A 144,179-nucleotide genomic window follows, 5' to 3' on the forward strand; every position below is an offset into this window, starting at 1 on the left:
GGCAAAACAACCAGTTTATCCTGTGGATCTAGTGTACAAAGACACTGACAGACTGATACTGCGGTGTTCCAGTGCTTGAAGCTGCTGATGTCAGGGATCAAAGACTCCCTCATCCTTCTTCAAACACACACACACACACACACACACACACACACACACACACACACACACACACACACACACACACACACACACACACACACACATACACATTCTCCCGTACTGCTGTTCTCAGATCCTCTGAGTCCCATCATAAGTGACTCTGATGACATCTGGTCTGTTGTTCTGTTCCCAGAGGCTCTCTGTGTTTTCTGCTTTCTGTTTCCTCATGCTGATTAATTCCAGTGATCTGCGAATGAGACTTGGTCTTTCCTCTGTTCTTCTTCTTTTAAACATTATCCCTGCTTCGGTTCATCAGGATGGTGAGGAGACCTTTCAGCAGGCAGACGAAGATTAATGTGTGTATGTGTTTCTGGAGAGTGCGAAAGACAGCAGTATAATAAATGTGTAAGTGTGTGTTTCAGGATAAATGCATGCATGATATACCCTTTTAAAAAAAAACAGGAGTGGATAGAATAGAAAATGTGGATGATAAGGAAAACTGATATTCAAATTCTGTATTATTTTCTTTAAATTAGAAAAATGAAACAATTTTAAGTGATTTTAGGCATCACATTCACAACGTTTTTAAAGATTAACTTTAACAGAGCTGGGATGACAGAAAAGGTTGTCTAAATGTAGAAATAGAGAAAATGAGCATGAACAATTAAAGAATTTATATATGTTTGCTCATTTTAATATGTGACTGTTTTGCATCGTTTAATGACCTGTCCCAAATGGAACCCTAAGCCCTCACGATCTTCCGCCGAGTCCACATCTTAGATGCAATGCGGCTTTGACTGTCTGGACAGAAGTCAGCAATGGGCTTGTGAGCTCTGTAAAAGTGTGCGTCGAGGGTGCATATCGACCACAAAGGTGGCGCTTCTGAGCACCCTTCTTAAACCTAAAATGACAAATGGGTTACCCTACTGTTTTGTGGACTTAATAGACATGCCCACGCGGCGGCCATTGTAAGTCCACAAGACAGAGGCTGCATCCGAAATCGCAAACTTCCCTACTAGAGTAGGTGAAAAACAGTAGCTATGTGACAAAAGAAGTATGTCCGAATTCACAGTAGGCAACTCATAAAATGTAGGCAAAAAGTACCCGGATGACATAGTATTTTAGCGAGATTCTGAAGTTTGCTTGCACTTTACTATTCCATGAGTCCTCAGGAGAGGATTTGTGAATGGCAGTGAAGCGAGGCTTTTCTCAAATCACATGATATGAGCATGATAATGACAGCATGGTTAATGTAGCCTATTACGTCCAGATTACATTCATACTCCACACATTCATAACTACTTTTTTAGCGGTTGTGAAGTAATTACTTAGGGTGTCTGTATTCACACCTTGTCTTGTTTGGTTCGATTGAATCGAACTCAAGTTCGTTTCCCCCCTTGGTGCAGATCTTTTGGGCAGAATACAGCAATCGCACTCGGGAGCGGACCAAACAACCGTACCGAGACCCAACTGAAGAAGAGGTCTCGGTCCGGTTCCAAACAAACTCTGGTATGGTTTGTTTAAAGGGTTAGTTCACCCAAAAATGAAAATTCTGTCAGTAATTCACACAGAAAAAAGACTCAGTAACAGGCCTCTGAGTGAGTTTACATAGTGTAGCGCAGCGCTTCTGGGTTGTATGTCAGATAGGCTCACTATTGGCCAGCATACATGACCAGCGTCAGGCCAATAGTGAGCCTACGTTCTGACATACAACCCAGAAGCGCTGCGCTGTTACACTACTTGAACTCACTCAGAGGCCCACACAGAAGAAAATGAGTAGCTGAATAGTCTTTTTTTTTTTTTTTTGCACAAAAAGGTTTCTTGTCACTTGATAAACTTAAGGTTGAGCCACTTGGACTATTTTAACGATGTCTTTACTTACTTTTCTGTGATGGCAGATATCGATTACTTAGCAGCCTATGAAGGAGTGAGCCAGCTCTCAGATTTCATCAAAAATATCTCAATTTGTGTTCTGAAGATGAACGAAAGTCTTACGGGGTTGGAACAACATGAGGGTGAGTAATTACTGAAAGAATTTTAATTTTTGGGTGAACTAACTCTTTTAGGTGTGAACATGACCCGACCCAATTACAAAAAGTGACAGGAGACACCCAATATTCATACTGTTGTCTGTGTCATTAATGTTAATAACACAACAAAATACAGCTTTAACAAAGATGAAACTATATTTAATTTCTACAGTGAACAAATAGTGTAATTTTGCATAAGCTTAATTATTCATTTCTGTAGGCCTACCTGAATAATACTGTTAGACTTTGTAACTTTGTTATTTAACAAGCTATTCATCTCTGCTTGTAATTTGTGTATTTATTCTTATTTTATTATTGACTGTTCACTTGTTTTTAATAATGTTTAAACTTTATCAGTTAAGAGCATGCTCTCTCCGCCGCAACCGTCTTGCAGCTCTTCATCTTCATCTTCACAAAATCCCAATTACAACTTTGTATAGATGGACATTGTATCATATGATGCTCATAAGTTTTTTCATTTTGCGTTAGTAGCTGATAACACCAAATCAGTAAAAGATTGCACTACGAAAGATCTCCATACATTGCCTGTTTTTTCTTCCTGCTTGAGAATTTATGTCCAATGAATGGATGACCTTAGCACACGTGTGGTTTTGTTCAGATTTTTTGGTTCACTTGCAAAAAGGGCAGTGTGAAAGCAAACCACACCAAACAAAAAAAATCAACATTGTATTTGGTCTGGACCAAAGCAAGTGAACTAGCGGACTTTCCTGGTGTGAATACACCCTTATTCAAAATAAGCACCTACTCAAGAGAGTATGCGATTTGTAACGCAGCCCACAAATGCACATGTGCCGTTTGGGACAGGGCCTAAAGAACATACCAGTCAGCCAGACCTTGAAACCCACATTTGTCAATAATCGGCCACAGGAAACGACTGATTGACTGACATGAAAAGTGATCAATCACAGTTTGTTTTTGTTTCCAAATGCAGTAAAAATTGGGTATTTTAATCAGGTCAGAAAGATCATATTTGCAGGTTGTGAAATAATGGATTTTTTTTAGCCCAGAATTGCTGTGTTGGGAGCATGTCAATAAGAAAACAAGTCAGGCATAATCAATGCAAAATAGTTATCTGTACATTTTGTTGAAATGTATAAAATTAGCTACCTTTTCTTTTTCAAATATGTACTAAATACGATATTATTGTACAATTACGCTAGAACATATAACAATTCAGCACCTTCATAAATTGAATAAAAACGTGCAAAAATAAATGAGCAAAAAGTGAAAAACAGAAACTCTGTACTCTGTAAGACTTCATTCACAACTTTCAAGTATTTAAGCATTCGGTTCAATCAAGTGTGTCAACATTTTTGAAAGCACTTTTTCTCTTTCCTACTGTATGTGGCACACGTTTGATTTCTCTGGGCTGTTTGCGGTTGTGTGCATCTCATCTGTGTGAATGGGGAGTTTGTGTGTGTGTATGCTTGTGTCTGCGTTCATCTGTACGATGTGGAGTACTCCTCTCCGAGCTGATCTGAGCTTTAGCGCTCCTATCACTCAACGAGGGGTCCACTTTAACCCTCTCTTTTATTAATGGCCACCCAACACCGAGCTGCAATAAGGACATGAGAAACGGCAGAGAGGGGTAATTTGTCGTGAACACGGCCAAAGGTCGAGGGGTTCAGACGGGAGAATCTTCTGGGCGTTCCGGAGAGAGATGGTGGATGAGAGGACGACAAGGGGCCAAACTAAACATGCTCGGCTGTCTCTCTATAGCGCTTCTCGAGGTGGATCTGGCTTAATGCCAGGACACATTAAGAGAGATGATGACAGACAGAGATAAATAACCAGAACATTAATCATAGAAAGAGAGAGAGGCCAAACAAGTCAGTAGAGAAATGAAAGTAAGAAAAGGCACGAATGAGGCAGATGACAGATTCTTCTATACAGAATAATGGAGATCTGCTCCAACCAAGACAACAGAAGCCGGAAACAACAACAAACGAGTTCTTTCTAAGGCAATATCTGACAGTTAGGAACACTAAACAGTTCACAATGCAATGCAAGGAATTTGAGGTGGTGCATTGAAACTCAACAGAGAAACACACGACCACCCACAGCTGCTGTTTGGGAGCGTTTCCTTAAACCTGCTACCAATTTTGCTCCTAATCTTCAGCCCTGACCACCTCTGGCTTTTCTGCTGGTGTAATTCATGAATTCAGTGGAACGTGGATTCTGTCTGGCAGAACGCAGCAGCTCACAGTGTGATAAGCCACACGCATTGGGCTGCTTTCAGATATTGCTTCTTTTTAAAGACTATTTGCGGTTTTCAGAGGAGCCTGTTGGTCTATGAGTCCATGGAGTTATTTTGAGATACTGATATTATGGTCTTAACCTCTTGTTCCGCAAAAGGGGGAATCCTGGCCACAGCGATGACTGTGAATCCACAAATCTTGGAAAATAAGAAATAATTCATGAATCAATTGCTGGCTTGGCTGCACCTTCTGCACTGTGTTATGCAATTTAGAAGTAAAATACTAATATGTACCTCCACCACATCGGAAATGAGCTATATGTTTTGGTAGAAATTAAATTTGTAACATTTTTGGAATAAAAATCTTAAAACCCTCTTTTGTCTTGGTAGGGCTAATTTCACTTTTTTGTACAACGTGAAAATGACTTCTATATAATTATGGAAATGACAGTAAAACAAAATTTTGCTGACAAGCCATATTTACCTTCATTTACTTTTAACTCTTTTGGAGTACTTCACATATTAGTTTCATATTTTATCTTAAGCTCGTTGTCTCATTGGTAAACAGGTACACTAACTTTACAAACAACCTGTATTAGTATACACAGTGGAATTGTGTTGGAAATGACAGCACAACTGAGGGACAATATAAACAATATTCACAATAAATATTAAAATGATTTATGTTTATTTCACTCTTAGTTTAGATTATCAGTTTTGAAATGTAATATTTATAGCGTATAAGATGTAGTCTGGGCAAGAGGGCAAGGGTAAAACAAAATCTATTAATAAAAGTCATGAGGAAATAAAATAAAAGAAGAAGGCATATGTTTCAAATAACTTCATATAAAATAAATCTATTCATTTGAATTTAAATCTTGACATGACATAAAAAGTGCAGACAGTTTTTTTCTGTGTAGGGTACGTGGGACTCCTCTCAGGCCTACTTTCATATGGTGTGCTTCAAATCATGCAATAAGCAGCATTCTTTTCATCACCATTCTGTAATTATCCCATGTCAGACCTCATTCCCACAGCAGCTGCGGCTAAGTCCAGGACCCCGCTTGGGTTTGAAGTGTCTCTGTTTTGTGTCCTATTGAGAGACAGTTTGCATCAGCATTCTCAGGATGAGTAAAGTTCGCTGCAATGCCTGAAGACGCTCATGCCTGATGTCATCTGCCACTTTGACCCAAAATGTCGCAGCCACTAACAGTGATGTAGGAAAGTGATGAGGTATGGGCCTTGTTTGGTTTCTGTACCCTAAAGGGATGATGGGAGAACTGCAGGCAATCACTTCTGTGGTATTTGGAAAAACAGCACACTTGTGAGAGTGATATTGCATTTATGATATTCAGTAATCCAACATAACTGTCAGAAATTCAGATATTCAGTAATAAATTATAATGCTAAGTCTAAATCTAACTTATTTTAGACACCATATTTTCAGTCTGTTTTTGTTGCGCTAATAAATATAGTAGCCTACCGTTGTATCTCTAAGCAACACACAGGCCCTGTCCCAAATGGAACACTTCATATGCACTTTTCCATCTTGCGGACTTACAATGACTGCTGCGTGTGTGTCCGTTAAGTCCAGGAGACCGTAGGGTGTCCCATTTGTCATTTTAGGTCTCAGAAGGGTGCTCGCAAACGTTGCGTTCACTGTAAAAAATGATCGCGATTTTAACAGTAAAAGACTGTAAAAATGCTACAGTGAAAAACTGTTAATTGGTTAACAGAAAGTTTCCGTACTATATACGGTAAATAACTGTGATAGATCTAATGGTACATTTAATGTCATTTTACTGTAAAATACCGTTAAATCTACAGTTTTTGGAAGTAAAAACGAACAAGTCATTGTATAATTTACAGTGAAAAATCGTAAATTGACATTCCCACAATTCCCTGCGTGACACTTCACATTTGACGTATTTTTGTTGAAATAACTATATTTCATCATAGTTTTCTTAGTTTTTTTATAATCAGTTATGTACATTAGGGGTTTATGTTACATTTAATGTTGTTAAATTATTGTTTATTGTATTTTTAAAATTTCATGTGTGTTACCATTATGGTGTTTAATGTTTGTGTGAATGACACTGTGCACCTTCTGTCTATTAATATTAACTTTCTTGTGGAAGTACTACTTGTGATGAGCTTTGATTAATCATGTACCTCTCATTACTGCTGAGATTGTTGGTTAGTAAGTGTAATACTATGGTACAAAACAGATATTAAAACTTCAATAGATTGTATAACATTATATCATATTACTGAAATCCAATGTTAAATATACATGTTTAAAATGTTAAATTTACATGTAACTCCGTAAGTATGTTTACGGTTTGATGTGTTTTTTACAGTATTGTTCTGGTAACCACAGCTGCCAGTTTTTTTCCGTAAAAACAACGGGATTTTTTTTACAGTGTTGCGTTGATGTGCGCCCTCGATGCGCCCTTTTGCCAAGCCCACACTGATGCGAGCTCCGAAGCAGACTTCTTCCCGACAGTCAAAGTGGCGTTATGTCACGAAAGTGCTCGTAGGAGGACCACGAGTGTTTAGGGTGCTATTTGGGACAGGGCCACAGTGGTGTTTTGTTCCTGAATTAATCAGCATTTGCTAAATTAATTAGTAGAGTGATTCACTCATAAATACAGTAATCACTTGTTTTCTTCCTGAATGAATCAGCGTTTTCAAACAAATCAATTGAACGAACTATTCATTTATTCACTCATAAGTCACTGTTTCAATCCTCAATCAGTGATTTTTAATTAATCAATTAAATGAATGATTAAACTACACTCATTTAGTTTCTGAATGAATCAGAGATTTTTGACCAAATCGGTTGAATGAATGAATCGAGAAGAATTCAGTTTTCCCGTAGTAATTTTGTCTTTTATGTGTTTAATGAAGAACTCTGTCTCGTCTTCTGTCCAAACATATCGCTTCATCTTTAAAGAATGATCAACTTTTATGTACGCCAGGTGACTAGCCTGGCTAACGTCAGACCTCTTTCTCATTGAGACGTGGTCTGGGAACCATATGTTCATTTTCTCGTATTTGAGGCGTGGTTTAGGAATGCCCAGAGCCGTTTATTGGGCACTACGAATGTCTATCAAATGCGCTTGTATGTAGCTCATAGCCAATCGTTTCAATTATACCAGATGACGTACGTAGAGCGACAGAAATTCGACGAGGAAGAAGACGAAATAAACTTGCGTTCTAAACTACTTAGAACACTATCTAAGGCTGCATCGAAAGGTAACTTCGCGTCTGATGCCATGTTGGATCCATAGATATAAACAAACTTCGTTGTGTCGCATAGACGTCGTCATCGTCTTGCTGGCCCCTCCCCGTTCTGTGATTGGTTCCCTTTTTAAGGGGAAAATCTGGTCCATGGTATCCAGGCTGCCTAGCGGCGTGAATAAAATCACGCTGCGTGCAAGGCAGCACGGGGAAACCCAGGCTACCAGGTGACCTGAAAATGCGAAAAATTTCCATTGCAGTTTTGCGAAATATTCCTTTTTGGAATTGTCTGAAAAACCACCTCATGCGAGCGTAATAAAGTTTTTGCGATATATGGGTTTTTTTGCGAAATTGACGTGTTTCCATTGGCAGTATTTTCAATTCGCAATTTCAGCTTGCGTTATTTGAAGGGTAATGGGAAATCACTCTTAAATTCAATTTCGCCACCTACTGCCGTAACAATAACCTACACATAGAGTCATTAAAAAATACCCACCACCGCTTTTAACTATTTTACAATGTAAACATGCAATAAAAAGCTTTTGTAGCTTATTTCATTTTCATTAAACTAACTTGTAAGGTTCCTTTAACTGCATTTATTTTATAATTTGACTGACTTGATTAACTTGACCTGTATGAATCCTGTATGGGCAACTCTATAGTGAATGTTCCCTATGTTTCTTGACTCTCCCAAGACTCAGCACTGTACAACCCTTTTCTCCCTTGAATTCTTTTTGTGTATTTGCATTACATAAATTTGGTTTCGGCAGCCTGCCAATATGTTGACCGGGCCACCCTGAAAAGTCCTGGGGCTCCCTAAAATATGACTCTTCTCTTATCTGTACTATCATCATCCTGGTCATGCAATCAACCAAAACCACACAGAGAATCCGAAATTCATTCTTTCATTCGCATGGACTGCTTGAGCCATTCTCAGACTGAGATTTAAAACTTAAGTTGTGCTTGTTTTGGAAGCTTCGTATGTTTTTACTTTCACAAGCACTTGGACAGAAAACACCCCTCCTGCCTTCCACATTTCTATCTGCGGCAATATTCAGAATTTGTAAATCATGACAAAATGGAGCCCCAGAGTTCACATTAATGGCTAAGGTCTCACTTTAGAGCACTTGATCGAGCGATATTAAGAGTTTCCTGTAAAATGATGTTTGGACCCTTGACTGTTTTTTTCCCACGCGCTCTCAGCTCAGAGATCTGCTTCTATGACATTTCATCTACCGTGCTGGATTATAATGATCTCCCATCTGTTCTGATGAGAGTTTTGGATGATGACAAGCTTTAGAAAGTAAGAAAGATGACAGGTCTCTCAGAGGTCATATATAATATATGATTATTCACGATTTGCTAAATTTTTTATTATTTTCTGCTTTGAGTCCAGACATTATGGACTCACGTCACACTATCAGTGGTGATTTATATTTTATTTAATCTGATGTAGCAATTCTAAAGTCAGGTTTTATCATATGCATGAAAAAGTATATTTCACTCCTGATTTTCACTGTGACCTGTTAAGACAACAAATATGCCTTTTATATCAGCATAGTGAATGACATCTCAATATATCATGCTGAAGTCAAATGTATGACATTATTCAGGAGCTGCATTTTAAATAAAGGGAGCCTTTGAATGTTACATTGTTCTTTTAGTCAAGAATCTTTGGATTTACCAGACTGGTCAGCATATAAATCCACACTCAGGCCCCAGGAAATCATCCAAAATGCACTGCTAGTACAATCTGTGAAATGTCTTGAGTTATCAGTTTAAGTTTGGCTTCAGGAAATCTACACATTTCCCATGAAAAGATTTACACCTCAGGAATCATTTCCATGTGTGAATAATGTGACCGAATAATGCTGAAATGTTTTCCTTATCCTGCTACATACCAAAATATTTCTCCAAACCCAGAGAAAAACTCTTTTTGTTTTGAAGAGTGTGTCAAAACACAGGGCTCCACCTCAGGGGAAAGACTTTACCATACGTCTGTACACACAGAACCCACGGCCAGGTCACTGCTCCAGAAGACCAAGCAATCAATCAAATTACCTGGTAAAATAAAGAATAATAAATAGTTTGAAAAGATGTTTTCGTTCACTGCTCACTCAGCTTCTGTGCCAGCAGATCTGTATTTGTTCCGTTGAAAGTGTTTTCTCTCAAGCTTTGAAAGCTCATGTGCAGTCGGTTGGAGGAACGGTTCAGGCTGGGCTGAAAACACATAGGTTGCAGATTTGATCTGAGGTAGTAGGGGTGTCCAAGAAAGTGGGGGAATACCAGAATCACAGACTTTCTGTTATCATTGTGCTATTTTGTATCATTTAGCAAGACACTTATTCTCATAGTCCCAACCACCAGGCAGCCTGAGCCTGCTGTTGCACTTGTGTCATCATTTTTTCAGGACACTCATTTAACATAATGCATGAAACATTTAGGATCAAATGTTAAATAAAAAATAAAATGTTGTATTAATTATAGTTACAACATGTCACCCAAACAAAGTTTCCCTTACAGTCGATTGTCTTACAGTGGGCCTCATATGTTATGGATCTTAAAGTAACTGGTTATATTGTTGTTGTTAAAGGGGGGGGTGAATTGCTGTTTCATGCATACTGAGTTTTTTACACTGTTAAAGAGTTGGATTCCCATGCTAAACATGGACAAAGTTTCAAAAGTTAAGTTGTACGTTTGAAGGAGTATTTTTGTTCCAAAAATACTCCTTCCGGTTTGTCACAAGTTTCGGAAAGTTTTTTCAGAGTATGGCTCTGTCTTATGTAAGATAGGGCGGAATTTCCTTATTTGGGTCCTAAGGGCACTTCTCCGCGGCGCGCGCGCACTCGTAGACCAGAGAGAGAAGAGAGCGAAAGCAGTACGTTACCTCAAAGCGCTATGCTCGGCTTTTAGGGAAGTCAGTGTCACCAAAGAAGTGGGTTTTTGGTTGCCAGGGCAAGACAACCCTGCACAGATTCCCAAAGAACCCAGCGTTAAGGGACCCGTGGATGGAGTTTGTTTTTTCGAAACATCAACGGAGGTTGTGCAAGACTGTTTGTTCCCTGCATTTCGACGATTATTGTTTTATAAACAAAGCCCAGATCGACGGATTTGCAGATCGTCTAATGCTTAAGGATCGAGCAGTCACAATGATAAAGGTTCGCTGTCGCATGCGGTGAGTAAACTACTTCAAATGTCTCTCTGTGTTGTTGTTAGATCGGTTAGCACAGCTATAGCACACCGCCCACACGGCCTGCCCCCAGCCGCTTGTTTTTTTCCGGAAAGACTCGGTACAGCCTATCTTTCTGTTATAAATATAATAAAACTAAAGATATGAAGGATGCAATACTACTCTATAGGTACTCAAGATTAACAGGAGATTGAGTGAAAATGAGCATTTCACCCCCCCTTTAATTTTTTTTTCACAATATCATTATTAATTTATACAAAACGCTGTTGTGAATATGTATATTTTTAATTAAGCCTACACAGTGACAAAACGTTTTAAAATATCTTTTTAGGATGGTCTGCTTCAGATGTCTAACAGAGCTTGTAAATATGATTGGCCAATCAAATCAAAGAAGGCGTGGCCTGAAGTGTCAAAACTGAGCGTGCTGAACTACACTAGAAGTTGTGAACAGTGAACATTGATAGTAATGTAAGTAGCTAAACATTTCATATTTTAGAAATATATTACGATAAGTATGTAGCCTAATATCTGACAGTAATATCGAGTGATGGAAACTGCTCGACTTCCTTTGTCAAATTTCGCCGTTTTTAATTGAAAATAGGCCTTTCTTTTAAGTGGTTCATGTAGGCTAATTCATAATTGAATGTGACGAGACAAGAAACATTAACGTAGATAGTCGGCATATGATTAAGAGAAAATATGGGCATAAATTATTATTTTCAAATTAATGTTTAGTAAATGGGCTGTTTAGTAAATGTTTTTCACGGACTCGAAAGAACTGGTTCGTAAGAATCCTTCGTGTATCACGTCTGCGCGCGTTTTTCCCCAAAACCAAATGTAGGCCTAAAGCACATGTACTTTTCTTAAAGGGATAGTTCACCCAAAAATGAAAATTATTTGAATGAATTACTCACCCTCATGTCGTTCCAACCCCGTAAGACTTTCGTTCATCTCAGAACAAACATTAAGATCTTTTAGATGAAATCTGAGAGCTTCCTGTACCTCCATAGACAGCAATACAACTGACAAAAAGGTGTCTTTTTGACACTTCAAAAAGTTCATAAAGAGATAGCAAAACTAATCCATGAATGTAGTGCTTGAGTGCAGATTTTCTGATGAGACTTCATATGATGAGCATATGATATTGAATTTAGGCTTCTATTGACTTAAACATTCATCATCTCACACATAAGTTGTGGTTAAACGAAGCTCAAGCATGTTAGCTTGACGTGCGAAATCCAATGAGTCTCATGTTAGGCGGCGCTCACATATCGCGCATAAAAACGCGTCGAAAACGCTAGGCGCACCGCGTTCTCCTTTTTCCAAAGCGCTCGGGTGGTTGCGCTCCGGAGGCGTCTGTCGTTGCTAAGCTTGGTTCTTGTCACGTGACCTGCGGTGCGCTTGCGGCATTCTGAAAAGTTGAGATGTTTTTATTTAGCCTAGTCAAAACACATCTAACAGAACAATGTTTATATTTAACATTGTGTTCTTATTTTTTTTTTAATTAACGAAATGTCAATTTTCGTCTCAGAAGATACAATACAAAAATCTTCAAGATAGCCTACAATCTTCAAATGTATAACGGATTGTCACCTTATAAACCAGTGGTTCTCAACCTTTTTTGGTCCAGCGCCCCCTATCCAATATCAAAATCCCTGAACGCCCCCCCACCCGTAAACTAATGAGCAGTCAGGTACGAGTGAGAGTTAAAGGTGCTGTATGTAACTTTTTTTATAAAATGAATCCTTTTTTTATTGGCCGTCTGTGAAGGGGTTGTAATCACACATTACATTGATCCACTTTTCGTGTTTTGCTATTACCTCTGAAGGCCAGTAATCCTATTTTTATGTGAAGTCTCCGGGTCGGATTTTCTGCGAAATCCACCGGATGTGACGTGCATGCGCGCTCCCGAGCCTACAGTCTATTGCAACTGCTCTGCAGCTAACGACATGGAGTCTGATAACACCAAAAAACGACCTGCCTCCAGCACAACACAGACTCCAACACAAACTCCAATATATATATATATATATATATATATATATATATATATATATATATATATATATAAAAATATATCTGCTGAAGCTCGTCAGGCCAAACGTCAATCGGATCGACTCAGGACGAAAACACGGATCAACATCGGCAGAGCGTTTGAATTATGGAGAGACCTCCGTTTTGAAATAGTAAAATATAACATACATAAGACATGAAATGAATACAAAAGACTGTTCCATGATAACAAAAAGCAGGTGCTTTAGGATGTTACTTTTATTTTATGTACTAGATCTACTGTCTAACGTCACTCATCCCACTACTATCATATTGTTTATAATACACATTTCCAGACATGTACAGTACAGTAATATTACTTCCTACTGTCTTATTGTTACACTGAAATTGTCCAGTCTAGTTGACTAACCGTTTTCGTTTTCATTCATTGACCTATGTTGACATTGCTGATTGTGAAAGATACACGAATAGTTAGTGAAATAATGCTAGATAACACCACATGTCGGCAAAATACAGTCAATGTAACGTTATCATGGTACGAGCATGGAGCATTAGTTCTACGTCAAGCTGATAAAAGTAGCCTATTATGGTAATGTTGCAGTGGGAGTTTACAAGAGTTTCCAGCATGTTGTGTGATGCTTTCTCCGTTGTGTTGAAAGTCTCAGTGTGGCCGCCGGTAGTGAGTTCGCGCTCTTGAGTTTGAGCACGCGCACGAGCGCTGTTGTTGCAATCTGAAACATCACCGCTAGAGGCCGCTGGATCCTACATACAGCACCTTTAACAGATGAAATAAGTGCAAAATTGTTTTTTATTAATACAATTGAACTATACTCCACAGTGATTCATTAAAAAAAAAAAAAAAAAAAAAAAAAAAAAACAAGCTATAAACTCCATTGGCATAGCAATACCATACCAGTGTTTCTCACAGGATTTTTGGTAAATCTGTAGTGAGTGGACCTCGGTCCCTCTAGGGGGGTTCGGGGGCATGCCCCCCCGTAAGAAAATTTTGTGCATTTTAGTGTTAAATTCAATAAATCTGGTGCACTTTGAGAGTTCAAAATTAAAGTGCCAACCCATATTCAGTGTGCAAATTAAACAAAGAAAAAATTCAAACCTCTTTTAGTTGTGTCTACATTACACTACTATATAATAATAGTTATAATATTAATCCCATATATTGTAAAACAAATGCACTGAAAAATAAAGGACGGTCATTAAAGCAGTAATGTTTGCACTTAGGTTTTATTACGCATTTAGGAGAGTATTGCAAGAAGCTGCTTACATTAACATTACTTTCGAAAAATAAATAAATACGATCATGATTTTTCATGAAAAATTATGTTAGAATTGTAGGCCTAAAATACCTTGTATCAACTTGTTTTCATCAATGGTAATACAATTACAATTAATTTGGTTTGTCGTGATTAATTTGTTTTCATAATCAGTAAAAAAAAATCTTCTAACAAGATTAAACACATATGAACAATTAAATTATTATTGTATTATTAATTATTTTTATCTTGAAACTACCCAAGCAGCGTTTCGCGTTCAGATGTGATGGCGGAATGAATACATTTACCAAAAATGTAATTGCAGAATATATTTAAATTATCCATCAAATTGTCATTTTCTCCTTACTGTCTTGCAAGTTAACAATAATGATTGACCAGTAAATTACTCGGTGAACAAGAAAACATTTTGGCATTAGGCATTGGAATTAGTTAATGCCTAAAAATGTAAAAGTTTTACCTTATAAATGGAATGTAGTTTAATTCATTTTAAAATTCTTCGCCAGAGTGAATGGGAACATGATTTATTGAAAATATTTGAAAAAATCTAAGTGTTTCTTAAGTCAATAATTTTTAATGGCTTGTCAACTTTCCATTCCTCCGCTGCGTGATTCTATCAGCGCTGGATTCTAGGCACCACCGCATTGCTGTCAGCGCGAAACACATTTTTGAGCACGTGAATGCTGATTCTTCTCATCGCTGAATTCTAGTCAGTGCTTGAGCGCTGGTCTATGACTGGAAAAATAATAGTCGTTGCAAAAGTAACGATAGGCTACATGTCGCTTTAAACTGGAAGATTTTAGAATGTTAGACATTCTAAACTTTTGAATAAGAAATAATATCAAGTCGTCAAAATACAACTCGTCAAAACTCCGCGAATCACAACAAGCGCGCGCGGTGAGAACTCTCACAGCAAACACGTACCCGAACTTGACTGCACATCATATTTTTGACATTATTGATAATGCTTTCAATCGTAATGCAATAGAAATGAATACAAAAAAACCTGCCTAGTGCCTACCTATAACACTGACGGTGGACTTGCGGTGAGTAGAGCGGGTGCGGACGAATGTTGTTTGTTTTTTTTGTTTGTTTTTTTTGAGCGCTGCTGACGTATTCTTTCACGCACACCATTGATGCGCGTGCACACACAATATGATATCACACTCTGCGCATATGTTTTACAACATAATTTAACAAAAACATAGTCCTAACACTTTTTAAATAGCCCACTTAAATAAAGTGTTTATTACAACTAAATTACTAAATGCTTAAAATGAATAAAAGTAATGAACAAAAATTTGCGTTACATATTTAAACTCGTGAACCCCCCATTAACACCTGAACGCCCCCCTTTCAAAATTATTGCTTCCAACGCCCCCCGTTGTTCTCTGAACGCCCCCGTTGAGAACCACTATTATAAACAGTCCTTTGTGTGGTGGAATATGCAATGATAGGCTATGTTGAAATATATGGTTAGCATCTTATTTTAAACTTTATTTTATTAGTTCATTAACTATGCCAACTCAACTAATGCAATGTAAAGAGCTGGATACTAATTACTAATTAAATAATGTCAACTATTAAATGTAGGCTATTGATAAGATTTGCCATAGACTAAAGATTTTTTCTAGTAGTCATTCATTTAATTAAGCAATTATCGCACGTTTATATTTAATCCTTGGTATAGGCTATAGCATATTATGCGCTCAAGCGCATACATATTGCCGCAAAAGTAGGCTAATGGTAATAAATTTGTCTGAAAAAATAACGAAGCATTTTAATTGTTTATTAATAAACTGGTGTTTTCTAAATCAGTGTCGACTGAAAACATCTCCATACATATCCGCTGTAAAAAAGATGCACCTTTCATCGGACAGGATTACATCATCAGATAGTAGCCTACCGTACGTATTTGGTTTCAATTGGATTTTTTTTTTTCGTTATTGAACATTTCAAGCTTTATAGATATATTTCTCTTGTCTGTGAGGCTAGTGATGCGCTGTTTTTTCAGTTCATTTTTGAGACGCGCCCCAATTCACAGAGATCATGAAAGCGCGTCCTGTTTCTTTTATTTTACAAAAGCACAACGTGTTCTTGTTGTTGTGAGTTTACACAAATAAAAGTAGTTGCGACTAATGTATTATTGTTTTCTGTATGACCAGAAATGATGGAGTATTTTTAAGTTGTTACCGCACTGTTAGGAAAATGCGAGTGATTGCACCGGCGCCTGCAGTGCGCGCTCCGCACTCTGCACAAACACTTGGATATGTGCTTAATAATAGGTAGGGCGAGCGGCCATGCCAGACGGACAAGTCCTCTTCATGTTTAACAAATTAAATCATGAATTTTCTACGGCGAGTAAGCGCTGTACCAGTGTGCGCTGGGCGGCTGAAACACAACACTAGAAAGCTGGTGTTTTTCTTTAAATAAATTCGTTTAGGCTTTAAAATAAATATTGTCACAATAATTTGTTTATTTTATAGGCTATTTATATTTTTCCTTTTTTTGTTTTGCATTGAATAGCCTACCATTTAAAGGATTTGTTGTGCACCGCAATGCCATCATCCCATAGACACGTTAAGATTTTTCTTTAATAAAGGGTTTCAATGGGAGGAAAACGCTTAACGTGTAATTAAATGCGTTGCGTTCATATTCTGGACTCATCTGACTCATCTTTTCTGTAGTGTGGTTTATTAATAAGGTGTGTACAGAATTTGATATTTTAACATGTCCATTGGGGGCTATCAGCTTTTTGAACGTAGATGTATGATAGACATGATAGGATTAGGCTATATCAATTTTATGTGGATAAAGACATATTTTGTACATAAAACAATGTACAAAATAATAAGGAAATAATATGTGGCAGCAATGTGGCACCGTAGCTTACTCTGACGACGAAATAGTGAGGTAACAGCGCTGGAGCAGAATCACGCCGGTGATGGTCAAGGTTCTTGAGGTAAGCTGTACTTGAATTTTTTTTTTTTTTACTCATGTTCATTTTCAAAAACAATATTTCCTGCTACTGTTATTTTAATACTGGCTTAAAAGCTAGGTTACGACGAGATTTTGCGGGCAAAAAATTCGACTACTGTGAACAGTGTAGCAGCTAACGTTAAAGTTAGGTGAAGCACGGCTAAACCAAGCAGCTTTATGTTGATCAATGCTGCGAATTTGCGTGGAAACCCCGATTCAAAATCGGCATAATTTTTTTCCACTTTCACACGAAATTCCAGATAATGAAGAGACCTTTATTAATGGATTTTACACGCAAAATTTCGCCAAGCAATGGTAGCTAAACGTGACCGCACCTAGATTGTAACTTACAGTGCTACTCGATTTACAATACACAAAATGTTATCTGTAAGGGTGTTTTAAAAATCGTCTACTCTTTATTAATTTGATTAACGTTACGTATAAAATGTAATCGTAGTAGTGGATTTGAAAGTTTGCTGAAATGATTAGCAATATGTCATAAGTGCTCTTGAGTGATGTGCAGGCTAGGTAACTGTTAGCATACAATAACGTTACATGTGCTAACTTTATATAAAATAAGTGACCTTTGCATTATGTCTAATATTTATTACACAGCAAATGAACCAATCAGAAGATGGACCATTTTCCACCGACCACCGTGTTCAGTCTCACCAGATTTAATTTATTCAGGTAAGCATTGCAGTAAAACTCACTAAATCATTAATTCATATCAAATCAAGCATTCTAAACAACTTAAGTTTTTATTTTTGCATTCTTTTGATCTATTATTAGGCCAAGGAGTCCGACCTGACCAGGAAGGTGCCTAATAAGCATAGCCTATCAGCGCACAGGTAGGTTAACTACTGAGGGAAAGAAAACGATCATCACATGGGGATTTCTTGCATCATGTATCTTACTGTGTATTTGTCTCAAACAGCTGTCCCTTCACTGCAAACAAGTTGAAATTGGCTAGCCTAAATCCCTGATTGCAGTTAAGCCTACGAATCTCAGCATTTTTGGAGAGAATTAAGGAAATGTAAGTATTAAAATTTAATCTGGCATAATTTAGTTTACAGTTCAACTGAAATGTTTGAATGTGCTGACAAAAGGGTGTTACTTACAAATATATATATATATATATATATATATATATATATATATATATATATATATATATATATATATATATATATATATATATATATATATATATATTCTGAATTATAGTATGATGGAGATTAAAAACAATTTGATTCTTGTGTAATTTTCTCCTCTCTCTCTCCCTATTATATTTTTATATAGTGTTGGAACTGCGATCTTCTCTGAAGAAGAACTGAGCACATTTGTGTTGGTGGACACGTTTGCATCCAGGAAACGGGACTGATGCATATGTCACACTTTTCTGGAAACACTTCAGGAGTTTCAAAGTCGCGATCTGATTGGTTGAATTCTAAAGGATGTTCGGGAGATGTGAGTGTCGTGTTCTTTATCGGTTCGCCTGGAAACAAATGCCGTGACACCAAAACCCCTCGTGGAAGAAGAATGCTATTGTGCTTACAACTGTGACAATGAGCGCTTACCAGGATCAACTAAACACTGGATTTTCAAAAGTATTTGAAGTTCGCGGCTCCATTGTTTAACGTTCTTGAATGAATAATTTATTAGATGCAGCCAGTCTGTTATTGTAGGGACATCAACATCATATATTATCACGCCCCTAAACATGACGCAGAACAAAACGAACTGTGATTGGTTGCGTTACATGTCAGTCAAACGTCCTCTTGGGTGGTCCAGACATTGATAATAATAATGAGAACTGTTTCTTGAGCATCAAATCATCGTATAAGAGTGATTTCTGAAGGATCATGTGACACTGAAAACTTGGAGTAATGATGCTGAAAATTCAGCTTTGATCACATGAATAAAATATTTTTTAAATATATTCAAATAGAAAACAGCTGTTTTACATTGTAATAATATTTCATAATATTTACTGTTTTTACTATATCAAATAAAATAGTTGGTGAGCATAAGAGATTTCTTTCAAAAACATTTAAATGCTTCATATTTTCTAAACTTGGCCACCAATGTACATCAAGCCAAAAATGTTTTGGAAATAAGTGAAATTATTTTGAAGGTGGGGAAGTGTGTCATGTTACCTAATGAGATTGAGAAAATAACTGTTTTATCCTATGTTGGACATTTCCTTTTTGACTGATTTAAATTGTATTGTTCTATTCTGGATTGAATTTAATTGTTTATATGCCAGTCATTATAATAAATAAGATAATCAACCACAGACTTTATTTTGTCAAATGCTTATTTTGTTTAGGATTTAAGATTTTAGATACCTTTCTTAACACAGTGTGTGTAGCCAAGGATAGCACATAATGTGGTAATGTTACACATGTTTACACATCTTTTACACATATTTTACACATCTTTATGTTAACCTTTCTGACACATTTAGTGTGTTAAACTAATTAACACAGTGAATGAGTTGAAATTAACACAAATCTAGTAGTCCTGGAGCTCACCCACAGATGTGTTAAGATTTAACACAGGTTGTGTCATTTTTGACACATTCTTTCTAAGAGTGTATTATTGAAGCCTTTACATTTATGTCCTTTCACTTTCAAGTCATAATATAATTTTAGTTAATGTTGACACAAATTAAATTACTGTTCCAGGAAGATATCACCATACTTTATCCAAATAATGCTCACTAACTATTCCACCACACAAAGGACTGTTTATAAGGTGACAATCTGTTATACATTTGAAGATTGTAGGCTATCTTGAAGATTGTATCTTCTGTTATAAAGACGAAAATTGACATTTCGTTAATTAAAAAAAATAATAAGAACACAATGTAAAAAATAAACATTGTTCTGTTAGATGTGTTTTGACTAGGTTACTTGTTTAATTTAACTTGTTTAATACTTTGTTTAATTATATCTCTGGGTAATGAAGATAGCCTATTAACAAAAAATAAATCATATATATATATATATATATATATATATATATATATATATATATATATATATATATAACTTAGTAGGCTACTGCCAGTAGCGGCAGTGTAATTAGCATCGGCTAACAAACGTGCGTCGGGACTACGTGTCAAATAGCATGCATCCACTTCTTTGTCAGACAGTCATCGCTTGGAAAAGCATTAAAACTCAAATATGGTTGTCACTGATTATTATTTGAGCAATGAGGGATGCTACAGTGCAGAGGTGGGACAAAGTCATTGTTATGCAAGTCACAAGTAAGTCTCAAGTCTTTGCCCTCGAGTCCCAAGTCAAGTCGAGTCAAAGATGAGGCAAGTCCCGAGTCGAGTCAAAAGTCAAAGCCAACAAGTCTCAAGTCGAGTCCAAAGTCCTACCATTTTAGTTTCGAGTCATTTCAAGTCGTCTTACCACAGAAATAAAATGCATACAAATCATGTATGTCTGTAAGATTTGTATTTATTTAAACCTCTTTTTATACAATGACATTAATCAAATACAGTAAAAAAACAGAAAATTAAATTTTCACTAAAAAATTCACATGAATTTATTTCTTCTGCTGAACAGGAAGGAAGGGGGGGCGGGAGATGGGTGCAACTAGGGGTGTGCCGGTTTCAGATTTGGTGATGACGGTTATGACGTGAGTCAAATGTGACGGTTCGTTCGTAACATAACTGTCGGGGGGGGGGGGGGGGGGGGGCTTTGAATAAAAGTAATATTTGTGTAGTGTTCAATGTTGTTATCAATAGAGATACGCGAATGGTGTATTATTTCATCCGCAACCGCATCACAAAACTCATCATCCGCACCAACTTTTTTTGACCAGATTTCAAAGCCGCAAGAATGCCCTTGTCTGTTCTAGAAAGGATGCAGCAAATATATTTAATGCTAATGTATGAGGCCTACGCTGAGTTTCATTCATTTACGATGAGATGCGCTCTAGTTCAGCTTCACAATGCAATGCAAGTGAACGCGGCGCATCGGAGCCTCAATGTCACGGTTATTTATTGTCTCCTATTGATACTTTGCACGTGACGTCACAAGTACTGGCTGGCGGGCAAGAACGTCGTTCTCCAGCAATGAAACCCAGTAAATTAATCAAGGGTCGCCAGTTTTGCTATACAAAAGTTGGTGTTTTGAGGTGTAAACGACATGCCAGATAGTTGTTGTGCAATTGGATGCACTAACCGCAGATGAGATAAGCAACCTTCACAGTATACACACGTCTGTGCATATTACCATCAAAGGTAATTTCAACATTTGATTGAATACAATGGGTGTATGATCATGTAATTAATCGTGTCTTTAAGTTACTGTAGTTTTGTCAATCAACACCACCAGTATTCACCAGCTGGTTCGGCGAGTCAGGTGTTTGTGTTATGAGTCTAAGCTAGGCTAACTGTACGTTCACACCGCCGCCAGCGAGAGCGGCAAAATTAATTGAAAATGAATGATTTCCAGGCACTTTGACGCTCTCGCCGGTGGCGGTGTGAACGCACAGTAACAGCTGTCGTCTTTTGCTAACAATAACAGAAGTGTGTGATAGATATCGCAAACCTCAAAACAACCTATGATTTTCAATGAGAACCAGAGATGACCCAACAGTAGAGCTAGATTATTTACGGAGGAATTATTACTGCTCGATTATCTTAAAAAAACTTGTCTGCTTTACACAATTTAGTTACCTTGGAGTTAATCCTAGTCCATAGTTATGCAGCTAGCTCGCTAACAGACTTGATATCTACTAGAAAGACAGGACTCAACGTTGAAAATACCCATTTGTTGCCCGCCAGGTATCCGTGGTAGTCACGTGACTGCAAAGTATCATCAATAGGTTTTAATTATTAAATACATGCAATAGGCTCTATGCACGAACGCTGCTAACGTATTTCCGGTAGGATCTCAGCCGGCGTCTTTACTTCCGCATAGCGCGTTCTATAGGACAATTCACTTTAATAAAATTCATTTTCTCAGAAACGGAGAGAACGATTTTAGAAACTGATTCGCTAGTCGGATTTTTTTGCAATATGAGAGAATACTCACCCTCAAAGTTGTTGATGTAGCTTGAAATTTATAATTTAAAGAACTTCTCTATCTTACTCATATGTGTGACAGTTAACTGCCTCACAATATTGTTAACATCATTCACGTTAACCGCAGGAAGTTTTTGTAAACAGCGAGTGTAATTTGCCATTATCTCCACCTAATGCAAAAACGGCTTCTGACGCAGCACCGGATGTAACTGGGCGGGCTGAGACAAAACGCGGAAGCGATCGTACATAGAGCCTATTGGTTGATGAAACATTTATTAAAATTAAGATACAATTTGTACAAAACGAACTTCGCTTTAAAGAAAGGATTTCTACAAAGCAAAACTTAATGAAGTGGTAAAAATCATGTCTGACGATTTACAAAACAAAACTTCATTAAGTGGTAAAAACCATGTCTCCGGATTGCAAATGTTCATTGCTAATGTTTATAATTGCAAATGTTTTTCATTTGTTTAATAAATCTCATAATGATGGCATATCATTATATCATAGCTTTTATTTCTATCTAAAATAATTGGGTCGGTCAGGGGGTACTTGGCAAAGAATCAAATACAGTTGGAAACGACGTAGACCATTAATAACACAGACTGTTAACAATTGTTTTTAATTAGTATTTAAACATTCTCTATGATAAAATTTTTTTTTGTAAAAAATATTTTAATAACACGGTTTTGGCGGTTATATAGATCTAATGATGGTGTTCAACTATAACCGTCGGTCTCACGGTTATATACTAACCGTCACACTCCTAGGTGCAACTGTGATGCAATTATTAATAATTGTAATTTTTGCATCACAATAAGTGTATTGTCAAAACATTTTAGTACCTAAACTGAATTTTATTAGGTTTAGTGACAACATGTTACAATGTTTACATGGTTCAATTTATGGTAAGCTACGCTTTTTTATTATTTCAGTTCAATTCACTTATTATGATTTGATTTAATATTGACTCATTTGGATAAATATTAGGTAGGCTACACAAGATAGGCATTCATTTTTCTCAAGAAAAAAACAACTCACCTAATGCTGTAGCCTAAACATACAGAGAGCCCTATCAGCTGGCAGTATTATTTAAGGTTAAAAATAACACAAATAAAATATAATGCATTTTTTTTATTATAATAACAACTTTATTTAATGATATAAGTAAAAATATAATAAACATGCAATAGTACACATATTTAGCAAAATACTCTCTATAGCTCTTTTTTCTAGCCAACTAACGTGCCTATATTATGGTCATTAAATGCTTTCCTGAGGTAAATGTTATGTGACATAATTGTTCTCCAACTGTTTTATTGACCCCTTTGATTGATGGCTCGATATTATGTATGAGGAAAATACATTTCGGTAAGCTGTACTGTATCTTTCAACAGTGTTCATTCGTGTTTAACGTTATTTACTATCAGCTAGAGATGATCCGTTCACGTGCCGCTAGGGATCTGTCGTGTCACATTTACAAGCGCCAAAACGGTATTTATTGTCTGAATTTCGTAATAAAAGTGACAGAATCTGAGAGCAGAGATTTTTTATATCATAACTAACCTGCTCTGTCAAGTCTGTCGGTCTCCGTGTCCTCTTCATTCGTTCAAATTCGTAGCATGCGTTGTGCTTGTTGCGCTTCATTGGTTGTCTTGCAATGTGCCTGCTTAGATGCTGTCGAATCAAAACAACGCGGGACTACAGTGATTGGATGTCGTGCAGGCAGCGCGCGCGCTCTCTGCATGCATACAGGTGGTGCACATTTTTTCACAGATGCAGATAAACAGAGCGGCGTGTGAACGTTTTTTCCCCAGTTTTCATGGGAAGTAGCAAGTCTTCTCGAGTCAAAAGGCGCAAGTCCAAGTGAAGTCACGAGTCATTGATGTTAAAGTCCAAGTCGAGTTGCAAGTCTTTGTACATTTTGTCGAGTCGAGTCTGAAGTCATCAAATTCATGACTCGAGTCTGACTCGAGTCCAAGTCACATGACTCGAGTCCACACCTCTGCTACAGTGACACCTCGATGTTGCTTCAGCCATTTGAAATAACGAACTTGCGCGCGCAAAAGACGCGATATGTGAGCAGGCCCTTATGCTGCAGGTTTGAACTTCAGCAAGAACCAATGAGGTTCATTCTCATGTTATGCAGCATGTTTGAGGTTGATCGCTGATCAATGTTTAAATGTGAATAAAAGATTCATATGGATTAGTTTTACATCTCTTTATGATTTTTTTGAAGCATCAGTGTGACAGTTATGTTGGGGCAGAAAGCTATCAGATTCAATAGAAAAGAACTTTATTTGTGTTCCGAAGATGAACGAAAGTCTTACGGGTTTGGAATGACATAAGGGTGAGTAATTGACAGAATTTTCATTTTTGGGTGAACCGCTTAATGTTTTAATGTGCGTTTTTAACCCGTACTTTTTATAAAACTGACAAGCCAGTTAGCTAACCTCTTCATCTAATGGAAACTTTATTATATAGCCTAGTATTCTTTATATCATAAGGTCTGTTTTTAATGCAGTAGTGCTTTGTGAAAAAGTGGAAAGTTGAGGAATCAAATTACATGATTGTTTTGAATGTTTTAGACATTCTGGTGCCATCAACCTGGCAAGGCTTTCCGTTGCTCAACAATCACGAGGCTGGAAACTCTCTTTACTGTGAAAAATAACGTGCATTCGTATCTCCCTTCCTTCCCCCTATCACAGAAAACAAACACGCAGAATAATAAACGAGAGAGGAGTTCTGTGTTTAAGTTGGACGGGATGTCTAGCACAAACGGTGGGAAAGGATGCTGGCTGCAGGTCTGTACTCCGAGCAGAGCTGAGGTGAGCAAAGCAGCACAACCGGAGAAATGCTTTAGCTAAAGCCAAACCACAAGATAAGATACAAGGGCTTTGCCATGAATCTTTACATACCTTTGGGTGCTTGTTGAGTGATATTTTGTCATCTGGAGGAGGAAAAACAGGGCAAAATTGGAAAAAAATAGAGGTGAAACAACTTAATGTGATTGTAATCAAAGCATCACTTTGTTTACCAGCTTGGCATTCTGTCGCTGATGTGGCACCGTTTCGAAACGCATCATTAAAGCCATTAACTTTCGTAATTTCCCCAATTTTCTTTATTTCAAATACAAACAGTCTCCAGGTTCTATGGCCAAGCACTCCGAGACCTCCTGTTTCACAGGGAGCTATCAGATGAATGCTGGGATATCTTAGGGGCTTTCTGGCTGATCGGAACATATTCTAAATGATCCTGAAAAAGCCCTAATAGCAAACACAGGTGGGAAAAGCATTACGAGCCCATCAGCGCTGCTACCATTCTCACAGAGACAGCTAGCGCTAAAAGAAAACATTCAAGGCAATCATGATGAAGAGGGAAAGAGATGCAGGGTGAGAGGAGTGTGTACTTTCTTTGTGAAGGAAAGTAGTTGAATTGTACTGTAACAACTTCTAGAACGGTTAATTAGACGGTAAGTGAACTCTGAAAGCAGAGCGGGCTATTGGTCTAATTCCAAAATTGTTCTGCTAATGAGCCTCGCAAAAACAACCATCAGACTACTTTTCAATTACATAAACCCGATTGAGCTGTAGTTAAAATCTGAACTATATCATTTGTACAGTGCAATATTTATTTATTAGACCAAGAAGGCTCCCAAAAGCATTTCCTTTTTGAAAGATAAAAAAAGTACGCAAAATTACCATGATAAACACACATAATTAAGAATATTTAACAGGAAAACAGTTTATAATTGGCAGTACCACACACTTAGTTATATACAGTAGATCAGAAATACTGTCAAAATGCATAAGCATTTAACTCTATGAACAAAATAATATATATATATCTCCCTCCTAATTAGGGCTGTCAAAAGATTAATCGCATCCAAAATAAAAGTTTGTGTTTACATAATATATGTGTGTGTACTCTGTATAATTATTTTGTATATATAAATACACACACATGCATGTATATATTTAAGAAATATTTGCATACATATACTGTATATATATATAATTTATATTATATATAAATATAATTTTTTAATATATAAATTACACATTTTTCTTAAATATATACATGCATGTGTGTGTATTTATATATACAAATTTAATTATACACAGTACACACACATATATTATTTAAACACAAACTTTTATTTTGGATGCTATTAATCGCGATTAATCTTTTGACAGCCCAAATCCTAATATAATTTAAATTATAGATTATATTTTGTTTTATATTCAATTGGTAAAAGACAAAGACTCAAGTTCACCATGGACAATTCTTTTTTTATTTTTACAGAATTACAGTGTTTATAGGATTTATCCGTGCAAATCATCCTTTTTTTTATTCAAATGCCCTCGCAATCTTTAATAAAAAAAAACTTAATCTCCCCTCCCCCTCGAAACGACATCTGTTCTCTTCATGACGAATGTCTCGGAGAAGGGTGGGACTAAATATTCTCCACAACTGACTGCAACCTGACATTCATTTCTGTGTCTATTTAGTTAGCAACACCCAAATTCCTATCATCCAATCAATGAATTCCTGAGGACAAAATCAAGTCCCACCCTTCATTTTTTTTTTTTTTTCATTTCTTGTTCCACTTCACTCGGATACATCTCAATAGGGAAGAAAAGACTATCGCAACTTCCGTTTCATGGCGACTTTAAACTGTGCACACATAAAAAAAATAGACCTGAGCTTATAAGCTTTTTCTTTGTGCGGTGACACTGATCATCATCATCGTGCCACAAAAACAAAACATTTGTATATTTTATTTAAACAATATAGTGCATATTCAGAATAGAGATACTACTCTACCTTTGCTTTGTTTAATGCATCTTTATTAAGTACTGTAACTGAGAATGCCTTTCCACTGATCTTCCACAAGAGACGTGAAAATAAAACGCAGTGTTATTGTTAATTATTTCACTTCTAACAGGAGAAATGTGAAACAATAGAGCAAGATTAGGGAAGAAATGTTCAGTACTATGTGTACACAAGCTCAAAGACGGTTGCATCTAGTCTTAACCAACATGTGTAGGTTTGAAATCTTTGAAACTGTCTACCAGGATTACTGACTAAATCAGGAAAACATGAGAACTGGAATGTGGAACAGGATACCTAAAGATGAGAATAAGTTAAAATATGAATATAAATAGTTCATTTAAAATATATAAACACACACACAGTATTGTTATTGTTGTAGCAGAACTAACAATCTGCCAGTTGCAACTGTAGTTATTATTTCAAATGCAAAAGTGAATATGAATGGCAAAAACAGCTCCCTCCTGTGGATTTAGCATGAGTGCATTTTGCAAGTTTTTTTTTTAAAGACAAAGTGTTTCCAAAATACTTGATGGTAAAAATCTGTCAGTTTTATTTTCTGCCAGATCTGAAATAATCATGGACATGTGATCTAAATTTGTAAGTCTGTAAGACTCAGGTTGTGATGCCCACCATCACTTCACTGATGTCCCACAGTTTCTTGGCCACCTCCTCATCTGTGGCCTTAGCTAACAGCTGTTCCTCAAGACAGTTAGCAAAGCACTTCCCTTGAACGCCGTCCACATCTTCAGAGCAGGCCAGATAGATAGAAGTCTGCGCACCCTCCTCGGGGGACTTGAAGAAGGCCCGTGAAGCCAGGTTAAACAGAGGCTTCACCAGCAGTGGGATGTGGACATGTCTGCCCAGGTTAGTCCTCACAATCCCTGGGGTGAGAGCGTTTACCGTCACTGCTGTGTCCTCAAGTCTGTGCGAGAGCTCCAATGTGAAGAGAAGGTTGGCTAGTTTACTCCGTGCATAAGCAAAAGCTTTATCGTAGCTCTGCTCGCTGTTCAGGTCATCAAAGTTTATTTCGCCATACTTGTAGAGTTTGGAGGACACCACAATGATGCGACTAGGAGCAGAACGTTTCAGGAGGTCCAACAGGAGGTTCGTGAGCAGGAAGTGACCTAGATGATTGACAGCAAACTGCATCTCGAACCCATCTTCTGATTTGGTGTAAGGACACTGGTAGATTCCAGCATTGTTGATCAGGATGTCAATTCTTGACTCTTCCTGTTTCAGATACAACAACAGATATGCCAAATTGTTAATGTATGCAGTATTTCAGAATACAAGAATGACAAGACAAAATAGCAATCGCTAAAACTTTATTCTACTCTAATTGAAATACCCTTCTCTCCTTTCTTTGCCTATTCTTCTTTATGCACAAGATTTTAAAACAAATGGACCATAGATAAAACACTGAACATAAACTGAAATGGGCCATTACTCAGAGGAAGAACATTAAGCCCTAGTTTATATACCATAACAAATATATAGGGTAGACAGGGCTAGTTAACATAGAAGTTGTAACAAGTCCATTTACATAAATGTGCTTTCTCTAGTAGTGGTTTTGTACATTAGTTTCATACTCCTGGTGTTTAGCCATCTTGAATTGAATTGAGTGAATTTTGTCTTATATAAAACTATACTATAAAAATATTACTATATTTTAAAACTGCAGTCTGTAACTTTTGGTGCTCTATCAGTTAATAAACAAAACTGCATGCGTCTTGCGGAAGAACATTGTAGTCGGTGCTACAAGTCATGCAGGTACTGGGCTACTCCGCAGTGGGATGATCCATACCAGTCTAAAATAGTAAATACTTATTGTAGGATTACCGTAGTGATTCAGACAAAAACACGTTTTGGAAAATGGATTTATGATGTACTTGCTTATTATATACATTGTGAACACACACAAACAAAAATTACAGACTGCTTTTAATTATAAATGTATTATTTACAATATTCAGTAAATTGACTTTAAAAAATAAACACCTTAAGAAATTATTAACTATGCCTGGTCTTCACTTTATAACTATTTTGATAGACAAAGTTGCACAGACATTTCCCCTCATAGACATCATATGGTTTCCATAGTAGACTGTACAAAATAGATGTTTCCCCCCCCCCAATGCGTTTAATGCGCGCGCACGCCGCGAAGTCACGTGGTGCATTCCCCTAACTTCTCGAGTGCTGTAGCATAAAATCGCATGACGCTTGCACTCCCTTTGTCGGTATTGTGCACCTGTTTCTTGTCGAAAACAGTTCAGTCGTACCATGTTATATTATGCGTGCCCTGTATATATACTACACAAGAGTAACAAACACTGTGCTTGGTTTGGTACAGTACCTTGATTATCTCTTCGCAAAAAATACGGACCGATTTAAGCGACGCCAGGTCCAAGAGTTTTATCACTAGTTCCCCTTGCTCTGGTCCGGCCTCCTGCTTGATCTCCTGGGCTGCTTTCTCCGCCCGTTCTCGGTTTCTACATGCCATGATCACCCGGCCCTGACGCCGCAGCAGCTCCGCAGCCGTGGCTTTTCCAATGCCACTGTTTGCCCCGGTCACGATAATAGTTTTGCCGCGCAGCATATCGATGACTTCATCAAAAGGTTAATAATAGATAATATCTGCTCCACTGCTGATCCTTCTGGGGCCATCAACAACGTCCAGTTCACGAACAGGTTTGTAGGCGTAAACAATCACGCGTGTGGGAAGTAACCAGAATGTTATTGAACTACATTACCCAGAAATCGTAGCGGGTTCAAACGCAATGCATGTGTATTGCTTTTTTATTTAATTTATTTTTTATTTTTTTATAAGCAATAAAAATACAAACCACATGCATCCCTACACAGATGAACAGGGCTTACAGTTTAATATTATAAGTAAATATTCTCATTCCTTCTCTTTAATTACGTTCATAATATATAATATATTTAAATATATTCTAGCTAATCAAAAATAATCTTACATTTTATTGAATTCTATGAAATCCTCTCCCAAAAAAACTCCCCATAATTCTTCAAAAGAATTTGTATAATTACTCCTACTACTATTATTTATTTTCATTAACATTAATAGACCTGAAGGTAAGGTATAGCCTTTATTAAAGAACATTTATATTATGTTTAAAGAGAGAATGACCACTTGTGGATAATTTATTAAAACATTTGTCTAATTGGTCAAGTATGTAAACTCACATCTTTATGGGTAGTTCCAGCCTTTATTTATCTATCTAGGCCTAGAAACCCATGTTTCTAGTCAAATCCATGTTTTAGAACTACAAACTGAACAGCTTTATTTAGGCACAAAACATAAACCACAAACCAAATAAGATCACTCATTTAATTTAGCATCATAATGAATAAATCCAGCATTTATAACAGTGATCAACACATTTTTTTTTTTTTTTGTGGAAAATTAAATATACTTGAGACATTTACACTTTATGGTAAACACAAAGGGGTAATATATTCTAAATACAATATATCAACTGTTTCTCCACATGTTTGTCCTCATTTCTTCATTTACTTGGGGCACAGTTTGTGTATTATTGAGGCAAGGTCTGTCAGGAACACTGGTGGCAGGCCACACAATGATAGTGAGGGAAACTGCCTGAGGATTGAGTTCAGGTATCGAAATACAACATCTAGATAAAACTGTTACATTTACATTGGATAATAAAATCTCACACTATAAATCAAATACAGTTGCAATATGTTCCCTGAGTATATAAATCACACACTATAAATCAAATACAGTTGCAATATATGTTCCCTGAATATATACATATTCTATATTAAACTCTTGATTAAACATAATATAAATTGGAATGATCAAGGCATAATGGCTGGTTAACACTTCTAATTGCACATTATTCTCTTAAAAAAAAAGAAAAATAAAGGGCTAAAGTTTGAGGTTTAACCTTACAGTGCTGTCAGATTAGTACAGTACATAATATGTAGGTCATTTTGAGCACAGTAGCTTCTTTGTATTTATATTTCCAGCAATCCATTTAACTTAAACCATCTGTACAGATCAAGGTTCAAAATATTCTCAGAAGCAACCAAAAATAAATAAATAAAAATTAACTTGAGGGACCTAAAGAGATGGGACTTTTGATAATCATCAAATCATTTCAATTTTTCCTCTGCACCACTTGTTTCTATCCGTTTCCCCTTATGATATTTCTGTCCAATTCCATAGGGCACATGAGCAGCGATTGTCCCGAGCTCCTGGGCACCCTCGATGTGAAACATCTGATCATCAAAGAAGATGTGTGGCCTTATCTTATGAAGGAGAGGCCCCTTAGGAGCCCCAGCCAAAAAGAGGGCCTCGTCTACCTCCAACCCCCAGCTCCGTAGGGTCTTCAGGACGCGGGCCCCAGCGCTGGCAGCACTTCGAGCTGTGACCAAGTAAGTGCGAATTGGGCAGTTGATTCTTTGGTTTTTTGCATAGAACTTACGCTGGAGTTTCCCCAATGCTTCCAGGAAACATTTTAGGGGGCCCTAGGAGACAAATCAAGGATGAAAAGGACTTTACATGCACCAAACATGACAAGATGGATAAAATGTTAGAATCAGAATTAATAATGAACATTATTAGTCAACCAGTCTTAGTTTACCTGAGCAAGAGGCTTGTTCTCAAACTCTTTCTCATGCTTAAAAAAGGTGTCCAATCCATGTTCCTTCACGATAATCTCAGACTCGTCAGAAAACAAAACAGCATCCCCGTCGAAGGCTACCCGTAGTTGCGTGTCACTGAGCTCGTTCTCACTGTCACAGGTGAACATTGTGGCAGCTGCGATTCCTGTAGAAATGGCCATTTAACACAAATTTAGCTTCATGTTCAATTAATTTAAAGCAAGATTGTTTTTTTCTAAATTGAAATTAAAATCCCAGTTATATCACAATGCATTCATTTTTTTTTATTTTTTTTATTATTTTTTTTTATATACCTTCTTCGATAGCTTCCTGTACCTTCTGTGAATCTTTGGACAGGTAGAGGTTGGTCATGTAGGCCTTTAGGTAACCAATCGGACTCTCTCCACCTGTCATGCAAAATCTCTCTATATTTAGATCTGGAGAGAGAGAGAAGAGAATTCATGTAATTGTTGTTTGTACAGTATGCAGTGAATATGCTTTTTTTTTGAATCAGTAAATATGTTTTTTTCCCTGTCAGGTGTGAAAAAACATTATGTAAATCACTGGACAGTTTTTCCAGACAGGTCTTTAGCCAAATTCTGTTCTGTCTGCCTGCACTGACATATTTCCTGTTGCTCTAGGTCTGTGTAGAATAATATTTTAAAGAATATGAGGTTGATTATCACTATCAAAGGCTAAATTGTAGGCTAATATGTTGTTTGGTTGAATAGTAGCTTTAAACAATCCTGTATAGGACGTCTTAGTCTCTGTTTTCTTTCCATACCGTAGTGATTGATGCTGTTGATGAGACGAACTCCGACCTGGGCGTGGTTATTAGTCATCAGCACAATATCAAACAGCTCCTCGCTGTCTGGGTATAGTTCCCTCAAACGAGAATTTACGTTCATTAGTGCCTGTTGATTAGAAAAACATAGTAACTATTAAAGGTGTGGCTTTGGATGCCTAAGAATATCCACGCAAGTCAACAATACTGTGATTTATAGTTGTTTAGTGCAATAAAATGTGATGTAAAACCGTAAAGGAAAAGGACCTGCCCTGCAATTAAAAGGACCAAAGTCCCTCCATGAACAGAAATGATAGCACACGTTTATTTTCCATAATGCTGCTCTACATATTTTCCATGTCATTTACATGCTTGTCATTTTAATTTGTCTAATTTGCTAATATTGTGTCACATAATGTAAATTCTGGTCAATGTTGCTAATATAAATGTTTATTAGTTTACTAGGTTGCTAGTCTTAACTACTTTACTGATGTTTAATACATTTAATGTTGAAAAGAAGGACATTATGTGAAGCTCTTTGAGTTGTTTAGTAAAGTCATTAAGGCGTATGGCCCTCTTATTTATGTTTCTTTTTGTGGTTGAAATAAAGGAGTTAGATAAAAGGTAATTCAGTTAGATTTAGATTATCTAAAAGTATTATATTACTAAATACAGTTTTAGTCATGTCATTTGTAACCAATACCAAATTAAATTTCTGGAGTAATATACATAGGCCTAGGTGAACAGAGGTGTATTGCCAGGTGCTGTTATAAAGTGCGGTCCAATTATTAATGGCATCATGTTCCTGACGGTGCTGGCGAAGGTAAGGCGAGTGTTATGAAATCTAGTAGTATCAGTATGCATTGTTTTCAGTTGTTACCTTAACGAAAGGAAACGAGGCCCCTGGGGTAAAAAGCTGATCCTCCATCTCCAGCTGGTGCGCGACATACCTCTCCAGCCCCTCTTCTTCAAACACCTTCCTCTCCTTCACCATGTTAAACAGCGTGCGCGAGGACACCGCAATGGTCACTGCGCTGCTGGGTTTGGGCTGCAAACCAAAAGCAGATAAATGTTTACAACAGCTGTGGACGACAAACCTGCTCTATTCGGTCAGATATGTGCAGCGCTGCTGTCACTGGCGTGATGACACACCATCTACACTGCAGGAGAACTCGCTTTCAGTGTAGACGGCTTTCTTCGATTATAATATACGTGTTGTCTAGTTTTTCGCGTCGCTATCACTGTAGATCGGGTATCGGATGGGGGAGACGCTGCTGTCATTCGCAGCTTGTTTACACTAACAGTCGCTTACCGGACGGGGCTTCTTCGCTGTTTTCGCGTTGTCAAATAATGCTTTGACAGCTGCCCAGTCTTTTTCTTCGCTTTTGTCGGGGTTGGACTGTCCTCCTCTCTCAGTGTCTTCATGTTTGCTCATATTGTTGTTGTGGCAGGGACAGGGAGACTCGACTTGTTGTGTCCTGCGTCCCTTCTCGGCGGTAGTTGAGTTCCTCTCAGCATCAGCACGACGCAGTGACGTCACCAGCCCTGGTCAAGTGTCTCGCATAACGATCTTTTTATTTTATTTCTTTTTTCAGTCAATTTCAATCATAAAAACAAAATGAATAGGCTAAATAATAAAAAATAATAAGTGTCTTTGTAAATGCACTGCATACTAATTTCTTTTTTGGTTGCTGTTGGTAAAGCATTTACACTTAACACTTGTTTTGTTTTAGTTAGCTACATTTGAGATCCTTTATATATAATAAGCTATAGATTAGATGCTCATTCATCTAGACGATTCTGGAGCTATAATTGTGTTGAGATTATGTAGCCTATGTATTATTGTAGTGAACAATAACCTATATTTTGTATCTTATTTGCATCCGCGTCTTGGAAAAAAAAATGTTCAGCTTAATTTACATGCATAAGATAAATATACCTGCATTACGTAGTTGACACTTGTCTGGTTTTATTGTGTTCGTTAAAATGCTATTCTCAAATATGGTAGTGTTTAGTTTCAATTTGGAGGACCATAATTTGGAGGACCATCATATTGAAGTAATTTGTTGTTTGGAGTAAATCAGAAGATTCTGGTATTATTTTATCAGTCAGTTTTAGGTAGTTTGTTAAATTATGGGATGCAAGCTTGGTATGGCAATCTTTCAGTCCAATCAAAATTACAGCTTGCACGTCTTGTTCAAACTGCATTCAGTCCTGTTAATGATAATAGACAGTCATGGGTGTAAGAGAATATACATCACTTCAATTCATTTGAGGGTTTTTGTTTCTTAAGAATGCACAGACAAAAGTGAGTGATTCAAGTCAAAATGTTTTATTTCCAATGTATCAACTACTGCCATCAGGGAAGTGTTAGTTCCACTATGCAAAAATAACCATTACAAAAAAATAATTTATAGGCTACCTGTATCTATTAATATTTAAATAGTAAGATGTAGTAATTATTATGAATTCTTTTCAAAAAAGTTTTTTTTTCCCTTTAATGTTGTTGTCGTCTGTTGTATGTTGTGTACTATTGCAGCTTGAATCCAATACATTTCCTGAAAAGGACAACAAAGTATAATTCTAAACTCTCTAAAACTCTCCAGCACTCTTAAGTAATTTAGGAGCTGAGACCTATAGTCACAACACATATGAACCTTTATGAATTACACTTACCATTTGGTCTAGGAATAAGACTAAAATTATGTCATTCTTGGAGTTTGACACACTTGAGACTACATTTTTTTGCCAGGCTTTAAACATATGGCCCCATGGGGCAAAAATTTAGGTAATGATTTATTGATTAATTTCACCATTAAAACCTTAAAATCAGCTTTTGCCTTAATTTAATTTACACTTTAAACCTTAATATCAGAAATAATCACCAAATGTAAATCCAATTATAGAGGAAAGTATTGTGCTGCACCACCAGCTAGGCAGTGCATGTCACTCCTTTACTAATCAAATTCGGATTTATTCTCACTAATTTCTCACACCATAAGGTACATGAGCACCAATGACCCCGTATTGAAGGGCTCCCTCAACGTGTGGTGTCTGGTCATCAAAGAAAATGTGAGGATTGATTGCTTTCAGCACAGGCCCTTTATGGGCACCAGACAGAAAGAATGCCTCATTTATCTCCAGCTTTTCCAACAGAAGAGTCTTCAGGGCTCTTAATCCAGGACTTGTTGTGCCACGTGATGTTACCAAGTATGTACGAATTGGACTGTTTTGCAGATTGAACTTCTGCTGGAGATGTACCAATGCTTGAAAAAACTTGCTTAGTGGGCCCTGCAAAATAATTACACACAAACACATTATTGGCATTTTTAGACAGTTAATTAATTCTTACATTAAATTGTAGTGTGCTGAATGTTGAACTAAATGTTTCAACCTAATATCTATACAGTATATAGCATCTGTTGCTTTATACAATTGTAACTCTCAACTCACATGGTGTACAGTAGAAGTGCTTTCAATGTTAACAAACTTTCAGTAGAAAGTTCCTTTAAATATTACTTTAAATAACAAGGCTGTGTGACGTGTACCTTGTGAATGTAAAATATAACATGGGTTAACTGAGCCATCTGAGATTCAGCCGTAACATGTTAATTTCAGACCAACATTCTCACCAGTTTCAAAGCTTTGTCCTCGTTTTTACGTTCATTTTCAAAGAAACCTTCTAGCCCTTGGTCTTTGTAGACTCTCTCTGACTCGTCTGAAAACAGGACTCCATCACCATCAAAGGCCACACGTAACACTTCATCACTGTGCTCGTTGTAATCTCTCTGGAACATGGTGGCTGCACCGTATTCTGAAAAACATTGCAATCACCATTTAAAAGTGTTACTACACTACAAGTACCTGCATGCAGCAAATGCCCACTTTCTCACTGCAGCACTGGATTTATGTAATGCTCTCTTTTGCCTCATTCCACAGATTTCCCCCCAAACTCAGCTTAGAAGATGCAGAAAAAGCCAGTCAAAAGGGCCGTACACACCGGGACGAATATTGATGGGCGTTATTCGCCAGCGTTTTTTGTGTTCACACCCAAGCGATTTTCGCTGACGATGAGCCGAGTGAACATGCAAATTCATTCCCTGACATTAGATGGCGCTTAATACCACTCCATAACAGTTCTCTTTTAGCTAAATTTTTGTAGTCGCTGTCGCGTTTGTCATATAGTTCTTTATGTTCCGACACCAACGAGACCAGCGGCTCTACATTCATCTTGCCTTGCATCTTCCTCGTCTTATTTCTTCCCGGCAGTGTAGACGCTACTCGTCGTATATCTTCTTCGCCGTTACGTATGTGTGCTCGGCAAGACCGTTTTGTGTTTGAGCGCCCCCAATTTGTGTTTTACTGTAACTTCAGAAGCTCCAGACACGTGAGCAAAAGCGCCAATCTCATTGGTCGGATAGTTTTGGACGCGGCGCGTCAAACCAAAAAAACGAACCCGAGGCGTTTTTTAAAAAATGACGCTTTTACGCGTGGCGTTTTTCACGTCGGTGTGCACACTCACATTGGCGCCCTTTGTTTAGTCACGACTCACGAGGCGTTAAACGTCGGCGAATATCGCGTGCGAAATTCGTCCCGGTGTGTGAACAGGCCTTTAGACTGTTTACAAGGGGTGTTGGGGGTAACACATTACAAGTAACACAAGCTATGCAATCAGGTTACTTTTTTTAGTAATTCATTACTTTTAAAGTTACAACAAAATATCTGAGTTACTTTCAAATAAGTAACACAAGTTACTTTGCTTTTTCATTTGTTGACTGACACCTTCTGTCCACTTGTTGAGAGAAATCATGAGTAAGTGCAGAGGCGTTGTGTGATCATGATGGGATAAGTAGTTCTAGACTAAATGTGATCAGGCATATACTCATCTCACTTGCATAAAAACAGATTTAGTATTCCTCAAAATGAATAAAAACAGTGAAATGCAAACTCAAAATATTACAAACCTGAAGTAATTAAATATGTTAAATAACACAAATATACTCTATGTATTTAATCTAATTTTATTAACCACTTTATTAACCTTCTCAGGCGACCTATTTTTCTGCAGTCCAGAATGGCAGAACTGCTGAATGTTTTGAGCAGTGCCATCTAATGTGCTTTGCTGAATTTGCATTTCCTTCATTTTTCCATTAATTTCACTTCAGTGAGAAAGGGCCTTTACATTTGCCAAAAATAGAACTTTTGTTTTTGTTATTAAAAACAAACAATAAAGCCCAAGTGAGAAAAATTAACGCAAAAGTAATGTAATTGCTTTCCATAAAAGGTAACTAAGTAACACAATTAATTACTTTTTTAGGGAGTAAAGCTATATTGTAACACATTACTTTTAAAAGTAACTTTCCCCATCACTGGTTACAAGTACTTGCAAAAAATGTACAAAACAGAAGATATTGTTTGTAAATTCTTTAATATAACAGCGATATTGGTTATATATGTTGCTGTGAGTAATGGATGCCAACCTGTTTATAGTTGAAACTGCACTGACATAACTGAAGAAAAAAATAAATGAAAAAACTTGATGCATCACCTGCAGTGATGGCGTCTCTCACATCCTGTGGGTTTGTGGACAGGTAGAGAACAGGCTTGATCTCATTAAGATGATCAAGGAGGGTTTTTTCACCAGTAATTTCAACTCTGTCAATTTTCAGATCTGGACAGACAGCATCACAACATTGTGTTTAGTAAAATAACATGACATCTTATTTTATTTATGTTGATACTGAAATTAGGTGCTTTAGGGTCTGCAGTAAGGGATAGTTCATAAAAAAGAACATTCATCATTTAATCAAAATGTCATTCTTTTTTTTTTTTTTTGCATGGACCACAACAAAAAGTTTTGCAGAATATTCACTCTATTGTTTACTGTGTAATGAAAGCAGACATGTAGTCAATCTGACTGGTGCTTCACTTTACAGTAAAGGTCCTTGCACACTGAGTCCAAAATTCGCGTCAGAAATTTCACACGTTAAAAAATAAATACGACCTCACATTGCCGTGCCTCCGAAACATTCGTCCGTCATAAAAAAATTAGGATCTGGTTCGATTTTCTGTGTTTTTCGCATCCCTAGCAAGCATTTTGAATGGTGTTTTGACAATTCAGAGTACCGAATGACGAATACGAAAAAACTCATGTGAAAATTTCGGACTCAGTGTGCAAGGACCCCCTTAAGTGTTATTAATAGCCATGTGATATTTGCGAATGGCAGGCTAAAATGCGAATAGCAGGCTGAAATGCTGTTTCTAGTTTCACTGCATATGGGAAAGAGCATTCTTCAGAGAAACACTCCTTTACACTTACTGTTGTTTTTTATGTTCTTGTTCAGGTGATTCATGTCCTGACTGTCGGCAAGTATCACCACTATTACACACGGCTCTTTAATGGCTGGGTGCAGCTCAGTCAAACGTTGATTCACCATTGTAAGAGCCTAGTGCAGAATAATCAAAATACACTAAATACTAACAACCATGTCAAATTAAACAAATTACTTAATCTTTGGGGATTCTTGCTAATTATAATCAAGTTAAAGTACTAAATTCTCCGTGAAAATATATGCACAAAACTTCTAGGCTACTCTGCTAAATGTTTAATATTAGTGCATTCCAAAAGACCTTTTCATTTCCCAACTGGGTTTACAGGTAAAAGTAAATGCATTATTGATTAACACAGAGAAAAATCTGTTAATATAGAGGAAATACATTTTCACTGAAATTCATACCTTGACAAATGGAAAAGCAACTCCTTCAGAGTAGATATCCCCTGTCTTATGTCTGAATAATGCACATGATGACACTGCAATGGTGAATGATGTCACTGAAAAACAAACATACAGAAAGGTTAAAGAAGGGCCAAAAATATTTAACCAATGCTTAATAGATTTAGATAATCTAAAATAGATTTTAGATAATGAGACAACCATATTTTTCTTAGATGTAAGGAAACTTGAACATACTTGTAAACTCAGAGTTTGTTGTAATTTTGTGTTTCCTGCTTTCAGTGCTTGATCGACGTTTTCTCTTTGTGTAGACAACAAAACTATTATTCCATGCTCTAAATTAGTAGTTATTTCATAAAAGCTTTACTTTTGGTAGGTCAGAACTATTCACGTAATCCTCAATTTCTTTAAGGATATGTTACTGATTTTCCTCAAGTTAAAGAATAAACATTGATCTTGTACAAGAAATAGACTTGAACACCTGAAAGCATTCAAACAAATAAAATGTTTAAAAAAACAGGCACAAATGTGAAATTTGAGTGACAGATATTAGAAAAGCTTACCTTTGAATTGCTCATTATTTGGTGTTTAACTCACACATCTGTATTTATACAGTGGAACAATGCTTCTAAATATTCACACAGTAGGCGTTTCGTTAAAAGAATTCACGTTTGGTCGGTTTAGTTAATCTTGTTTTACAAGATTACATTACTTGCAATGTCCTTTAATTGTGCTACAACAATTATTCTTACTGCTTGTTTTCTTTTTTCACTTTTTAGTAAAAAGACACCGGTAACACTTTACAATAAGATTTCACTAGTTAACTGTTTTAGGTAACATGAACTAAGAATGAACAATACTTATTATTAATCTTAATAATATTAATCTTAATGTTCATTTCAACATCTACTAATATACAGTATTATCAAGATCAAAAGTTGTGTTTTTTAACATGAATACACTGTGAACTAACATGAACATACAATAAACAACTGCATTTGTATTAACTAATATTAAAGATTAATAAGTACTGTAAAAGTGTAATGTAATGCTATTAATTTTAGTTAATAAATTAACCAATGTTAAAAATGAGACCTTATTGTAAATGTTATCAAAACATTTTAACTTATGTGAGCCTAAAACTATCCAGCCCAGCACATCACTGTTCAGCTACAGTATATACTGTATGCTTGACATGACTTCATGAATTAATGTTAAAAATGTATTCCTTGATTTTGCTTTAACCTGCTTTAGAATGCATAAATGTAACCCAAGTTCTTCTTTTCTGAGCATGCTGTGAATGTCCAAAATGTATCTGGTCAATTTATTAAAGGTATAGCGGAGGATCTTTCCAAATTTTAGATAAGACCCACCCTCTCCACTTTTTGAAAAGTTCATTCACCAGAATGATTGACAATTAGGAGGACCAATAGTTTAGGTTACCCACCAGGAAGTAAAACATCCTCCGCTATACCTTTAATTATTTTATTAATTACAAAATACAAATTATTTGATGATAATTGTTTTGCCACAACAGCAGTTGATGCTTTAAATTCACACCCGTGCTTGAGGGCTGTAGAATGGTATGCAGAAAACTAAATGCATGCCAAGGTGGCTTGTGTATGGAAGTACTAGAAGTGCGTCAGATTGCATATTTGTGTGAGTGCTTTGTTCTGCTGGCAGCTGATAATGACAAGTTTTAAAACTTGTAAATCATGTTGTATAACACTAACATTAACACTTTTTACACCTAGAAGTACACCTAGAAGTAGGGATGACAAGAGATGGTTGAAACATCTTGTTGCTTTAATGTCTGGAGTGGACCTCGGTTTAAAACAACAAAACAAAACAAAACTAGGCTATATTGTATCCCTAAAGTGAAAATGTTATCCCTAAAGTGAAAATGTTATCCCTAAACTGAAACAGAAACTCTTTTTGATGAGAATTTTTTTAAAGGTCTTTTAAATCTTCTATTTACAGTATAGCATATCTGTAAAATTGTACAATATATTATAGTAGTGTTGTCAAAAGACCCGGTACTTCGGTACCAAGTCGGTACTATTTTTTTTTAAACGTCACGGTACCAGGTTTTCTCAAACCCGGTACTTGATGCGCGTGCATGCCCGAAGCGCGTGCGGTTGCGTCCTCTTTATAAAAGCGCTGATGCCGATCGGCGGTGCTGCTGCTGTTGTGGTGCTGATGTTTTTGCGCGTGCAAGATACGTTATTTCAAATGGCGCGCGGCAAGCGCGCTCATAATAGAAGCGGCGCGCTCGTTTTTCCATGTGCGCCTGTGTTCATGAATGCATAGCAACGACAGACGCCACAGGAGTACAAACGCTTGTGCGATCTGCGCTCTCCATGACGACGAGGAACTCTTAGCAGGTTTAAAAAGCCCTTTAAAAGTTAAATATGAATGCAGTTTTGGATTAAATAAAAGTATAGTCAAGTCAAATAAAACATATATTGTATCTCCTGTATAGTTTGGTAATGCTACAATAAGATACCATTCATTAACATTACTTAATGTGTTATCTAACATAACACATTGAGTGAACAATATATTTTTACAACATTAATTAATGTTTGTGAATGTTATTTAATACAAAAACTTGATTGGTCATGTTTGTTCACTTCATTCATTGTGCATTAAATAATGTTAACAGAAATAATGTTAACTTTTGATTTTAAAAATGTATTTTAAAATTAACCCCTAAAGGAGAATAATTGCGACAGTATATAACTATTGTTTTTTTGTTAGGTCATTTTATCTAATGTTATCTAACAAATGGAATCTTGTTTTAAAGTGTTTTTAATACTACAGTTTCCATCTTTGTAACTGTGATATACACTTTAATATAATTATGTAAATTTAATCTAAATTAAGCTTTGGTACCGAAATTGGTACCGAGAACCGTGGATTTTCACTGGTATCGGTACCGAATACTGAAATTTTGGTACCGTGACAACACTATATTATAGTGTTTTTTGCTAAACCATGCAACTGTAATTAATGTAGTTTGTGGTTCAAACAATGACATTCCTAATGTATAATAAACAAGGTGTGCCTTATTTTTCCACATAAGGAGGAAATTATTTTGTTTAATGTGGTGACGAAGCACATTCTTCAGCATGTCCTTTGTGTAGTTCTCATTACATAAGTTGCCAGCTGATGCTGAGAATATTTGTGAGACTTGTCTGTTTAAACTGGTTTGTATATTGTGTACCACTCACATTGTTCTTTGTGGTAAAGCAAGCATTATTGATAAGTCAAAGATAGAAAATGCCTGTTGGTCATTGATTATTTTTTACCATCACTGTTAGACATTTTATTGTATTTTTGCAGTAACTTACTCGCAGTTACTGTCATTTTTTACATACATTATACAATACATTATTTTATTATTTATATTTGACATGAATGCTATTGAATTTAATAAATTCCAAAAAAAACAGTGACTTGAGTCCATGTTCATCATATATTTTTTATTCACTGTTAAAATCAATTACATCCATATTATTTATTGTGATGCAACATAAAAAAAAAATAGAGAACTGAATTCATAAATCAAAGCAGAGATCATGACAATGCGCAAAAAAACAACCATGAACAAAACATCCCAGCTGGTCTTGGCTGGCCTCCATACTGGTTAACCACTGATCTGAAACAAAACAGGGAAAATGTGTGAGAAATGAGTTTATTTCATCTAAATTTCTTCATATAGATAGACTAAGTAACAACTGTGGCAACAGCAGTTATTCCCAGTCGAGTACTGTTTAAATAGTATAGCTTTATTGCACATCCTTGTTAGGGAACTCCATTAGTTGCCTGACTGTACAATTACGTTAAAGGGATACTCCACCGTTTTTTCATATTAAACTATGTTATTCCCTTAACTAAGATGAATTGATACATACCTCTCTCGTCTCAGTGCGTGCACTAAATCGCTCTGTCTTGTGGCGAAACTTTGTTAGCGCTTAGCCCAGTTCATTCAATACGGGCCAAGCAGAGAAGCTACCAAACACCTCCACGTTTTCCCTATTTAAATACAGTTACTCGCGTAGTGTAACTCGACCTAGGACGGTGACACAAAACAAAACGTTGCGCTTTTCTAAGCGTGTAAAATGGATAACTATATTGTATGGCGGAATACCATAGCAAGTGCTTGGAAGCACTTCAACTTGGGCGCAGTAATATCAGGAGGAGAGGGAGCGGGGGCCGGTGAGAGGATTTTTCACAAGTGAAGATATTACTGCACCGAAGTCGAAGTGCTTCCACAACACATTGACATGGATTTAACATTTCAGAAAGCAACAAGTGAAAATAAAATGTAAATCATCTCTTCGGTGACTGTTCAGTTGCATTTTAAGACCTTTGAAACATGGATTTAAGACATTTTAATGGTAATCAAGGCCTTATGTTTTCATTAACAAATTTAAGACATTAAGACTTTTTAAGGATCCATGGACACTCTGAGCACAGTAGGGACAGGGCTGGACTGGGACAAAAAATTGGCCCTGGAATTTTGGCCCAGACCGGCCCACTACATATGATCATAAACTAGGGCTGCACGTTTTCAAGTTTTTCATTAACCGTTAACCGAGGCCCTTAGCGGTTAATACTCGGTTAACCATAGTGTGCGCGCCGCAACCCCGAGATAGGCAAAATTTGCGGGTGGGACATGTCCCCACCACTATTTTCTAAGGTCGATATTGTCACCACTTTTGAAACATCTCGCGGCATGAATACCAATACAAATAAACAAAACATCTTCAGTTAACTAGCAGAGCATTCATTTCGTTCGTTTTTTTTTTTTTTTTAGGCGATCTAGCGCTGAAATGTTTTGTTTTTTAAATCAAGTGATCAAAGTGCTCGTTGCCGCTGCGATCGAGAAGGGGCTTGTAAAACGTGCTGAGGTATTATTAATTCGTGGCCACAACAATTCACCTGATACTGATAAATATTCACCAATTCACAAAAAAAAAAGGAATAAAAAGCTGTAGTCGGCCTTCACTGAAGAGCTATCTTCACAGGGACGAAAAACAGTTTAATAATTATTATTAATTCGTGGCCACGAAATAATTCACCTGAATATTCACCAATTCACAAAATATAGGTCTTTAGCATTCACTAATTAATAGTATCAAACTGTTTTTGGCCACGTTAAATCAAAATGAGGGAGGGAAATAGTTCAACGTGTCCACGATTTATTAAAACGAGGGAACAAATAAGTCGTCGTAACAACTAATTATTTAGATCAGTGGACAGGGCGCATAAGAACAAACAGTGAGAGAGCCCCGGCCGCGCGCGCGCGCACTCTCACCGCCTTCAAACAACACGAGCGCTGTATTGCTCTCTCTCCCTCGCGCATATCAACACAGTAAAAGGTCGGAAGACCGATTGTGTTTTATAGATTAGTAGTTTGTTCATATAAAGTGTTTGATTAGCAAGTACATGTTTAGGAAATGCATAATACAAATTGTATGGGTTAATGTAACGGTAAACGGACTCTGCGGGTAAAACTGTTGTGATGAAACTGCGCATGCGCGGGGTAAAACTGCTGGTGTAAAGCTGTGGCTCTGCGGCTCTGCAGACAGATATTATTGTGCTGCGATCAGTGGCGCGGATACTGACTGACTATATTTGTTTCTGGCTCGCGCACAGCCTTCATTCTCGGACGCGCGCTTTCTTTGCCCGCTTCATATTAGAAAACTGGTCTAGCGGTCTCTGGCGGTGCAAAAATGTATTACAACTAAATTCAATGCACACCATTGACGCCACTTAACCGAGCAAAATGTTTCACTCGGTTACGCAATTTTTAACGGTTAATCGGTTAATCGGTTAACCATGGACACCCCTATCATAAACACAACCGATCTTTGCATGCCCTTGAATACCTTGTATACCAAATGTATACCAACTCCTATTCCTTAAAACCACTAATGCCATATAATGAGTGAGTAGGAATGAGTAAGAGTTAACAGATGAAATAACTACTAATTGTAAAATACAATTGAACTATACTCCACAGTGATGAACCCAAAACAAGCTATTTTTGGTAAACCTGTGGTGAGTGGACCTCTGTCCCTCTAGGGGGGTTATGCTCCCCCGTAAGAACATTTTGTGTTTTTTAATGTTAAATTCATCAATCTTGTGCACTTTGAGAGTTCAAAATTAAGACAAAGAGAGTGCAAATTGAACAAAGAAAAACTCAAAACTCTTTTAGCCGTGATATAGTGTCTGTCTACATTACACTACTACATAATAGTTATAATATAAATCCCATGGCAGTAATAGCCATATGTTGTAAAACAAATGCACTGAAAAATAAAATAAACTTTTATAATTCGTTTTGTACTAATTTCTATACTTGAAAGAGATAAACACATGATTTTTTATTTTGACGGAAACTGCTTCAAGCTTTTATTTTGGCGGAAAACATGGTTTACAAATGTGTCTCATTACAATACTAGTTAAATGCGTAATCGTCAAATATGCAGATGTGGAAATAATGCGTAACTGGGTAATGGATTCCTACACTCACAGCTAAGTGTTCTGAAAGTAGCCTAGTTCTGCCTACTGCATTTCTATACACTCACTCATATCTCTCCTTATCCTCCTCACTATCCTCATCATCCACTTGAAGGACCGGTTTCTTTTTTTCACGCTATTTCTCTGCACATTCCTTGCGTTTCTTTCTCCATCTCTCTGACTATTTTGACAGATACACACTGACACTGCACGCTCGCTCAGAGCCCAGAGGGGAAGGTGTTTAAAGATGTGATTGGACCAGCCCAGTGTCAATCAAGAAAAGAATCAATGGGCCGCTGATCTACGTGTTTCATGGTCCGGTCTGTGAAAAAATTAAAATAAAAAACTTAAGCTGACTTTTTTTGTCCAATGCATTACACCAGCACAAAGATCCCAGCGCTGCCAATTAAAGGTGCTCTAAGGTTTAAACATGTATTTTTTTTTTTTTCTTATTTTTTTTTTTAAGTACGAGATGTATCGGCCCAAAAAGCACGTCGGCCCACCGGGAAAGTGCCCGGTCTGCCCGATGGCCAGTCCAGCCCTGAGTAGAGACAAATATTTAATGGAACTGCAAAGATTGTGTACGGGTGTTTGGTGTCTGACTGATTGTGATGGCCTGTCTGGGCCAATTTTTTTGTCCCAGTCCAGCCCTGCATAAGAAACCTTACCTAATTTGAAGTTTTCCACTCAAATTCAGTGAGCCTCTGGAGAAACGCTGATGGCTGTCACCTTTCTCTGGACAATACCTCTTGTGACTTGTGCCAATTTTGGCCGTGCACTTGGTGCCCTCTTCAGGGTTGATCCTTACCAAGAATCTTAAAACAAACACAGGTCTTAAATTTTAATATTAACACATACAGTAGTCATCTTTAAAAGCTGCCCTTTATTTTTCTCAATATAAATAATATAAGAAAAAATATGTAATTTTTCCCCATGAAAACAAGCACTAACTTTGTTTATGCAGTGAACCAAACACCCACCCACCCACGCACGCATGCAAGGGATAATCCATGGCTAGATGTGCATTAATCGATTTTAAAGCACGTCGAGGAGGCAAAGAACCACCCGAAACAAAGTGGTGGTTGCCTCCGCAAAGTGCATTAAAATCATTTAATGCACAACCATGGATTATCCCACTTATATGCATGGTCATTTGCCAGCACTGACAACTTAAAACTGTTGTTGATGTTTGCAGCGCAATGTTTGACTGGAAGGGTCAAATTGACTGTTAATTTTGTCAGTTACGGCTCGTTAGATCCAGCACTTTAAATCATACACAGAGATAAAGTAGTGTGTAAGATTCACTTTTATTCAAGTAATAAATTAATAGAATAGTTATTGTTTTTGATAACAAAAAAGTTAGTATTTTAATTATTAAGGTTATGACACCAAAATTTTAGATACCAGTTAAACGCGTGGTTGATTATGATTTCACTTTTCTAACTTTAGTTAGTGTGTAATGTTGCTGTTTGAGCATAAACAACATCTGCAAAGTTACAACACTCAAAGTTCAAAGCAAATGAAGATATTTGCTTTTAAAGAAATTGTTTTATAAGGACTACAACAAACGACTGATAGGGACTACACACGCTTCCTCCCGAGTTAGTGACATCACAAACCCTAAAATTTACATAACCCCCCCCCCCCCCGGAATACGATTTATAGATTATCATGACAGAATATGCTAATCAATGACTAGAAGATACTGAACTCTCCATGAGAGGCTGGATACAAACTGGAGCTGGATACAAACTGGGACTAGCGTCCCGAGTTAACAACAAGAAAGCAGATGTGAAATAATTAGCATAGCTGCTGTTCATAATATTAATGCATTTGATCCGATTTAACTGTAGTATAAAAGGTAAGTATTATGTGAATGCTTGGCTAAAGAGATGCGTCTTTAATCTAGTTTTAAACTGTATCTATCGCCCTACAATCAATTACACTGGAGCTAAACCATTTAGGGCTTTATAGGTCAGTAGCAAGCGTGCCGCACAAGCCCTGAAAAGTGAAGCCAAAACGTCTCGATCGCCCCCCAGTGACTGGTCCTAGTATAGGTCATAAGTCCCGCCTCCCCCTGTTATTCAACGGGACGTGAGACCAACTAAACAATTAAATTACACTTCAAATATCTTTTTTCCAAATGCGGTTTCTTTCATTTGCTGTCGTTTTGATCACGCTGATGTAAGTTCAAGTGTCTGTTTCAAAAATAAGTTGTTTTTTAGTTAGTTACGTGATGCGGTGGTGTAACGTCATGATTGACAGCTGTGATTGACAGGTTCTCTGAGCAAAGTAGTCACTGAAGCACCAACGGACATTTTTTTCGGGATCTTCGGAGGACTGAGGAGATTGTATTTTATTTATTTTAACAAGCCTCTTGTCGTACTGCAATCAATTTTTAAAAAAGTGTGCAGAATCCACTCTCCCTGAGTGTATTCTGCGAGAGTGAGGGCGGAGCGCTGATTTCGCGGCCTTACTTCCTGCTCGCTACTGCGCAGGTCTGGTCCCGAGATCGCTACTGCGCAGACTCAAGTTCCAATATGTCAGCGCCATATCGGGACGCTGGCGGCTTCAGTTCTCATCAATGGAAGAGAGCGAAGGGGCGTCGTCCATATTTTTTTACAGTCTATGGTCAGTAGCAATACTTTGTAATTGATACGGAACTTAATAGGTAACCAATGTAGAGATGATAAAATTGGTGTTATATGATGATATTTTCTTGACCTAGTAAGAACTCTAGCGGCGGCATTTTGGACTAACTGTAGCTTGTTTATTGAGGATGCAGGACAACCAGCTAATAAAGCATTACAGTAATCTAGTCTCGAGGTCATGAATGCATGAACTAACTTTTCTGCATCAGAAACAGATAGCATGTTACGTAGCTTCGAAAGACAAGTTGCGGTCTAATATAACACCCAGGTCTTTTACTGTAGTAGATAAAATAACAGGACATCCTTCTAAATTAAAGTTGTATTGCAAGAGGTTTTGTGGGCAGTTTTTTGGACCAATAAGTAATACCTCCGTTTTATCTGAATTTAATTGGAGAAAATTACACGTCATCCAGTTTTTTATATCTTTAACACAGTCAATTTAGATAATTTAGCGTTTTCATCTGGTCGTGATGAAATATATAATTGAGTGTCATCAGCATAACAGTGGAAATTAATTCCATGTTTTCTTATAATATTACCAAGTGGCAACATATTGAGAATAGCAGAGGGCCTAACACAGATCCTTGCGGCACTCCATACTTTACTGACGTTATCTTCGATTTTTCCCCATTTAAACAGACAAAATGGTAGTGGTCTGATAAGTACGATCTAAACCAGTTTAATGCCTGTCCCTGAACACCAGTGTAATTTTGTAGTCGATAGGAGTATTTTATGATCTATGGTGTCGAACACAGCGCTAAGATCGAGTAAAACTAGTATTGAGATACAGCCTTGGTCAGAAGATAGAAGTAAATCATTTGTAATTTTAATGAGCGCAGTTTCTGTGCTATGATACGGCCTGAATCCTGACTGAAATTTTTCATAGATATAATTTTCTTGCAAGAAAGCGCACAATTGAGCAGACACAACTTTTTCTAGTATTTTAGACATAAATGGAAGATTTGAAATGGGTCTGTAATTTGCTAGGTTATTATGATCTAATTGTGGTTTCTTAATGAGTGGTTTTATAACTGCCAACTTGAATATTCTTGGAACATGACCTAACGATAAAGACGAGTTAATAATATTGAGAAGAGGCTCTTCCACTACAGGTAACACTTCTTTCAGTAGTTTAGTGGGTATTGGATCTAATAAAGTTTATTTAGCTCTTCCTGTCCTATAGTTGTAAAGCGCTGTAGTTGTTCTTGAGGGGCGTTAATTGAGGCTGAATCATAAGACACCATTAAAGATTGTACATTTACAACTGTGTTTCTGATGCTTTCTATTTTCTCAGTGAAGAAATTCATAAAATCATTACTGCTTAACTGTAACGGAATATTTTGCTCAGGTGATGTCTGTTTATTTGTTAGTCTAGCCACGGTGTTAAATAAGAACCTTGGATTATTTTGGTTATTTTCTATTAGTTTGCGGAGATGCTCAGCCCTGGCTGCTTTTAGGGCCTTTTTATAATGTGACATACTGTCTTTCCATGCAATTCTAAAGACCTCTAAATTAGTTTGTTTCCATTTACGCTCTAAAATACGAGTTTCTTTCTTGATAATGTGTAGCACTGTTGTATCATGGTGCTTTAGTTTTCTCTCTAACCTTTTTTAATCTAATTGGTGCAACAATGTCTAATGTACTAGAGAAAATGGTGCTCATAGTGCTAGTCATTTCCTCTAGTTCATCTGTTTGTTTGGGTTCACTGAGCAGCTGAGATAGATCAGGTAAGCTATTTGAGAATCTATCTATAGTGGTTGGAAGGATTGTTCTGCCTAGTCTAATATAACAATTCAAATATGTCCTGTTGCATTCTACAGGTTGTCACTTCTTGAATCTCTCCATTGTCTGACTCCGGTTTGAACATAAAAGGCTAAAAGTTTGGAAATTTTCAGTGCATGTCTGTGTGAAGCAAAAGGACACAAGCTGTTGAAGCTCCGCCCCCTGTGACGGAAGCAGCAGCTCATTTGCATTTAAAGGGACAGGCACAAAAACTGTGCGATTTTGCTCACCCTCCAAAAGTGACAATTTTAACATGCGATATAAATATATCTGTGGGGTATTTTGAGCTAAAACTTTACATACACAATCTGGGGACATCAAAGACGTATTTTACATCTTGTGAAAAGGGCGTTATACCACCCCTTTAAATTCTCAATTACAATTTTGACACCACAGTTAAAACTACTAATTAATATACATTTCAAAGATGATTAAAAACAAGCAAACAGTCATTAAGAAAAAAGAACAAATAATTAAACTACAAGCAATAACACAAATAAATAAATACAATAGAACAAAGATACAAATGAAATAATGCTTTTAAGGTTTTGCAGGTAGGTCAGTAGTTCTCAGGTACAGAAATTAAATAAAGTAATCAAGATTACATTTAAGATAACATGTAAGATTATTTATTTGGTTAATGAATTATAGAATTTAATTTAACAGATGAGATATGTGTTAGAGATGCACCGATTATAATTTTCTTGGCCGATTCCGATTTCCGATTTTTCATTGAGTTTGACCTGCCGATACCGATTTTTAACCGATTCCGATTTCATTTTTTCTAACCACTTTACAGCACACACAAATATTTATTTTCTATCTTTTCTTTAATCGAACATTTTGCATAGAACAGAACATTTTTTTTAACAGATAATTGCTATAAAATGGAACTATATAAATTACTCCTGGTGTGGGAAATTAAAAGTTAATTAAAATTAAACTAAAAGAAAGCTTATACTGTATATTCTGACTAGTTTACTCTTTTTTTTTTTTCATAAAACACCATATAGTGCTTTTACCCAAACTGAATAATAAAAACAAGTTTAAATGGGTAAATTTTCTATAAATATTATTTTCTGACATAGCCTACTCCAGTTCTTGTTAAAACACACTAAACATGTAAATTCTGTGCATTTTGGGCACTTTTTGTGTGAAATAATACTTATTTTGTCCATCAAAAGTGTGCTTTCACTTTAATTGAGCGTGAGCAGCAGCAAAAATAGACTCGGCGCCGAAACCCGCGCTTCACTGCTGCTCACGCGACGCTCCTGCTTTCTCACGCGCTGCACTCATTGATTAACATGCACGCCGAAAAAAATACATGCTGCTCATGCGCTGCTCACGCTTGCGGTGTGAAACGGCGGTAATTCACAAGGTTTCCTATTGCGTTCCGTTTGCACGTGTGATGCTGATGTTGCGCGATGTTAATCATGCGGCGCCCGGGTGCATTTGACCGGCATAAAATCGACATATGTCAGACTAACCGGCCGGATGCCGGTCATGGCCAATCACCTGAAAATTGGCCAATTCCGGTCACCAGCCGATCAATCGGTGCATCTCTAATATGCTACCTGCATCTTTTCAGCGTCTCTCTCGATTACCAATGAATCTTTGAATTTAATTACTTCAAAATAGCCATATAACCCCCTCGTTGCTGAGAAATATAATGTAGCGATTCAGTAGGGAAGGTATTTTGTTGCTAAAAGTCGCAGGGCAGCGTTGATAAGTTTCTGTGCTCCTGAATGTATCTGTGTGTATGCAGCACAATCAAATTGGCAAATCTGTTTCACCAATATATTATTACAGTATTAGTTGAGGGTGCTCTTGCTTGCGTTTGAGGGTGCATAGTGTTGAAGAATTTCCCTTGTCTCATGTAAAAGTCTGAATGCTGTAATGCCAAGCAGAAAATAGGTCACAAGGATAAGAGAATGGAAAAGTACCCAAAAGTCTGTAAATGCAGGTGCTGGGATGCGCTGACAGAAAAACATGTTTTTTGAGATGTTCCACCAATATAAGAAGGTTTAGGGAGATATGTATCTAATGGGGGCAAGGCCACAAGGAGTGACAAAGAAGAAGAGATAGATATGAGGGTGCGCATTGGGCACCTAGCGATAAGAAAAAGTATAAGACATGAACACTGGCCATTGTAACCTTAGATGTCCGGATGGCCAGCGGGCTTCTCACTTTGTTGCTTGTCAATAAAGTTAATTCTTCTGACCTGGAACCTCGGCTCTGAGAAACTTCTTTGTGACCTGAACCAAGGACTTCAAATTTGCTATAACTTAATAACTACTTTGAGACCTGAACCAAAAAGAACTTTGAATTTGCCACAACAATAGCACCCCCATAGAACCGGGCCTGGGTGATAGAGAGAGTGCGAGAGAGTGCCTTTGAAAAAACGCGCTAGGCCTAACTTACTTCAAATAGCCTAATGTCAAACACATTTAATGGTATTCATTTAAATGACGAGTAAAATATGCCATAACTGGTCATAAAAAAAGATGGAAAACCATTGTTTGTGTAAATACTAGATTGCGTCCATCTACTGGAAAAGGCAGTCAGTCAATTGTATAACATTTATGGGATATGAAAGTGGCAGTTTTTGAGGAAAACCAAGTTCCTTCAGACTGTCCTGTTAGTAATAGCCATAGACTGTAAAAAAAGATGGACGATGCCCCTTCGCTCTCTTCCATTGGTGAGAACTGAAGCCACCAGTGTCCCGATATGGCGCTGACATCTTGGGACTTGAGTCTGCGCAGTAGCGATCTCTGGACCAGACCTGCGCAGTAGTGAGCAGAAAGTAAAGACGCGAAATCAACGCCCCGCCCTCACTCTCGAAGAATGCACTCTCCCTGCACTTTAAGTGGCCTATGTCTGCTCCGTTCTGCTCCAATTTTTATATCTGTTGATTGCAGTACGACAAGGGGCTTGTTAAAATAAAGTAAATACAATCTCCTCAGTCCTCCGAAGATCCCGAAAAAAAAGTCTGTTGGTGCTTCAGTGACGACTACGCCAAGCTGTCAATCACAGCTGTCAATCATGAAGGTACAGCACTGTTTTATAGCATCACGTAACTAACTAAAAACAAAATTATTTTAAAAACTGACATTTGAACTTACATCAGCGTCATAAAAACGACAGCAAATGACAGAAACAACTTTTTTTGGTAAAAATGTATTTGAAGTGTAATTTAATTGTTTAGTTGATCTCATGTCCCGTTGAATAACACGGGTAGGCAGGGTTTATTACCTATACTAGGACCAGTCACCGGGGGGCGATCGAGGTGCTTTGGCTTCACTTTTCAGGGCTTGTGCGGCACACTTGGTAATAGCAAGGGGTTAATGTTTCAGAAAAAAACTGAAGCTTCCCCGGGGGCCGCCATTGATTAGCTGACCCTCACCTGCTGTTAGCATTCCATTCATTTTGGCGTCACTTTGACAGCGAATAACTTTACATCTGAGGCGTTTAAAGACTCCATTTGTCCATTATTTATTTCTAAAGAAACACGAAAATGTATAAAAGGCTCCATTACCTTGTATCTTACGTTATGGCCCCGTAGAAGCAGTTTTTGTAAAAATAGGCTAACGGTTGCGTCATAACCACGCGACTCTCTGTCGCACAGTAGAGAAATTACCGTATGGACAGGAGGAGAAGCTCTCGGTCAATCGGGGGGACGTGGAGGCAAAATGACAAAATAATTAATCAGAATACTTAGCAAAAGTTTCTTCTGCTCCTATAGCTCATGGACACCTCCTACTCGCACTCTCCGTCTCTGCAAGTTTCGGAAGGGAATGATTCAGGACAGACAGGTTGCTCACGTCACATCTATGTCGTCAAGCTCAGTTTGAGTCTGCACAGTACGGTCAGCCATCAGGAAGTGAGTGCTTCTAATTTACTTCACTTTTCTCCGTTGAATCCAGTGGGGTCGCTGTGTCCATTTCTTTTACTGTCCATTTCTTTTACTGAGAGAGCAGCTTGATGTTTTTTTCCCGAAATGCAATGCAGCGTGACGTAGGTTTGCATTCTCTATCAGATTTTATTATTTACTTTCTTCGTACATTTAGCTTTAACATATTTTTTTTCATTTTAAGCGATATTGGTAATGGTTTACGTTGTAAAATTAACTTTGTTCTGTAAAAAGTACTTACCTCAGAACTCACAGTTAGCGTGTAGCAATAGCGATCCACTCTCAGCCGGGATGTCTGTTATGCATGCACTCGACACAAAGCTCAGTTTATATTCTGCCAGGTTGTTGCGCGAGCTTTGCACGCGAGCAACAATTTAAATTTTGTGAGGTGTAAGCAAAGTGTGTATGTATGTATGTATGTGTGTGTGTGTGTATATATATATATATATATATATATATATATAAATAATATATAATATATAATAATAATAATTATTCATGATTTTCATCGGCAAAACAAGATGAAAAAAACATTATAAAAAATTATCATATGACATTTTAATAGGCCTAAAACAAAAACAGTATAGCCCTATGAGTGTACACAATGAAGAGAAGTGCAGTCATCCCGTGAATTATAAGGCAATGATTACAACTTAATTGTATGTAATAGTGCTTGGCATATATGCCCATTCATATATAGAGATGCAGTCCTTGTCAACAGAAGCATACACACTTCAAGAAATTTATTGAATTTATTGTCTTCTTCATTTACAGTAGCACTACTGCTTTTGTGTAAACAGTTAAGTATTGCAAATTCCCATATACAATAATTTACTGTAAATTTCATAAAAATACCCACAATGCAGTGCATATTACAGTAGTTAACAGTAAATAATATAAATTAAATTTTACTGACCTTTTTTACGGTAAGTAACTGTAAAATGACGGCAAAGACTAACAGTGATGATCATTGGGTGAACTTTTTCACTGCACTATCAATGCATATTACAGTATTAGTTGGGAGATATTCCTGAAGAAAAAATGAACATTTAAAATTAACTGACTTATTTCAATTAATACATAAAAAAAAAAATTTGTAGCAGCCCTAAACATCAACCTTTTTCTATTTTAGCAGTCTGATCATACTAAAAACAAACAGAGCACTTTGTAGCCTCTTGATGGCCAACCAAAACATACCCAAAATTTAGCTGTCACACTGGACCCCAGTGCTGGTGCTTTTCTTGTCAAAATAAGTGTGTATGTATGTGTGCATTTGGAGAGTTATTATACGTTGTTAATAACTTAAAGTGCCAGTAAGCTCACATCTGTTTAATATCATCAGAACATGTAAAGGGACTGTATTGCATCTTTGGCTTTTGATATTGAGTGTGTGCTTACTGTAAGTGCGTTTCCACAAAAAATACATACTCTTTCTTAGAGGGAATTTAAGCTGTACTCTCTGTTAAAAATGAGAGCTCTCACCTCACTGCTTTCTCAGACTCAGAACAATGATGTAATTACCATAATCCTGTGGGGTATCTCTCACTTCACACACACTAGCACTCACTTACACATTGAGGCACACCTGGGAGTCTCTTACACATAAATGGGGTCCGATTTCTGTCATCAGTCCTCATTCTGTTTCCCGCTACATAACACCCTCTGTGGTGCGACCAGCAGCTGCCGTTTATTTAACTTGTGACTAAGGCCATATAAATGAAGGTTGTAGTGGATGTAGAGAGAAAAGGGCTGTTCTACAAGTTGACTTGGGAATAATGAGGCTGAGAATGACTTTTATTTTTATTAACACTGGATAATTAAGATGGAACGTGATGTCACAGAGTGACATTTGGAGGGAACATTTTAATATTTTCTTTGTATGATCATGTGACAAAAGACTTTTTGTGGGCTTAATTAAACAGATGAAACGTGTACAGTACAAGTCTGGGGAAAATTTGAGAGAAAGCTGTCAAAGTTTACTGGAAAATTGCAGTGAAACGATATTTATTGTGAAACCTATTATACAAGAAAATTAGAATTGAAATGATTTATTTTTACTGCAACTAACGATTATTTTGATAATCGATTAATCGGACGATTATTTTAACGATTAATCGATTAATCGGTTTATGTACTTATATTTTAGTTTTAGCCATTTTTTTCCCCAAGTAAATTATTAACAAAGGGTCTTTATCATTCAACATAGACTTTTTAGAGATTTTAACCATTTTGCATTGTCATATCCTCATCAAAAACATACTTGGAGTTGTGTTTTATTATGTGTTAGTAATCCTTTGTCGAACTCTTCTGCAATCAAAACACTGACCCATAGGTACTCTAGCAAATTTCACAAAGGAGATTTCAAATGTTTTCACCATGGCAGTCCTTAGGGCTCCTAAAGTAAAGTAGTTTAACATCCCGAACAAAGCTTATTAAGGAATCTTGCAGAACATATTTTCACGAAGAATAAGAATAAAGAATACAGTTGCAGTAAATTGCATTTTATTTTATTTTTTCCTGTAAACACACAGCTTATACCTGGGAAACAGCTTTATAGCTTATGCTGTGAAATCAATCAGAAAGTAGCTTTTTTTGGTAAATTTATGGTAAACTTTCGTTCCTACCAAAACATTAGTTCTGAGTAAAAATAATGAATTGCAGAGTTTAACCAGCATAGAGTTAAAGTGTATCATTTGCTTGTGACAAGTCCTGTCAGTTTAACAGAGAGCCCCGGCCGCGCGCGCGCGCACTCACCCGAGCGCTGTCTTGCTCTCTCTCTCTCCCTCGCGCATATTAATCAAAATCAATTGATACGATGGTGTCGGAAAAAAAAAAACCTCTCCAGTGATGAAATGTTTTCTTTGTTGACAATTCTTGTGCGATATCCTAAACTGCCGAATGCTGCTTCGTTCGATTAGTTTCATCTTCCGCTTTTTTCTTTTTCTTTCTCGAGCTGCCATCTCGCTGAATGCTGCAGAGACGCTGTGCGGGAAGCACGTAACATAAAACAAGGCCAGCTATTGGCTATTCGCTACTTCTCCTGCTGTACTGGCCATAGACATAATAAATACATAGACGCCCTATTGGCCGCTGGATCGTACGTCAACGGCGCCGCCATACTGCGGAGGGCAACTTTCCCATACCTCTCATAACGAGAATTGAGAAAAATGCCTATTTCTTGTGCTGCTTGGGGCTTTTTAAATCGCCACACAATTGAAAACAAGTCTCCGGGAATTACCTTTCACAAGCAAAACTGAAAATTTGTTTCTGGTTGCATTTCATTTAGCCTACTATTTTTATTTTCAGAGGAGAGAAAGGCTGCAAAATTTAAAAATACTACTGTTGTTGTGTCACGAAATGTAGTTTTAAGAGTTTTTCAGTCGACAATGTAGTTGTTTAAAGCTCAAATCTGTGGTTTATTTATAAAGATAGCGCCTTTTTAAAAATGTTATCTGACGGTTTCGGAGTTGTGAGATCCGGCGATCACCGCGGGCGGTCAGCGCTCATGAACCCCGCCGAGAACAGCCTTGCCTCGGCTTGTGCTTCTGAGTTCTGACCGGTTCTGACGTTCGCCGCTGTCAGCCTAGTAGTGAGAATAATTCGTCTTGTGTTTATCTAACGGGCGATCTTTGGTTTCATTTATCTATAATTTGTTCCTTGGCAGATTGTTTTGGCTGAGGGCAAAGTGAAGTTTCATAACTTTATATATTTAGGCTATTTAACTTTAACGGTGTAGCCTGCTGTATGTTTGACTGAATCGTTTACTTTATTTCTTGACTTATATAGCTTCTTATACCTTTTAAAAACTGAAATTTAACAAAAAGAGACAGGGTTGCGTCATTTTATTTTTTATAGCCTATGTAATAATATTTTAAAATGAATAAATTTACATTATTTATTATTGTTATTATAATAATATACCACTTGCGATTATCAATCTATTATAGTTATGCTGTTAAATTATTTTACTATTCATAGTAACTATTTAACTTATTTTTTACTGTCTATATTCTGTAATTTATATTTCATATTCTATTGCTATTATTATAGTATTATACATAAACTACATGCTATTATTAATATATTATTATTATTATATTAGTACTTATGATATTATATAATTACACTTTTCATTACTATTTTATTTGCTGTATACTGTTTGTTTATTTTATTGACTAAACTATTTACTATTAGCCTACCTCTCACTTTATCTTATATTTACTATTTGCATTGCACTGTAGTTGTACCATTTCATGTATTACCATAAAGGATCCATCAGTTATCTTTGTTATTGCTAAAATCGGGTCAATGACAGAATATGCTTTTCCCACAATAAGAAAACTTTATTTAATTTAATGTGAAAATTAAATTATATCTCAGTATGGGGGTGTTCACAATTCTTATCCAAGAATGAAAAGCCAAATACATGATAAGCCTGAGCTTTGGCCATTCCTTATTAAAAAAACATATGTTATAAATCTAACTATCGAGGTTTTAAATAACTACAGATTGAACTTTTTTGTACACCACATACAAACCACTGAAATCGGTTGATAAATGTAATTTTTTTTGTTTTTATACAGAAAAACCGCAGCTCACCTGTTTACTTGCATTTGATTACAGCCAAAGAGTATAGAAGTAACAAGAGGCGAAACTCCGTTGCAGTTTTGACAACAGCCACTAGGTGGCGCTTCGGTAGCGAGGCCGCCATTTTGGACTGAACCAACGGCTTTACTGGTAGCACAACTACTGTACAGCATTAACATTATGTCTGAAAATAATTGCAAACAAAGAAAACAGTGTTCTGCCATCAACTGCAACAACTACCAGTGTACAACCAATCAACTAGCATTTCATAGATTCCCCAATGATCCAGAGAGGTAAAGTAGAAAAGGTTTTATTAACTTTAAAGTGAGCTAACGTCAACGATAACAGGTGCTGTAACGTTAATGTAAGCTATCCCATAACCGCAGTAACAGTTTGCTAACGTTATGTATTTGGTCGAAATTGTCAAGACTCGAAATGGGCTTTTTAAATCGCATACTTTCAGAGATATATGAACACCTAACCTGGCAAATGACCGCTTTATTAATTCATTGTTATCACTAAATTAACCCTTTAACTGTCACCTTTTTTTCGCTTAAACATGAAAATCACTATCCAAACTTAAATGGTTGTAACGTTAGTATGATTGTAACGTTAATACTATGGTTGGTCTTGTTTTAATTTGTCAGATTATTGTTGAAGTGAAATAAATTATGAAAGTGAAACAGAAAAAAGTTATATAAGTTTGAGTTTATTAAAATGTACAAATTTTAAAATATAATTATTTATATTTTATATAATATATATATATATATATATATATATATATATATATATATATTACAAAATATATTTTACTCTAGAACTGCAAGAAAATGAAAGCAAAAAATCTGAACAAGTTGTGTTCCACATTTTAGGTTGATATGTTGATCTCGCTCCCTCACCCTTTCTGCCGTGTGCTCTAACGTTACACGGTTTGGAGCTGCGCGCTCTTGCTCGCTCGCTCTAGATTCCGGGTGATTTTAGCTAATTTGCGGGCATCAGGGAGCCGCTATAAATATGCGGGAGACTCCCGGATCTTCCGGGAGACATGGGATGTCTGCTCTAGAGATATTAAAAACTAGAAACTACTTTTTAGTTAATTTAACCGCTTTTGAATTTGAACCGGTATAGTTCAATCCTATGACAGCGGTGTTGCGTTCAGTCCAAGATGGCGGAGCTGCAGCTCTGCGCATGGGTGAGTTTGTTGCAATGGAACGTTCTATTGAGTTTCGCCTCTTGTTACTTCTATACTCTTTGTTACAGCGCAATCTTGCCCTCCACAAAATGGCGGACGCGTTGACGTATCGCTGCAACGTTCCAAAGCGGCCAATAGGGCGTCTATGTATATTATGTCTATGGTACTGGCTGAGTAAAAACTCCGGTGGATCATTACTGCCACACTTTGGTCACCGCAGATTTAAAATATGCACGAAATGAGCCGCTTACGGCAAATAAAAGTTATTTAGCAACTAATCGATGACTAAATTAGTTGACAACTATTTTAACAATCGATTTTAATCGATTAAATCGATTAGTTGTTTCAGCTCTAATTTTTAGTCATATACATCTACAGGAACCAGTTTCATTACTAAAACTATTGACTATAGTTTGTTAATCAAAATAAAGCAGATAATCTTAAATTTTAGATTAAAAACTAAAAAAAAGTAAACATTAGAAATGTTGCCTTGCCAACTAACTGAAATAAAGTACTGTATTTGAAGTTACTACATTAGTACAAATAAAACTGAAATACACATACATTTAAACTAAATAGGAAAAAAAAAAAAAACTTAAACCATTCATATAAAGTATAAAGAAAATACAATCAATATATAAAATATAGTCAATATTTCAAAATATTTTAATATAAGATCATTTAATAATTTGCTTTTGGCTTCAATACAGTTAAACAATAACATAATAAAGGCTGTTAATTTTTTTTTTTTTACGCTGTCTATTTTCTTCTCACACAGTATAAATGGGTGTTTATAGGAAATATATATAAAATTATATCATATAAAGTTGTCTTTATATTTTAGGAAGGGTAATCATTTTTGATGATCCTTGGCATCAAAATTGTTTAAAACCATTGGAGTCATTTCTGGGAAGGTCAAAGGACACATTCAATTTAAACTCTGACCTTCTCAGAATAAGTGGAGTTGACAACTTATTGTATTAACCGGCCAATGGAAGCCAAGATCACTAATGTCTTTACTCTTTTACAGTGTGTAAGATTTCAAAGTCCCATCCAAGTCACAAGCGGCTGCCTTTGAGATCATATTCAGAGCATGTAGCTGGTCTACATCAGAATTTGTGGAAAACCTTTGTAGTGTTTTCACCCTTCATCGTCTTTGAACTAAATTGTGATCAGTTCGATCAACTGAACTGAACATTCATAACATTTAAAGAACCACCTTGAAATCTGCATGATTCCCACGATCCACCCAGTGCTCTCTCATGAGGATGAAGAACCTGGATACATAAAACAGTTAGAAGTCGGTTTGTCATGTAGCTAATAAAAACCAGCTTTAGCAGAGTTAACAAATGGGCTGGTTGACTGAAGTGGTCATGGACTGTCAGTGACTCTGGCCGGAGTTGAGCTGTGATTAATGATGGTGTATGGTGGTTTTCTAACCCTCTCCTCCCTTCTTGTGCTCCTATTTAAGTTCTCAGGGTGAAGAGTGCTGGTCTGGCATTAGATTTTTCAGTTTGTGTCCTGACAAACATAATCATATAGACAACTGGGAGCTGATTCTAGATCCAGAGGGGATGCTTGACAGATATGAGCCCAGTACTGATGAGGATCAACAGTGACCCTGTTAGCACTCAGTCCTCTGTTGTCTTTAATGTCCACTGGAGACTGTAGGCCTAGTGTTGATTGTTCAATAGTTTATAGTACTGGCGAAATGCAGCCTTACAAAATTAACCTTTTTGAAGGCCTGGAGTTGAATTATTTTTTTTTTTTACTTTGTGCAATTATTACATTACATGCAGAATGTTCCTTTTTTTATAATTAAAATGTTGTATAGTAATAATTTACTTTGAATATAGTTGAATATATTTTCTATCCACCTTAAACATTTTTAATTCAAGTAAATTAAAATGTATTTATTTGTATGTAGCAGTTAGCACAATTACTAATTTGAAAATTGCACCTAAAATTAGTAAGATTGAATCTTTTTTTTACCACTGCACATATATGCAGTTGTTTTTATTTCTTACAGTTCAGAACCAAGGCTGTCAATAGAATAATTGCTTTTACACAGTGTTTCGAAAGCACAGAACACAAAGTAATAATAATATTGTAATAATATTGAATTTGCTAAATGTTAAGCTGTTGCATTACACATTTAATTAATCGTTTAAATTGACAAGTTAACTCTGATACTAGCCAGTTAATGAGCTCTTGAGCCTGTGACGCATGTGTCAGTGAGTGTTTGTGGGAGGCCTTGGGAATCTCCGCTCAGTGTTTCATGGTTGGTTCTGCTGATTGCCCCTTGGCATCTGTACTGAGAAGATCCTGCCAGGAGCTCATCAGCTTCTATGGGACTCAGAGGCCATAGCAACAACCTACTTCAGTGTGTGTATGTGATTAAATAAATATGATTCGGAGATTAAATCATATCTGCAGATGCAATCATGCAGGTGACCATGCAGAACTGCTCCACTTTTCCTGAAAGCGTGGAGGTCTGGGGGAAAGAAGTGGAAAAATGTTCATCCATGAGTCTGTGTTTCAGAAGTGATCATGCAGTAAGATAGTTTTCTTGCTCTTAAGCCGGGTGCACATGCACTGTAGGATTTATAATAGTCCTTTACGATTGTTGTTTGTCAAGCTTCTGAACCTTGCTGTAAGCCATGTCACACTGTAAGATCTCAGTTGTCATTAATGTCAGACTGTACTACAGTCAAGATGCATTAAAAACGGACGCACACAAGCAAACTAGTCCATCAATCATTGACGCGTTCAGTGCCAGTGAACTACTTTACACGCGGGATTGAAATGGTGGCTACAAAGAAACCTCTAACGTTAATTTTGGTCATTGCCTGTCGTAAAGTCCCCATGTGTTGAAGATCAAGCTTTTAATGTTGTTTATATGTGGTGTTTTTAATGTGCTTTAAGACAAACCATGTGCATATTCATAATTCAACACCATTGCTGAGTATTTTTCCTTAAAACTGCAGTGAACCAAAGACAGTCTCAAAAGCGCGTTTTGAAATCGCTGGTGTTTCTGACGTCTCAAACTACCTTGTAACCAATCACGTCAGTGTGATCCTCAACGAGTGGATCTCTGAGCTGGTGAGTGAGTGGAGGTGGGGCTAATTTGCATATTCATAGAACAGCGTTTACTAAATGAGGCAAAGGTGTAGTTAGGCTACATTCAAGCTATTTTAAGGCATGACATTTATTTTTTTATTTTTTTCAAAATGTTTAAATATTTCATTTTGTTGATCAAAGAAGAGTTTTAAGGGATAAAATTATTGACTACAATTTCGTCTGAGGTAAAATTTGCTTGCAATGGTCATTAATCAGCTGTCCGTGAACATGTCAAACTAACAATCAAAGACTTCAGATTTTAGCCAAGCATCAGAGGAATCTTTTAGGATTTGCAAAATTTGTCTCAGACGGCCAAATTGTGGCCAGTGTGAACCTGGCTTTAATCTTCTCATGATTGAATTCTTATTTAAAGAAAATTAATGACCATTGCAATCAAATTTTACACACCAAAAGAACTGAGTCTTGGTGTGATGTGTGAATACCGTAATAGAAGCACAATGAACATTTTTAGAACAGAGAAAAATAGCTGCTGTGTTAAGGTGTGCTGTACCAGTAATCTTCAAAAAATAAACTGTGGCTTGTTTAATTCAGTAATCGGGCATCACAGCTTCCAAAGGGGCTTGTCTGACTGTGACATGTAAACATATATATAGCCATTATTATGTGCTCAGAAAGAAAATTATTATTGCTTGTCTTCAATGACAATTTTAAGTTACATTAATGCATTTACGCCAAGAAATTATAAAGATTTATGCTGATATTGTCCATAACCTCAATTTGAAACCTTGTGCATTTCCAAATGTTTGGAGGGTAGTTACATTTCTTTCTTGAAACCAACAGTGGAAGGATCACATTTGACAGTAAAAAATTGAGGGATTCCGGTGTGTTTAAGTCAAATGTGGAAAGAAGTGTGTGTGTGTTTTTGACTGTGAGAATGTGTGAATGAGTAATTGTGGGAAAAAGAATCTCATCTCAATCACATGCTTCTGCTTCTCTCATTTTTCTGTATTTCTGACATAATGCTACACCTGCACACTCTGCTCTCTTCCTCGCTCTCCAACATCAACATCCCTCTATTTTTCCAGCTTTAGTGGGTTTAATAGATGATCCAAGCGGAGCAGCGCTGGGGAACTTGACGTAGCAGCACTGAATCTGATTCTCGCTCATCTTATTTCACTCCAAGCAGTCCAGATTTCGTCTGTTTATTTCCCCTCTCTGGCAACAAGGCTTGAGGTAACGAGTGTGGTGTGCCTTACTCTAACTGTTTGTGTTGAAGAATGAGGGAGAGAACAAGAGAAAGAGAGATGGATTTAGGCAGGCATGATGTAGCCACATTCTCACCATCCCATGATCCCCTACTGTGCAAACTACAGCCAAAACAGTGATGTAAGCAATCTGAGCAGCTACGTAAGTTAGAGGGGAAACATTCATGGCCCTACAACCAAAAAGCTTTCTGGCAATACTAGTTGGGAAATCTAGTTTGCTTATCCTCAGACCTCGCTGGAAAATGTTGTATTTATACTTGCTGCATTATTCTAATCAGCATAACTAGATCTCAAAGACATTACAAGAAAAAAAAATGTTTAGGTGTACATGAACCTTCTGGTAGCTGGTAATTCTTATGTTTGGCCACTGAGGGGCGACAAACTCTACATTTGTGTTGGTGTGCACAAGGTGGCAGGAGAAAAGGAAAAAAAGTCTTTAGACGCAGTTACAACTTTACTAAGGAGACCATCTTAGACCAGCATGAATTTTCACGATTGTTCCATTAGGTTTATGCTGGTTTGGTGATGGTCTACCTGTTGGAATATGCCGCTAAACCAGTAAAACCAAACAGTCGAAGCTTGTCTGCCAACATTGTTTTTTGTTCTTTTTTCGATGAAGACTTAAGCGGATGCAAAACACAGTAAATCTGGACTGAACAGCAGGAAAGCAAACTGGGTAACATGATTTAATATCAAAGTGCAGGTTTAATTAATGTCTGGCTCTGCTGTAGGAAATCTGTTAGTTGTTAGAAGGTCTATCAACTTCAGAGCGTCATTTCCTCTGTAAGCACTTGCTCAGTGGCTTGTTGATCAAGATTAACCTGTACGTCATCACTGTGCTATTTGGTAATGGAGTGAGATGAATTATAGTTTTTATTATTGTGCTAGCATATGTAAAGATGCATGTGCATGATGAAAGATAACAGATCTGCTGAGGTCAAAGGCTCAATTGAGTACAGGAGTGTTATAGTTAAGAGATTCACGTCAGTAGGGTACAGCAGAGGCTTAGAGGTCAGAGGTCAGAAATAAGACATTGCTTTACACCATCTGTCTCTCGACAGACACTTCACAGATTGTTTGCCTCTTTCTTTCTGCTCTTTTCTTTTCCAGATTGGTCTCTTACACACATATATAGTGGGCTCCAAAATCTGAGGCCACATTGAACATCTTAAAAATCTAATTTAAACCTGACAATAAACAAAAATTTGAAACGTTTCACATTCTGAGTTTGAATTGATTTTGATTGAGTTTGGTTTTGACAAATTGTAAACAAGGTGACCATGACCATGTGAACTCCACATTCTCAGATCATGCTGCATAACATGATCATCAGGTTTTACACAAACTTCATGCAGCTCGATGCTGTTGTGAAAGCAAACACATTTAAATATTAAAAACAACTTTTAATATTAATATTTTAATAATTCATAACTAAAGTATTTACAATTAAATAAAACTTTTAATCAAATTGAAATGCTGAAAAATCTGTAATAATATTTTTTTTTTTACATTTTTCATTAGAAAAATGCAAAATAAAAGCATTTTCCCTAGTGGACTTAAGGTCCTTGCACACTGAATCTGAAATTTTCGTATGCGTTTTTTCGTATTCGTCATTCGGTGGTCTTGAATTGTCAAAACATCTTTCAAAATGCTTGCTACGGATGCGAAAAACGCAGAAAATTTAACCCTATCAGAATTTTTTAATGACGGACGAAAGTTTCGGAGGCAGTGTGTAAACGTGATTGACACAATGCGAGTTCGTATTTATTTTTTAATGTGCGAAAATATCGGGCGAGAATTTCAGACTTAGTGTGCAGGGACCTTTTTTTACCCTACTGTACATTTATGTCTTTTCACCTTTTACTCATTCCCTATACATTCTAATACCTCAAAGTGAGCGTTTTCTCTGTTGTCAATCCTCACATCTTTTATCTTGCCCTCTCGTCTTTTCCTTCTCCCGCTCTCCATCTCTCTTCTCATAATAAACACTAAATGTTTTATCTTTTAGCCTCCACCCCCTGACCCATCTGCAGCTGCCTGCGTGTGTGTGCGAGGAGCATGGGAGTTGGTTATGTTGGTGAATGAGTGCAGGGTTGTTGTGCTCTCCTGGTATGGCACAGCACCTGGATTATATTTGAGACGGGAAACACTGAAGTAGATGTTTCAAGGATGTATACGAACCAAATTAAACATTCAGTCATACAAGACACACGTGGAGGCCTGTCAGCCTGCGGACCCAAACCACTGCACACCCACGACAGAAATTATATGCATACCTCACATGTTTAAAAAGACAAGACTCTTTCATTCCCCATAGAAGACAGACAAACTCAAACATCATAGATGAATAATAGATGATATACATTCAGTAGATGGTGTGGACAGAAATATCTATTTGTATAGGAAAATTTTTTTTTTTCACAGACTTTGTGATTTAACATCTATTTAACAATATGGTTAGAAGCATTAACATTAGTTAAAAATATTTATATTATAAATAAATTATATCTATTTTCTAAATATTACTGATCTTACTGCGATTGCAGAAAAAATTGCTTTGGAGCTCTTCAGACCTAAGGCACCCGCCAGTTTTGGGAGACCATGGATCACGTCGGATGAGGGTCACTGGTGCAACGTCGGTTGTGACTTGAAAGTCCAATTTGGAAGTGGCGGTCTCTACCGCAGAACCTACAGGTGAACTCTGAGGCAGGTTGGATAGTTTGGCTCCTGGCTTTCCTCCGTAGTTGCTTTGCCTCAGACTGGTGATTAAAGGTCTCATCGAAGTTGGAGAGTCTCCACTGAGGTCTGTCTGAGGCGGTAGCTTCCCAAGAATCTGGGTTGATTCCAAAGGCTTTGAGATCTCTTTTGCAAACGTCTTTGTACCTCAGGTGGGGTCTGCCTGTTGGTCGCGTTCCTTGTGATGGCTCGCCATACAAGAGATCCATTCGTACAGCATCCATTCGTACAGCATCCATTCGTACAACATGACCCTGCCATTGCTTGAGAAGGGTGAACATGAAAAAGATCCCTGCTCCCTCAAGGACGGTGCAGTTGAGAATCTTGCCAGGTAATGCCCAGGATAAGGGCAAAGCAAGTGAAAGGTGTTTTGTCTACTTTCTTGTTGAGTATGCAGGGTCCATGACTCGCTGCCGTAGAAGAGCTTGCTCTCCACACAAGCCTTGTAGACCTGGACTTTGGTGTACTCATCTTGTCAATGGTCCACACCCTCCATCAATCTGTACATGGTTGTGATAACCTGATCTTCGCTTCATATTAAAGCTGCAGTCGGCAAGTCTGGCAGATTGAGGGGAATTAGCCAAAATGTTTAATGTTTACGACTCTCGTGCCCCTCCCCCACTACCTATGAGCACCCTCCCATCGAGTTTGTGTTCGTCAGTGCGTGTGCACCAGATTTTCTGTGAACGCGCCTGTCTCTTCAGCATCAATCAACACCATGGAGTACTTGGAGGTAGGCTGCCCTGGCTAATCTACCCATAGATAGCAATAATCGAGGAATTGGAAGCTTGTTAATAGATTTTCTCTCTGCCATCACGCTTCGTACAACCCAACACACCTGTGAACTTCAGCAAGTGCATGTGATATTGTAACGTGCGCGAGGGGGAGGGGGGATCTGTGGCGTATGCACGAACTGTGATTGAAAGTAAGATCTCACACAGACCTGCGCTGATTGGACCAGAAGAACCGAGAGCGGTGGATTTTTGCAAAACAAATAACAGGCTCTAGGTGGAGGTAGAAACGCGTGTTTTGTTCTAAAACCAGCTGATTTATGTTGTTCTGTTGGAGCATAGTGTCGTTTCAGTGAATATGCTTTAATAATATAGTTATTTAATAATATAATAATATAGTTTTTTATCATTGCAGATCATGTTGCTTGGCTGATTTTGTTCTTAGTGGAAGCCTACTATATGTAAAGCTCACAACATGAAATTACCGACGTCCTATGTTAATAATTGTAACTTGAACGCCATGTGGACATCAAATCCCATTGAATTTAAAGCAAAATACTCTCTGTGGCATTGTCTTAAGGACATTTTTTAAAATAACGTTTTCTGTTAGTTATACATGAAGTCAACTTATATATACAAATATCATACCAGCAATAAAATCTTTCATAACAAGAAGAAGGGCTGGACAAACAGAAATAACCCTTTTCCTCTACACACTTCTGTGATTCATCCATGTCAAATACAGCTGCCATGCACTAGCATTTCCTGTTTGAGACCGACCCCCTCCTCACGGAGCACTCTCCCTGTCAGCTTCAAAAAACTGCATCTGAAACATTACAAATACACAGAAAACATCTAAAACTGAGCAGTACATGTTTATCCATCTAGCGTATACAGTATGCTCTTTTACTAGGCATTCCAGTGATTGAAAGTGTGGCACAAACTAAATCTGCCATGGCTTCATGAGGCGGGGAAAAGTACTGGCGGTCAGGCCCGGTGATCTCGGTAGTAATGTGTCAGATTAGCAAATGGAAATTCCAACGGAAAGTGTGAGATCAAGTAGGAGAGAGAATTGACAAGGTTAGTTGATGAAATAGGAAAGACGAGCCAAAGAGTAACCAAACCTTCCATAATCCTGTCCTGATGCTGGCAGGCCGCGAGACTTGGGGTTTTCCGGTTGGGTTTTGCTTCTCTTAACCCCACGGCCTTCAACAGGCCCCAAGCACCTATCACTGCCTTTTATGCAATCTAATTGATTACATGTGACCACACCATTTATTTTTATGTCTGACTTCTGACCGGCGCGTTGCTTTTTTAAAGAAAACTGTATTTGTTAAACTGCTTGTGTAAGAAGCAAATGCGATGTTGGTGGTGGTTTCTGTGGTTAAATTATGTAATTGACAGTATGATGTAGTGCAGTACAGCTTACCTCAGAATTTCATTAAAGGATTTTCCTTTGGAAAGACCGGATCAGATCCATGCCATTGGGCTCAGTTGGGTTATATCATATATTTGCATATAAGAGCTCAGTTACAGTATTCCGGAAAAACATTTTTAAATTGATATTAGTCTTCATATTTAATATTTAGTCAAGAATGACTACTCAATAACTCTGAATGGTTGTATTAAGTAACAGATTTAAGCCCTTTTGATGGACAGATGGTCAAGTAGGTGCCCAATCTGAATTCAGAGTTAGTTTTCGCCATGTCTTCATGAGATTTTTGGGTAGACGCCCAGGCTCAGAGGATTTCTGAGGTGAAATATGCAGACACGGATATTTCCCCTCCTATATTTTGCTGTGAGTAGATTCACCTTGCTTTGCATTTGTTTTCTTTGGAGCAGGACCCGTGCATTTAACTCTGACAAATGCTCATTCACGTTCCATGTCATTCTCCTTGCCAAACTTTTAGAGGAATTAAGTACATGGTTTAATGGCGCAAAGTCTAAAACAACCATTTTGGGACTGTTTATTCAGTCTGAGTTGTTGTACAGGTGTTACGCTGATGTGTTGGTCAACTGAAGACATACAGAAATAGAGTTTAAACCACAGAGCGTGTTCAGCACATAGCTTGGTAGCTTTTTTTCTGGAAAGGGCAGTTGGAAGTAGATTATTGGGCAGAACGTTCCAGAATTTAAGTTTTATGCAAGATGGAGGTGGATTCTCAGATTTTGTCACCACCTTAAAGGAGAACTCCTATTTTTCGGGAAGTCCAAAGTAGTCGATTGCCGAGTTCACGCGCATAGGTTTAGTTACCTATGATCAAGCGCGTGAACTCGGCAATCGACTACTTTGGACTTCAACCGAAAAACAGGATGTAAACACAGGTATTTGCGCTGGCTTAAATAACATCATTTTTATACATATCTTTCACATCTACTGCAGTCAGATTCACTCGTGTTCACTCTGAAGGAATCACTCACATTTTCTGTGCACTTGTAATGACACATCAAGGATGTTAAGAGGCTAAAAGCAGGTTTAGTACTTGCCCCATTGAAGTCAACAGGGTGCAAATTTTAAAAAGAGGATAACACGGTGTAGGCAACACCGATTTTTTTCGTTGTTCTCTGTATTGACAGCACTCCAAATGTACAAAAAAATGAGCTCAATGTTAAAATTGACCGGAGTTCTCCTTTAATCAGTATTGCCAAATGTTAAATTAATGATGGGAAAAACATAATTACAATGTCTTTGTCTAAAGCAATGTAAAATGAAGAAAAACACCAAGCAATTTAACATTCTTAGTATTTGAAATTGTTAAATAATTTTATTAAACAAAAAAAAAAAAACCCCAGCTGTGATTGTTTTTTTTCCATTTGGCTTTGTTTTTCCCTGAATAAATGTATTTTAAAGTGACAGTGAAAGCTGTAAATGTTCCATTAGTTTAGGGTTTACCTTCATGCTACCCCCCCCTTCTAAAAATCATATTTTGAGTTCATTTGAAAATGCCACCTTGTAAACATGTAATTTTCTCATGAGATGAGGTTGGAATATATGTGAAGTTTTCATTGTTCTTCACTCAGAAAACCTAAATCAAACAATGCGAGTAAATTATTATTATTATTTTTTTAAAGTATTTAAAAATAAATGTGGAACCCCTTCCGGTTCTACTCATGCTGCTCCAAGCAGGATTCGACTGGACATGGGAGGCAGGCGCGTTGACAAGGTCACTAAAGCCACAGGCTGTAGCCTCTTGAGGCCAGGGGAGTGAGGTTTACTCACACAGCTCTTACTAGCTGGCCTCCGTTACACCCCCCTAAACCTCACTCCCATCCGAGTCACAGCACCAATGTAACCCCTCCGATTGTACTCGCACCGCTCTGAACGGGATTCAAACCAACGTGGCATGGGAGGTGGGCGCGATAAAAATAACACTAAAGATCACAGCCTCTAGCGTCAGTCCCTAGCATGCCTCTTGATGCCAGGGGAGTGAGGAAGCTCTTGTTACAGATGCATGAATAAAAAAAAGTTTATTGTCAATGTGACACATTTGAAAATGAGAAAGTGAACAAGACGTAAGAACTGGGTCATCCCACACTTTGAGAAGCACTGGCTTCAGCTCATTGCACTTCAGAATCTCAGGTGAAGCTGACAGAGAACTGACAGTGGTCTTTACCCATTATGTATTGTTCTGTCGCAATTGACCGTTCGCAAATACCCGCCCCCTTTAGTTACTGTTGCTATGTCCGACAAGCTATGCCACTCACACGCCACTCCATGTTCTCACACAGTGAAAAATACATTGCGGAGGAGAGAGGACACTGACAATGCGCTGACAGACAGGACAGAGCAGGTTACTTTTGATATGAAACAAAGTCTCACCTTTCAAATTTGGTCATTTTTTAAAGAAATTTAAACAATAAATACCGTTTTGTGGCTCTTTAATGTGTCTGACAGATCGCCATAGAGCCTCAGTTAAAGCTGCTTGTGAACTCTCTTCCTTCTGGTTAATTTATAGCATCAAATAAACATGAATGAACATAAGAAGGAATGTTGTTTTAAAGGAACACTTCGACTTTTTGGGACTTTAGCTTATTCACCGTATCCCCCAGAGTTAGATAAGTCCATACATACCTTTTTCATCTCCGTGCGTGCTGTAAGTCTGTTTGACGCACCCACCGCTAGCCTAGCTTAGCACAAAGACTGGATGTAAATGGCTACAGCTAGCATACTAATCCCAATAAGTGACAAAATAACGCCAACATTTTCATATTTACATGTTGTGATTTGTATAGCCACAGTGTGTACAAATAACAAGGTCATATGAGACAGCCATTTTTTAAACGTTTAAATACTGGGAACTATTTTCTCAAAAGGCGAAGCACTGCTACCTGGGCGGAGTGATTAGCGCAGCACCCGAGAAGCGCCGTTCCGTCAACAAAACCAACGTGACTAACTAGCTAGTACGTGATTCGTGATCATGGCTGATTTTGAGGAATTGTCAGAGGATTTTTATTTGGTATCAAACCAAGATCCAGAACCATATCGTTTTGAGCCAGAATACACAGACGAGGAGTTACAAACTTTGGAAGCTGATAGACAAGATGCCGAACAGACTGAGGTCGAGGGGAGAATCAGAACAGGAGTAGCCTACTATTTCACAAACAAGGTCACTGTTTCTCAAAAATTAAAACTGCCCATCCCCTCCTCCAATTCATTAGCAAGTTGAAGGCTACAGTCCTGAAAGTTACCTTTAGCGCCGCTTATTTGTTACTGGGGCGATAGAGCGCATTTGTGACAACACAATACTAACATTACAGGGGATACATGGAGCCCGGGAACAACTGTAATGGAGGAGAAACTGATAATCGCTGTTGCTGGGTTTCCTATCATTTATGATATGACGTTATTTTCATATAGGGACCAGTTACAAAAGAGAGAGAGCCCCGGCCGCGCGCACGCGCACTTACCTTCACCGTTTTCAAACAACACGTCTTGCTCTCTCTCCCTCGCACATATAATCAAAATATTTTTTTTCCCGACCAAATGTGACCAAAACGGTTATAAAAATGCTGTCATTATAAAAGGTTTCTAGTGTCAATATATTGCTGTTTTTTTTTCTGTTTACATTTCATGGTGTGACAGACTTCAGAGCGGCCAAAGCGTCAACAAGCTTCCCTGTACTTTTTGACAAGCGTCTTTGACAGGGTGGCCAGAGCTTCTTTGCAGCTCAAGTCAGCGGCGATGTGAACGTACAGTAATAGTAGTGAGCACCCTATTCATGTAATAGTGTCACTAAGGTTACATTACATCTAGCTAATGGCACTGTAACAGTAGGCTAGTCATCTAAAAACATAACGGAACACTTACCGCAGCCACAGGTGATCCACTTTGTCCTGTCTTTACTATCGATGGGATGGCCGTATCCTTCAGCACAAGTTTCATGGCAAATTCCATTTTTTCAAAATAGTTGTCCTCAGTGAAATGTTCTGAGCAAACGCGATAGTCCTTCCTTGATGATGTCTACAGGTGTGTTTGGATCTATATCCAGAGCCATTGATTCATCAGGTCAGCGTTTTTGGTTAGAATTCTATGAAACATCATGGTATTACCTGGTCTCCCCTGTTTATTGTCGCAGCTCTTTACAATACAGCGAATACTCATGATTGTAAACTTTGCATTTACTATCTAGTAATTGCTGACTCTATTACTCCAACTCTGAGCGAACTCTCTGCTCCTCACCACGGCGCTTCTCGGGTGCTGGGCTAATCACTCCGCCCAGGTAGCAGTGCTTCGCCTTCTGAGAAAATAGTTCCCAGTATTTAAACGTTTAAAAAATGGCTGTGTCTCATATGACCTTGTTATTTGTACACACTGTGGCTATACAAATCACAACATGTAAATATGAAAATGTTGGCGTTATTTTGTCACTTATTGGGATTAGTATGCTAGCTGTAGCCATTTACATCCAGTCTTTGTGCTAAGCTAGGCTAGCGGTGGGTGCGTCAAACAGACTTACAGCACGCATGGAGATGAAAAAGGTATGTATGGACTTATCTAACTCTGGGGGATACGGTGAATAAGCTAAAGTCCCAAAAAGTCGAAGTGTTCCTTTAACCGTGGAAAGACTCAAGTTCATATTCTCAAACGACAAAAATGGCGCTAGGCGGATTATGATTGGTCAGATCGCCTGTCAATCAAACTCCCTGCAAAGGGTCAATTGCAGATAGAACAAATGACCATATGTAGAAACGGTATCATGATGAATCCAGGGACTTAATTCTTGCTTTTCCTTGCTTTCCTCTCATCATGGGATATGAAAGGATTGAGCTGCAGCATAACTTTTGCTTGTCTGGGCTTTATTTAAAAGATGAAGGATAAAAGATTTCAAGAGAAACCTCCAGCGAAATAAGTAAAATGAGACTTTACATTACTGCCCCCTAGAGGGGATAATGTCATAGACACAAAGAATAAAGTATTCTGAAAGTGTGTAAATTCTGCGGGGCCATTAACTAAAAACATTGCACAATCATTCCTGCAGTGGGTGGTTGATGAACCATACCTTTAATCTTAACTGGATAAAAATGTACCATGAACCGCTCTGGCGTCTGCCGTTTCCTCATAACCAGCTTTCACATTATTACTGCTGCAGTTTAAAGAAATTTTATGATTAGTCATGGATTCATGCTTGCTTCTTCTCAATGAAAAGAAATCCCACCCGGCAGTCTGTGAAATGTACTCTGAAAAGCAGTGGATAGATCTTTATCTGCTCACCCCTGTGGTTACCACCCTGAAATTATCAGAGCTGATCTTAGTTTCCATAGTTTTTCTCAGCCTTGTGTGGTGGAAAGTTAATTAAAGCGAAAACTTCACCGTTGTGAGTATAAAAATATGCTTAACCTTTATTTAGTTTTTGCTTCTGCTTCAACTAGACATTTTTGTGTATATGTGGTGGAGAGTAAAGGACTAAAAGTAGCTATGCCCTAAACTACATTTTTCAGTAGCGTGACAGTAGGATTAACTTTTGCCAAATTGCCGGTGTATGACCAAATGCTTTTGCCAAATGCCAAATTGTTGTTCATCTGACATCGTATGTCTTTGTCTTGGTTTTTACATGTACTTTTTTGTTGTTGCTTAAAATCATAGTTTGCAATGTTATGATTCATCTCAGAGTTGTCTGGTTTGGTTCATGACTTTAAGACATGAGAAAATGAATGGGGAAAATACTTTCAGGACGTATGTGTAGCATTAGGAAATCCGATTCATTTTAGGGCAGTTCTTGTAAATTAACTTGTTCAAAAAAATTATTCACGGAATTGCCTCAGAGTCCCTGAGGTGGCTAGTGATTGCTCTGCAAACTGATAGAGATGTCCAAATACAGAATAGTGAGGAAGCTCTTTGTTTGATAAAGCCGGACATTACGAAGCTCTGGTCGATGGAGCGTGTAGCCCATCTTAATCAAACCCGTCTTGCTTGTGAAAGTGTGCTGTAAACGGTAGAAACACAGACCATCCATCCACTGGTTGAAGCACACACCTGCTTACAGAGTCTCTGTCATAAACCTCCGACCGCAGGCATAGTTTACCGCTCCAGTCCTCTTTTGCTTATCCTCTTTTCCGGTGTCCTTACAAACACGAATCTCTGTTATCCGATCCCCACTGCATACATGCAGCGAGGGTTCAAAAACCGCCCGTGTCCGTCTGGTGGTTGATGTGTGTGTATGTGTGTGCCAGGTTTAGGGAAACAGTGGAGAAGAACACACAGGATCTGGCTTTGATCTGACGCAGATGGTCCTTCTGGCCCACTGCAGAGGAGTTTTACTGCTCGGACATCTCACACACTCAGTGTTTCCTTCCTGCATTTCCGGAGCTTTTGCTTTTCTTTAAGTGATGAACAAAGATGTGCCATGTCCTCACAAGGCATCCACAAAGGGCAACCTGCTCAGAAAATGGAAACATTTAAAATGATAAATCACACTTGTTTAAGGAACAACGGGATCAATTTGGACTGTTTGCTTTTGGTGGGGGCTGAGGTTCTGGGAAGTCCTCCTGAAGCACTCAGATTTTTTGTGAACTGGGTTATACAACTCAACAAAATGGCATTTGAACAAACCCGACTGAAGCATATAATGTGTTTTCCTTTTCCCCCACCTAAATAGCTTGATAACCTGTAAAGATGTTTGTTCTGAAAACACAGCGGTGGAATGCATCGTTAAAACAACAGCATTCGCGAGCCTCTGCGTCACTTTTTGTATTTGGTTTTCAGTGTAACATGACAGAGGGTTGTTATCGAGTCTGTAAATCCCTTTGAAATATGTTTGGGAGTCGTAGGGTCCTGCAGGGGGGCTAAACACCGTACACATAGACAGCGGGAGTCACTGCCAAATAAGCATTGCTACCTCACACTGATATATGGCCCTCCATTTCAAATCTATCCCAAAATAGACTTAAAAAGAGATTCTTGCGCATTAAGGCATGCACGACTGCAAGAGTCGGAGGTAAAATTGAGCAAATGATGAAAATACACCACATTCCATTCTTTCACAAACCCATCGGTCTGTTTTGAACGGTTTCACACAATTACAGACGTATTAGAGATATTTCGGAGCCGAGAGTCGTGTAATGGTTTTCCCTGCGGTTGTGATTAAAGGTAAGAAGGCCAGGCAGAGGTCGGCCATTTTGAGACGGTAATGTGGGGTTGAAAGTTGACCTTTGACAGCGATGGCGTAGTTTATGTTTGGTTCAGCCGCTCTTTGATTGAGACCCAGTTCAGAGAGAGTGCACCAGTTTTTGTTGTCGCAGCTCGTTTGATGAACGATAACAAAAAAGATAACAAAAAGAGGAGTGAATATTATAAGTTGAAAAAAGAAAAAGGCCACATGAAGGGGAAAAGTGCATACGATATACCTCACAACCTTTTTTTTTTTTTTTTTTTTACAAAGTATTTTATGTTAACTCGCTTGCGGTAAATATGTAAAGTATGGAAGCTTGTTTCAATAAACAAATATAAAGGTATTTGTGACTCTATACAAATAAATGCTGTCATGTTATCTTGCATTCGGATGCCTGATGTTTTGAACGCGATCATGTGATGCAGTTCTAGGAGGTCATTATACTAAATCATTTTGATGACAGACTTTGTCTCAGACATTTCAGAATAAATAAAACAACATTTGAGATGCTGTGCAATCTCACAGTTACCTGGTTTATTTGTTAATTCGTGGTAGAAAAAGACTGCAAGTTTTGTGAAAAATGTATTTCTATTTTTTTTATCTTTGAGGAAGACATTTTTAAATAATGTATTGCACACTACCATTCAAAATGGTCAGTTAGATATTTACTTTTTTATTTTTATTCAGCAAGGATTCATTAAATTGATTAGAAGTGACCGTAAATACATTTAAAATTTTACAAAATATTTATATTTCAAATAAATTTTGACCTTTTGAATAAACTATATATAACTATCACTATATATCACGGTTTCTACAAAAAAAATTAAGGAACATGGATGTTTTCAACATTATTAATAATTATAATTGTTATTTGAGCACCAAATAAGCATATTATAATGATTTCTGAAGGATCATGTGACACTGAAGACTAGAGTAATGATGCTAAAAATCCAGCTTTGCATCACAAGAGTAAGTTACATTTTAAAATATATTAAAATACTTATTTTAAATTGTAGTACTGTTTTTACTGTACTGTCGCTCACATAAATGTAGCCTTGGTGGATAAAAGAGACTTCTTTCGAAAACATAACATTTTGACCCCAAACTTTTGAATGGTTCATGAACAAAGGACATTTTCTTTCACACCCCCTTCATGTTTAATAACGTTCATCATTGTTCTGAGCAGTTTGCACATATTACCTCATAGTTTTCAATTTATTGTTTTTATTTTTGCTAGGGTCTCCTTTCTCTTTGAGATTCTGAGTTCCATTCCGTACTACAGAGCAGATGATGAAGAATAAAGTAATAAAGTAATGGAAAAACTCTTTTTCTCTTCCACTCTGACATACACAAGCAGATGCTTGCAAAAGCAGCTGTGTTGCGCCTGATGCTGTGTTGTTTGATTTCTTCCGCCTCCCTGATGCGGAGACTGGGAGGTCACCAGCTGCAGACCACACCAAGGTGCATTCACACTGACACCATTTGCCTTTGAGTTACTACCTCAAACAAGTGTCACTAGCAAAAACTAAATGGTGAGGCTGGCCGTAGCCTCCAAGGGTCAGAACTCTAATGAACGTGTCCGTTTCCTTCTATTAACACGCAGACAAAAGCAGGACCTAACAAATCACATCTGTATCAAATACACATGCTCTCTTTTCCTCCATATTAGTTCAGTCTTTTCTTCTTCTGCCAGTTGGATGGTCCTCAGCGTACAGAAAGCTTTTACTTATTTGAGTTGCTTGTGAGGGTTTTCCAACTCTTAAAGCTGGAGCTGCATACACATAGCATCTGCTAGAGCGTCCTTAACTTCTACCCATCTGTCACAAGTTGTATCTCACTTTCTTTTACTAAGTCAGTGATTATTGTCTTCTCTTTAGGAGGTTCTTTTTATCTTGAGAAGTTAGGCCCTCAGAATATGACCTCCTACCAAGGAAAGCCTGTTCTGTCCTTCAAATCAGGCCTTTTTTTTTCTTCTTTTAAACGTAATATTAGATTTCTTTTGTACTTTGATGTATACATCTGTACATCCATGAAATTATTTTTCTAATAGCAGATACTTGTTAGTTCTTGGGGCTGAGATTAATCCACAATTGAGAGTCCAAAATGCTTGCAATGTTGTGTTAAACTTGATCTAAATGACAGCATAGTTTAAACAAGTTATTAATAAAGTTTCTGAGCTGAGCACCACGATCGTAGATATTTTATGTAGGCATTCTTTAGTGAACTCAATTTGATACACTTAATTTGAACTTTCTGGACACTGCCCATAGCTGTGCCATTATATACTGTATACACAAATGCTTCATGTTATACCTTTATTTATATAGATGACAAGATACAAGATAACAAGCATTTTAAACATTCAAAGAACAGCACCTTGCTAGGATATGAGAAAGTATTACTTTTATTCAGCAATCATGCATTAAAATGATTTTAAATTGAATTACAAAAGATTTTCAGTTCAAATAAATGCTGTTCTTTTGAACTTTCTAATTATCAGCACCAAATCACTATATTAAAATGATTTCTGAAGGATCATGTGACACTGGAGTAATGGCTGCTGAAAATTGCCATCACAGGAATAGATAATACACTTTAAAATATATATTAACAGAAAACAGTTCTTTTAAATTGTATTAGTAATTCTCAGTATTACTTTATTTTTACTGTATTTTTTTTTATCAAATAAATGCAGCCTTGGTGAGTATAGGAGACTTAAAAAAATCATAATGCCAAACTTTTAAACATTAAAATTTACACTTCCAATTTGGTTTGTCTATTCCTCATACTGTTTTTGATATGTTTCTCCACATTAGCAAACCCTTCGTTTTCTCCGAGCAACATTATTATTATTTTTTGAGTTCATATTTTTTGTGTTCAAAGACACTGCAGAATGCAAAAGTCATTGTTTGTATATTTTGCCTGGTAGAGGAACAGAAAAGAGAAGCTGAAGCAAATGATCCTGCCATGGCACTCTGGGTGAACTCATCTCGACCGTTCCTGAACGGGATCTGACAGGCTGTGGCTCGGCTCTCAGATTCTTCTTTTCCATCTCCCCATCATGACAGCCAAGCAGGGAGGCCCTCCGTTCGCCTCCTTCACACGGTGACTCATTCTAACCTTGATACTTTGGGCCAATTCCCCAGACTCTGGGCTTTCCCCTGATGGGAAAAGCCAGTGGTGTGATCTGTATATTCTGTGGGTTCTGCCAAAATGGTGAATATCCTTTTGGGTTTTAGAACCAAAACGATGAATCTGGTTATGTAAGAGTGCTAGAAGTGAAATTGTTGTTTTGGGCCCTTTGAGCAGTTCACCGATGTGGCCTGACAAATTCATCACGTTAGAACAAGAATGTCGTCTAAACATAAATAAAGCGCTCTAACCCTGAACTTTGAACCTAAAGACTCCTCTTTCTCTCCACTAAAAATATACAGAGCGTTTGAAGTGCCTGGCGGGAAACTCGATAAGAAATTGAGCGGGAGTGTGTGGGAGTGTGTGAAAGCACGCTGAGGCTAAATGCATCCACTTCAGACCAAACAACTACCATTAGCCATTAGACCTGAGATGTCTGAAGTGTTAGTGAAAATCTTGACTGCTGGTCATCCATCCAGAGGTGTAGGACAGACGGAGGCCATCTGGTTCATAACCGGGGCTACTCGTCCTTATAATAATGTCCTGTGTGTTTAGATGGATGAATGTGAGATGAAGTGCTCAGTATACACTAACTGTTGACATGAACTATCTGTTCTCATGAAAAGTAAGCAGGGGGTTTGAGTAGACATTGATTGTATTTAAATACGACATGTAAACCTGTACACTACACATTGTTTTTTTAATGGTGGAATATTTTTCGTCATTTATTTTATTAAAAAAACAAAACAAAACATAAAATAGCTTTAATAACAAAAAAGTAAATGTGTATATATACATCTATGAAGTTCAAACTGAGCATCTGAATGGGAAAGAAAGGTGATTTAAGTGACTTTGAACATGGTGGTGTGGTTGGTGGTCTTAGTATTTCAGAAACTTCTGATCTACTGGGATTTTCACGCACAACCATCTTTAGGGTCTACAAAGAATGGTCCAAAAAAGAGATAATATCCAGTAAGTGGCAGTTCTGTGGGCAAAAATGCCTTGTTAATGCCAGGGGTCAGAGGAGAATGGCCAGACTGGTTTGAGCCTATAGAAAGGCAACAGTAACTCAAATAACCCCTTGTTATAACCGAAGAGCACGTACAACAATGTACAACATATCGAACCTTGAAGCAGACGGGCTACAACATCAGAAGACACACCGTGTGACAATCCTGTCAGCTGAGAAAAGGAAACGGAGCATACAATTCGCACGGGCTCACCAAAATTGGATAGTAGAAGATTGGAAAAGTGTTGTCTGGTCTGATGAGTCTCGATTTCTGCTGTGATATTCAGATGGTAGGGTCAGAATTTGCCATAATCAATATGAAAGTATGGATCCATCCTGCCTTGTATCATCGGTTCAGGCTGCTGCTGGTGGCATAATGGTGTGAGGGATATTTTGGGCCCACTTTGGGGCCATTAGTACCAGTTGAACATCGTTTAAACTCCACAGTCTACCTGAGTATTGTTGCTGACCATGCCCATCCCTTTATGACCACAGTGTTTCATCTGTGAATAATTATTAAGCACTTTTCTTTTACAGGTAAAAGCAGGCAAAATATATTTTTTTCAATTCGCACTGAAAAGCCAAAAAATATTAAATGTCCATGATAATGATGCAATGGAGCAATTCCAATAGGGTCCTCACACCATCGGTGCACCATCAGGAACCCTTTATTCTCCAGTGCCACCATTTTCCACCAGAACTGCAATACTTTGCATCTCCAGAAGTACAGGGTTTCAGGTTCTCAGAGACTTTGCAAAAGTAAAGAATCTTTAAACATGACCCCCACTTAATAAGAATCACAAGCTGAAGTGTTGTGAATTCATGAAGACTGATTAATAAAAAGAAGAAAAAAGACTTCTAGACAAATAGGTTAAGAGTGACTCTTGTGGGACTGTAGTAGCACTTCCTCTTGTACCACTGTTTGAAAAATGTATCTTCCAGAATCTGGCAGTAAGTTTTGAGAGTTCATTTTAAGTCCGTCTTGCTCATTATTAGCAGCTCACACCATGACCCCCTCACCAATGCCGCTGTTGTCTGACTGGTGCTGGTCAAGAGTCAATGCCAACCTATCTAGTTCATAAAACTTTTTATAAAATCAGTCTTCATGTATTTACACTTCAGCTTGCGATTCTTAAGTGGGGGTCATGTTTCAGGATTCCTTGCCTTAGCAAACTTTCTTCCAAATAAATGTAATATAACTGATACAGCTATATTTAACAATTCCCAATGAGAAAATGCCTTAGTGCCATTCCATTGTAGTTCACAGTTACCATATAACAACAAACCAATTTCACCATTGTTGTACAGTTATCATATGGCAATGTTCACATTCTCTTCAAGACTAAGTTACATAAAGTTGATCAAGTGACCACAACGTTTAATTGACTCAGCATAGAAGAAACATTCAGAAATGTGTTTACTGAAGCAATTTGTGGAGCATTTCAGCAGCAAAACAGCTTATTATTTTAAAGTCTGGGATGAAAGTAGTGTATTTTATGAGGCTGTGTACAGTGGCGTGGTCCATTCTTTATGCATCAGAATAAGATTTGGTTTAAATAAAAAGAATGTCTTGAAGATGACAAGATCTTGCCCAGATGTGAGTACACAGTTAGACGATTGTGAAAGCTTTAAATCACAGACTTGGTCACTTTGGACCGGAAAAGACATAAATCATATGTAACCAAGGAGCAAGTTTAGCAAGCACACCAAAGACAAGGTTTACCAAGCTCCAAGTGGAAAGAACATTAGAAAGAGTGATGTTGTTTATGTACACCATGAGCCGGTGTGTGTAAATGAATTGAGATTCTGTCGCCGGCGAGTTTCTCATCTGACCAGAGGGGTGATTGTTGCTGTTTTCATTTCCATAAAGCACTAGTGTGAAGGGGAACATTTGCGTGTAAATGAATCTGTTAAGATGGATATTCCGCTTGGCTTTACCACTCGGACTTCTATAGCATTATGTTTCTGTCCACAAATGTTCCTCATTTTCTTGGCAGCGAGCAAGGAAACAATGTGCTTGACTGCTTCAGAGGAGGTGGGGGGGAGAGGAAAAAAGAAAGTACATAACTCTGCTGCGACCGTTGCGGTGTTGTTGTAGGTAATTGCAATTTCGCGGCTTTAGAAAAATACAATCACTGTAATTGCAAAATTAAAAAATAGCCATATTTTAATTGCTTGCAGGCTGTTAGAGATGGAGTGATATTTCAGCTGCCTCTGTCTCGTCACACAAAGTGCTCGACGTGTGTTGAGGTGTTGTAATTCTGCCACCTAGCTTGACTTGAGTTGAACCCTAATTCAACCAACCCATGTACTGTAGGTGCGTTCATGGAAACCGCCACTTTGCATGCTCAATCGCGTCTTTACTGTGTTTCTGTGTTTGAGACAAATTTGCTGATAGCTCTTATCTGATTCTTCAGTGGAGGCCTGAAAGTGTAAAAAGGCATTTTTATGTTGCATGAGCAACAGTTTGACATGAGGCAGTCGATCTAGATTTAAGAAATAATGCTATAGACCAGTGGTGCCCAATCCTTTTCCTGGAGATCTACCTTCCTGCAAAATCCAGCTCCAAAGCTAATAAAACGCATCTACAGTAAACCAGCTAAGTAAGATCTTCAGGAACACTTGATAATTTTGTGTTGGAGCAGGGTTAGAACTGAACACTTCCGGAATAGGATTGGGCACCACTGCTAAAGGAATCTAGAGCTAACATTCTTGCTGGGAAAACAAAACAAAACAAAACAAAACAAAACAAAACAAAACAAAACAAAACAAAACAAAACAAAACAAAACAAAACAAAACAAAACAAAACAAAACAAAACAAAACAAAACAAAACAAAACACCTAAGCTGGTTAAAGATGGTCTTAGATAGTTTAAGATGGTCCCCCAGACTTGCCAAGCTGCCCTTTAGCTGTTTTAGATGAGCAACCAGCTGAAAAGTTCCCAAACCCCTCTATAGACACATTTGCTAATGTCATTTGGGAATACTGAAATATGAACCTTGTTACAAACAAGGCCAGACATCAAGGAGTTTTTATTATACTGAAAAATTCAAGTATAAACATGTATTTCTTTTAGAACAAATCTATCAGATGGAGGAAAGAAGAAGAAAAGCAAGATATTGAAGTATAACGTTGCCTGGCTACTGTTCAGAAGACGTCCGCTGCAACAGCTTGGACATGTAATAACATGCGTCAACGATATTTAAAACAACGGCACTGCTACTGCTGCTGATGAGCTCTCTTGTCCTCAGCGTGTTTACATCAGCCAGACTGTTCCTGCTCATTTCGGCCTCACGATTCATGAGAGGAACCGACACATTTTTCACTGCGTCCTCTGAGTTCATATAAACGCTGTGGATGTTTGGAGAGGGCTGGTGGAAGAGGTCTTCCTAAGATCCTTTAAATCCAGGGAATTAGGAATACTTGCAGCTGACACTGTGGAATCTCACACTTTATATGTTGTACTCCGAGATTACTTTGGATTCCGAAGCCAGCAGTTTTACTAACATGCTTCTAGATATGCGATTTTCCAACATTCTCAAATGTTATTGAAATTGTGTATTAGCAATACTGATTATAAGAGTTGTTTAATAAATTGTTTTATTTATTTCACATATCAATAACTTTGCCACATTTCAGTCTGGACCTGTTAATACGTTTTTTTTTGAGTGCAACATATTTCCTCTCACATTTTTGTCATGTATAGTCATAGGTGACAGTTTAAGTTGAACTGTTGTACTATCCAACCATGCGAAAAAAGCCAGACAACCTAATGCAGAGAAAGCCCTTGGCTTTCCTAGTAGATCTAATGGGGATTTATATCTCTGCTAAACTGCAGACAGGAAGTGTAGAGCCAAGTTAGACAGTTGTATGTTTTGTATTTATAAGACACAACTGACATCCCCCATCAAAGTGTCTCCAAAAAGTGAACCTAATACCAGGGGTCTAAGACTGTCGAACAAAATCATAGCCTTCCTCTTTAAACCGGAGAGAGAGTGACGGTGACAGACTCCGATCAAGACCGACTCTCACATCTGAAACATATTTGGCACATCTGAGATCCTATAAAACTGTAAAAGTTCAGCTAGTAAGTCATTACTCCTCAGCGATGCTCTGCGGAACCGTATCTCCTCTACCAGGCAAAGCTGAGAAACAGCAGCCACAAATACCTCACCATTACAGCTCCTGTTTAGCTGCAGGTTTGCAACTGATTACTGTAAAATATGGCAAAGTTGGAAATGCACATCCACAAATACAGAAATGGCAGATTTGGTAAATTTCACTAAATATAGACTTTGATTCAAACCTGATTCAAAGCTTTTTTTTTTTTGTCATAGCTATTTTAGAGGTTTGATTTAAACCATGCTAATCAATCATCCAATCGTACTTACTGTAGCTTCATTACTATGTTGTGTACTGAATTTCTACCCCGAGTTATCGTAGTTTTTTTTTTTTTTTCTCCAATTTGTCTTTTCAGTTTAGTGCACTAATTTTAGTTTTAGTTATAAAAACTAATAAATAAAAAACAAAAAAAGTTAATTGCGACTTTTTTTCTTACACTTCTTACTTTATTTCCTCGCAATTGCGAGTTTACATCTCACAATTCTGACTTTTTTCCCCTCAGAATTGCGAGTTATAAAGTCAGCATTGTGAGATATAAACTCTCAGGAATTCCCCTCAGAATTGGGAATCTTTTTTGACTTTATTGGACCTCCTCTTTAGCAACCTTTCACTCAACGATCCAGTCAATTCCCGATGGGTAAAATTAAGTCCCACCCTGCATTTTATTTCTTGTTTAAAAAAACTTTTTTTCATAGATATATGACAAACGGGAAGATGCAATCGCTGCTTCTGTTTGATGCCAACTTCAGTTTCATTTTAGATTTTGTTAACAATAATAATACTGTTTCAGCCAAACAACTGCAGTCAAGTTCAGAGAAATTGACCATTCTTCAGGTCAAGCACAGCTGCTCTGTGGTTTGAAAGGCATGTATTAGTTTGTAATGTGTATGTTAGTGTTTGCTGTGCCACTGCCTCATGGTTTGGTGCCCATGTCAAACTCTTTCTTATGATCTTGGTTGCATGTGTCTTGACTGGTTTACTCCAGATTCTGGTCTGTCCTTTTCACTTTCCGTGTGGGAACATGATCCTTAATTAGAAGCAGCAGGCGTTAAACTGATGCTCAGACGCTTTTGAGAACATTTCTAATCTTAGCTGGAACATTACATGTTAAGTACTCCGGGCTTGGAATGCAATGGCGGTTTTTTATCTTTCATTGGCCCCTCTTCTCACATCATGTTGGTGTAAATTGTTCTCAAGAGTGAGGTAAATCTTTCAGCCAATCACACAGTTATACACAAGCATCTGTTCAAGGTCATCATATCCGAACAATTCTCTTGAAAATAAACCCCTAAATAAATAAGTAAAAGTAATGATTGCTTGTCGCTTGAAGGAACTTATTCAGTAAACATAAGGGCTTTGGAAAACCCATTAGTTTAGCCTGCCACAATTTTCTAATATACATGGACTTTTTTATTTTTTTAGAATCAATAATAATTGGCAGAAATCAGACTTCAAGAATTGTCTTGCTTTTAATGATTGATTTGTTCAATTTATTTTGATTCTACTTTCATGCATTCAAAATCAAATTGTGTATTGTGCAGTATACTTCAATTCAAATTAAACTCAAATTCAGTAATAGATAGATATATAGATAGATAGATAGTTTGATAGAAAGAAAATGAGAGAAACAGATTGGGAAGGAGGGAGAGAGAGTATGTTTATGTAGGAGTGCACTCTGATGTGTTTTGGTAAGGGCTCTTAGGGACCCTGACAGTCTCAAACCATCTTTTCTGCCATAAGTCAGACCAAAATGAACTGGTGCTGGTGTTTATGTAAAGCATTTATTCCACCTGTTCACCATTGCACAACTGAGAACAATTAAAACTACAGAGGAAACAAACTCTGCAAACACATGCAGACATCAGCAAAAAGCACATGAATAAGAGGCTTCCAAAAACAAAATGGTCTTCTTTACAAGAAGTTATATTTACTTTGAAAGCAAAAAGCCAACAAATATTTTGGTGGAGGGTGAACTTGCAGGGCCTTACTCAAAACGCTGAACAAATTATGATCAACTGGAAACAGCTGGTTGCCACGACATCTACGCAAAACCAGCCACATCCAGATATTTCCGTTCATTTCCCTGCTCACAACACACTGCAGGCAATTAAAACGGCTGATCTGAGCGAGGAAAATACGAACACACTACGAAAACAACACATCCATCATCTCTAATAGAGGTCATTACACATACCGAAACCACAACCTTCACACAAAAGCAAGAGGACTTTATATATTTCACATTCATATAGGGAAACTATAACGCATATTCCAGTTGAACTGGGCTTTCTTGGGCTCCTTGTGGCAGTTGAAACCATTCGAGATGGACAGGCCATTTAAAAATTCTTTATTTAACTTGATTTGTTAATTTTTACAATACTTCAGGAAAGTTCACCTAAAATGAAAATTCTCATTTACTCACCCTCATGTCATTCCAAATATGACTTTGTTCCATAGAGCACAAAAGGAGAAACTTAGAAATACTATAAAAGTCAATGAGGTCTAGTTTTGTTTTAGACCCCAGTGAGCAGTGAATTTAATTGAATGTACAAAAACAGTTAAAACATTCTACAAAATATATTTGCAGTGGAAAGAATGTCATACGTTAATCAAGTAATTGTTGAGTGCTCTCTTCAATCCAGCATTTATTTGCTGTAAATGTAAGAAAATTATGTCCATATTTTTGTTATTGAGTCAAAATGCAAAATGTCTCTGTTGTGAATTTTCTAAAATGTGATGACGGCTCCTGATTCAGTTGGGTTGATTAAAGCGAATAGCAGAGTTTTTTTTAATTTGACGGCAGTGCGTCTGGGGGCCACATGCCGCAAGCATGTAACTTTTTAAACTCATCACTGTCTTTTGTGTTTTTCTTCTGTTCCACACTGAGCTCCCCAAAATTTCCCTCTCTTTTCATATAGCTGCCCATCGGCAAGTACTCGCCCTACTTCAAAGATCCTCTGTGTATGTTTTCTTAATCCTTGCTCTCCATGGAACCGTTGTTTTCTCTGCCGTTCCAGCCGGGGGTGTTCGGGGGGTGGGTATGGGCTCTGGCAGCTGTGGGCCTCTTAGAGTGCCACTCTGCCTCAGGCACCATGTGGCCCACTGCCACGCCAGCTTCACGTGGGCCGACTCCGACGAAGGGAAGCTGAATAAACACAAACTCTGTGTTTTAAGAGTTGGCTTTGCTGTTTCAATGGGAAAAAATGGCCGTTGCGTAGCAGAAGCAGAAGCAGGTGAGTAAATGAACTAGGACAAAATGACTTCCTGCTCCCAAAGGGAAGTTTCATGGGGCACAGAGGTCAACAGGGTCAGCGCTGTGTTTGTGGATATTATCTGCTGGGAGGCTTGTGCTCCTGCGTGGACCTCAGTGTGCGCTGATTTCTTGCAGCCATTCGTGAACATGAACTTGAACTAGTATGTAGCTTAACTGAAGTGCTTCTTTCTCTTATGAAATCCCTGATTGATAGTCTAGAACTTGCGCCTGGTGAGAATGGCTAATAGCTTGACTTCAGCGTCGGAGCTCTGGGGATGCATTCATGAGTGATTTTTGAGGCTGACAGCCAGTTAGCTAAGATCATCAAGGAACGTGGATCATAATTAATGAGTTAGCACAGGTGTGTTTTAACGGGTACTTTGCCATGTTCACAGAACATCATGCTCTCTGAACCATGCCCTGCTTATTTCAGCCATTTATTCGTTAATGTTGCAATGGTTTTTTTTTTAAAAGTGGGCATTCGACGTTAAAGGTAAACTGTTTTTTTTTTAGTTGATGCAAATACAAATTTGTAAATGTGTAAAATTAAACCAAATATTCAAACATTTTAGATATTAATTTAAACAAATCAACATTTAGCCAGAACAGCATATGAAAACTGACTGTGTTGTATAAACCCAATCTCTCAAAATAATAACATTTCAATTAGTTATTTATTGTAATACAATATTACGAACTCCTTATTACATTACTATTAATTGTCTGTTAGTACATTAACGAAGAGCCTATTCACAGTGATTTATACATTCTTATTTACACATATCTTAAATTTTTTATTTTTTTTTTCTATGAAAAAAGTTAATTAAACCACTAGCAAAGCACTTCAATTTTAAAAAAGTGTATTGCTAAAGGGTTAGTTCACCTAAAAATGAAAATTCTGTCATTAATTACTCACCCTCATGTCTTTCCAAACCCGTAAAACTTTCGTTCTCCTTCAGAACACAAATGAAGATATTTTTGATGAAATCTGAGAGATTTCTGTCCCTCCATTGACAGTCTAAACAACTACCACTATAAAGCCCCGGAAAGGTAGTAAAGTCACCATTAAAGTGATCCATGTGACTCCAGTGGTTTAACCTTAATTTTATGAAGTGCTTTGTTTGCAAAAAAAACAAAACAAAAAAAAAACATAATTTACCACTCACGTATTCACTCAACAATGCCTGCTCTCGCGTCAACACATCTCTTGTGAACGTGTGCTGGACAAAAAGTGGTAAATTATGTTTTTTTCGCGCAAACAAAGCACTCACATCGCTACATAAAATTGAGGTTAAGCCACTGGGGTTTTATGACATCTTGACTACCTTACTGGGTCTAGAAAGTGGTAGTTGTGTAGGCTATCAATGGAGGGACACAAAGCTCTCAGATTTCATTAAAAGATATTCATATGTGTTCCGTGATTTCCGTCTTTAGTGATTCGTTGACGAAATTAACACTGTAGAATATCATGCCATCAGAGTCTTTTCTGGTGGTTCTAGTCATGTGACACTCTCTTAGAACCCCCCACTATGCCACCCTTTGAATGGATAAAAATAAGTAAGCAAATAAAGAAATGCTTCTCACATCTGCTGATCCGGAGAAGCAAACGAGTCGGCTGCAACCTCTGAAGTCTCAGTAGGTGGAATCCTTGTGATCGGCAAGCAAACAGCACAAACAGTGTTGCAGTCTGGGGCTGTGTGTGGCAGCTGAACCCCGTCTCCTGGGAATCTGGAGAGCCGCACACACATACCCACTCCACATGTGTCTGTCCTCTTAGGCAGCTGTGTTTTCAAAAGCTGTGGCCCCTGATGGGCATATGAAGTGTCCCCCGGTTCAACAGGGGCTTCGGCACAGTGTTTCACACGTTGTTTAAAAAGTCAAGTGGAAGATGAGGAGCTCTCAGTGAAATTCACAATCATTCTGGCTGAGTAGTGCACCATTCAGAATTGAATTGAGAATGCCTTTTCAATTTTAAATTCTAGAATTTGAATTGAGTTTTAGCTGAGTTAGCAAACAGGATGCAGAATTAAAATTAATATAAGAAAGTAAAATGTATCAAGACTTGTAACTTGAATATAGCATTGGCAATATGGATGAATAGATGTAGTTATAGATGGATGCTATTGTAGATGGATCAATAGATTAATAGATGGATGGATGGATAGATAGTTTTTTCATATTTAACTAATTCATTTTTTTGGATCAGGGTCGAGATCTTAATGTCCAAGAATGTATTGTCTGTGTTGAATTACTTTGAATTTAGCAAGTTCCTCTTCCTTTCATTCCAAATTAAAATTCCGGTAGCACTTTATTTTACAGTCCTGTTCCCATTTACATACTATGTACTTATTAGTTATTCCAATAATTGGGTAATAACTAGGTACTAACCCTGAACCTACCCCTAAACCTACCCTTAACCCATTTAGTTACCGTATATTAACCCGTACTTTGTTTGGTAAGTACGCGTAAGTGCACGGCACGAAATAATGTGCAACTAAAATTCCAATTTAACTGCCTGTGGGGTGTGACCAATTCAATTAAAATTCATACTGTTAAATTTAAAGGCAATTCATTGTTTAATTCTGAATTTTCCTGGGCTCTGATTCATCAATACTAAGATTTAATCTGTGGTGCCTTTAAAAAATAACCCTCATTTTGGCCTTTTAGCACTGAAGACATGCTTTCTGAATTGAACTAAGCCAGGCATTTACATCAAACCAGCTCATTTGAGTGCCAAATGCACGAATCACCACCCCTTACCTAAACAATTACACCATCCTAATAAATCTGCTGTTTGGAAGAGCTCCAGTGCCTGGTATCCACTAAACATAAGCGTGCAGCACATGCCGTCCTAGACATTTCCTTCTCTTTCAATCTCACTCTTTCTCTCAATTTTTCTTTTTCGTTTTTCCCCCTTTCTCCCTCTCGATGGTATTTCAGGCTTCTGGTTGTGGGGTAATGCTTCTTTAATGAGTATCTCTTTTTAATGCGTTCCCCTGCATCAGTGGCTCAGTGGAGGCTTGTGGCTGGTGCCGTGTGAATGAGCACGTTAATGTAGCATGTAATGGATCCCGAGAGAGCCTGGCATCAACCGTAGGAATGTTGGGATGGGAAGCGCTCCCAGTGTCGTGGACGAAAGCGAGAGGAGCATGTCCTACAGGTGGTACATGACCAATGGAAGTTGGCCCGGAGTGCCATGCTCAACGCTGACCGCACTCGCTCCGAACACGCTGTATGTCTTGGCACGGTAGCTTCAGTGTTCTCACCGTTTTCACATGACGAGATCAAAGTTTCCACAGAAGTTCTTTTCACATGAAGCTGAGTGGGATTTCGGCACATACTTCACCTTCAAACTTTTGGAATTCCCAAATATCTATAGAGGAAATCAGGCTGCCAACAGTTATTTATGCATAGAGAAAGCTGGATGTGTTGAGTCCCCTGCACCCTGTTAGTCAAGCTCAACTACGTAGTGGTGCATTTACAATAGTATAACATCTAACAGGGCTATAAATCTACTCCCTGCCATTTCATGTCATTATCATCAATCAAATGTCTACACAAAATGTATAGTTGAGCTATTCACCCCAGCTTTGCCTCTTTTTTGGGGTTTGTGGAAAGCTGTAGAACCAAACTGATGATGGTGATGTAGGAGCACCGTGGGCCGCAGTGCTCCAGGGAAAAGCACTTGTCCTTTCCAACCACCAGCTGAGGGCATCCTTTCCCATAGTTTGAGAAACCGTCAATTACTGAGAATTACTGTATCCACAGGGTATAGCCTTCTCATGGTGAAATGAAAGCAGTTTAGAAAAACAAAAACTGTGCAACATAACTAACTTAACGTTAGTAATCTTGTTCATTTATGTTGTATTTCGTGTATATTTTCATTTTTCTCCAAAATTTATTTTTTTTTTCAAAATCTTTGTTGCTGTGTTTGTGGTGTTTGTGGAACAGACATGAGCACTGGAGGCTCACTTTGATTAATTTCCTTATGTGGTCATGCTGGTCTATTGAAGATCTCATTCAAGATCTGATTCATTGTCCCAATTATTAAGAGAACTTGAAAACTGTTGTCCTTTATCACTCTCTAATTCTACTTTTGGATTTCTTGCTTATTGCCTTCTCCTAATTTCATCTCTTTATCTCTTTGCAATTAAATTAAAATTGCATTGTGCTTTGTGGGCACAAAAAGCATATTTGTGAAACTTGTGTAAATGACTATTTTGTGTGTGTGTGTGTGTGCAAAGCAATATTATAGAAAATAAAACCAAACATTTTCTGTTCACCATTGACTTATTTTTGAGTATTTTTTTCATACTATGGAAGTCAGTGCGGCCCATCAACTGTTTGGTTACCCATATTCTTCTAAATATCTTCTTTTGTGTTGAACAGAAGACAGAAACTCATACAGGTTTAGAACAACTTGAGGGTGAGTAAATGATGACAGAATTAAAACTAACAAAAAAATTAAGTTAAAGAAATAAATCACCAAGGCTGCATTTATTTGATCAGGAATACAGTAAAAACAGTAATTTTGTAAAATATTATTGCAATTTAAAATAACTTTTCTATTTTAATAAAATAAAATAAAAAATTATTTGAAATGTCTTTACTGTCACATTTGATTAGTTTAATGCATCCTTGTTGAATAACCATTGATTTCTGAAAAAAAAAAAAAAATCAATAGTGCAAAATAACTAACACTGCAGCGTACACCAAGAAAGCAGCATTTAACAAAAGATAAACTTAGCAAGTAAAGATGAACTAGAGATGGTATGATAATGGCCATAAGTTTAGTATTTGAGACACACAAAGTCTCTTGTGCTCTGGCGGACAGACACAAACTGTTCCCCTAATAGGACTCAATCAAATGTGCTGTTGTTTATCAGTGTCATTTTGTGATAAAACTTCTTTTGGATTGTATATTTTATTTTGTGCATTTGCTTTGATCACAGTAGTGCGACTGGACACAGACAATTCTTCTTGAGACAGCCATGTTGTTCTGTGTTTGACCGCTTCTACAGTATAGAGATGTCTACAGCGCTCTATCACTACACATCCCATTATGTAGTGTCTGTTCAGGGCCAGATAGATTGTATTTACTCTGTTGTGTTTGAGTGCTGATTTGGTTTAATTTAATTAACCTGACAGTATTGTTCTGGTCCAGAGCGTCAGTGTGATGAGGGTAAAAATATTTCTCTCCCTCCTTCTTTTTTCTCATTCTCTCTTTGCTCACTCTATATAAATGACTGTGTATGTCTCACTGTAAATGTTCACAGTGTTGAAAGGGTGCATTAAGAAAACAGCCTGGCTTTCTGAGGCCTCCAGGGCGAATAAGAAAAGAAAAAAAGCATATACCTTCATCTTTTCCTCCTCATCTCTCCCTGCTCTGGAGAGATGAGCAGGGCAGCGTGCGATCAGCTTACCTGAGAGAGATGGATGAGGTGACGAGAGAGTGGAGGGAGAAAGCCGAGAAAGAGGAGTAGAGACGACCTCCCTGGAGAGACGGATGGAGGGCTTTGGACTGAAGGATGGTGGCGGAGGAGGGGCCCACTTACACCTCTCTAAGTGTGGTGATTATGTTAAAACACCATAGACCTGTCTAAAGTTTCACATCAACAGCTTGACAAGATCAGAGAAATGCGCATCGCGGCATGCTCATCTGTCAGTGGCTGGATGTTTTGAGGAGAGCGCACACTCCCCGTTCACCGCAAAAGACGCACCTTTATTTTCCTCCGTCATTAATGATAAATGAACAAAATATTTCCTGTTAACCCATGATAAAATGCTCGAAGAGTTGGATCTCTCATCATTTGCACCGCACCTTCAGTTTTCCTCATGAAAACACAAGCTGCGATTGTACTCACTTGTTCCATTTGTTTCTGCGTAGGATTTCAGAGTTATGCGAATATGTTTTATAATGTTTATGTAGTCATTTGTCTTAATATCTTCCTGTCAGTGAACTGCTGTTCGTCTTGCCTTCCAGGGAAGGTCGTCAGAGCTCTGAAGATCTCTGCCATTTCCTCATCTGTTCATCAAGTTTAGATTTGATGAAGAACAAACTCCTTTTGGAGTCACGATATTTAAAAAAAAATCTGTTTTAGAAAGTTTTAATAGTTAAATGTCTGCCAAATCTTCAGATTTCCTGTATGTGCACGTGCATCCAAAGTTGACATCAGTGAACAGGAAATGATCTACCAATTTTAAAAAATGAATTAATTTGAAAATACTAAAAAAAATGATGAATTTGGGAGAGTAGATATAGGGGAGAGGATTACATTTGCCAATTTTACTAAAACCTTTTTCTTGGTTTGATGAAAAATTATTTGGATTTCCAGGTTTATTGTAGTCTTTGTCTTTTGTTGTTGACTAATGTTTGGCATGTGAATTTTTATTGGCATCTTGTAACATGGCTAAAAAATAATTAATTATTAGAGCTCTATTTTGGTCATCAAACGTTCAGGTTTTGCTTATATTGTGGGACCAAATGTATGAAAACATACTGAATATCATAAAAGACAAAGACTGTCAAAAGATTTCTTGAGTGTTAGGGGTTAAAATATCTGTAGGTATATATGTGTGTGTGTGTGTATATATATATATATATATAAATATATATATATATATATATATATATTAATAGAAAGGGAAAGTCGCCATCAGGAATGAAATACAAATGCACACTACCAATCAAAAGTTTCGGGGCAGTAAGATTTTTTTTTTTTTTTCAAAGAAGTCTCTTATATGCTCACCATGGCTCCATTTATTTGATAAAAAATACAGTAACAACTGTAATATTGTGAAATTTAAACAATTATTTTTACAATTTAAAAGAGCTGTTTTCTATTTGAATTTAAAATGTCATTTATTCCTGTGATGGTAAAGCTGAATTTTCAGCATCATTACTCCAGTCTTCAGTGTCACATGATCCTTCAGAAATCATTCTAATATGCTGATTTAATGCCCAAGAAACATTTCTTATTATCAGTGTTAAAAACGGTTGTGCTGCTTAATATTTAATAAACTGTAATACATCTTTGGCAAGATTCTTTGATGAATAGAATGCTGTTAATTTTTTTGTAACATTACAAATGTCTTTACTGTCACTTTTGATCAATTAAATGCATCCTTGCTGAATAAATGTAATAATGTCTTTAAAAGGCTTACTGACCCAAAACTTGTGAACAGTAGTGTATGTTGTTATCGGTAACACTTTTCAATAAGGTTCATTAGTTAACATTAGTTAATGTATTTACTAACATGAACTAATAATGAGCAATACATTTGTTCAGAATTTATTCATCTTTGTTAATGTTAGTTAATAAAAATAAAGCTGTTCATGTTAGTACACAGTGCATTAACTAATGTTAACAAATACAAACTTTGATTTTAATAATTTATTAGTAAATGTTGACATTAATAGTAGAAGAGATTAATACATGCTGTAGAAGTGCAGTTCATTCTTAGTTCATGTTAACTAAGGTAGTTAACTAATGTTAACTAATGAACCTTGTAAAGTGTAACCTTGTTATCTTTATGAATTTTATCTTTTCAGGCACTTTTCCAGCCAAAATGATTAATTTTTTTTACCATTTTACACTAGCTTGTTCACAATTCACAGCAGCCAAACTTAAAATGTGTAAATGCTGTGACGTTTGGAAACAGGCCTAAAAATAATGTGACAACAGCAACTGATATTGCGTCTCAAGCAGAGACCGAAAACCTCCACGGCTAATGTTAGTGGCACACCGCAACCCTTCACAACAGCATACACCCACACTTGGATACAGAATTCAATCATTTTTCTTCAGTGACAGGCAAGATCTAAGGTTGGCCATGTTTTTTTTTGCAGACCCCGAGATGAAAGAGTGCAGGTGCCCCGCAGCCCGGCATTAATATTTATTTTAAAAACCAAGATGCATTTAGATCCTCAACATTTGCTCTCCAACATTACACAAAAGCTCTGTCATTTATCATCGTTTATGGATTTTGTAATTGTTTATCAATAAAATGGACCTTTTGGCAGAGCAGTTTGTGGCTTTGCCTGCTATGCATATGTCTCTTTCTCTCTGACGTCTGGCCTGCATGTTGATGGATGCTCTGAGGAGAACAGTTCTTACAGGTCCAGACAACAGAACCAATCACCCTGGACCATAAACATGGAACTGCAGGCCAAACACAGACCACGAACTCAGCACTTGACAAAGTCTTTCAGCAGCATCATACACTGGAATAGCAAACATCTGTCCAGCCCACTTAACCAAGGCCAAGTAAGTCTTGACATATTCCCAACCAATAGTGGGTTTAGGCTTAGTTTTGTACATAAAGGGGCTTAATGTGGACCTGTATTTGTAGCCATTGTCTGCCAGGAGCCAACGTAAGTGGTATATATTTATCTGTTCACTCTGTTTAGTCTGTTTTTCTTCCATTAGAGCTTTTTTGTTACCTTATAATGATGTTCTTGTTTACATACGGCGGTCATTTGCTCCTTTGGCAGGCAAAGGATTCATAATAAAGACTACTGTACTGTAGTCAATTTGGGTGGAAATAAGAGGATTTCTGAACGGGAGTGGAGATATTTTATGGAGTGGCAGCAGATGGCTCCTGTAGGCCTGCTAAAATGTTGATGCGAAGATCGCGAGGAGTTTTCATGAGCAGTGCAATGAGAGGGCTACCTGACTCACTGTACTGGTATGCCGTTTAGACAGGGTGACCAGAGTGTTTAAGTTTCAAACAGGAAAAAAATAAAAAGTATTGCTGTGATTTTTATTTTTATTTATTTATGTGTGTGTGTGTGTGTGTGTGTGTGTGTGTGTGTGTGTGTGTTCTAACATTTGTGTTATTTCATAGGTTTGGTGACTTTACAGTTGTTCTAAAACGTGATGAATGAGTAGGTGTGTCAACTTTTATCTGTCAGCGCGTGTAAGTGCTTGTACTGGATATGAAGATAGAGAACAGCAGCAAGTGTTTGAAGTTATGGCATCAACATATATTGAAAACTGATTTGCTGAAAAATGCTCTGGAATCACTGATCTGTATAATGAAGTTTTATTCTCTATATAGATCAGTGTCTGGAACGCGCAAATCTAATGTTAAAAGTTACAACGTTTTTTGTTGAATTTATTCATTTTTACAACAAAACCTTCTCGCGTTTCGTGGTTTGTTTATTTTTCCAGCTGATAACGATAAGATTTTTTGACAGCCAATCAGACTCCACTGACTTTAACAAGCTTGAGCATTAAAAGGGGCATATGACATAACTGCAGTTATGCTTATAATAAACAATGTGTTCAACCATTGGTGTGGATGCTAATATAGCTATTGTTAGGGCCTGAGCACCGATGGTATGAGGACCCTTTTGGAATTGCTCCGTTTATTATAGTTCTATTTTTCTAGTTATCACCAAGAAGAGAATGGGTCTTAACTCAGCAACGGCTCTAAATAGTTAAGACCGTTAACTCAATTTTACAAATAAAAGGCCATTTTAGCCTTCTGACTTGAACGCTCATTTGGAAGGGCGTGAGACTTAAATGTAAACGTCCACTGCTGTGATTGGCTAACATCTTTGCATATGAAATAAGTGTTACATATGGAACTCTCTTGAAAATGTTTACTTCGTTTTTACCATTACAGCTGTCCAGAATAACTATTTGTGAAAAGTGTTGATTATAGCATTATGTTTAGATCTACTCCCGTCATTCATAAGCGAGTTTGTAAATGCAGTGATCTTGTCATTGCTACTCGAATGCTTTCATCATAACTAACAGTGCAGACGCGATGTAAATAAGACATTCATTGTGCAGTGTAGACAGCATCATTAAAGCTCCAATATGTAGGAATTTTGTAATAAAATTTCCAAAAATAACTTGCACAGTGTGATATATTTCCTCCAGTTGTGTACTTAAAATATCTCAAAAGTCTCCAAAGATTTTTTTATTTCAGAGAAATTCCGATTTTAAATAACTGGCCGTCCCGGAAAAGAAATGTCGCGCCTCAGTGACGCAATATCCCTTTTTTCCGGTGTGGACCATGTGATAGGATATTCCACCACACCGGATTTATTTTTTTTTTTTTTACAACAACTTTATTGAGGTTTTTTTTCTTATCACAATAAACAATAAAGACGTCTGACAAAGAATAAAAAAAGAATAAAATAAAAAATATGACCCACCACACCGGAATATCGCATGGTCAAATGCGGAAGTGGTGGTTAAAGCGTTATAGCCATAGACTGTATGGTTATAGCTGTTATGGATCACGAACTCTTTGGCGAGTATGGAAGTGCCAACAAAACGAAAGCGTCCATATTCGGATACACTCAGACTGTGTGACAAACGAAGGAATACAACCCAGATAAATATCGGCCAGGCGTTTTCGAGAGCTGCGCGTCAATCTTGGACTTGACCGAGACTCTGGTCTCGCGAGTGTATTGATAGACAGGTAAGACATGCAACTGTCAATAATAGCACTTATAAACAAAGTTATATTGCTCTTTGTACTTTGGTAAGGCTTTTTATCACGTGTGGTGACCGAGATTATGGCAGTACAATTAAATACAATCGGATATGATGTTAAAAAAATATATTTAGTCATTACTTGCAAATGTTCGTTCAAATTTACTTTTAGATATTGGTTTGAACACGTTACACAACACGGCATTAACCATAAAAACGTAAAACTGCACAACATTAACCAAACAAATCATTTGACAAATAGCTGTATGTTGTAACGGGATAATATAGCATAACATTTCACGTTCCTTGCAGTTCATTAATTATGATGAAATAAAATAATACGATCAGACATACAGGTAATACAAAAACGAATAAATTACCTCATCCGTGATCATGATTCATTAATTCCATGTAGATATATCGCTAGATGGTGAAAACGCATTAAAAAAAACGACATCTCCCATCGTCACCTCCTTCATAGCGTCATCAAGCTTCGCCTTTGTTATTGTTGAAACTGCGCCCTCTTGTGGTCAAATACCAAAGTCGCATACTGGAGCTTTAATTATAACAGGATAAACTCACACTGTTTGATTGGCAGCTCTAGTGATTAAAAAGCGAGGGTTCTTTGATTGCTTTCTAGATATAATTTAATCACAATTTAAATAACAGAATATTTTCATGATACTAAGAGAAACAATGTGCAGTTGACTGTTTAGTCACTGGTTTGATTTACTGAAGCATAAATAGCAGCAAAAGATTTTGAGAAAAATAACGTCTCTACATGAATCATTACATTAGGCATTTGGATTAACACGATTACTTGTTGTGGCATTATTGGGTCCATATCTTGCAGTAAAAGCCAGTTTGCAAAGCCTGTGCTAAAATTGGGACTGATTTACCAAAGAATCCACAGTGAAATGTACCGGAAAAACAAATAATGCTCTGAGACATTTACAATGTTGAAAATAAACAACCACTTTCCTAGCATTAGAATCCATAGATGAAGTTAATATTATTTTTTGTCCAGTGATCCTGTTTCTCTCTTCCCTCCTCTCACTAATGCGGCAGTGGGCAGGGCCAAATATGTGATAATGTAGGAGTAGGCATTGATCTGATTCTGCAGAGGCGGCCTTTTGTCACACTATTACATCATAATGTGACAAAATCCAAAACGAGTCATCTACGAGCTTGGTTTCAATAAAAGCTGTTTTTGGACTAACAAAGAAGTTTTGAGTTCCGAAAATTACAGTATTTTTAATTTAATTATTAAGTTAATTTTGTTTGGTGGCAGTCTGGAGCCCAGAGAAGGTTAATTTAATCAGATCTCTTAAGATATTTCAAAATGAGCTGTATAATCTGGGAGTCCAAAGAACTTCTCTCTCACCTGACAACAAGCTGTCCTCTATAGTTTGTGTTGCAACTCTCTGAGATCACAGAGTGAAGAAGAATAAAGGATAAGTCATAACAGAAACCAGAGCTAAACTCTCTTTGTTCTTTGCTCTTTTTTTCATTCAAGAGGAGTGCGGGTGGGTTCTTGAGTGTTTACGAGTCTTTGTTGTCAGGGACAACGAGGCCAGTGGCCGACAGATCTCACTGACAGTAACCCAGGCAGAAATGCCAGCCATAAAGACTCCAAACATAACAAACCAAGCAGAAACAGCTGTACCGCACTCTTACAGCCTCTTTGCCCCCGTCCAGAAACATCACTAACGCACTTCTGACCATTACAGAGTCTGCGTAAACCAACCACAGCCCGAAGAACCTCCTAATGAACTGTACGAGCCAAATGCAAGACAATTGACACGTTTTCGAGAACATAGTCCAAAAAGACCACCATATGATTAGAACGGTGGGTTCAAGGAAGTGTTTGAGTCTCAATTGAACTGTTTTGGTGATTTGTTTTTAATTAGGCATTTATTCGACATGACATTTTTTCCCTCTTTGACTAGATACAAAGTCGTTTGGAAACCCTAGTGAGTGTAACAGTTGTCCATTTAACATAATGCATGCTGAATTAGTCTAGTCATCCATCCTTGGCCCATTTCATCTAGCCTGTACAACATTAGGTGTTTCAAAGATGATCGTTTTTTGAGGCCAGATTTGTTCAGTTGGGTGAGATAGTCGATGAAGCAATGCTTGTCAACAGATTTGTCACTTTGTAGATTAAGCATCTGCTAAGCAACCATGCAACCAATACAAGATTCTCTTCTTGTTGATCAGCACACTGTGTAGCCTTGACAGGGACCAGACCTTTCTGGCGTTCTTTGAACAATAGTAAAGGATTGTCCAATAAAGTCATGAATGTTGCTGGTGTCTTGAAGTGGGGTGGAGTGCACGCAAGAGATGGAGACAGGCCACTCTTTAGAGCTCTTTACGACCCCCTGGAGACCCTTGATGATGGCGTGCCAGGGCAGAGGGCATCCAGAGAGCAAACCCAGGCCCTTTTCCAAACCTCAGAGGTTCAGCCCTACTGCAGTTACATGCCTTGAGTGAGCATGGCCATTATCTCAAATCCTCAGTTATGCATCCTGGGTTGTGTTTGTGTTTAGGACAAACAAACCAGATATACAATACTAACCTATAGACCACAACAGTGACAACCGCCTTTTTTAATGATTTTCATTCCCAAATATTTTCCCTATGTATTTTCTCCTTGAACCAGATCAAACAGGTCCAATATGTTTGAATCAAAAGCATTTGAAAAAAGTACTAAAGTTAGTACAAAGGTACTAAACTTAATGTCTTGTAATGAATTAGTCCATGAAGTATTCAATTCAAAAGCAATGCACCAGTTACCATCATATTACTTCATATAGTGTTATTTTCATATCTTTCCATTTTAATTTAAATAAAAAATATATTTTTTTGTTATATGCTTTTGTCATTTTTTGTCAGCTTTAATTTATATCTATTTCAGTGTTAATTTGTCATTTTAGTACTTCAAATTTAACTTATTTTATTTCACTTAGTTGTCAAGGCAATAGATTTAAGGTTTTTTTTATTTTATTTGAGCAATTATAAAACTATTGACTTTAGTATGAAGGTCAATAAACTGTATTTTATTTATTTTTTATTTATTTTTTTGTCTGCAGGGGGTCCGCCAGTTTGATCACAAATAATTTTTTGTTAAAAATTTAAAACATGGGTAAAAATGAAATCAAGAGCACCCTCAATACTATCATATTGACAAACCAGATTTGGTAAACGCTCCAGTGCGTTTTTGTATTTGCGCTCTAGAAAACGTCAAATATTTTGTTGCAGTGGTGAGAAATGTTGCCAATCACAGTCGTATTTGTTGATCTCTTGAACGCAATGGCCAATCAGAGCTGTTTAATTTAGTCAGAATCCACTCACCACTCAGAACACTGGAGTTTTTGTTCAGTGCTGAGTTCTGCATGCTCGCAAATCCTGTCATTAACAAACAAAGGCACGATGCAAGCAAAATATTCATTATGCAGTGTAGACAACTTAATTGATTTTAATGGAACTTTTATGAAATTGCGAACTGAGATGAGTGACAGCTTTTTTAGTGGTTGTAAAGGGAGCGGTCTTTGCATGCTTTCTAGGCTATAAGGGGTCCTTGCCCTGAAAAAAAGTTGAAGACCCCTGTCTTCTGGGATTATGGGTGATGTAATTCTACATCGGAGTAAAAAACAACAACAACTGAATTTATGGTTTTTAACTGATCTAAAATTATGGTTTTCACAAAGCCATATTGCAGTTTCAGAGCCCATGGCAAACAAAAAACATTTCTGTAATAGAGAAAATTACTTTTTTTTTTTACTTGAATCTCTACATCTGTATATTGTACTTCGCTTTAATGAGTAACTGAGTAACAAGTAACTGTAGCTGTGCTGTTTCATGCATCCCAATGCTGTAAAATCTGTGAGAGTAGATTTCAGAGAGCTAAAGAGTGTGCTTGCTTTCTTCTGTGTTTATAAACAGACGTCAATGTCAGCTCTTACAGCTTGTGACAGTTTAGACAGCAGAGAACAGCCAAGAACTGACTGAGTGTTAATTGAAGGAGGACTGTGTTACAGTGTATCTAAAAGAAAGAGACCGTCCTGCCTGACTCAAGTAAGTGATTACATTGAACATTTACTGGCAAACCCAGTCTGAGTCTTATGCGCTCTTTCCACGCACCACCTCAGTTGCTTCATAAAGCACTGAAACGCTAATTACTTGACTGTTTAGTTAAAAAAAAAGACATAACTATCCTGTTACAGGGGGCTAGAGAGGAAGAGAAAGGAATGGGAAGAAGGAAGGTACGATATGGAGAGAGGGAAAAAAGAGTTTGTCAGGAAATGTATTCCACATGTAGCCGTGCAGGACCCGTCACGCGGAGTGCACCCCTTGTTGAGCTGCAGTGGTCAGGGAACCCTGCTATTAATCTGAAGAGGTGACGGGTCAAACCACTTCCATATCCGGGGGGCGGGTGTGAGGTCCATAACAGAAGCAGCAAGAGAGAGCATTCGGGATATGCTCACCAACAACATGAGAAATGTATTTTTGCTTGAAAGAGGATAGTCAGCAAGCACATAAAAAGACATATATTAATGTACTGAAATGAAACGGGGAACTTGATGATATAAAGATGGTGAGAGAAAGTCATGGTGTTAATACTTGTTTTACTGGATGAGTGTTTAAAATGGGATGGATGAAAACTATAAATGAAAAGCCCAGTATTGGTGTGATTATTATGCCATAGATTGTCTCACTGTATCTAAACTGGAAAATAAAATAAAAATCTGCATTATTGGCTTGTTTTCCTGTAAAAATATCAAAACATTATTAAAACAAGATACACTTTGTACATTAAAAGTATTTTAATTGTATTTGCTGATAAAAGTAACAAAATCGAGTGAGGTGTATGCTTAAAACAAGAAAATTATTTTCCAAATTTGCTTCTCAAGTAAATGTTTGGACATTTTAGGGATTTTGTTATGCGCGTGAAAGTACTTTTTAGGGCCGTTTACAGGAAACTTTTTATGCGTTTTGGGTGTTCATTTACACTACAATGGTGTTTTTGAGGACTTAAAACGCAAACTTTTAAAAACGGGTTTCAAAGTGCAAGTTTTTGAAAAACCATACTGTTATTGTCTCCGTGCAAACTAAAAAAAAAAAACGCAAATTTATGAAAACAGTGACGTAATGCTCATGCATAATACGTGTTCAGTCTATAGGTGAGTAGTTTTTCTTTATAGAGTGACATCACCAACTGCTGGTCTGGCAGCATAATACAACGTTTTAGTCGTTTTCGTGGATCCGTGTGAACAAGGATTGTTCTGACATGTGAAAAACGCAATGGAAAAACATTTCCGTTTTTAGTACATCCTTGTAGTGTAAATGTAACCTTAGACTTTAATAGACATCAGTGAAAGGAGCTTATGCCTTTGAAGAAAGTCTGTTTAATTGTGAACTTTAGCATTTGATAAAAACAGGGCCTTGCACCATCACATCACAACACAATACAAGCAGACGAACATTTTAAGCCAGAGAGAAGAAAAAAGATAAAAGCAAGCACATACTTCTGACAGAATGCAGCGATAGTCAGGCGGAAATGCTTTACGACTGGGAGTCATTCGTTTGGTTAGTGTCTCTGGCATGCAAACCACAGAAGCAGGGCCTTTTGCAGGATGAGAAACATGTTCACTGCTACAGACACACACACACACACAACACACATGCTCGCAATCGCAACCCCCATTACTGTGGGCCACGCTTAAAAACGCTCAACTTAAAGCACATTTTACTGAGTTTTTAATGAGATATTTATCTTGATAGTGATCTAGCATTTTAAGAATGGCACATATTTCAGGGGTCAATGTGATGTCATCCACACGTCCAGACAGAAGTGATGGTGGTGATTGGGTGAACGAATCAGATCGCAGGTGCTCTGCTTATCCAGTCAGGCGCTGCAAAACAGAATTATGTGAAATTTTCTAATCAATCATAAAATCTTGTGCGTTTCTCTTTGGACACCAACGAGGTCAGCAGCGGCTTGGTTTTTGGCCATCCAGAATAAAGCTGGAAAAGTACTTTTGCGTGAGTGAAGTCAGAGCCGTATCGTCAGATCTTGAACATAGTTCATCTGGATTTGCTGAATGCGAGACATGCAAGTTTTGGATAATTTCAACAATTGATCAAATATTAATCAAAAGGCTGAGCAGATCTGTATTTAATTTAGAATTCCTTTGTGCTATAGACAACCCGGGGGGATTGGGGGAGGCTACAGACAAATGTTTGAGTGAGCAACCATCTTGTTTCTTGAGCTTTTCTACTATGCATGAAACCCACTTTATCAGAGCATAATGAAATAGGTGGGGTAAAAATAGTGGGAAAATGAACCCAATGTCTTGTTCTTCTCATCTGATGTTCTTGTGTTTAATATGAGCTCATCCAGCTGTAAACACACAGCACATATTTGCCCAGACAGCTGTGAGCTGAACCGCAGTGAGTTTATGTTGGAGAAGAAGGAATTAATTTATATTAATTAGAGACTAAATCACACATTAACAGATTAATTCAGAGTTGTCTGATTATGATTGTGTATGACTTACTTGCTATTCACACCATTACTGACTTTTATAGCTAATATTGTGATATATTATTATAATATTAAATAACTGTTTGCTTTTAAAATATATTTTAAAATGTAATTTATTCATGTGATGGAAGTGATGTGACTACACCTGTAGTGTGTATTTTTACGTTTAGAGTCTAGAATTGCCAGCATCAGTGGAGCAAAATAAGTTACACTCTTATTCTTAGGAAATCATTGGTGGCTGAGGACAGTTAACCAAATTGTAAAAAAAGAAAAAGAAAAAAAGAATTGTTGGAGAGCCATGGTGTATTTCTACAGCTATATGTATGTGTTCAAAATATACATTTGAGATGCAGTCTTGTGGATTTTGGCATATGACCTCAAATCATTTAAATTTGGCATATCAAATAATGAATTTTAATCACGTTACACACATGTCCGTTGGTGTAACCTAGCAATGGCCAATGTCTCACTCAAAAGGTAAATGAGTTTTAACATCCATCTTTAGCGATCTGTTTCTCATTCTGTTCTTTAATGATTTAAATTCAATAGCCAAAATACTTGCACATTCTCAGCTGTCTGGGTGTAAAATAAAACCCTGCTGTAATATGGAACACAATTTTGTTCCCTTAAATATAGTATAACTCTGCAATATACAGGGCGGTTGGCAACTATAGGTCAAAGTTTACCCAGGACCCACACTCTAAGTCTGAGCCTTGCAGATGCTGTGTTGTGCATCACTTTTTCTCTTTCACACCATCTTTAATGTTATCCAGGACCACTACATATATCAGAGTTTGATGCCTTCCAGACTCAACAGTAATGTGTGCACCCAGACAGCACAAATGAAACCAGCAGCAGGCTGAAACTATCTAGGAAATGTTGGAGTATTTACAAATGGAATGAAACCCTGCCCAAGAAGACATATTGTCCATTTTGGTTACAAAACACAACACGCTGCTGTGAGCAAGTGAGACATGCTGCTGCTGTACAATATAGCGTACATGAATTACCCGTAGCAGATCTATACAGGTGGAGCTGGCGAAGATGGAGGGTTTCTGAAACCGCGCTGCCCTGCTAAGGCAAATGCTACCCAAGATTTTGCCTTCAAAATAAAAGTATGAGAACGTTTTTGCAGCAATGTTTTATTTTGAGATGAATTGAGAGCTTTTAATTAAAAGTATTGAAAGACATTCAAGAGTCTTAAGGTGAGAAGACATACCGGCTAAATATTACATTTGAAAATATATTACAATTGAAAATAGTTATTTAAAATTGTAACAATATTTCACAATATTACTGTTTTTACTGTATTTTTCAGCAGCCTTGGTGGGCAACAACAACCAGTCCAAGTGAGTTTTAAGCAGTCTTTATATAGATGAGTGATGAAGTGCTGTAGAAATATAATTTGACATTCAAAAAGAAGCTTTAGAACCAAAACGATAAGTATCAGTGATAATTTCTTCACAATGACTTCGGTTCAGTCAGTAGTGGAGGGCGTCTGATTCACAAGTAACACACAGTGACCTCTGTGGCTGCATTTTGCTCAGTTGAGTCACTCTGTCAGTAGCTGTGCTGTTCCAAAGAGGCCAGACTATTCTCATCATTTCGCTCAACTGCCGTTCCCTCAGCCTTGACCCATGCAAACAAGTCTGAATCACAGGGACCTAATTAAGACGTCTCTCTTTTTTTCCCCTTCCCTCTGTTTTGCCATAAAGAAAACAGTTGCATGCATTAGAGTTTTCCCTTTCATCAGTCCAAACACCCTGGAATGTGACCCCCATTAAATTCATTTCAATTACACTCAGCATCAGCAAGCATTCAGGAGAAATATGTGTAATTTCACACAGTGGATGTATGTCTGACAGGTTTCTCTGAGTGGAAAATAAGTATCTGAGGCTAACAGATGGAGCTCAGTGACTGCCATGTCGAGCTGTTTTAATCAGCGTTATTTTGGGATAACTGTGTCCTAAACTATTGGTCTTAATTGACAACATATTGGATGTAAAAACTAATATTTTACTAACTATAAGTAACTTTGCAACTACATGTCAACTCATTAGAGAATTAGTTGACTGTCTGGTTAATATCCACTTTATTTTGATAATCCTCCAACGGACATTCTACTGACTATAAGTAACTTTGCAAGTATGTCAACGTATTTTACTGACCCGAACACTAACTCCTAACAATCTACTACAGTCTACTAATACTCTAATGAGAGTCAGTTGACATGTACAGTAGTTGCAAAGCCACTTATAGTTAGTAGAATGTCTAAGTGGACCATTGAAAAAAAGTTGAACTGAGTTTCTAAATACATTTTTGACACTGACTATAGCTGATATAAATTAAGGCTTGCAGCGTCCTTTGAGCCGAAATGCAGCAAAGCTGAATTGGTGAAAGTTCAGTATGACTAGTTTATTTTCCTGAATATTTGTGTCTCCCTCAATCTACTGGGGTCTTAGCTCAAACTCAGGTAGCCTGTACATAAAACCCAACAGTCCATAACTATGCTAATCTGAACGCTTCACTGGTTTTTAATGAAGCCCATTAAACATGTGTTCTGGGGGTCCTTCAGTACTGTGTTTTAGGGCCCAGCAGCAGGGGGTTTAGTGGCTGATACGTCCCCAGGCTGCCACGCTGATCAACACACCAGTTTTATGGGACTGGAATTTTAGAGTGTACAGGAGAAGGAAGTGTCGGGCCGTAGAAACTGTGGCGTCTCATTTGTTCAATGAGGGTGATCAAATACAATGGCAAAGTAAAAAACCGTCAGACAGAAAGGAATAGTTCATCTAGAAATAAAAAAAAAAGAAATTTTTTTTTTTTATTCTTATGCCATGAGACTTTTTCAAATTTAAGAATATGAAAATGAGGTGAATCCAAACTGATCCGTCAAGCTTCAAAATGACTAAAAAGCACCATTTATAAAGGTGGTCTGTGGTCTATGGAAGAAAATCATATGAGTTTGGAAGGACATGAGGGTGAGTAAATAATGACAGAATTTTTATTTTGGGCTGAATTAATCCTTTAAGCATTGCAATATGTCTGCTGAATCTGTGCAAATGCGCATGGGAGTCAGATCAGTGCTGCCAACTGCTGAATAGATTAATGACTTTCAACCCAAGGTGTGAGGTACTTGCTTTGTTTTGAGAAGAGTTGTGAATAATTGTGATAAATTAAATTATGCGTTCAAAACTTGTATCAGCCTGTGTAAATGATCCATGCTTTCCACAGGAGGATCTTTTCCAGGGAATAAATGAACTTTTAATGGCTGGCCTCTAGATGGCTCTGCACTAAGCATAACTGAGTTCTAAAAGTGTAAGATCAATGTAAAATAAAAGCCTGTAATAACTGTGGAATGATTTAGTATCCGAGGATGTAATGGGAGCACCTGTGTTCCTTTCTTCTTTTTTTTTTAAACTCATGGTGATTTTGTAAAGAACAGAGATCTCTTCATTAAATGCAGAGAGAGGAAAATCTCTGAATGTTACTGGTTGTAAATTATGCTGAATTAAGGTCAATTAGACTCAGCGTACGTTATACTAGATTCTAATTGTTGTAAATGCTCTGCTCAAAATTCACCTGTAAATGTTTGGATGATAATGATCTGTGAAAAAAAGTAGGACGAAAGCAAACAGCCAAACATGACAAACCTATTACTGTAGCTTACACGTCACTCATGAGAATTGCAGAGGAGGAAACAAGCAAGAGAATGAAGGGTAAAGTGAGGGTTTTCCAGGAGCATTTAGAGCCATTGGCCGTAATCATATAATTGTAGGATATCCTCCCTCGGAGCTCTTCTAGTCCAGTGGATGGTGGGCCTCTTAATGACCCTTGACCTTTGTGATCCCTTGACCTTGAGAACGGGAGTTGAGGGAAACAGATTGGAGAAGATGTCAAATCTGTAGCATTTATCCGTCAGTACTGCATTTAACCCTGGAACAAGGTGGTTACAACCAGATGCATGCTGGAATACTTGTATGTGAATCTGTTTCAGGGTTATCGGTCAAGTTTGGGTGAATTTGTCCCCTGATGAACTTGTGGTATTTTTTGTGAACTTTACTTGTTCACTTGACACATTAGTATGTACACTACCAGTCAAATGTTTAGGGTCTGTACAATTTTTAAGAAAATCTTACTGACCCCAAACTTTTAAGAGTGTTTGCATGTTACATTGCCGTCTTACATAGACTGTAGCCGTAATACTTGTGTCCTTAGAAACCTGCTTAGGTAATTGTAATGGATTACTCAATACATGCACTATCTTATAAGAGCTGGTTTGCTTAGACATTGTCTGCCAAGAATATAAACATAAAGCTAAATAAATGTACACACTTTAGTAAACCTGGCTCTTCGTCAAAGATCGCTGGATCTGGCAACCCTGCTCCTATCCTAATATGTGATGGACTGAGAGGAGGAAATATTGGGGAGATTCCGAGAACTTTCCAATGCTCATTCACCCAATCCAGCGATGATCTGGGAATCCAAGCGAAATTGCAGGATGCTGTTTCACAGATGGGAATAAAGTGCAGAACTGTGAAGGGCAAATGCTTTGAAAGCCACCCTGAGTGTTGACCTCGGACACTCTTCCATGCTCATGAAATGAAATAATTAGCAATACTGCATGTGATGGTGAAGTGTTTGTATTGAAGTGAACATATGCTGGTTTAGAGCTGCCGCTCATGGGAATATTCTGTATATTATTTTTACTGCTTTGCTAAAAGCCTTTGGTGTTTCTGAGTGAAGCAAACCAGCTTTTCCTGTTTTCAATTCTGCTTAATGCTCTCTCCAATTCTCTTTTTTCTTTTTCTTTTACTCAATCCCCTTTGTTATTAAACCAGCCTCCACAAAAAAAAAAAACCTCAACACTTTGAAATTTGAAATACCCAGAGTTGTTCTAGAATGTTTTGAAACCAGCTGTTTCTCACTGCAGAATTCTTAAATTTCATTTATTGTAAGTTTTGAAGTCTTAAGTCACCTTAAGATTTAATGTCAGACCGAAAGTCATTCTTTTCCATTGGAGAGTAGTACAGCTGCTGGAGTTCTGACCATATGGGTATGGAGAATGTTCTTACATTTGTGGCTAGAACGTACGCTACAACCTGACAGGATGTGATGCATTTAAATCAAAACCATAAATGTGAGATGAAAGTTAACAATATTTTGCACCAAAATGTTATTCTTTAAAAACTATGTAAAATAGCCTTTTTATGAATAATTATGTCCGAAATAATTTTACTATTATTCCGCAATTATTTACGTTGAGCCGTAGAAAACCCACTATGAATTGGTGATCATTTGTTTTGTGTATATATATTCATACATTCATTTTTTTATTGGGTAATGACTGCTTCACAACCAAATTGAAGTTTCATGCAACCGCCTCTAGGAAGTGTTATGACAATAATTGTACTCAAATGTCAGAGATAGTAGAAAGGTGGCGTTACAGTCTATCCGGTGTATTTTTTGACCATAAGATTTCAAAGTGGGCTATCAAGAGTGTCACAAAAGTACGTTGCGTCCAAAATTTTGTCCATACTTTCTGAGTTTGTACTAAATTCGATGAAGTACGTTCTTTAGGTATGCAGGTCAGATATAGTAAATACATTCCTGGACACACTACATTTTTAAAGTCTAAAGCTTCTTCGACTCCCATGGCCTCATGGGATAGCCAAGTGTCAACTGGTTTCACACTTCTCAGAAATCTCTACAGATTCTTTATGATATTTTTTTTCCTTTCATGAATACTGCTTATTCAGACATCCTACTACTACAGTAATTTGACATACTGTCTAGTAGAGTAGGGACGTATGCATATTCAGATGTTTCTTGTTACGAATGTTGCCAGTTTGGACAAACTCATTTACATGGAAGAAATAGATTTTCGTGATATCGTGACATACCTGTTTATGACACGTTATAACAAATTGAGTTTGGAACATGATTTGAATTGTGTTTACATTGGTTCTGTTGTCATGTGTTGTCTCCTTAGCACTAGAGTTGTATTTACTCTAAGGGAATTTCATTACTCCTCATATGCCTTTTACCATTGCAGCAGTGTTTACAGTATGTAGCAGAGTTGAGCACTCTTCTGTCAACTCTCATCTCAAGTCTGTCTTGTTTATGAGTGTTGTGTTTGGATGTCACCTCTACGGCTGTCAGATGTAACGTAGAGTTTGTGTATGTGAACTCACTCCATCAAATGTTTCTTACAGAAGTAGATGGACTAAAACGGCAGTTCTCTCTCTCTATGATGTGACTAATGCGACAGCGCTGACTAGCTCCAGAATCATCTTCGGCCAAACACTCTGGATGACACACGGGCTCCATGATGAGTGTTCGGGTAGATGCAATTGTAAAACACAGATATATCTGTCTGAGATAGGCCAAGAGATGAATCCTCTTGTTAATTCATAAAATGTAGGTGATACATTGAGGTCTTTTTCTCACAGTCCATGTTTGGCTTCTTTCATTTATAATATATATATATTTTACTTCTACTAAGGAAAACAGTGAGTGTGGAAAATAGAACTCATGTTCAGTGCTACTCTCGTGTCTCTTTCTCTCTCTCTCTTTCTCCCTTCCTACCCATTTAACAGGATAAATAATTGTTATCATCATATTTTTCACATTTGAAATGTTGTGTTTGCATTGGCTTAGGCTTCTGGAAGCCTTGTGCAGTCAGGGTCATATTTTTCAAAGAAGCATTTTTTTAAATTTAGCGAGCCAAAACAGCGAGCTGCAGTAGTTATGTTGACCAGCTTGGCCAGACCAGCAAAATATGGTTAACATTCAAAAAATAGTTCCACTTTGATAACTACATACCAGTTTTGTTTTTCCAGCTAATTATAATGAAATACCATGCATAAGCAAGATCATTCTGGCACAAAGCTGGGCCGTTTAACGCATTTCAGTGTGCTACAGACAAAAATATTTTCTTTTGACTATTAGCAGAAGAAAATGGTGTTTAGTCAACCTAAAGAACTGTAATCAGCTTGTGTAATTTTCAGGCGCTCAGGTTAAAGTGAAGTTCAGTATCCTAAACTGGAGTGATTGCTTCAGACTGTAGACATTTTACAAAGAAATGGAGAGAAAGGAGAGGGATATGCAAATAGATGAAACCTCAATGAAAACAGAATGAGAAACAGATAGTTTGATTGATTCCTGTATTCTTAAATGATTTTCTAGATGAAAACATGTTCTGATGTGCTTCTCCCTGATGAATAGCAGACGAAAGGAGGGCGATCAACAGTATTTTGCCACGGGGAGTGAAGAGATGAGACGGGATCTGAACCGCACTAAAAACAACAAAGCTAGCCCTTGCTCTCTGCCGGTACATAGACAACACTGTTTCATTCATGCTACTGTGTAAGACGCATTGCCTTCAGAAGTGGGAATACTGACCCTGTTCTTTTTTACATGTGGAAAAGGTTAAAGCCACTCAGTGTTACTGTTGAGCTGTTTTCTTCATTTAAAAAAACGAGCAAAACTGTGCCAGGTTTATGTCAGAGCCCAAATCCAATGACTCTGCAGGATGTTTTTGTTTTCATGTGATTGTCTGTTAATGCTGCACTCAGTAGTTTTTCCTTTAAATTGAGTCCATTTTTCCCCCACTAAAGATTCAAGCCCAAAACAGTTCTATACCTTATGGGGTGGGTCACCTCATGGAAGACTCCATGTTGAGATCAAATGACCAGTTTAATACTACTCAAATAAATAATAATAATAATTACTGAGTTTAGCGGAGTAACTGTGGGAGTTTTTATGTGTTTATTAGTTATCTTTGGGTCAGTAAGATTTTCTTTTCTTTGAAAGAAATTAATACTTTTATTCAGATCAAAAGTGACAGTAATGACATTTATAATATTAAAAATATATATATATTTTAAATAAATACCGTTCTTATGAACTTTTTATTCATATTTCTTTCTATTCAACTGTCCATTGAAGGATTCTGGAAAAAAATTCCTACAAAAATGTTAAGCAGCACAACGTTTTACAACACTGATAATAATAATTGTTTCTTGAGCACCAAATAAGCATATTAGAATGATTTCTGAAGGATCATGTGACACTGAAGACTGGAGTAATGATGCTGAAAATTCAGCAATCAAAGTAATTAATATTTTAGTATAGTTTAAAATGTAATTTTATATAATAAAATATAATTTATTTATAAATAATATTTCAGCATTATTACTATTTTTACTGTCTTTTTCAAATAAATGCAACCTTGGTGAGCATAAGAGACTTCTTTCAAAAACATGAAAAAAAGAGACAACTAACTTTTGAATAGTATTACATGAACTGTATGCTTATATGTGTAAGATGTTTAGTGGTCGTCTTGGTTGTTGTATTGGTTTCTCTGTGTGTGTATGTGCTCTCACACTTGATTGGTTGATTCTGGCTTATTATTGTCAGAGGTCAATTAGTAAAACCTCTTGCAGACCATCTCTCCCTCTGATTGATCCTACTGTGTAAACACACACACGCACACACACTTCTGACAGGGGGCTTAGTACGTGCCATTTTGCACTGACAAAGTGGATTCTTACCACTGTGTATCCTTAACCTTTGCATACCGGTCAAGCACTCACTAGATCCCTAAGAGACCTAATGAGCACACACACAAAGATTTCACAACCTGCAGTAGTTGCTGGTTTCTGGTCGGAGGGTCTTGGAGTATAAAGCAATGAACTGGGTTGGGGGTATTATAGGTTCAAAGTGTGAACAGATATTGTGCAGGTATGTTATTTAATACATTCAAGCACAAAGACTTAATAAGCAGACCTCTTAGTGCTATTTTAAAGATTTCTTTGTATTATTATGATTATTTCAGCTATTGTTTCTCTGTCTGTCGGATCTGTAGCTCTTTAACCTACAGTGGTGGTTGCATGTCCTTCAACTAAACTAGTATATTTATTACTTACTTAGTATGAAAGATTGACTAATGCTAACATAACTAATAATTTGTTAGTGCCAACACATCCATTATTGATTACACACTACTGTTCAAAACTGTTCAAAGACACATTTCAATTTCATGCAGCAGACATAATGTGGCGGTCCATGTGCTTGTCGCACTAGTTAGCACATTGTCTAAGGCCAATTCTAAAATTCATATACTTGATGTAGAGGAGAAATTACTTTGTTGGAAAACTACTGTGTTTACACTTATGGGGAGTTGGTACATTTCCACTCGGTGACCTATGAATACAAAATATTATTTGTTTCTGCTACATCACAATCCATCTTAGGGTGGTTCTTTAGCTACCTGTATGGCAGTAGACAAATAAACCTGAAAGAGCCGGTGCTTAGAAGTTTAAGGGTGACACATTTGACAGCCATTGTTTGATAATTCAAAGGCTTCCTGTAAGCACCTACCACATTCCTTTCTTCAGGTTGAATTTGACTTCTAATGAAGGAGGAAAAATTGCTTGCAAACATATTACCCAAGAACAAAGCATCAAATAAGAGCTCTGTTTGAAATATGACTAAGGAATATTTTCACATGCTCCAAAATGCAGGAGTGCCAGACTCCAATTCTTTGTGACACGTTTCATAAATCTACCTACATGTACCATTGAGTTGAATTGTAGCTGCGGGTTACACCAAGAAACAAGATCAACAAACATATGCGAGAATTAAGAGTATCACTGAGTGTTCGTTTTACCCCACTATTCATTTTCCAAACTTTGTTCATGTAAATATATTCACAATTTCCACATCTTAGTTTTACTCAATATCGTTGGATCAGTGTAAGACATTGGCAGAATAACATTTCAACCAGGATTGTCAAATGTCAGGTCCAATATTGATAAATGCAATTTCTTGTGGTTAATTACCCAGAAAAGGAATTCATTATTATTATTATTTTTTATGGTGATTGATTAACCTCTATTAATCTTATATCTATTAATCTGTTACCACTGCGTTTGGTATGGAAAAACCTTGACAGAATTCACCTATGAGCTGGACGTGATTCATTAATTTCATTATTTATTAATTTTATTAATGGAAATATTGATATATATATTTTTTTATGTAAGTTTTATATAATAGCTCTAATTTTAACTCTTTAACATTAACAGTTATTTAAAAAAAAAAAAAGGCTATGCAAAGAATCAGACTCCTTGTAAATAGTGAGATTTACTAAATCCTCACCTTCATATCTTAGCCTCATCATTTACTCACTGTTTGTCCGGTCTAAAATCGTTGACACACTGATGGGCCGCATGTCCCTCCAGGTCAGATGCATTGCAGTGGGCTAACAATCTCTCCCAGATTAGCTCAGATTATAGTGTTTATTTTTCACAACTGCTGAGATATTAACTACCTAATCAGCCACAGCTGCGTCTGGCCCTCTTTCTGTTTACAAGAAAAATTAGCAGCACCTAATTACCTGAGGTGCTTAGATGCCAAGGCCTTAGTTTCGCTTCTCACTTCTAAAGAAGTGAGGAATTCTAAAGATGGGTTGGTTTTCCTAAATAGTTAACCAATTGCCTTGGAATGTTTTTCCACTCTACTTTGCCAAATCCTCAGAATGAGCCCTTGTTGAGATAAGGTCACTATGCACAATATGCATAGCTCCATACTATCACATAAGTATTTGTTTGACATCACATGTGAAATGTGACTAAACTTCATGGTCTGTTAGTGGGATCTCACTCACCTTAAAAATTCCAGTTTCCTGTATTGTGTGCACATCCAACCCAAATTTGGGTGCATGTTCACCCACAAATGACAGTAAATAATTGTCATGAATTTTCATGTTGTTCCAAACCTGTATGACTTTTTGTATTCTGTTTGTATTTTTTTTTTTACCAATGAAACTTACATACAACATTTTATGCAATGAAAGTCAACTGGGTCCAACTGGATTCCATTGACTTTCAATGTGTGGACTTATTGGACAACTTATTTTTGTGTTAAGGATATGAAGGTGAGCAAATGATGACTGAATTTTCATTTTTAGGTCTAGACATTAATTAGAAGAACTGAGAGTTCAAAATGCCGCACTTTTTAAATTAAATATCAGTGTGGTCTGTGTAAAACCAAGGTCCCTTTAAGACAAGTAATTTTATTCGGCGGCCATCTTTAAAACGCCTCTTAGGCATGCAAGTGCAGCTCCTTTCTTTTTGAATGGGGGAAACATAACATTCTCAGTACTGTACTCCAAGCTTACGATTAAATTTCATATTTGAAATCAATGAAATCTGACAACAACTGTCTCATATATTTTGTTTCTAAATGCTGAATCATGACAGAAAACTACATTATTCAGGCTGGATCAAGCTTATGTACATGCGCAATGGAAGTGTGTGTCTGACTGTGTTCTAGCAGCTGCATTGACTCGATGACTTTTCTAATCGGCGATTGGCTCTTATTTAGAAGGTGGGACTTATTCCGCCATTTTGAGCGTTGCACTTTTTCACATTCAAAACAATGCAACGTTCAATATGCCGGAATAAATCCCGCCTTCTAAATAAGAGCCAATCGCCGATTGGTAAAGTCATTGTGTCTTGTGTAATTCTATAGTCTTTGGTAAAACCATGGATTGATTGGATTACATCACCTAGACTCATTCATTTTCTATCAGAAGTGGAATCAATACATTAGCAGCTTTTCCCAATTGCTCATTTATCATTTTTGCACAGGTTATCTCAGGTGAGAAGGCAGAGATAGTATGAAGATAAAGGCATAGTTTTCTACAGTGACCCTCATGTTTCCACATGTAGCAAGTCTGGAGTAGAAGCCAAGGGTAGATTTCAATGGGTAGCAAGAGCTGGACAGATGATCGCTATCTTTGAGGTTTAACTTTTGCCAAGCCTTGGCTTCATGAGCTGTCTGTCTACAGAGCCAAGAAGCATATCAGGTTTTTTTTTTTTGGTCCATTTTAGAGGCTGAGTATTCAAGGACCACTGTTTTCGACTGTGCCAACATCTTACACAATATATTTTTGTTGTTGATGGATGGAAACCATACCACATTGTATACATGTTTTTATAGAGCTCCGTCAGAAAGAAAGAGATTGGCGCTTGTTCAAAATGGAAAGAACACAGTTATCTAAATGAAATATGTCTGTGGTTTTCAAGGATGTTGGCTGTTTTTTCACCTTAGAGGGAACGGCAAGCATGCAGTTTAATGAAGAACCCAGAGAGGAGCAGATAGGTGAGAGGAAGTTTGAGAAATGTCTGAGCGAAGAAGTTTTGGTCCGTTTGTGACGGTGAATCATCATTTTGAGGCTGCTTAGAAATCTTAGGTGTGAGATATTTTAGTAATAGCCTACTCTGGTTGGCACAGGGTATTTTGTCAGTGGTCTGTATTATTATTTCAATATACAGTAGGAGAAGTTGCACAAAATGAAATGTTAAAAGTTTATACAAGCAGCAGCTAGTACAGTTTTGGCGGTGTAACAGTGGCCATGTACACACTTCAGCCTCTTCAGAGTACTTAATCCTGTTCTGTAGACACAGAGTTGGGTTATTTACAAAGCTATGTGTCATGACTCATTCGCTAATTTTGACACTAGTCTGTTTCCCTCCATCATTGTTGCATCCAACAGCTCTGCGGTCAAGACTAACCCATATATTACAGTTCACAGAGAGCACATTGTTTAAAACAGCAGCTTAAAGAACATAAACACTGCATCTCTGTTGACGCTGCCTTTCTTAAAATTGTCAGTGCGTCTTGTCAAAAACAAGAAGTGTGTTCAACTGTTGACATACATGATTCTTTACAGCTACGAGATGCTAAAATTTTGCTGTGGATACCACTGTCAAGTTTCAACCAATGCGGTTTCAGGAGTTACTCTGGTTATAATTTAGGGGATTCACTATACTGTATTTACTGTAAATGCGATTGTCACTCCTACAGCTTTACAGTGTGTATGTCTTTTCTCATATGCTTAGTTATCCTCAAAGTGTTGGTGCTCCTCAAGTGAAATTTTAATCATGTGATGTCTGATATCATAATGATGTCATAGTTTCTTTTCTTTGGCTGTATGTAATGCCACTGCACTGACAAACTAACTGGCATATGAATATGAATATCATTTCAGTCCAGTACATGTAGAGGTTAGACTTCTTTAGTTTTTTTAAAAGCCAAGTGATGCTAAAAAGTTCAGGAGTTTTAAGTTCAGGACATGCATGTGCAGTACGATGAGAAAATCTTGACCTGCTGTTCAACTGCTAAATGTTTTGTACATTTAAAATTGAACATCTTACATCTTCCAGAAGATACATTTTACAATGTGTTGCGATCAAGTGTAATATTTAAACTTTTGTGTTTCCAAAAAATCGGAGAAAGGGATTATTATGTGACTCACAGCTAAAGCAAAAGATTATATTACTGGATTCTGTCCAGAGCATAATCACAATGACTCAGTATTAAGTGATGTTCTGGTAGAGAGCCACCGACAGTCTTCTCTGAGTGGATGCAGAATACCACGCACACTTATTTAATCCAGTGTTTAGATAACATCCTTGGGAACGGCTTTTCAACAGACTGTTTGGCATTCATTTAGCATAGTTAGAAGGTTTATAAATATGGAAGAAATTGTATTTATTGCTTAACATTAATTTGCGAAGCAATAGACCAGAAAGTTTTGTTTTAGAGCTGCTCTCGGTCATTAAAGGCCTTTAGTCAAGGTTATAAGACGTAAGAATTCCATCTAATGGGTGTTTTTTCAACTATGGGCACTTCTGGACTTTTAGAAAATAAACTCTCTTAAACACATTTTTTACACTCTCACTGGTTTATTTGATTTGTCTGCAGACAATGTTCAACAGTGGATATACTGTGCATGCGTTTCTCAGAAAGTCATGAACATTTCTACCACAACATCATTTCCTACCACATCTCAAATGGCGTTTTGTGTTTAATAATATTTTGTGGTGGAAATGACTGTGATGAAAACAAAATTTTTCAAAAAATGTTTCTTTGTCTTGCTAAGGCTAATTTCATACACTTAAAAAAAAAGTTGCTGCCTTAAATTCTTATACAGTTAACTTGGATGTTTAAGTCATTTCAACTTAAATTAAACTGTCTTAACAATTTGTTGAATCTTGTGTAAAAAAGTTGAACTTATTAAATAAAATAACTTATTTTGACGAGTTAAAGAATGTAAAATATATATTGTCATAACGTTTTGATCATAATCTTTTTAACAGCTAGCTTTTTTTGCATCCAAAATGCACATAATTAAATAATATTTGCCTGCATATTTTGACAATTAATTAATTGGAATTGCCATATTATTGGTTTGTTTTCCTTACCCATACACTGAGAAAAAAAAAAAAGAAACTAAGTAAAATGTACTTAATTTTTCTTTGGCAAATTTTTGCTGCATATTTTTTTAAGTAAATTTCACATTTGGAATTAAGTAAATTCAACTCAACTAAGTTAAGTTAAAGTAACAAAGAAAATAAGTAAATTTAACTTGGCTAGTAAAAGGTTGTTACAGATCAGCCAGGCTCTCACACCAGCCAATCACAGCGCACTCCCTCACCATCAGTTCTAATCACAGTTCTAATCACACACACCAGCACCTCATCATCACCATCACTATAAAGACACACTCTTCACCTCTGTTCACCGTCCGGTCTCGTTCATATGAAGAGGACTACTTACCCTGTTATCGCTAACCTTGATTCTCCAACGACGTTCTCCAGTCTCCACTCCAGCGTCTCTTCTCTTCTCTGTGTCTCCAGCGTCTTCAGTGTTCTTCGTTCCAGCCACCCGTCTCACCCACGATCAGTCTCCATTCCTGTAAGAAGAACCATTCCACTCATTGCCTGCACAACGCTCTCCAAAGTATCATTGTTCATATCACTTACCTGCATTCTGTCTCCGCTCAGTGTTGTCAATAAACTCCTGTTAACTTCATTATCCATCTCTTGAGTCTGCTTCCATTACAAAGGTTGAGTAAAGTCTATTTAGTTGAAGTTTCCTTTGTAATACATTTCACTCAAAAAATATAACATTGAATTAAAACACACTTTTTAAGTATATGCTTTACTTAGAAACATCTAAGTAATTAATACATTAGTCATTGTGTGAGACACCATACCTACATATTAGTAGTAAAGTGTTGAACGCAGAGACCTCAATACTTGGTAGACAATACACAATGACGGTAACATTTGATGGATTGTTTTTGTGTTTGAATGTGTCATTTTAAGTAGAAAATGAACTCCATGTCACAAAATGGCAAGTTACTAATCCTAACAACAAAAGCAATGATAAAACAGTGAAAATACAGCTGGAAACAGTGAAAAATCAACCTCATTAATTATTCAAGGCCCAGTGCATGATGGGAACACAAGTGTCAGAAAAGTTGAGTAATTTTACTTAATTTTAATAATGTTGATATTTACGCTTTCATTTCTACAAGCTTGAATTGAGTACTAATATATAGAATTGACTTAGTTTTTTACTAACTTTTTCATGTAAATTACATTTGTTTTTTTTTCTGTAGTATTTACTTCACCACAAAATCATTTGAATTTGAATCACTGAACTGAATAAAAAGCTATATATATATATATATATATATATATATATATATATATATTAACATGGGGATATTAACATGCCTAAGACTTTTGTACAGTACTGTATATTAAATGAAATAAACACAAACACTGAAATGTTAGATTTTTTTATCAGTTATATAAAAAATATAAATAATTTTATGGATTTTATTAAAATATTTAAGATTGAAACGTAGATGAATCTTTTATCAAAACACTGAAACTTTTGCCAAAACAAAAAACAACAAAAAAATGACAATAAAGTTTTGGTAATTTGGTTCATTGGGTAATTGAACTAAGTATGCTTTACATGTTATCTTGTTGTAAAGGTTTTTTTTTTTTTTTTTTGCCAATGAGCCGCCTCTCAATACTTCAGCCCAACAAATTTTGCATATTGCTACTCATTTGTTCACGGTGAACAAACACGGTGTGTTCAACTGTTGACATTTTTATCTATTGTACCTTATACACGTTGTGTGCATAAAATAGATGCTGAAGAAGTCAAAATGTGTTTGGTTGCTGAAATTTTGGTGCCTTGTACATAATCAAACGTAAGCATATGAAAAGTATTAAAAATAAATTATGAAGGCAGAAAAAAAAAAATCTGTTAGAAACCCTGGGATATAAAAGTGCTCAAAGTTGACGAAAGTTGTTATTTTTATTTCATCCAGATGTATGAAGTCACCAATATGTGTTGTGAAAGACAGGTAGATTGATGTGTGTGTGGGGTATGTAGAGAGAGAGAGAGAGAGAGAGAGAGAATACTCCTCAGCCAAGATCTATGACCTAGTGAATCAGTGTTAGTAAAGGCTGAGCTGTTCTTGATCTGTTTACAGAAGGAGGAGTGTGGGAGATAAGAGAGACACAGATGAACGGCTATACAGCAGCTTCAGCTCTGAATCACAGAGGGGGGTGGACACGAAATAACAGCCCCATTCAGATTGATAAGAAAAAGAAGAGCTTGAGTGCTGAGAGAACGGTAATGTTGACGACACGCTCACTTGCGTTGCTATAGCACCATTCAAGAGCTGCTTTCAGACTTATTTACAAATGTTGAATATTTGGGCCAACCAATTAAGCTAGTGATTCAGTTTACATATTCAGGGCTTGTTTTATATCCAGGGTGGTTTCAGCATTGAAAATGATTTTTCCATCTCAGCAGTTCATGTGTTTATTTGCCCTTGTTTCTCGTGTGGGAGATCTGTAACGTGAGATGCGGTTTTGCCAGTCACTGATCAAACTCTAGAAGACATGACCTGAGGTGAAAAGCCAGTCCGTATCATTTGCCTTCCATCTTTCTCTTGCCCTCCGTGTGTGCAGATTTGGGAAGGGTTCCATATCTCCACATGCTGTCGGACGGCTGCCAGAAAGGGCAATCGTTTTGCTACCTTTTCAGCAGCAGACATAAGTGATTAGCAGGTGAAGAATCGGCCATGTGCTTGGGGTCATGCTGCACCGGCCTGGAAATTTCCAAAGCAAACAAATGCACTAATAGCAGCTATCTTGAGGGACTGGGTTGTATTGTGTCTGCAGTTTTCGATAAAGCAAATATACTCTTCGCCTTATTCAAATAGAGCTGTCTTGCAATCTTCTTTATGGTTTCATTATTAGAGTCATTAGTCATTTGAGAGAGAAGTTTGAAATAATGATTTTTTTTTTTTTTTATTAATGCCAAAAGATGTTTCACAATTCTTTGATGAATCACTTAAACTGTGAATTTTATAATTTGTATAACTTTACTTTAGATAATCTGTACGTTTTATTCAGGCATATTCATATATTTATAGAAAATAACATTAACCAAGATTAATAAATGCTATATATGTACTGTTTTTTATGTAAATGAATAACAAAATAACATTTTCCTGGAAGCACAGATTAATTCAGTAATCCAGTTCTGAATAGAACAGTATAATGGACAGAAATAGCCACTGCTGTGTATAACATTTCATTATGTTGAGTTAGACATGGCCCTGCTTTGACCTCAAGCTTATGGCAGTTCCTACTGTACTGGCACCCGCAGCTGTTTGAGCCTTACATGCTTCTCTGGAGGTTCATAATGTGGTATGATGTCAGAAAGGACCTTGAGTTTGGCTGTGTGACATTCATCAGTCAAAATTCCCATCCTGAGTGCCAGTACTTGGAGATATGACCTCACAACGCTACGCTTGGCCTGACCAGACTCCCCACGCCGACCTGTCCAGAACTCCAGCCCAATCACTTGTTGCCAGGCAACTCCAATGAAAATATTGCCTCAGTGTCTGCTTTATAAATACTTTAAATTAGTTGTAATTTGAGTTAAAATCATGGTTATGAGTCAAAACGGGGTTGCAGTGGACCACAGGTCTTTGCCGTGTGGGACGCAGTGGCTTAGCTGGGTCAACGCCATGTTGGAAGTACAGCTCAGTCTGTAGACATTTTCCCAGCTTCTCACACATGCTTTAAACTCCACACACACACACACACACACACACACACACACACACACACACACACACACACACACACACACACACACACACACACACACACACACACACACACACACACACACACACACACACACACACACACACACACACACACACACACACACACACACACACACACACACACACACACACACACACACACACACGTTGATGTCAGTATTAATAATATTAGTATACAGAAGGTGCACAGTGTCATTCACACAAATACAAAACACCATCATGGTAACAGAAATAACAATTTAACAACATAAGATGGAACATGGAAAAAAATGATCTAAATGTTTTTTTCAAAAAAAAAAAAAAAAAAAAAACATTCTGGGAAAGTCAATTCATGGTTTTCACTGTACAATTATAAATGGCTTTTTCTTTTTCACTTCCAAAAACTGTACATTCAACTGTATATTAAAGTAAGATGACACGAAATGTCTCATTAGATCAGAGTAAGGGAACTAACCATTAAATAATCAACGGCCTTTTACCATTAAAATTATGCTAGTTTTTACAGTGTAGAATCAACTCCATACCAACAAAGTTAGTGATTTATAAGCTGTAGAGTTATATGTAAATGCAGGAGGGCAGAGGGATTCCAGATAAGCGTGGAGGTGCTGAATGAAAGGGAAGACGTACGCGCGATGCTCAGAGTGAGCAGACCTCACACACCCACACACACCACACATCCCCCCTCGCTCTATCCCTGCTCAATCTCAGGTTTCATATCTGTCAGTTTTTACGAGCAGTAATTTGTTTAGGAGAGCTGGGGGAGGAGAATAACTGCCTAACACCTTTACAGCTGCACGACCAGGGGGTTTGCTGAGAAGAGCTTTCACTGATTTGTGCCTACAGACACCAGGGTGAGCCAGTGATGTCATCAGCACGCGCCTGTGTTGTCTCAGACGGGCGGGCTGACAGGGTCATCCTGTGGGTGTGGCCAACCCGGGGTGCTCTGCTTTATGTACAGCTCTTCCATTTCCACCTAATGCTGGGTGTGATGAATCCTGATCTTCTAGCAGAAGGAGCTGGATGCAACATTTTTGAATAACATCAATCCACAAATCTGACTTGTGGAATCATAAATCACACCCTGGGCCAGATTTACTAACAGCTTGCACCAGCGCAAACCTAAATCTTTTGGCGTTAAAAAACTACTGTCAGGGTTTACTAAAGGGGACACACATTGAACAATTAGCTCTGAAAAGGCGTGGACAGTTATTTTTTCGGCTGACCTTATTGCATATGCATTTGTAGGAGTTGCCCTTTCAGACACAAAATTGATGGGAGGAGAGTATTTAAATTAATTATGTAAGGTGATTTACTAAGGTTTGCACTAATCAATTTACTGGTATTTGTGCCATTATTTACCACCCCAAAAAAGCATGTCTTACACCAGACGCTAATTTGCACTGCTCTTGGTAGATTGCGTTGGTCGTTATGGAAATTATCCGGCTGCGTCTGTTCTCTTTAATTTGCACGTCGTTAGTAGATCATGTGGAGAACTTTCCGCTCCCATCTGTGATTTTTTGGAATTGCGCTCTCACGCTAATTTGCCCTGTTTAGTAAATCTGGCCCCATGTTTGTCCATTTAGCCAGAGAAGAACTGGCCCCCTGACTGAACCTGGTTTCTCAGTCTTAAGTTTTAGCTAAGGTTCTTCAGGTTTTTTTTTCTCTATTTCTGTTACCTGATGGAGTCTGGGTTCCTTGCCACTGTTGCCTTTGGTCTGCTTAGTTGGGGTTTAAAACTTGATATTCAGTAATGTATCTATAGTCGACCGAAAGGGTATTTTTAATGGCCGATGCCGATGATGAGAAAGCAATCTGGCCGATTGGCCAATATGAGGCCGATACAATACATGTGAATACAGTAAATGAGAGAATATTGGTGAAACTAAATGAACATTTATTTTAAATAATATTTTTGGACCTAGGATCAGAGTTTTGCAATTTATTTGAGTGTCAAAAATGTGCGTGACTGGACTTTGCTCACTGAGGCAGAGCTTGAAGCAGCATCTCTTTTCTTCTGTGCTTCTTCATGCACAGATGCATGGCGAGACTTTAGGTGACTCCACATGTTTGTGGTATTTTTTTTTCTCCCCTGTTGCAGCTCCTATTTTCACCATGTCACTGCAAATATTGCACTTTGCATTCCCTGGTGTTGGCTCTGTAAAGTATTCCCACAGGGGATTTGTTTTCTGTCCAACCATCTAGCAGAATGAGAAAAACAAAAAAACATTTTATATAAAACTGTTATTAGATTTTTCAGTCGCATAAATAATTACTGCTGCTTACTGATAACATTGATAACATGATAACAAATAACATTTATAATTAATGAACCAATCTAAACAATATTCATAAATTAATGATAAAATAGTATGTGGAATTCCATACATTTATAGTTAATTATAAATCTCATTGTTTTACTTTAAGTATATTTAAATAATAATGAATAATGATGTCTGTTTAGTTTTGCTGTTTTGTTTCTTTGAAAAAAGAATGCAAGCCGTCACACGCATTTGCATGCTCGGTAAAAAGCTTTAAGCTTATAGCTTAATTGAAATAATTTCATAATTGATGAAAATCACGGTTATTGAATTGAACTGAAACAAACCAATACTGAAATTTCAAAAAAATATTGCATTTTTAAAGCTGCTTTACAGCATAATTTAGTTTTGTCTATATGTGATGAAGTTTGCATTATTCTGTTATTTTCCTGTTTATTACTATGAAGCTACTTTGAAAAACAATACAGACCCTTTCCAAAAAATTAGAATATCATGGAAAAGTTTATTTATTTCCATAATTCCATTCAAAACGTTAAACTTCCATAGATTATAGATTCAGGGCCCACAACTTAAACGATTTCAAGTATTTAGTTGTTTATTTGTACATAATTTGGGCTTCCAGCTCATAAAACCCACGAAAACAGGATTTCAAAAATTAGAATATTGCATGAAATCACACAGTAATTACACAGTGATACCATAGTCATTGAACCAGGTTTTGTTTATTTTGGCAGTGTGGGCAGGTGCAAATCCTGCTGGAAAATGAAGGAAGCATGAAGTGCTCTGAAAATGTCCTGGTAGACGGCTGCGTTGACTCTGGATTTAATAAAGCACAGTGGACCAAAGTCCTCTTTTCTGATGAGAGCAAATATTGCATCTCATTTGGAAACCAAGGTCCCAGAGTTTGGAGGAAGAATGGAGAAGCACACAATCCAAGATGCTTGAAGTCCAGTGTGAAGTTTCCACAGTCTGTGTTGGTTTGGGGAGCCATGTCATCGGCTGGTGTTGGTCCACTGTGCTGTCCACTCAACGCAGCCGTCTACCAGGACATTTTCAGAACACTTCATGCTTCCTTCAGCAGACAAGCTTTATGGAGATGCTGACTTAATTTTCCAGCAGGATTTGCACCTGCCCACACTGCCAAAATAACCAAAACCTGGTTCAATGACCATGGTATCACTGTGTAATTACTGTGTGATTTTATGCAATATTCGAATTTTTTGAACTCCTGTTTTCGTGGGTTTTATGAGCTGGAAGCCCAAATTATGTACAAATAAACAACTAAATACTTGAAATCGTGTAAGTTGTGGGCCCTGGATCTATAATCTATGGAAGTTTAACGTTTTGAATGGAATTATGGAAATAAATAAACTTTTCCATGATATTCAAATTTTTTGGAAAGGGTCTGTATATGTTGTTTAATGTTAATGTATGGGTAAAGATGGCTTGACTACTTGTAAACAAAGGATCGACACAGCAAGTAGTATGCATTCAAAGTCGATACTGCTTAATTGCAGTGTATAAGGAGTGCAGGTCCGATTTCCTTTGTCCGATCTAATGGAACTCTGGGAGAGAGGATCTGGTGATGTCATTTCGATGGCTTAACCATTTATGATGCTTTTACTACATGCCTGAATGACCGAGGCATCACATAACAGCTCATGCTGAAACATGGCCTTGCATGTGCCACTCCTTCTCAGATGCTGATTTCTTATGTTTTTATGTAAATCAGTTCAATTGTTGTCTGTTAAAGGTCTTACCTCACTATGATGTCCTAAAGAAGTACCTGCATCCAGACACAGCCCAAATCACCAAAACAGCAACCATAACCCCTCCAAAAAACCTGTAGAGAAACAAGGGCAGCTCAGGATGACTGTTTGGCTCTGGTGCACTTGGCCCGAGGTTGAATTATTGTTAAATGGAGCAGTTGGCAGTGTATCAGGGCAGTTTGAAAGTGTCTTTGACAGTCTAATGCCATTGTTGGAGCAAAGATGAGGAGTCGTGTTGTCTCTGGCTGGGTGCAGGAGAGCCGAGAGCAGAGCTTGGCATGTTTATTATAATACGTTTCAGTGCGGCCCAGTGGGACCCGGCCTTCCAAAGAATCTCCTGTATAGGACCCCTGCACGGTGGTGCATATATACCGCACACTTTACAGTACAGATGAGACGTATAAAATGACTGGCTGGAAGAGTCCAGAAAGCTGAGTTATGATAATGACTATTATCTTGATAAGTTTGCATTTGTGTTGCACCATTTGGAGCCAGGATTGTTCTAAATGGTCAATAAATTGTCAAAGGATGAAAACTTAATTAGAACGTCAAACTGTACTTTGTTTAAAGATCACGTTCTAAAATGGCTCATTTTACTGACGATCCTTGACGAGCTTTCATGAAGCCAGTATTTACAGAATTAGCTGCCAGTCGTATAGAATAGCGAACATAACCATCAGACAACAGTAGATCCGTCAGTAGACCTATACAGCAACTATTTGTTACAGTTGTTGAGACGTCGTACTAAAGAGTATTATCCAAAAATAAATCCCTCAATGGCTAACGTCTTTATGTCTGTTAGATATCCGTTCATTACAACAGAATTATAGCTAGTCATAGAGTAGCAGGAGAAGTGATGCATGTTCTCCACACTAAAGGACACAGCTGCCTGGACGCAAATTTACAATTACTGCCAAAATGGCAAGATTTTGCATTAAGAAAACACCAGTATTAATAGACAGCACTCCAGAGAATCGTTAACCGAGTTCAGGCTTTGCCTTTTAATTAATGAGAGTAGAACCATTCTAAAAAAAAATAATACTTGTGCAATCACTGTGGCATAATATTTATTCTTTTCTATGTCAGTGGTGTTCGAACACCTGACAGAGTTTCTGAAGCTGTATCAAAAATGTTGTATCAGGCTTTTCCATGGGAGTCAACTCTGGAGGGGAAAGTGGACTTTTAGAGTTTGACATGTCATGGACGATTTGATCCCCATCACGTTTTAAAACTGCTTGTGGCAGCTGCATTTGTCTATGACTGAGAGGAAGCATCTCCAGTTCTTTAGCAGGAGTTTTCATTTAGTTAGTGTGTTTTATAATGAGCTCAAATTTGTGATTTTTAATGTTGAGTAGTTTTGTTTGCAAAGTGGAAACTTTAATGTTCTCTGTAGAACCAATGTCCTATTTGATGCTTTTCTGTGTCATTGCTTTTTCCCAAAAAGGAACTCAAACAATTTGGTGGTTTGGGGCTTATTCGTTTTTTTTTTTTGTTTTTGTTTTTTTAAGTTTACAATTTTTACTTTATATTTACAACAAAATATGTAAATTCATTACGGCAAGATACATTATTCAGGATATTTTAACTGGAAAATTTACTAGGACATTTTTTTTTTAAGTGTAACTTAAATTTTTTTTTTTTTATTGAATATATATTCTATTAAAACACGTCTTAATATCTCATGCAATGTTGTTTCTCTAGCAAACTTATTTTCCAATTTCAATTTCTAAAAATCCTTAAATTGTTGTTTACAATAATAATTGACATTGTCTTTCAAACAAGCGATGTGTCCGAAATCGCCCCCTATACCATTAAATAGGACACTTTTTGAGGTGACAGCCATGGTGTCCGAAACCATAGTGGACGTTATCCAGCGCACTCATTCAATCCCATAATGCACTGCAATAACGAGTGTACAACTGACGTGCACTCAACAGCTATAAAATACCCATAATGTACTGTGAAGGTCGTGCCAAATTAATTCCAGCGTCTTGGAATTAAAACCACTTGTGGTCCATTGTGGGTACAGCGTAATATTATACAGGTATACATTTCTTTATAATTGATTATTAAATAGTTGAATTAAGGTTTATACATGCTAGTTTCCATGACAGAGTTCAAGATAAATCTTTTCATTACTACTGGAGCTGACAGTTTGCTAAGTTTCAAATGATTATTAAACAGTAAGCACAAACTATGCAAAAGAGGCAGCCCTTCTGGCGCACTCAGTGTCCGAATTCACTCACTCGTTTTCATTCACTCCTTCAAGTGATCTATATTAGTGGAGTAGTGTAGGGAATAGTGGATGAGGGTATAGTGGGTGATTTCGAACACAGCTAAGGTGTAGTCTCTCCACCTTCACACACCTGACTCCAGTCTGCTTTCTTACTTATACAGAGTCATCTTACAAAATAAAACTCCCAAAATAAAAATCACTTTTAGATTCATCAAAAACACATTAAATCATAGTTCAAGTCAACAATTGAGTCACATTAAATACAAACGTTCAAAACTTTCAAACTTAAATGGCTCCAGTCAGCACACTTTCCGCACTACTTTAACACAGTGACGCCCATTCTCCCTACAGTGGTGTTAGTTCATGAGGCCCCATGTGCTCTATGAATATTAAAGTTATAACTCTTATGATTTCTCTACCTCTAAGCCTTACCTGAGCATGGCAGACATGGCAGACCGTTTGAAGAGTCTCTTGGCAGCCCCAGTGATGGATCGGCCGTATCAGGGCACATGCAGGGCCCAGAGGAGCTGGTTCAGTGGCCTGCGTAACGTCTGCTCTTTACAGAACTTCCAGCTGCATAATTGAGCTGTAATTAGGACTGGCAAAACAGTGCAGAAATCTCAGAGTAGCCAGAGCTAAGTGAAGATATGTTAAATGTTGCGGTGCCTTTGAGCTGAAGTTTAAAAGCCAGTGGAGAGGAAGTTGATGAGAGAAAGTCTGTATTAAACTGTTTAACACTATAAAAGTTATAGTCAGACTGGTGAGTGCAGGCAGGGAGCTGTATTGTGGCAAACAGTACATATTATTAATGAGTTTTTGTAGAGCTTATGTAAATGTTTTGCATTCTACGGGCCTCATATGGTGTATGCAATGGACATAGTTATTATTAAATAAAAGTAAAGCGTTTTATAAAATTGGCTCAGCGTAATACAAAAACATAAATTATTTAAGCAAATGTGCTGGGTAAAGATTTGGGTAAAGATTTGTCAAAACCAATTAAATCTCTGGTCCAAAGCATGTGTCTTTTTTATTGCGTTGTGTCCAAATATCTGGATTTTGACTCCTATCATCCCATGTTCAAAATTCAACTCATTCCCACAACTGCACCCGACAGAGGGGAGTCAAGTGGTTCCAGCACAGGCTTGTAAGGCGATTACATAGTGCCAAAATGGGGAAACAAGACACTAGCAGCCCATTACCTCAATCACGACAGAATTATGATATTTCCTTCAGTTCACTCCCTGCTGGGATTTGCCAATTTCTCTGCATTTGCTGTTTGGGTTTGTCAGTGTGGAAGGATGGAGGTGGTGGACCTTTAATCACTCGCAGATTAAAGTCATCTATTATCCTTCACAGGAAACGGTTTATGTTAATAGGACAATTGCCTGGTCTTTTCATAAAAGTCAATTACCTACCGTCGTTAAAACACATCAATGAAACTAATTTGAGGATTTTGCTATCAAGTCAATGGTTCATAGTATCCTTTGACATTCTTTGAAGTTAAAATATGTTGAACATAGTCATTATAGTTTGAGTCAGTATTTATAAATTGGAATTGGATCTTAGATTTTATGTTTTTTTTTTATGTAATACCAACATATTTAAATGATTTACTTGATGGATTAATCTTTTTTTTATCTTATTAATGTGTTTGCATTTCCGTGTTCTTAATTAGAATGTATATCATATAACCTATTTAATAAATTCTAATACTAAACATTAAAATATATAAGAATGTATTTAAGAATACACTACTACTAAGTGTGGGATAAGTATTCAGCAAGAACTTGTATTCAGCAAGAACACATTAAATTGATCTAAACAGTACTAACATTTAGATTTTAAATACAGTTTTAGGATATCAAAGAATCCTTAAAAAATGTAGGCTATCCTAGTTTCCACAAAAATATGAAGTAGTACAACTGTTTTCAATATTGATATATAAATGTTTTTTTTTTTGAGCACCAAATCTGATATCAGAATGATTTTTAAAGGAACATGTGACACTTAAGACTGGAGTAATGGCTGCTGAAAATTCTGCGTTGTCATCACAGAATAAATTACATTTTATAATATATTAAAACAGACAACATATTTTAAATTTCAATAACATTTCACAATATTATCACTACTATTTTGACTGTATTTTTAAATGCAGCCTTGGTGAGCATAAGAGATATTTTCAAGAACTTTTAAAAACTGACTGATCACCTCATGAAAGGCTTATATCATCTTTTGATGACGGCTTTAAAATAATAAGACCTTTATTCCAGAAATTAATACACTCCTGTATTTATTTAAAAATTGGATTTAAGGATGTTTGAGACTGTATTGGCCTGTCAGACTATGATTGTGTGTGATGTTGTTTTAAGAGAGAGAACTAGGGAGTAGAGGAAGTGATGTTTAAAAATGATCCGTTAGATCCGTCCATCAACCATAATCTGGTAATCACATGAGTGGTGGTTAATTTCCTGTGAGGGCTCAGGGCCGTACTGACTCACACCTGCAGGGGGGCAGCGAGTCAATGATACATCCACCAGCTATTCTCATCAATATACACATCAGCTGTACGAGTGACGTAAAATTGACATTAGCAGGTTCACATTTGGGCCTAAGCTAAAACATGACTTTTAGAGAAAGAGAAACGAAGGAACACAGTCCGTGTCAGAGCTAAAGTTCAGGTGGTTTATTTGTTTTAACAGTCATGTGACATATGGAAATGTTTTCTGGAGCATTTGAGAAGTTGGCTGTAAATTTGAAGTAAAAGGTGACCGAGAGAGCCATAGACTCATGGGAAGAAACTATCAAATATCTGGGTTCATTGTTTTTTTGCAAATCCACCAAATTTTGACTCACCAAGAGACATAAAACTCCTTTGGTAGCTTGATGTTTCCATGAATCGTTCACTTGTACTTGTCTTGGATTTCTTTTTCTTTTCTTTTTGTTCCTAAAACAATGAGTTGCTGTACAAGGTCTCTCAATAGAGGCGAATGTTGGTTTATAACAATGTTTTGCAGTGAAATTAATATTTCACCTTGTAATTTATCCTTCGTTTGGCCTTCAGTTGAATTTTTTTATTTATTTAAATCAAATCAAAGCTGTCGTTTTATTGTGGCTTCAATGACAAAGTATTTGCTTAATCATCAGTCCAACTGCTAAACTCGTGCAGTGTTGTATGTTATGGCATTGTTACTATCATTATTGTTCAGTTTGGTAAAGTTACATCTTTTACGGTTAAATGACGTACAAAATCATATCCTCTGTTTAGTTTTTCAAGACTACCTGAAAAATGATGGACTGGAGGTCCGTCCCATGTCGGATTACGTCATCTCTGCCATTACTAACGGTGAAGAGTCTAATGTGGAACTGCTTGTCTCAAAGTGATATTTGATTACAGTGTAGCTTTACCTTCCTGGCTCGGTCCTTAAAGCTCAAGACCCAGCGCATGTGTATATGGAAGATTTGGGAGCTGTGCAAAGAGAGGAGAACACATGTTAACCATTAATTTCTGTATTACCATTTTTCAACCTGTCAGGACGCGCAGCTACATGGTGAGAGCTGTTCAGTGTACATGGTAATGCAGGCTGAGTTAAACTAAGCAGGACCGAGGAAACCAGCAGCTGAACGTGTATCAGAGAGATGGAAAGAGAGAGGGAACACTATACAGGGGAACAGATATGCTACCATACAGATCTGTACTCTTTTTCTCAAGAGTACATTTCAGGATATGGATCCGTTTGAGGGCTTATACTTGATGTTTACACCAAGAATGAAACCAGTTCAAAGAGCTGTTCACTGTTTAACAACAAAATCCAGAAATGAGAGCTTACTTAAAAGGGTAGTTTGCACAAAAATAAAACTTTTCATAATTTTCCCAGCTTCATGTCGTTACAAGCTTCTATGACCTTCTTTCTTCTATGGAACACAAAAGGAGAAATTCTGAAGAATCACCAGACGCTCTTTTCCGTGCAATTACTATAATCTCAATGAGGACCGATAGCTGTTCATGCTTCAAAAAGAACAAAAACACACCATAAAAGTAATTCCTATGACTTGCACTGTTTCTCGAGACTTCTGAAGTCACATGATGGCTTTGAGAAAAGAACGGACTAAAATTTAAGTCATTATTAATAATCGTATACTTCAGTGAGCTGTCAACAGCTGCAATCTGGCCATTGGGTCAGTGAGCTGAACTTAAGAGCCAGATCAGTGTGATTCATAAACAAGTGAATCACATTTTTGTGAACAAGGTCCTAGGTCAGGGTTCCTCATATCCGGTCCTGGAGGGCAACTGCCCTGCAGTTTAGCTCAAACCCTGGCTGCGCCCGAAAACGTAGGCAGCTGACTTGTTGCCTCGCTGCCCTATCAGGCAATGACTCTGCAGGCAGCGTCTGCGCACGAAGGCACAGTACCTCACGAAACTGATTTCAGACAGACTTCTGAGGCAGCGTAACGGTTTAATGATCTACAGCAAAATAGAGAGAGCTTTGGTGAAAACTAAGTGGATACTTAATTACTACAATAGTAATTTCTCGCTAGAAATGACATCATAAGTGGAAAACGTTGATCAAAAATGGACATTTACACACAAACTGACCACCAACCGCAACTTTCAGACACCATCTTTATTTATTATCTTAACTGTCACAGAATGGAAAGCACAGGATTGTGGGATATCAAAGGTAACAAATGATACATATGCTGCCTTCAAAAATCCATCAGATTAAGTATCTCAGGAGACAAGAAGTGAAGCTACATTGGATTCAGATGGACCTTAATGCCTTCCTACCTTGGAATGCGTCCTCCAAAGGCAGCATTTATGAGTTTTTGGACGCATCCCCGGATCACACTCACCTACCTTGACTAGCTTGTTTAGGTGTGTTGGAGCTAAACTCTGCTGGGCAGTGGTCATCCAGGGCCAGATTTGAGGAACCTTGTCCTAGGTCTTCAACATTGTCCTGCAAAGTTTATTTCCAGCCTGGCCTACTTCAGCTCACCTGGCCTTTGATTTTTCAAGTGATCCTGAAGACCTTGATTGGCTGGTTCAGGTGTGTTTGATTAGGGTTGTAGATAAACTCTGCAGGACAGTGGGTCCCCAGGAGCAGGGTTGAACAGATTCAGTAAAAAGAACATTGCCTTCACCAGTTGGACATCATTACTTCTCTCAGGAACTCTTATAAAGCACTATGTAAAGCCATAACGAATGTCAGGATTTTAAGTTAAATAATGACTTAAATAATGTCTGTTCCTCATACAAAGCTATCATATGCCTTCAGAAGATGCCGTATAGACCATTTTTTTTGTTGTTCTTTTTTTTAAAGCTCCAGTCTCCATTCATTGTATTTGGGAATAATTTGAAGTAAATAATAACAGCACTTTCATTTTATGTGGACTAATCCCTAAACCTTGATCCAATATACCAAAAATCCAATGGTCTGCCAACTCTTTACTTCTTTTCTTTATCTTTAAGTGCAAAAAATTGTAAATCATCTAATCATCTAAACCACATCATCTCATAAAACCCTCTCTCTTTCTCGTGTTCACTCTCTGATGGAATTCTCAGTAATAGTGCCACTTTTCTTCAGCCCACTTCACAATGCATGTGATACATAGTTCTGGCTTTCTCATTACAATGGTGTCACCCTCTCTCTGGCTCATGAATTCCTCTGAACTATTTTTATGACACTCCTCCCAGCAGTCTTCACACTGCAAGCAGGTCCTTAAAGGGATAGTTAACCTTTTTTCTTTTTTGGTCTATACAATGAAAGATTTTGTTTTGGACCCCATTGACTTCCATTGTATGGTCAAAAACAGCAAAGTTCTGCATATTTTATGTTCTGCAGAAGTCGTAAAGGATTGGAGAAAGTTATACAGAATTGGAACACCTCTAGGGACTCTTTAACATTTGGGAACTCAAAATATAGGTAGACCGTAAGATCCACTCACCCAGGGCAGGATACTTTTTTTTAGAGGGAGCACATTTTTAAGTGGAGGCATCTAGCTTTACCTCTGCATACGATATATTAGTATGACATGAAAATCTCAAATGTTTAGGTTTAAATAGAGGTGCAAGTTGGTACATTTCATCCTTTCAAATGTTCTTCATATCCAGCCTGTAATCTACAGTGACACAGCCTTGACGCCCATTTACTGTAAATCAACACCAAAGCGAAGTCATAAAACTTCCAACATCTTTTCATCTGCCAGGCTGGTGGAGGCATTACCAGTTCATTTGCTCTCTCTTTCTCTCTCTCGCTTTCTCACTCTCTCTCTTTCCCTGACTTCAGTTTCAACTTGCACAGTAGTAGCTACCACAGAGGGGGCCGGTAGGTCCAAATGAGCGTTGAGCACTGAAAGGATGTCAGCCTGCCATGGCGTCCCATTCCCAGCCAAACCTCCTCTCCACTCTCCCTTCAGCGCCCGTGGCCTTGCTGTGTTTCAGTAATGGAAAACGGACCTTCCTCAGATTTTGATGGTTGATTGCAACCATATGGAGAATGTATTATTATTTTTTTCTTTTTTTAGTCCATTTTTTAATAGCCATCTCATATTGCTTGTTCAGCTAACTGGTGTTATTTAAATTTATAGAAATTAACTTTCTGAAGGTTGAAGGATTGTTAATTTGGAATGATAAGCAGCCAAACCTTTGGGAATGAGTCACTCTCAAGTTTTTCAGGTAAAGTTGCAACAGAGTGATCAAAATTTTACCACATCTGCCAAACTCAGAGCAGAAAACTTCTGGGCTTTGCCTTTGGATACTAATAGTGGCCAATGAAGGCACAGGGACGCGGTGAGAGTGTTTACAGCAGGATTCGAGAGGTGTCTGCCAGAGTAAATTTACTGGGCCATGCTGCTCTGGGGCATTTGAGGGTCATTATACAATTACATATCTTTCAAATATATGCTAAGTCGTAAAACATGATGACAGCAGCTTGTGACATTAAAGGATAACTGTCGCCAAAATGCAACCTAGGGTCTTTTTGTTAATCTACCCGAGGCAAACTTTCTTTTAAAAGCATAATTAGAATGGAAACGCCATGCCATTTTGACAGTCAAAAATAGTCGATCTCCGAATGCAACGTAACAGGGAGAAGAGTAAAGATGGAAAGCTCCTAAAGCTTAGTTCCATATAAATTCACAGACAATTTGTTGTTTTGTCATTAGCGAAAATCAATATTGACCTTGTATTTGAAAAAGGATGCTCATATAAGAAGCAATACTAAAAGTCAGTTCATTCAAATTCGGAGATCGACTAGTTGTTCAAAATCTTGCTTTTTAGTAAACTCTGTGTACACAAACAATGTTCTCAATGCTCAAGTTCATGTGTAGAGCCCCTGGTGATACTTCGAGCAAAGTTTCATGTTGTGTCGAGCCTTCTTAGTGTTTTAAAAATAGCGATTTTTGATGCTATCATAGTAGTGCCCCAAGCACTCCCATTCAAAAGGCAATTGGACCGAGAACGAAAATATGGTCAAACTTAAAAGTGGCGTTTCCATTCTAATTATGCTTTTAAACGAAAGTTTGTCTCGGATAGATTAACAAAAAGACCCTAGGCTGCATTTTGGCGACAGTTAAACCTGCACTGGAAGACCTAATGATTCGCTGTAACATAGTTGTTCTTTCTGATGCTTTACTTACAGGATTGATTGATTGTGATAGGACTCTGGAAAATTTAATTTTGACAAATCTCAGTGAGGAAAAAGTGCATTTGGGCTGCTCAGTGCTCCTGGGAAGTGTTCTGGAACTTGTATTTTCACCTGTAGTTTGTATATGGGGGTCCTTTGAGACCCTGGTATCCTGAATTAATGCTATAAACAGACATAAGCATCATGCTGAGATGACTGAGCTTATGAAACCACTAAACAAACATTATGACAGCTTTTGTACTGCTGGACCTTTCTCCTTATCTTACCCATTGGAGAAAATTCCCAGTTCTCTGTCTTTTGGCAAATCAGAACACAGTGTTTGGAATAGACATACCAAATGTGGTTAAAAATATCTTTTTTTTTTTTTTTTTATTCTAGTATGATGCGATTGTTTGACATGACATGTTTTATCAAGCTTTAGCAAGTAAAGGTTCATGCATGAATGTTTTTAATTTTATTGTTGAATTTGGACATGTTTAGACCAGACTGCTGAACTGCACCATAAGACCTTTTTTCCACTGACAATGACCTGCCTTTGTTTTATTCAAAATCCAACTTGACTGTAGCAAAACTTTTATAGTCTTAATCGTTCAGCTTCACACTGGGGATAAAAATTTGACTTTTGGCTGCATTTCCCATCCGATCCTTAAACATTGCTCCAAATTATTCACATCCACCGATTTTTCACCTCACCCCTACGCCCACATCGGCTTATTTTAGTCTCTGCTTCCCAAGCGTTTTATCATCGGGGAGTCACCCTGACATCTCTCTTACCTCAGCCCTTTTGTGCTTACGGCCTTCTGCGGTTCCAGCCTGCATCTCTGACACGTTCTCCTCTAGTGAATCCTAGAGATTTAGCCAGAGGGTCCATTACGAGCAGCTTCGGTATGGAGTCTCCAGCCCGCTTCTCAGGGGAAGTGCTGGTCATCCTGTGTTAGGGTAATGTACATTACAAGTGGTGCAGTCATAAAGCTTCAAAAGCACACCATGAGTTAGAGCATGAATATGAGGCTTTAGGGACTAGAGTTGGAACCGAATCTGTTTTACCTGCATTATTCGTAGTCTGAAGCAGGAAACTGCTGTATGGGTTAAGAGTAGAGAGTTCATTACTGTGGCCTCCAGTGCTGTTCCTTTTGGACTCTGTCCTGTTGGACTCTTTTAGATGTTCTCAGCTTCTCCTCTGATCAGCACATACAGGCTTCAGGAAAATTAAGTCAATTTTTGTAGAGAGACTACACAGTTATTGCTCATTCTCTGCTGAAAATTGCTTTTAGGATAGGTGCTGGTTGCTAATTGGGAATTTGAGTTAAATCGACCTCACTTGGACAATCGCAGACAGATGCCGAACAATGGCAACAGAAACTTTGTCGGGTTCTGCCAGATCAGTGAATTACCCCTGTCAGTGTCACTTGATGTTTGCCGCTTGTTTTTGCCAGTTGGCATCTATCGGTGCAGTGTGAATTGGCCTTAAGAGACATGGTGAAAAACTTATATTTCAATGCTTGTGTTCACTCACATAACCTTTGTGTTTACCTTGAAATTTTGCATTTTGCTCGCAAATCTTTTAATATGAGGTGGGGAAAAACTGAATTTCAGTGCTTTTGCAAGCAAACACAAAGTTTCTCTGGGAATGCAATACTTTTGCAAGAGACCACAAAAGCACTGACATATATTTTCATTTCTTTTTTCTTCATCATGTTCCCCTCTGTAAATTGGCGCTTTTTGCAGTTACATGTCTTCACTTGGACAATTGAACTGGAATTTTAAAAAAAGCATTCTAAGTTCTGTTTTGTATGGTGCACAATCCTGATTGCAGTGATGCTCAGCAAACATAGCCTAAACAAAACAACCTATAATTACGCCCTGCTTTTACAGGATATTGGATTTTTTTCAATTGTGCCATGCATATACTGTAAACAGTATAGCAGGACCTGAAACAGTTGTCACTTTTCTACCGTTTCATGGTATGTAGAACATTTCAAATTGAAGCTCAGTGAAAAAACTGATAATGAGTGAATCATGAGATGGCCATGATGTGCTCGATTGGATCTGGAAAAAAAGAGATTGTTCTCAATGCCTCATTAGCCTCATTAAATCTTCAACCTCATTCATAGTCCAAGCATTTCGACAGGCCCCAGATGACAGTCGTTTTCCCATTCAACTGCAGGGCGATTCACAAAATCTGTCTGTCATTTATTAGCGTCTCTGAGAAGCGGGCTAATCCTAATGGAATTAAACAAATGTGCTTTTAATGAAACTTCTCATTCTGACTTCCTGCCTGGGTGTCATTTCTCTTAGTCTGACGATCATCCTCCCCTATCATTTTTAACATTATCTCCTTGGAAACTATCATCTAAACAGAAGCTCATGCATCTTCTTCCCTCATGTTGTATCTTGGCTCTGGTTCATGCTGATGGGAGGATGTAAGTGTCTTATTACTGAAGACTCTGACCTAAGACTGCATCCATTCAGAGCAACGTTTTTACTCTCATTAATCTCTGCTGTTTTTGCCCAACCCCCTTTTTCTCTTTCTCTTTTCTGGTACATTAAGTGCTGCTCTATAAGGTATATGTGGGACTGTAGCCATACTTTAGGACGTAGATTTGTTAGTGCCAGGACTGCAATGAAAGCATTGTGTTTGATTTCTCTGCTTTAACTCACACCATTGACAGCATTAATGAAGCATTTCTGAGCTTTGAAAGAGGAGGAAGAGGCTAACTCCTCTCCTCGGGGACTGAGTAAACAGTATGTTTTCCGACTACCCAATAGCCCACCCTACAGACCTGCCTGTTAATCCATTTAACAGGGAATCACAACACAGGATGGAATTTCCAAACTACTGGGAATTCAGTACCCATCACAAAATATCAAAGAATTAGGTATAATTATCCCTCCATCCATCCATCCATCCATCCATCCATCCATCCATCCATCCATCCATCCATCCATCCATCCATCCATCCATCCATCCATCCATCCATCCATCCATCCATCCAATATTACTATGTACAGTACCGTTCAAAAGTTTGGGGTCGTTAAGATTTTTTTTGTTTCTGAAAGAAGCCTCTGCTCATCAAAGCTTAATTTATATTATCTTAAATATTGTGGAAAATATCATTACAAATTAAAAGAGCGGTTTTCTATTTTAACACATTTTAAAATGTAATTTATCCCTTTGATGGCAAAGCTGAATTTTCAGCATCATTACTCCAGTCTTCAGTGTCACATGATCCTTCAGAAATATTCGTATATGGTTAATTGATGCTCAAGAAACATTACTTATTATTATCATCACAGTTCAAAACAGCTATACTTCTTAATATTGTTGTGGATTATTATCCATGATATATATATATATATATATATATATATATATATATATATATATATATATATATATATATATTATTATTATTATTAATAATTTTTTTGGGGGGGGGGGTTCTTTGATCCATTTTAACAGTAACACTTCACAACAAGGTTTTCTTTGTTGACAGTAGTTTGTATCAACTAACATGAACTAACCAAGAGCAATACATTTGTTACTGTAGGCTACAGTATTTGTTCATCTTTGTTAATGTTAGTTAATACAAATACATCTGTTCATTGTTTGTTCATGTTAGTTCACAGTACATGAACTAATGTTAACAAATACAACTTTTGATTTTAATAATGTATTAGTAAGTGTAGAAATTAACATTAACAATAAATTACTGTAGAAGTGCAGTTCATTATTAGTTCATGTTAACCACTAATGAAACCTAATTCTATAGTGCTACCATTTTAACTGAAATAGCAATTTTTTGTAGCCTTATACATGTCTTTACTGCCACTTTTGATTAATTTGAAGCATCCTTGCAATTATGCCGCCTCTTAAAAGAAAAATGAAAATTAATTTGTAGCCTTTAAATGGCTTTTGAATTAATTGTTTTAAAATGTTATTGAAACCGAAAATATACTGAAACTGTTTATATATTTGTTACCGGCAAAGTGTGTAATCTGGCATTATAGAATGCCTAGGTAATGTATAGAATTAGGTAATGTATTTTTGCCAAAAACCATCAGGCATTCTATACATTGCCTAGGCATTCTATACAATACCGGGATTTCACACTTTGCCGGTAACATATATAAATTTAGTATTTCCTAAAAATACTAAAAGAATCGTTCATAACCTCTAAGAAATCAGAACCATTAAGAGGGACAAATTAGCAAGTAGACATATATTATAAAGACAGATCCATCCCAGAAAACTCTTAGGAATCTGTTTGGTGTCAGACCTGGCCTGCAAAAGTCTTGTTGATCTGTCAAATACTGATGAGCTGCCAGAGATGAGTAATTTTAAGTCCTTTCCTTCATCTGCAGTGTTTTAGTCCAGTAAGCAGTTGGGGACAAAACTCTCCTGGGCCTGCTGGAGACCTCCAAACACTCACTCTCTCCTTTCTACGCTGACCTGAAAATGAGGTCAAGCCTGCTGTCAAACAGATGAAAAGCATGATCTTCCCCAGGAGGAGAAACAATGTGAAGTGCATCCGCAGCCCTCCCTGCTCACATCCTTCGTGGAGGTGCTCATAATAGTGCTTGGCTCTGGACAGCCAAAGCAGAGGAGAGGAAATATTCTTATTATCTTGATGCAGAAGCTCTATTTCTCTCTCTCCTCTCTCCAGCGTCTTTCGGTCTTGCGTGTTCAGTCCTGGACTAGATGAAAAAGAATATATTCAGAGATAATTAGCATGGCTAAGCACATGTGTATATGTGTATGTATTGATGGATGTTTATCTGTTAAACTCAAACGAGCTGTATATCTGTCAGTCTTGGCCAGGACGCTCTTGTAAAAGAGATTCTTAATCTCAATGTGTTTCTTTTCCTGGTAAAATAAATGTAAAAATAATAATAATAATAATAATAATAATAATAATAATAATAATAATAACATCATTCTGAATCTGTACAGCTGATACTAGTCTCTATTTTTCCTTAGTCGTTCATCTTAATACCCCTGTAAACACAGTGTGTCTTTTATATGATCTATGTTCACTGAAAAATCCTTGTCTTAATTGTTTAAATATTTTTAAAACTTTATTATATAATGTATTATCCATAGTGGACATCGGCACGTCCTGAGTTAGATGCGTTCCTGGGTCATATTTTGTTGATCCTGGAACAACATTCCTGTCCAAAAATGTTGTCCTAACCATATACGTACAGGTAACTACCCCTAAACATAACCCTACCCATAACTTATCCTTAAAGACAGATGGAAATGATAGCTGAATAACACTGATGTAGAAGCACCTAACCCTGGTAGTAAGCCTAAACTTGACATAAACTATAAACTTGTATCTCAAATCTGATTGGTTGATTGGAATGTTCCAGGATTAACAAAGATGATGATCTGGAACATGTTGCACTTGGTGGAATCAGATTATGCGTGGATATAATATAGAACACAACAGTTCTATAAGTGTACAGTAGCTCTTTCGTGTGATTTTTCTATCACTCACTCATTCATTTATCACATTTAAATTCATTCTATTTTTTATTATGTATATTCTTATAAATAAAAAAGGTTCTAAACCCGTAACTTTTCAGACAAAAGACTAAAATATGTTCACACAAAATATGTTTTTGAAGCATCACTAGGTAACTAGGGTAACTAGACAAATATAGTAGTGGTAATGTGTTTAGTGGCTGACTGTATGAAGGACATTGAATTATTAACCACCCCAACAAACCCGCTATCTCCTCTAACTTCTCTTCTGACCCTAGCGGTCATGATCTCCATGATTTATCCTCCCCTCACTACGTTTCTTTCTGGTCAGACCTGATTCTGTCCACTTGCCCTCAGTACGCCCCAGCACTTCTCTCTCCGTTGAGCCCTTAGAGTAATGATGACTTATTCTGCTTAACACTCATACATCTGTTCTTATCCCTCCTCATCATTGCTCAATCACCCCCTTAATTCTGCATGATGTGTTTGCCTGGAAAATATATTTTTATAACAAAAAGATTAAGTCCTTAGTCATGAAAAAAAATGTATTAACTGATTTATTCATTTTTATGAATATAAATGAATTAGCTAAGCAGCGTTCCAACAGTGCTGATATTTACACACACTCAAGTTTGGTGTGGTTTATTTAGTTATCTCTGAAAGTCTCTTATGCTCACCATGTCACATCCTCAGTCACTAGTCTATCACCTCTGCGCACTACATCTCCCACAATCCTCCTTGGTCATCACCTGCTCTCACTTCTCAAAACACAACACCTGTCTGCGATTTACCATCATCAGCGCCTCTCATCTCACCCTTCATAAGCAGTCACCTTCCACACCACAATTGTCTGGTCTCGTCATTCTACACTGACCCAATACCTGAGTGCTTATCTTCAGATACTTACCTGTGCATCGAACTGTCCCGTCCTTCGTCTTCTTCATTCTTTTGTGTGTTATCGTCTGCACTTCTCTTCACTACCTACACGAGACAAGACTATTCATTTACATTCATCAGAACTATCTACAATTGAGAGACCTATACCTGCTCATAACCTGTGTCATTCAATAAACTGTACATTTGACCTGTTTGCAATCTTCTGTTCCGTGACACACCAAGGCTCACCAGTTCATTTATTTGATAAAAAATACAGTAGAAACATTAATATTGTGAATATTATTACAATTTAAAATAACTGAGGTCTATTTTAATATATATTTGTAAAAGAAATGTGATGACAAAGCTACATCTTCTGTGTCACATGATCCTTCAGAAATCATTCTAATATCCTGATTTGGTGCATAAGAAACATGTCTCAACATATTATCAATGTTGAAAATTAGTGCTTTTTTTTTTTTGTGGAAACTGTGATCTTTTTTTTTTTCTCCAGGATTCTTTAATGAATAGAAAGTTCGAAAGAACAGCATTTATTTGAAATAGATTTTTTTTATAACATGTAATATAATATTGTACTGACCCTAAACCTATTCTTGAAACAATTTTTTTTATGTGATTTAATTTTTTTTTATATACTCATGATATGATAGATTAAAGCCACAGAAGAGCATCCAAAGCTAGCACAGCTACTCTGCTGGCTAATCCCGTAAACCATTTCTGACGGGCTCTGCCATCCAACACCAACAATTACCTCAAAGGTGGGTGTTTGTGCTAGTAGTTTTTCAGTGTTTTAACTTATTCTCCCATAAGGTCATGGAAATCTCCAACAACCCAGTGTAGAAATGTGACACAAATCTGTGTTCAGAAGGAATGAAAGCCACAGAGAGAGGGAGTACGAGAAGTCAATTAATTGCTGTGTAGGGGCCTTTTTTTCCACAGGGAAGTGAAGGAGAGCTGGTTTTGAGATGCATGTAAGGGTCAGGGTCAATCTTGGACAAGTGATCTATAGTGAAAAGAGGTTTTGGTTATTAAATGTCCACACTTAAAGGGGTCATATAATGCCATTTTTGTACAAGCTAATATGATTCTTTAGGGTCTAAATTAAAAGTTTGTAATATACTTTAA

General features: G+C 37.4%; 3 protein-coding genes and 1 long non-coding RNA gene across 4 annotated transcripts; 1 reads left to right on the forward strand and 3 right to left on the reverse strand.

Moving 5' to 3' along the window:
- Positions 1-26,382: 26,382 nt before the first annotated feature.
- On the reverse strand, positions 26,383-29,663 carry rdh14a (retinol dehydrogenase 14a). The gene is made up of 2 exons (XM_081351186.1): positions 29,301-29,663; positions 26,383-28,177 (listed from the first exon to the last, which is right to left on the reverse strand). Exons 1-2 carry the CDS (start codon positions 29,541-29,543, stop codon positions 27,560-27,562), a joined length of 861 nt encoding a protein of 286 aa, XP_081207312.1. The 5' UTR covers positions 29,544-29,663; the 3' UTR covers positions 26,383-27,559.
- On the forward strand, positions 29,114-79,590 carry LOC308681886. The gene is made up of 3 exons (XR_014029081.1): positions 29,114-29,635; positions 31,161-31,369; positions 79,126-79,590. It is a non-coding gene; the product is annotated as an uncharacterized lncRNA (long non-coding RNA).
- nt5c1ba (5'-nucleotidase, cytosolic IB a) lies at positions 30,161-33,926 on the reverse strand. The gene is made up of 6 exons (XM_081351185.1): positions 33,694-33,926; positions 33,262-33,429; positions 32,382-32,511; positions 31,912-32,034; positions 31,579-31,763; positions 30,161-31,462 (listed from the first exon to the last, which is right to left on the reverse strand). The coding sequence occupies exons 1-6, from the start codon at positions 33,814-33,816 to the stop codon at positions 31,088-31,090; spliced, it is 1,104 nt and encodes a 367-aa protein (XP_081207311.1). The 5' UTR covers positions 33,817-33,926; the 3' UTR covers positions 30,161-31,087.
- Positions 34,974-38,818, reverse strand: LOC308681654 (cytosolic 5'-nucleotidase 1A-like; the record flags this gene model as incomplete). Its single annotated transcript, XM_081350736.1, has 5 exons — positions 34,974-35,015; positions 35,376-35,672; positions 36,014-36,195; positions 37,930-38,052; positions 38,701-38,818. 5 exons carry the CDS (start codon positions 38,816-38,818, stop codon positions 34,974-34,976), a joined length of 762 nt encoding a protein of 253 aa, XP_081206862.1.
- Positions 79,591-144,179: the final 64,589 nt, after the last annotated feature.

This window comes from Scardinius erythrophthalmus (genome assembly GCF_964197995.2).
Source record: "Scardinius erythrophthalmus genome assembly, chromosome: 21".
Taxonomy (NCBI): Eukaryota; Metazoa; Chordata; class Actinopteri; order Cypriniformes; family Leuciscidae; genus Scardinius; species Scardinius erythrophthalmus.

Bases quoted from the DNA above. Each gene is read 5' to 3' on its own strand.
- rdh14a (XM_081351186.1), bottom strand. From the start codon at position 29,543: ATGCTGCGCGGCAAAACTATTATCGTGACCGGGGCAAACAGTGGCATT. The intron at 28,178-29,300 runs GTACTGTACCAA...TATCTGAAACAG, and splicing joins TTTGCGAAGAGATAATCAAG to GAAGAGTCAAGAATTGACAT.
- nt5c1ba (XM_081351185.1), bottom strand. From the start codon at position 33,816: ATGAGCAAACATGAAGACACTGAGAGAGGAGGACAGTCCAACCCCGAC. The intron at 32,512-33,261 runs GTAACAACTGAA...TCTAATCAACAG, and splicing joins CCTCGTTTCCTTTCGTTAAG to GCACTAATGAACGTAAATTC. The intron at 31,764-31,911 runs GTATATAAAAAA...CCATTTCTACAG, and splicing joins ACAGGAAGCTATCGAAGAAG to GAATCGCAGCTGCCACAATG.